This window comes from Homarus americanus, unplaced genomic scaffold, assembly GCF_018991925.1.
Source record: "Homarus americanus isolate GMGI-L3 unplaced genomic scaffold, GMGI_Hamer_2.0 scaffold40856, whole genome shotgun sequence".
Taxonomy (NCBI): Eukaryota; Metazoa; Arthropoda; class Malacostraca; order Decapoda; family Nephropidae; genus Homarus; species Homarus americanus.
Genome location: NW_024734615.1, coordinates 4,741,599 through 4,885,777, shown reverse-complemented (window position 1 = coordinate 4,885,777; position 144,179 = coordinate 4,741,599). Strand labels below are relative to the sequence as shown.

The following is a 144,179-nucleotide window of genomic DNA, read 5'->3' as shown; positions in this document are numbered from 1 at the left end:
GTTATTTATTGTCGATATTACAACCCCGTTCCAGATTATAGGTCCAAATATCCAATACTTTGAGCAATTGTGTTTAGCAGGAGCGCCCCGGCATAAAACCGTTGGCAATCCTTTACAAGGTTGTTTCGTAGTAGATGTTCTATCGCGGCATCTCTGAAAATTTTCTCAAGTACCTTACATATTATGCTTGAGATGCTTACACAGAAACAACAGGTTTTGATGTTGAAAATTTGTGTGGACATTTACTACTGGCTTGAAAGTTGACAAATCAACAAAAATGAAGCTGTCTCCAAGAATTTTGCTTGATTTGTGATACAGAATATGCAGGCATGGTCAAGCATGTCTCTACCTTCTGGTTGAGCCTGAAAAATATTATTTCCAGAATATTACAGAAGTTTGCAAGCCTCAAAAGCTATTTCCTGAGCAGTGATGACAGCCAGGCAAGATTTAAATGTCTGCAGCAACAATTTGAGGATACCATGACAGAAGTTCATCAGTCGGTACTACAACTGTTCATCCGTTGGAATAAATTCATTCAGTTGGAGACACACTCATCTCAGTTTTGCATGATTTCCTTAAAAAACTTGACTGATGATTTCTAGATGCCAAGATGGTGAAAGACGTTGGAGCAGAGGTGATAAACCTTGATGATGGCATGGCCATGAAGACTGATGAGCAGCTGGACATTGGAATCTCAACAAAAAGTACACCCCAGAAAATGTTCAGTGATAAATATGATACAAACAAGATCAAAAGGTTCTACCATGGCATCAGATGTCTTTATGCACAAGCATTTAACTGAGCTAAAAGCCATTTGCTTCTAGATGACCCTTTGCTCAATATCCCAGGTTTATCAACTTTACATAGAGATTCAGCAGAATTGTCTCAGCTTGAATAATTTATTGACCGGTATTCATCTCTCCTTCCATTTAACAGTGATGCGGAAAAAAAACGAATTATTAAAGGATGAGTTCATTTCCTATCAGTGCTAGAAGAAAGGGATGTGCCAGCAGAAGTGTGGGATACTGTTAAATCGGGTAAACCCAGTCTACATTCCATGGATGTTATTTGGGGACACGTGTCCACCAGGAGCAATACGGATGACAGCGCCCAATTCTCGCTTCTCATTCAGGTGGTGCAGCTGATTCTTACAATACCACACTCGAATGCAGCTTAAGAAAGCGGTTTTTTATGTTAAAAAAAAACAAAACACCCTTCCACTGCAATCAGGGCCCAGAAGAAATCCTTGGGAGCGTAGTTACTACTATCCTATCAAAGGATACTCCAGCTTACAAAATCGAACATCCAAAGGAGCTTCTCATGGCAGCTAAGAAGGCAACCAGGGAGTACAACCAAACTCACAGCAACAAACGCCAAAAGACTCTCCCTAAAGCAGATAATAACTGTCTACTTGTATAAAAAAATCTAATAAACAGGAAAAATGTATTTGTATCATGTTTCTATAACATTGAAAATCGTACTTTACATTGGCAAAAAAATAAATAAATAGCAAGGAGCGAGTCATTTCGGAAAGTATTCACTCATTTTGACAGGTAGTACGAAGTAAGCAGCTACCAAACAGGGAGGTACTACCGCCTGGGAAGATATTGGAAGCATAATGTGTTGTCTAATGGTAGACCCTGCTGCCATATGGCATCACGAAAATTGTGACCAAGTCCCAGGTGGCTGATCTGACTTCTGCCTCATTTACAGTGCACACAATTGCAGGGTCTCAATTGTTTCTCTTACTATTGACAACACAAGATACATGTATTGTTTTTCACTTTTGATTTTTTTTCATTTTTGTATTTCTTTATTATTATTATTATTATTATTATTACATTTTCGCCTCCCCAGGCCCCGACGTGGGTCAGTGACCTGTGCCCGGGTAGGCTAATCCCCAAAAAAAAAAAAACAGATCGCACGGTAATGCAGAGAAAACAGCACAAGAAGCTACTGCAGGGCTTGAAGCAGAGGAGGGAGGAGTCGAGGAGGAGCGGGAACGGGTGTACATGGGTTATATCCAGGGGAAGGGTAGTGGAAGCAAGAGCACCAGCACAGAGCCAGGGGACAGCGGTACACCCTCGACCAGCTCTACCTCCCACCCAGGAGGAGGCACCAGCTCCACCTCCCACCCAAGACGAAGCGAGCGCCGTGTAAACAATGACATATCTAATCACACCCTGCAAAATATAGTATATTTAACAAATGCTGCAGCTGTTGAGAATGGAGGGGGGCCGGAGTTACTACCAAGAGCAGAGACGTTACCGAGTACTGTCACCCCGAGATATGCAAGGGACTGTCACTTGGTTGAAAATATTCAAAGGAGGGCCACCAGACTGGTGCCTGCACTTCGGCACCTCAGCTACCCTGAGAGATTGGAGCGCCTGAACTTGCCTAGCTTATACTACAGACGGGCAAGGGGTGACCTAATTGAGGTGTATAAGCATCTCAAGGGGCACTACTCAGTCGAGTGTCCTTACTTGGAGCTGGCGGACGCTCGCCCCACAAGGGGTCACAGCTCAAGATTGAACAAGCCGCAAGTCCAGAAAACTGTGAGGGCAAACTTTTTTTCGGATTGAGGGTTGTAAACTCTTGGAACAATCTACCAGAGAGTGTTGTGACAGCACCGAGTGTAAGCTCTTTCAAGACAAGACTTAACGAACACTGGAGCGGGTTCAGGTACATTCAGGAGCCGGTGCATGCCCAGTACTTGCCAACAGCGCGTAACAGAGACGTGACCGATCGCCCAAGCGGCTAACGAGCCGATCAGTGGTGAAGAGGATAAAAGAAAAAGAACAAATTCCAGCTTGAATGTTATGTACACTAATACTGACACGTTCCTTGATAAGAGAGAGAAGTTTGAAACACTACTGAAGGTACACCAACCCGATATAGTGGGAGTTGTAGAACTGTTGTACAAGAGCAGGGGAATCGAACCAGAGGAATATGAGTTCAATATTGACGGATATGACTTATTTACGAACCTTTCTCAAGAAACTTGCAGGAGGGGTGTAGTTATCTATGTTAGGCAACACCACAGAGCCAGCCAGGCGAGGGTACAGGGAGAGGACGTTTTTGAAGAGTCCAAGTGGTGAAAATTAAATTAAAGGGAGGAGACTTACTTATTGTTGAATGTATCTACAGATCCCCAAACCGTAGCTTACCAAACCAAAGAAATTTAAGAGCCTTAATAGACAACGCAGCAAAGTTCAACCCTAGCCACCTCCTTATCATGGGGGACTTTAACTATGGCGACATCGACCGGAGAAATGAGTTCACGCCAAATGAATTAAATATCCACGCTACTTTTGTGCAAACTCTGAGATATAATTTTTGATCCAACATGTTAAAAACCCGACGCATTACAGAGGGGAGCAAACACCGAAGCCACTGGACCTCATCATAACAAACGAGGAGGGTACGGTGGCCAAACTGGAACACCTAGCCCCAGTTGGCACCAGCCACCATGTAATGTTGTCAATCAGATTTAACTGTTATTTAGTTCCCGACAAAACCAGGAGAAGATGCAAATATTATAAGGGAAATTACGACGGGATGAGGTGAGTGGTATCCACTGACCTGACTCACTAAGGCATAAGAACGCAAACACTATGCTGAATATCATGGCTAGTAAGTGAACCATTTGATCGATAAATATATACCCAAAACCAAACCCTGTGCTTCTTGGAATACAAGGAGACCCCTACACATGAACCATGCGGCGGTCGACAAAGTTAAGAAGAAAACGCAGAAATTCAAGGCGTGGGTTGGGTCAAACGATGAGTAGGACAGGAGGATGTATACAAGAGCAAAGAACCAAGCAAAGTCAGAGTGTAGAAGGGCTGAAAAGGAGTTCCAGAGGCTGGTTGCAAGCGAGGCCAAGTCAAACCCAAAGGCGTTTTACCGCTACGCAAAGTCGAAATTAAAAACGCGAGTCGGAGTAACGGACCTGAGGCTTGAAGTTCGTAGTTACGTAGAGTCTGACCAGGGCAAAGCTGAGGCATTAAATAGTTTCTTTTCTTCACTGTTCACAAAAGCGGATGCGAACAATCTTCCTGCGTTTGAGGACAGACGGTTCGATACAACGATGACCCACATTGTGTTCTCAGAAGAGGTTATAAGAAATAAACTGTCAACACCCTGACATGATGCATCCCAGAGTGCTAAGAGAGTTGTGCAACGAGCTTGCTGAGCCCCTGAAGATCCTGTTCTGCAAATGCCGCGATGAGCAAAAGCTCCCCAGTGATTGGAAAATGACTTTGATGAGTCTTATCTTGAAGAAGGGCGATCGTCACTCCACGAATAACTGTAGACCGGTGAGCCTGACCAGCATAGCATGTAAAGTATTTGAGAGCATTATAAGAGATGCCATGATGGAACATCTACTACGAAACAACCCTGTAAAGGATTGCTAACACGGTTTTATGCCGGGGCGCTCCTGTTTAACACAATTGCTCAAGGTATTGGATATTTGGACCCATATTCTGGAACGGGGTGGTAATATTGACAATATATACCTAGATTTTGCCAAGGCTTTCGACAGTGTACCCTATAAAAGGCTGAAAATCAAATTGGAAGGGTACGGAATTTGGGGAAATGTCCTAGTGTGGATAGAAGACTTTCTACATGGCCGAAGGCAGTGTGTGGTGGTTAATGTCACGAAATCATCATCTGTACCTGTTACAAGCGGGGTACCACAGGGCAGTGTATTGGGCCTGCTGTTGTTTGTTTGTTTCATAAATGACATGCCTGACGCGGTACACTCCTCTATACAAATGTTTGCCGACGACGCCAAGTTTCTCCTGGAAATCAAGAACCAAGTGGGCTGTGAAGAGCTGCAGAAGGATCTCTGTGCGCTCCAAGAATGGTCGAAGAAATGGCTGCTGAGATTCAATGTCTTATAAAAAGGTAGTTCAGATATCTAGACGGTCCGTCCCTCGTAACGATCTTCAAGAGTGAAGTGCTTCCCCATCTGGAGTACTGTCACCCCGTCTGGTCCCCGAGATATACTAGGGACTGTCAGTTGGTTGAAAATGTTCAAAGGAGGGCCCCCAGACTGGTGCCTGCACTTCGGCACCTCAGCTACCCTGAGAGATTAGAGCGCCTGAACTTGCCTAGTTATACTACAGACGGGCAAGGGGCGACCTAATTGAGGTGTGTAAGCATCTCAAGGAGCACTACTTAGCCGAGTGTCCTTTCCTGGAGCTGGCGGACGCTCGCCTCACAAGGGGTCGCAGCTCAAGGTTGAAGAAGCCGCAAGTCCAGAAAACTGCGAGGGCAAACTTTTTCAGAGTGAGAGTTGTGAACTCTTGGAACAATCTGCCAGAAAGTGTTGTGACGGCACCGAGTGTGAGCTCTTTCAGGACCAGACTTGACCAACACTGGGGCAGGTTCAGGTACGTTCAGGAGACGGTGCATGCCCAGTACTTGCCAACAGTGCGTGACAGAGACGTGAGCGATCGCCCAAGCGGCTAACGAGCCAATCAGTGGTGAAGAGAATAAAAGAAAAAGAAAACACAGGATTCCCAGCTTTCGGGAGGCAGCTTTAGCATTGTTGTGGATGTGTGGCTTCCATGGCATATTAGAGGAAATGGTGAGGCCTAGCATATCTATTTTGGAATTTGGCAGAATGATTGCGTCCTGAAATATGATTGGTGGGAGATCTTCTATTTTGGAAAGTGTAATTAGTAAATACTGCGTTTTATTACTATTGAATTTAACCAAATTTCTACCTCACCTTTCGGAGATGCTCTCACAGATCAGCATTGATAGATGAAATGATATCAGATCTAGTTTGAGAATTAGGGGGATGGGAAAATGGAGAATCATCAGAGTAAGAATGGATAGAACTAGTCGTAGTGCGAAGTAATTTATATATACTGTATATATATATATATATATATATATATATATATATATATATATATATATATATATATATATATATATATATATATATATATATATATATATATATATATATATATATTTCATGTAGATCCACAATGAAAACGTGGATAAGATAAATCTTGATAAAATCACACGGGAAAAGGGAAACAACGGAGCACCTTAGCTTTCGTCTTTATTCAAGACATCTTCAGAGGCAACTGGATTAGGTTGGTTGGTTGTACGGAGAGAAGAGAGCAGTAGCTCTAGGAGTGGGAGAAGGGTAAAAGAACAAGGTAAAGTTCAGAAGTGGGAAGTAAAGGAGAAGGTTAACAGCAGGTGGGCTATCCACCTTGCGGAGACGGGTTTTTTGTCTTCCGTAACTGTGCTGCATTAGAGGTTCATGGGAAGGTTAGGGAAGGCCGGTCTCAGCCAAGCTAAGCTAAGTTATTCAGAGTTGTCCTTGGGGCATATTATCTTAGGGTGGGGGGGGGGGGTCCCTCCAGGTCCTTGTGGCACTGTAGGGATGATCCCCATGGACAGAGAGAGGCTTAAATATACAGGGTGACCTTAAAAACATGAGGTTAGGTCATAATGATGTCATCCACTAATCCCCACACCAACACACACACGTAGAGGAGCTTAAGAGAAGGGGGGTGACGTGACTAGTCAGGTCAGGTCAAAAATAAGGGACCCACTAAATAACTATCATACATCTAGATCAAAGGTTTTCAAAGCATTTTTAACCTTGGGCCACTGACAAATAAATTTATGTAACATATCATCAGTTTTGAACTGACCATCACTAAGGTTTATTGATTTTAATTCCTTAATCAAACTAGCTTCAACCAGAAGTCTTTCTGTGACACAAGATGATTTAAATACTTCTAAGCTTTTTTCCCAAGCAATGGGATGATTATTATTCCTAACATGAACGAACAGGGCACTGCTTTCAGATGCTGTTCTGATATTGTACTTATGTTGTTTGATTCTGAGCTGCAGTGTTTTTCCTGTCTGTCCTACATAATTAATATTACATTTGCTACATGGAATACAATAAACACTTCCATTTACATTCAAACTTGGGCTATTTCTTATTAACATATTGGTAATGGTTGAGTCATACTTGAAAACAACATTAATATTTAGAAGCTTGAGGGACCGAACTAACGGGACAAATTCATTACGATAGGGCAGAGTCAAAATATTCTTAAGTGTAGGAATTTGCCTGGTTTGAGAGGAATGAAAGGATTTTTTAGCCCTTTTGAAACAACGATCAACACAGAAGGGTTTCAATTCATCGTCAATAAATTCAGAGTCACAAATACGCAGACATCTTAAGAACATAGCAGAAAAAACTGACATTTTGGTAGACTCCAGGTGATTCGATAAAAAGTGAATGAAACTGTCTACCTGTGTGGGCTTTCTGTATACCTTAAATTTGTAGTTTTGGCCATTTCTCATGATAAGCATATCAAGGAATGGAAGGGATCCATTTATTTCTCTTTCAATTTTGAATGTGATACTAGGGACAATATCATTAAGCTTGTCTAAAAATTCCAATGGGTCACTGTTTCTAGGCCAAAGACAAAGAAAATCATCTACATATCTATACCATGGAGGAATAAAGTCCACTATATTGGGTAGTAATCTAGACTCAAAAAACTCCATATAAATACAGGATAGAGGAGCAGAAAGACAATTACCCATGCTCATGCCAAATATTTGCTTGTAAAACTTCCCATTTGCTCTAAACACATTGTCAGTTACGCATAACTCTATCAATTTGAGGAAAGTATCATGTTCAATAGTTAAATCTAACAGTTGTAATTTATCTTTAAGAAATGAAAGTAGGTCTTTCACAGTACTCTAGTGAACAGTGAATTTACATCAAAACTTATTAATTCGCAAGGTTCATTATGTTTCTTGAGTTTATCAATTAACTCACTGCTATTGTGTAATTGTGAATTAGATATTTGGCCTGTAAGAGGGGATAGCATCTTTACCAGCCACTTGGATAATTTGTAAGTAACAGAACTCACAGAACTCACGATAGGACGTAATGGATTGTTAAGCTTGTGTGTTTTGATCAATCCATACATATAAGGTAAAGTGGGATTGATTTGAGAGAGCTGTTTGATGAGATCGGGGTTCTTTTTCAATAACATCTTCATTTTGGAATTAGATAACATATTAATATTTTCCAGGGGATCTTTCGTAAGCTCACAATACGTGCTTTCATCACTAAGTAATGAATTCATCTTATCATTGTAGTCACTTTTATCCAAAATTACAATAGCATTAGACTTATCAGCCTTGGTAATATGCATATTCTTATTTCTTTTCAAGTTTATCAAGGCTGTTTCAAATCTTTTTGGAATGTTTGAAACAAATTTCTTATGTAAAACATTATGTATACAACCTAAATATATATATATATATATATATATATATATATATATATATATATATATATATATATATATATATATATATATATATATATATATATTCTAGACTCTAGAGCTTTGATACTCAGCCAAGGAAACTTACTTGAATATCTGAGGTCCAGCTCGATCGTGCTTCACGGCAATTTCCCAAACCTTCCCGAGGCCGCCAATCTCTATCATGCCCTTGATGATGACGGCAACTATGCCACCAAGTAGCACCATGAACTGCAAGGCGTCAGTCCACACCACCGCCTTCAACCCTCCCTGGAGTATCACACATCTTTACAATCACTACCTTATTTTAAGATCACATAATATCGCACTGTATTGCACATTTGTTTTTCATGTTATCATAGTGTTATTTATACCAAACGAATAGAAATCTGCATTTTCAATTATCTTTAAGCACGTACAAGTGTTAGTAATTACAGCACACTAGTTCATCAACAATCATCAGTTACACGAGATATAACTGTATTAATGGATTTCAGTGAAACCAAACTAAATTCCCAATTTTCAAATGATATAACTCCGAGAAAGATGATGTTTGGAAATGAACGGTTAAGACGTGTTAAGTTTGAGTGATGTTTTTTTTTCTATAAAATTGTGAATTATTTACACACACATGTAGATGACCAACAGGCTGTTGTTAGAAATTAAATGTATTGTTCTGTGTTTGATGGATTGGCATGAGATCCAAATTCTCTGAGTGGTTGTTCACTGACTTAATAGAGTTCCCACAGGGACGTAAGCAACTGTAAATATGAAGATAGTAACGTGAATTAACTGTTCCATTCCACCCACCTATAACAGCTGTAGTGGTGAGGACAGCAGTTTAAAGGTGGAAATGAATTAAAGTAATGTTTCTAGATACAGTACTCGGTTTTCACAAGTGTTATGTAAGGGAAGTTTATAGAAAATGAGATAAAAGTACATTACGTATCTGTTGTTTACTTACGATGGCGGTGTAGAAGGATGCGATGGTGCCTACTGTGACGATAGAGACCCAGAGAGGGAAGTCGGTAACGGCGTTGAGGGCAAGAGCAGGGGCGTAGATGACCACCGCTTGGTTCAGCAGGATCTGGATAATGAAAAGCGCACTGGCCACCCGACGCGCTGCCAGCGAGTGATACCGCATCTCCAAGTACTGCAGAGCAACGCAGTTAACACAGCAGAGACAGTTGGTCCGGTTACTTTGATAAAAAGAGTTTTACTTCTTCTGTGATTAAGGAGATAATTTTATAACTAGCGGATACCACTAACTGTACTAACATTCATAAAACGCCAATACTCAGGCATCACTTGGGTCAACCGTTTTTCTTGTGGTATGTGTGTTGATAAAGGGGTGGGGATATGGTGGATGGCCTCACCTGGTTGACGGAGACCAGTTGTAGCTCGTAGTAGAAGGGGACGAAGACGAGGGCAGCAATGGGCACCGCCAAGAGGCCAACGTTGCCGCACACCGTCTGTATGTTGTGGTAATAGATCTCCGCCGGTGACCCTGTCCACGAAATACGTAATAATAAACTGTTGTAGCATTAAAGGTTTGGTACATCAGACGCCCAGGATTCCTAAGAGGCTTGTATGAGGCTTTCCCTTGAGTTGCATATTTTTTATTTTTGCCAAATTAGTAACAATAATTGCAAAGCAACCTTTCCTTATAAGGAAAACTTGAAAGTCTATTACTTTATTAATAGTGTTAGCGGCCAGATTGAGTTGAGTTGCAGTGATTAATTGAAGGTAAATTTCACCCCAAGAGGTTCCTGATTTCTCCACATATAAAAAAGAAGTGTTGATAGTTTACTGACCCTGTAGAGCTATGGCGGAGATGTAAGTGACCACGAGAGACATGGACACAGGCACGCAAGTGAGGCTTCGACTGCCCAACAAGAACTCATCATTGGCCTTGTTGCGGCTCTTGTAGGCGAAATAGAACCCCACCAAGAGGGAGGCCAGAAGCATCAAGATGAATACCCCATAGTCCAACCACGTGAAGGTGCCTCCACTGACACTCGTCATCTTTCAAGTGGTGGTTGTGGTTGTCTGTGGGGAGTACTGACATAAGAACATAAGAAAATAAGGAGTCTGCAATAGGCCGGTTGGCCTGTGCATGGCAGCTCCTGTCGAGAGTTACTACCACTCTCTATCATCCATGAATCTATCTAGCCTCCTTCTGAAACTTTCCAGAGTTCCCGCACTTACTACAAAGTTGCTAAGCTTGTTCCACTCGTCTACCACCCTATTTGTGAACCAGTTTCTTCCTATCTCCCTCCTAAACCTAAGCTTATCCAACTTGAATCCGTTGCCACGAGTCCTATCCTGCTCGGATATTATAAGAACTTTATCTATATCCCCTTTATTGATTCCTTTCACCCACTTAAATACTATCATATCTCCCCGCACTCTTCGTCTTTCTAAGGAATGCAAGTTAAGTTTCTTTAACCTATCCTGATATGGAAGGTTTCTAAGTCCCGGAATCATTTTTGTCATTCTTCGCTGCACCGACTCTAGTGAATTTATATCCATTCTATAATAGGGGCACCAGAACTGAACCGCATAATCGAGGTGCGGCCTAACTAGCGCAAGATATAGTTGCAATAAGACCTCTGCACTCTTGTTACTTACACTTCTAGATATAAAACCCAATACTCTGTTTGCCTTATTTCGAACATTAACGCACTGTTTTCTAGGCCGTAGGTCCGGGCTTACAAGTACCCCTAGGTCTCTTTCACAAGTCGACTTCTCTAGGTTGATGTTGTTAAGGCTGTATACATTATAAGTATTTGTTCTTCCAATATTAAGTACGCTGCACTTGCTGGTGTTGAATTTCATTTGCCATTTTTCAGACCACCCCCAGTTTATTTAGATCCTGTAATGCATTTGCATCCTGCCCTGAATTAATCTGCCGCCCTATTTTGGTGTCATCCGCAAACTTGCTTATGTCACTGTTGATCCCAGTATCTAAATCGTTTATGTAGATTATGAACAAGAGTGGGCCTAGTACTGACCCCTGGGGAACCCCACTGGTTACACGGCCCCACTCAGATTTAACACCATCTACGCTGACCCTCTGCGTTCTATCGGTGAGCCATGATTTTATCCAATTTAAAACTTTCCCCTCGATACCATGAGCCTTAATTTTTCTCAGAAGCCTCTGATGCGGTACTCTGTCAAATGCTTTGCTAAAGTCTAAGTAAATAACATCGTAATTTTCGTCATTATCTACTACCTCGAAGACTTTCCTGCCTTAACAGAGTGGCAAGGAGGTCGTCTTTCCCCACACTTCCCTCCTCTTCCACCACGACACAACGATCCAAAGCGGCCATTTTCCTTGGTCTCTAACGGGAGCACTATCGGGTACGACCTTCTCCAAGCTGGGTGAGTTGTCAGACAGGATTGTGCGCTCTTAGCAACCACAGAAAAGACAATTACCATCTACAGTTCATCAAACAAACAACTAATATACTGTAATTTCAAACTTTATTCATTAATGATAAAAGTAATAGCTACCAAAAGTAAGAACAGCTATTTAATATACATGTTAATTGAGGACCTCCATTAAATTCAGGTTGTAGTATATTGTTTCCCATATAAATTTATACCGTATAAAATGTGTTGCACCAAAATACTTTACCTGGCTAATCTGGCTAGTTAAATACTGTTAGTGTCAATGTTATTTACCCAGCCTCTCTTGTGACGTCACGTCCAGCACTGTGCAGTTGTCAAATGGTAATTTCTTAAATTAATTTTTTCTCACACCAAACTTATACTTCGATTTTATATTTCCAAGTTTTCGCTTCCATTATATGTAAAGTAACAACAATAAAACTGAAAGAAATAGGAATTGGGATGACCTGAGTAAACTGTGAGTAGAGAGTGGGCAAGTGACCTCATTAAAATTCTGTAGGTGTACATCGATCAGCTGGGGCCATATCTACTTTCATCCACTCACATGTTCACATCTTCCTGCAACACACACACAAACACTCACCAATTCACGTAAATTTGAAAATAAATCTATTTATACAAATCTAAACACACAATCATATATCCATATCATTAATACAAACTCATTAACACATACTTTTTTTTTTACGGGGACTTGCCCACCCGAGCACAGATCACTGACCCATATCGGGGCCTGGGGGCGAAAATGTAATAATAATAATTCAGATAAGTAAAATTAAAAAAAAAAGTACGTAATCAGAGACGTGACCGATCGCCCAAGCGGCTAACGAGCCGATCAGTGGTGAGGAGGATAAAAGTAAAGTAAAAAGTAAAAGTAAAAGAGAAGGAGGGGGGGGGGGGAGGCAGACGCGTTCATTTGACACATTCGCAGCTGTTACTTGGGAAATCCCATTTGGCATTATAGCCGAGTCACAAAGGCACGATTTAACAGTCGTACTAGGTGTCACTATATAACGGTCACAAACACTAAGTCACACAGACAGTTTGTAACGGTCACACAGCCAGTTACACTTGGCACTATACCGTATAACAGTCACAAAGGCATATGTAACAATCACACTGGAACTCTACAACAGTTACACAGTCACTTTGTAAATCACACAAACGCTATGACTATGTAACAGTCACACAGGAACTATAAGTCATACATGCACTATGTAACAGTCATACAGGTACTATGAAACAGTCACACAACCACTATGTAAAACTTTGCAATATGTAGGTCATAGGGCACTATGTAATTCATATAGGCTCTTTGTAGCGGTCACATAGCAACTATGTAACACTTGGCACAATGTATTAGTCACACTGATACTATGTAACAGTCACATGGCACTGTAACAGTTACACAGGTACTACGAAAGTCTTACAGATATTACTTAATAATCACACTCAGTACTAAGGAAATCACACAGGCACTATGTGGCAGGTATGCTGGCAATATGTGAGCCATACGGGCATTATTTGACAGCCATACGTGGCACTTTGAATTATAATTGGTCACGATGTAAATTACACCTGGAACTTTTTCAATATCACACTTGGCAGTGGGCATCACCAAAGAGCCATTCTACAGTGCCAGAGATTTGTTTACCTGGTGTTCACGTCCAGTGCCAGTGACCAAGTGGAACCTCACCTGGCCTCTTACTGCTACACACCGCCAACCTTCACCTCGCTCACCTCAGTATAGCAACAAAAACAACTTTCTCTTGCTTCTCAATCAGATACAAATGTCGTAGTTGAAGCAAGTTCTTTCGTATTAAACTGGGGTTTGGATACAATAAAACTAAGCAGTGGTTTCTGTATTGTTTCCATATAATAAGGGGGTTATTTCATGTGCTTCATCTTTATTAAATATTGTGTAACTTTTACTGGATTCTAAAAGTAGCGTTAGGAAATATATTGTTATAATAACTGGTATAGTTAAACTTCCGAATATGGGATAGTTTTCTCTGCAAGACTTGCCTGTTGGTACGTCTAAATAAAGAACAAGAACGAGAACATAACAAAGCGTGTTCGGCATTCGGGCCTTCGATGTTGAGCGGCAGAAATTGGACAGTGATTACGTAAGATCATCAAGATCGTCTTAGTGATGTGAAAGTGTAAATCGATGTAGAATTTTTAATGCTAGACGCGATTGTATTTCTGAAAACTCAATTTCCACCGACTTGGAGGTACAGCCAAGCAGGTCAGGAGGCCAACAGCCTACAACCACAAACCCGCTGCCACATGACAAAGCTTTTATTTTTTTTTAGGAGTTGTGGTCACGGCTGTGATAAAGGCCAACCAGGGAGTGTAGTACTGTGATTTTAGGTAAATCTGTTCATAGTGTCATCAGTGTCCGCAGAAGAGACTATAAATAACTTAAAGTGAATACATATTGGCAATCAAGCTGGTAAGGACAACTGCCAGCCCATTCGTGTCATAGGTGCCACAGAGACTTTAAATTTTATTTTGTTTGAGTACTTTCTCAAGGACTGAAACTGTGCCTACAATACACCATTCACAGGGAGATACAGTGTACGCAGTCTCAGACGACAACTCAGCAAGCAACAGAGAGTAGCTAAGTACTGTTCTTTTGTTCTTTTTTTTTCTCTTTACTTTTTTAAATACGTGTAATCTACACTGTCTGTCCCCCCTCCCCCCCACAACAACAACAACCATGAGTATGATATGTGATTACTGCAGGGAGACGTCGGATATGGAGGATACAGGCCTGACTAATGCAACGTTTAGACGTTACTAACTGCCGTAAAGTATGATGGCTGTTGCTGGTATTGCCCTGACTGCATAGTCAAGGTGAATGAAGCGATTGCAAGCCATAAGGGAACGAGTTCTCTAGGGATAAAAATAGATGAAGCTGAAGCCCTGCTGGTTGCCAAACTGGAGCAATTTGGGAAAGAGATCCTTGCCAAGACTGAGGAAGTAGCTGATAGAATGGAGGTGGTTGCTAAGAGGAGTTATGCTGACGTATTAGGAGGGCCACGGGAGGGGGTGGAGTGTAATGCAGGATCAGTACAGGCTCTACAACAGCTTGGGACTTTGAAGAAGTGTGTCGAAGAAATGAAAATTAACGGACCTACTGTTAGGGGAGAGGAGGAACACCAGGAACGTTTCCAACTCAGGAACAATGTTATAGTTTTTGGAGTCCCAGAGAGCCAGGGGGTGGGAACTGTGAGTACGGTAACACACGATAAGATGCTGTTTCAAAATATTTTTACAGGGGTTCTGAAGATTCCATCAACCCCTCAGGATGTGAGGAGGCTGGGACAAAAGCAGGGGGATAAGCCTTGTAGTGGATTTCTCCCCTACAAACGCTGTTTGTCGCTGAGTAGCCGACCCCACCAATTCTCCAGTGTATGCCTCGTGGTCTAGGTCAACCAGCGCCGCCATACATCAAGGAGCGGGGGTCAACTACTAAGCCACGCCTACCTCCGCTATTTAAGACCTGACCTCGTGGTGACCTGTCTCTTTCTACCCACACCAACCAGCCAGTAACACCTCCTCCTCCGCCGCTGCCTGGCGGCCCTCGCTCCTCGTCCGCCTGCCTGGCGGTCCTCTCTCCCGCCGGCGAGCATGGCGACCCACAAGCTGTCCTTCTCTGAGCATCCTCACCAACCAGCTCTCTCTACATCACGCTTGTAACCATGCTGCCTTCCCAGCACCAAGCTGCATTGTACATCCAATACAACATGTATATAGAGAGCACATTGTGAGTTTCCTTTCTCCATTTCATCCTGAGTGTGAACCAAACATCATATACCCCACAAATGGTGACCCCGGAGTGACGCACTCACACAGGACGGAGGAGAAACTGATCACGCTCCCAGTCTTCAAGCAACATGGAAGACTGGCTTATCCACACAGAAGCAGCTCTCATCGGCTCTACAACTACTGTCTCTACACTGCAGGTTAGACACCCTAGAGCAGCTCTGCTACTCTAAGCAGACACCAGCTCCTCTTCCTGCCCCAAGCACCACGTCCTACCGACCCCAGCACACCCGTCCTGCCTCAGACGCCGACCCCGGCCCAGCAGTAACCCCTGCCGCCCCTGACGCGGCCTCTGTTCCTGAGTGTGGACCCACACACAGCTCTTTTCTCCCTCAGGTACTCCCTGCTAATGTCCTGCACCCTGCTGCTGTCGTGGACCCAGCTGCTGTCACGAGCCCTCATCCGCTTCTGCTGACGCAGCCCCTGCTCCTGACCCAGGCCCACACACCCCAGCAGGCGCATCTGACGACTCTGTACCTGCCGTGAGGGAAGCACAACATTCATCGCCTCCACACACCCTTTTTCTCCCTCTGTCCTCCCACAGATAGTGTGTATATAAAGAGTTGTATCCAGCGACCGGCTCATCCACGCCATCGCCGTTGTCTCACATGAGGCATGCACCGCCCGTTCTGCCTCACATGTGCTAAGCAACTCTGCAGACAACAGGTCTCCTACACCGCCTGGAGGGAAGGGGGAGTATTGTAGTGGATTTCTCCCCTACAAACGCTGTTTGTCGCTGAGTAGCCGACCCCACCAATTCCCCAGTGTATGCCTCGTGGTCTGGGTCAACCAGCGTCACCATACATCACAGAGCGGTGGTCAACTACTAAGCCACCCCTACCCCTCCCTATTTAAGACCTGACCTCGTGGTGACCTGCCTCTTTCTACCTACACCAACCAGCCAGCAACACACCTCCTCCTCCTCCGCCTGCCTGGCGGTCCTCGCTCCTCCTCCGCCTGCCTGGCGGTCCTCTCTCCCGCTGGCGAGCATGTCGACCCACAAGCTGTCCTTCTCTGAGCGTCCTCACCAACTAGCTCTCTCTACATCACGCTTGTAACCATGCTGCCTTCCCAGCACCAAGCTGCATTGTACATCCAATACAACATGTATATAGAGAGCACATTGTGAGTTTCCCTTCTCCATTCCATCCTGAGTGTGAACCAAACATCCTGAACCCCATAGCCTCGTCCCCTCAGGATCACACTAGCGAGCGGGGAAGAGAAATGGCAGGTTATTCGGCAGGCAAAAAACTTAGCAAGGAGCGAGGCATTTCGGGATGCACTCATTCACCCAGATCGCATGGTAATACAGAGGGAACAGCACAAGAAGCTCCTGCAGGACTTGAAGTAGAAGAGGGAGGAGTCGAGGAGGAACGGGGACAGGTGTACATGGGTTATACTCAGGGGGAGGGTAGTGGAAGCAAGTGTGCCGACACAGGGCCAGGGGGCAGCAGTGCACCCTCCAACCGCTCTAACCCCCACCCGGGAGGCGGCACCAGCTCCGCCTACCGGACAGAAGGAGGCGAGCGCAGTGTAAACACTGACATTTCTAACCACACCCTGCAAAATACAGTGTACGTAGCAAATGCTGCAGCTTCTGAGAATGTGGGGGGAGGGTTTATTACTAAGAGCAGAGACGTTACCGAGAACAAATTCTGGCTTGAATGTCATGTACACTAATACTGACACGTTTCTCGATAAGAGAGAGGAGTTTGAAGCACTTCTAAGAGTACACCAACCAGATATCGTAGGAGTTGTAGAACTGTTGTACAAGAACAGGAGAATCGACCCAGAGGAATGTGAGTTCAGTATTGCTGGATATGATTCATTTACGAACCTTTCTCAAGAAACTTGCTAGAGGGGTGTGGTTATCTACGCCGGGCAAGACCTTAGAGCCAGCCAGGTGAGGGTACAGGGAGAGGATGTTTTTGAAGAGTCCAAGTGGTGTAAAATTAAATCAAAGGGAGGGGACTTACTTATCGTCGGGTGTATCTACAGATCCCCAAACTGTGGCCCACTAAATCAAAGGAACTTAAGAACCTTAATGAGCAACGCGGCAATGCTCAACCCTAGCCACCTCCTTATCATGAGGGACTTTAACTATGGCGACATCGACTGGAGAAACGAGTCCACCCCAAATGAATTGAATAACCCTGCTACTCTTTTTGTAGAAACTCTGAGAGATAATTTTCTGTTCCAACATGTTAGAGACCCGACACATTACAGAGGGGAGCAAACACCCAAGCCACTTGACCTCATCATAACAAACGAGGAGGGTATGGTGGCCAAACTGGAACACCTTGCCCCAGTTGGCACCAGTCACCATATAGTGTTGTCATTCAGATTCTGTTACCTAGTTCAGGATAAGGCCAGGCCAAGGTGCAAATATTACAAGGGAAATTACAATGGGATGAGGGAAGAGATGAGGGGTATCAACTGGCCTAACTCATTAAGGTACAAGAACGCAGACACCACGACGAATATCATAACTAGTAAAGTGACCCATTTGATCGATAAATATATACCCAAGACCACACCCAGTGCTTCTAGGAATGCGAGGGGATCGCTACACATGAATTATGTGGCGATCGACAAAATTAAGAAGAAAACCCAGAAACTCAAGACTTGGGTTGGGCCAAACGATGAGCAAGACAGGAGGATGTATGCAAGAGCCAGAAACCAAGCAAAGATAGAGTGTAGAAAGGCTGAAAAGGAGTTCCAGAGGCTGGTTGCAAGCAAGGTCAAGTCAAACCCAAAGGCGTTTTACCGCTATGCAAAGTCGAAATTGAAACGCGAGTAGGAGTATCAGACCTGAGGGTTGTGGATGGTAGTTACGCACATTCTGACCAGGATAAAGCTGAGGCATTGAACAGCTTCTTTTCCTCGGTGTTCACAAGAGAGGATGCAACTAACCTTCCTACGTTTGAGGACAGACGGTTCAACACAGCACTGACCCACATTGTGTTCACAAAAGAGGGTATTAGAAATAAACTGTCCAGGCTAAAGGTCCACAAGAGTCCCGGCCCTGACATGGTGCATCCTAGAGTGCTAAGAGAGTTGTGCAACGAGCTTGCAGAGCCCCTGAAGATCCTGTTTTGTAAATGCCTGGATGAACAAATGGTCCCCAGTGATTGGAAAGTGGCTAATGTGAGTCTTATCGTCAAGAAGGGCGATCGTTATTCCACGAACAACTATAGACCGGTGAGCCTGACCAGCATAATATGTAAAGTACTTGAGAGTATTATCAGTGATGCCGCAATGGAACATCTAATACGAAACAACCTTGTAAAAGATTGCCAACGCGGTTTTATGCAGGGGCGCTCCTGCTTAACACAATTGCTAAAGGTATTGGATATTTGGACCCATATTCTAGAACGGGGTGGTAATATCGACACTATTTACCTAGATTTTGCCAAGGCTTTCGACAGTGTACCCCATGAAAGGCTGAAAATCAAACTGGAAGGGTACGGAATTAGGGGAAATGTTCTAACATGGATAGAAGACTTTCTACATGACCGCAAGCAGTGTGTGGTGATTAATGGCACGAAATCGTCATCCGTACCTGTCACAAGCGGGGTACCACAGGGCAGTGTATTGGGCCCGCTGTTGTTTGTTTGTTTCATAAATGACATGCTTGACGTTGTACACTCCTCCATACAAATGTTTGCCGATGACGCTTTGTTATTTCGGGAAATTAAGAACCAAGCGGACTGTGAAGAGCTGCAGAGGGACCTCTGTGGGCTCCAGGAATGGTCGAAGAAATGGCTGCTGAGATTCAATGTCACGAAGTGTAAAAGGATGCACCTGCGGCGTACCAACGGTAAGGAGGCGTATCATATGTCCTAACGGGATGAAGAAACTGCACTAGTTGAGACTAAATGTGAGAAGGACCTAGGTGTGTATGTTGACAATGAGCTGAAGTTCTCGGGCCATTGCGAGAAGAAGGTAAACCAGGTAAATAAATTATTGGGTCTTATAAGGTCGTTCAGATATCTAGACGGTCAGTCCCTCGTAACGATCTTCAAGAGTGAAGTGCTTCCCCATCTGGAGTACTGTCACCCGGTCTGGTCCCCGAGATATGCTAGGGACTGTCAGTTGGTTGAAAATGTTCAAAGGATGGCCACCAGACTGGTGCCTGCACTTCGGCACCTAAGCTACCCTGCGAGATTGGAGCGCCTGAACTTGCCTAGCTTATATTACAGACGGTCAAGGGGTAACCTAGTTGAGGTGTATAAGCATCTCAGGGGGCACTACTCAGTCGAGTGTCCTTACTTGGAGCTGGCGGACGCTCGCCCCACAAGGGGTCACAGCTGAAGACTGAAGAAGCCACAAGTCCAGAAAACTGTGAGGACAAACTTTTTTGGAGTGAGGGTTGTAAACTTTTGGAACAATCTACCAGAGAGTGTTGTGACAGCACCGAGTGCGAGCTCTTTCAAGAGAAGACTTGACCAACACTGGAGCGGGTTCAGGTACATTCAGGAGCCGGTGCATGCCCAGTATTTGCCAACAGTGCGTGACAGAGACGTGACCGATCGCCCGGGCGGCTAACGAGCCGATCAGTGGTGAAAAGGATAAAAGTAAACAGATTATTTTATTATTTTTTTGCAGTGCGAGCAGTATAAGCAACTGTCATTCTCCTGCTGAATGCTACCAACTATTCCATATCGTGATCGGCGGTAGTTATTTAACAATATGTCAACTTTCCAACGCTGGCTGAAATAATTCACATTCATGACTGGCGGTAATACTACACTACAATGCACTAATCCGGCTATCAAGACCTTTGATCGCCACAACAAACCTCACCAAATTCTGTTATCTGTTGACAACAACAAGGGGTGACTTCATAGAAGTCGATTAACAGTGTCCTCTGGGATGCTTATTAAACACCTTGCAGAGGACATTACTTAGTCGAGTGTCCATATCTGGAGCTGGCGGATGGCCGCCCCACTAGAGGTCACAGGCTTCTTTAACCTTAGGCTGTGACTCACAGCCTTAAGTTGAAGAAGCCACAAGGCAAACTTTTTTGTAGTGAGAGTTGTGAACTCTTGGAACAATATGCCAGGAAGTGTGGTGACGGCACCGAGTGTGAGCTCTTTCAAGACCAGACTTGACCAACACTGGAGCAGGTTCAAATACATTCAGGAGCCGGTGCATGCCCAGTACTTGCCAACAGTGCGTAACAGAGACGTAACTGATCGCCCAAGCGGCTAACGAGCCGATCAGTGGTGAAGAGGATAAAAGTAAAGTAAAGTAAAAGAAGATAAATGAAAAGGAAAAGTAATCAGAGACGTGACCGATCGCCCAAGCGGCTAACAAGCCGATCAGTGGCGAAGAGGATAAAAGTAAAGTAAAAGTAAAAGTAACTCTTGGAACTATCTGCCAGAGTGTTGTGACTTTTACTTACGGCACAGAGTGTGAGCTCTTTCAAGATCAGATTTGACCAACACTGGCCCAAGCGGCGAACAAGCCCATCAGTGGCAAAGAGGAAAGGATAACGTAAAGTAAAGGAAGGATATCGGACTTCGTGGAACCTCACACACCTGCAGTACATCAGCCATTTTTTTTTTTTTGGGAAGGTTTCAGGCACTCACTCATCTTTGATGGTGCAGTATTGTATATTGAAATTCATAAAAAAGAAAAGAAAAAAACATCTACTCCGAGCAGCGGTGTAGTAAAGTATCGTGGAACTGTTGTAATAGAACGGGAGGATTGAGCCTGAGGATTGCAAGATTTATATAGAATGTCTATAGTTCATTTACAAACCTCTCTCAAGCAATCTGTAAGATGAGTGTGATTAGTTATGCTAGACAGAACCTTAAAGCCAGCCAGGTGAGGGTGCTGAGGAAACATTTTTTACTTTTAGCCTCTTCACCACTGATTGGCCCGTTAGCCGCTTGGGCGATCGGTCACGTCTCTGTTACGCACTGTTGGCAAGGACTGGGCATGCATTGGCTGTAGCAGTCAAAGACTACGGCAAAGACTATTATTGTCTTTAATTTTTACCTAGACTTCACTTTTAACTGACAATCCCTAGCGTATCTCGGGGACCAGACGGGGGGTGACAGTACTCCAGGCAGGGAAGCACCTCACTCTTATAAGACTTAATAATTTAGTCTTTGACAAATCGAAATGGTGTAAAATTAAACTTAAGTGAAGAGATTTACTCACTATTGGATGTGTTAGGTAGTAGGTAGTAGGCAGCTATCAAACAGGGAGGTACTACCGCCTGGGAAGATATTGGAAGCATAATGTGTTGTCTAATGGTAGACCCTGCTGCCATATGGCATCACGAAAAGTGTGACCAAGTCCCAGGTTGCTGATCTGACTTTCTGCTTCATTTACACACAATTGCAGGGTATCAATTGTTTCTCTTACTTTGTTACTTTGACAACACAACATACATATATTGTTTCTCAATATTGATTTTTTTTTCATTTTGTATTTATTTACGGTCCTTTATTATTATTATTAATATAATTATTATTATTCTTATTATTATTATTAAAGTTATTATTATTATTATTATTAAAATTAATCTTATTATTATTATTATTATATTTTCGCCCCCAGGCCCTGATGTGGGCCTTTGACCTGTGCCCTGGTGGGCTAATCCCGTAAACCCCCCAAAATTTTTGAACCGCGAATTGCAGCCTTAAATGAAAACACAACGGCGGTCAACTCTAGCTCCCTTGTCATGGGGGTATTTACTATACGGATTTCAACTATGGCGACATCGACAGGAGAAATGAAATTACACCAAAATGACCTAAACAACCTACAACTCTTTTGGAAGAAACACTGAGAGACAATTCGCTATTCCAACAATGACGGTATGAATAAATAAATAAAAGAATTTCAAAATTAATTGGACTAAATGATTTAAGGTTGTTTCTAAGTTGCAAAATCGTTTCAGAATTCAAACAAAAAAGAAAAGATACTCAAGTGAAATTGTTGGTGTTGGACAATAAGTTCTGCCTAGGTTGAAGCGCAGCAATAGCATTAAAACAACAACAATTCCTTTACAGACACAACCAGGGCCGGATTCAGGAGTTGGGCAAAGTGGGCAGCTGCCCAGAGGCCTCCACAATCTGGGGGCCTCCACATATTACAATATTTTATTTATTTGTTTATTCATTTGGATTATTTTTATTTTCATTCTTTAAAATTCATGTTTATTTTTGGCATGTGCGGTAGTAGTTATATCAGGGCTGGTCGACTTGAAACCACATGAATGACTCCAGTCATGTTTCACTTTTGTGTGTGTGTGTGTGTGTGTGTTGGGAAGTTGTACACTATCAATAAATATACAGTTAATTAAAATTTTCTCAATGTTCTAATTTCCTCAATATAACTGCATATGACTTCAAAATTCTCCAAAGAAGTGTTCAAATTTCAAAATTTTCCCGGGGGCTTACAGCGCCCCCGGAACTCCCAGATGTTTAGGCTCGCTTCACTCGCCAACCCACCCTCTTGGGTAGTTATAATGAGGGGGGGCCTCCACAAAGAGGCTGCCCATGGGCCTCCACAGGTCTAAATCCGGCACTGGACACAACCAATACTTTCACCTTAACACACTGCAGCTATGAAGGTCGGTCAGGTGCCACTTGGGTCTGGGAGGTGACCAGGGTGCATGAGGCAGCAGTAGCAGCAAGCAGCAACAGTAAATACTTTCACCAGGTCACTGCCATACGTTGACTGAAAGGCACGTGTCTGTCCCGGTTTAGCATCACGTTTACTGCTAGTTTACAAATTCCTTCGTCATTCACTGCAGTTTGCTAGTGGAATGAAAACTTCTTCACTTCTACTATTTTTTTAACACGATATAATCATAGGGGTTCCGAGTTCGACATATGAAATCCAAACTTGCATAATACTGTACGTAACCAGCTTATTGCAAGAAAAATAGAACCAAGTCAACCAACATTACGCCGAGAATACTAATATATATATATATATATATATATATATATATATATATATATATATATATATATATATATATATATATATATATATATATATATATATATATATATACAGTATGTGCAAGTAAATCACTGTAGGTGCGTGTGATCCAGATATATGCTGATAACCACAAGGAAACAAGAAAACACGTAGTTCCCAAGCGCTTTCGTGTAATTCACATTTTCAGGGGTGAGAACAAACTGTACTCACCCCTGAAGATGTGAATTACAGGAAAGCGCTTGGGAACTTCGTCTTTTCTTGTTTCCTTGTGGTTATCAGCATATATATATATATATATATATATATATATATATATATATATATATATATATATATATATATATATATATATATATATATATATATATATATATATATATATATGCAAATAAATTACTGTAGGTGCACGTGATCCATGTAGGCCTATATGCTGATAACCACTTAGGAAACAAGAAAACACTTTTACTTTTATCCTCGTTAGCCGCTTAGGCGATCGGTCGTCTCTGTCACGCACCGTTGGCAAGTACTAGTCATGTACTGGCTCTCTGTTACGCACTGTTGGCAGGTACTGGGCATGCACCGGCTCCTGAATGTACCTGAACCCGCTCCAGTGCTGGTCAAGTCTTGTCTTGAAAGAGCTCACACTCGGTGCCGTCACAACACTTTCTGGTAGATTGTTCCAAGAGTTCACAACCCTCACTCCGAAAAAGTTTGTCCTCATAGTTTTCTGGACCTGTGGTTTCTTCAATCTTGAGCTGTGACCCCTTGTGGGGCGAGCGTCCGCCAGCTCCAAGTAAGGACACTCGACTGAGTAGTGCCCCTTGAGATGCTTATACACCTTAATTAGGTCGCCCCTTGCCCGTCTGTAGTATAAGCCAGGCAAGTTCAGGCGCTCCAATCTCTCAAGGTAGTTGAGGTGCCTAAGTGCAGGCACCAGTCTGGTGGTCCTCCTTTGAACATTTTCAACCAACTGACAGTCCCTAGCATATCTCGGGGGCCAGGGGGGGTGACAGTACTCCAGATGGGGAAGCACTTCACTCTTGAAGATCGTTATGGGGGACGGACTTTCTAGATATCTGAACGACCTTCTTATAAGATCCAAAAATTTATTTGCCTGATTTAACTTCTCGCAATGGCCCGAGAACTTCAGCTCATTGCCTCATTCAGAAACCACTGTTACTGACAGTCTCATCATCACTGACTCTATCCTCACTACTTGCCCTTGGTACCCTCGACTCAGGTTGTCACGATCTTGTCTCTGAAGCCAGACACAAATATGCGTGCCTTGTTGACCGGGGTGTCAAGGTCAAACTGTTGTGGATCCCCTCTCACATAGGCCTCATAAAACATGACAGAGTTGATGCCCTCGCCAAACTCGCGTCTAACAAAGACACCGTTGAATACAATTTGGGTCTGTCAAAAAGAACCCTTAAAACTGTAATTAGGAAAGAACTTATTGATGAGTTTGACGCAAGTAGACAAGTGCAAACAGGCACTAGTCGATCCATAGTTACCATGATGAGATGTATCAAGTGAAACATGTATATGGAGCAAGTAACAAGATCACTAGATTACAAGATGTTGTAACCGCTAGATTAAGGTTAGGATATAAGTACCTCTGGCAGTATGTTCCTCAAGCAGATGTAAACAAAACTAAATGTAAAGTGTGTGGCCATACATATGGCCACACACTTGAACACTACGTCCTCGACTGTGTGAAGATAGAACCTTTTAGGGACAGGTCCAAGCACACTGTGTGTGAAATGGCACAACACTTCATCTCTAATGGCAAGATAGCTGACATATTAAGATTGTATCCACTTTTTTGCACTCAGTAACTATATCAGTTCTCATGTACAGAACCAAATACGCAATGTGCTTGAATACCTCCCACGTAAATGTGAATAATAAAGTGTGAGGCCAGACATACTGCCTCACACGCCTGTTCTCACGCATTTGTGAATAAGTTACCCTCTATGTATAGAACTAAACAAATAATGTAAATGAAATACTGTGTAACTTTCGGTGCCATAATATCCTGACAACCGGGGTTAATTATTATGACCCTTTGTAAACCCTACTCTGTAATCCTTTTGCGCTACCGCTCACAGGATGAGTGTGGGGTGCACAATAAAGTAGCCGTCCTTCTCACATTCAGTCTCAAATAGTGCAGTTTCTTCATCCTGTTGATACGCCTCCTTACCGTTGGTACGCCCCAGGTGCATCCTCTTACACTTCGTGATATTGAATCTCAGCAGCCATTTCTTCAACCATTCTTGGAGCTCACAGAGATCCTTCTGCAGCTCTTCACAGTCCACGAGGTTCTTGATTTCCCGAAATAACTTGGCGTCATCGGCAAACATTTGTATGGAGGAGTGTACAACGTCAGGCATGTCATTTATGAAACTAACAAACAACAGCGGGCCCAATACACTGCCCTGTGGTACCCCGCTTGTGACAGGTACAGATGATGATTTCGTGCCATTAATCACCACACACTGCTTGCGGTCATGTAGAAAGTTTTCTATCCACGCGAGGACATTTCCCAGAATTCCGTACCCTTCCAGTTTGATTTTCAGCCTTTCGTGGGGTACTCTGTCGAAAGCCTTGGCAAAATCTAGGTATAGTATATTGTCAATTTTGCAATCTCGTTCCATAATATGGGTCCAAATATCCAATACCTTGAGCAATTGTGTTAAGCAGGAGCGCCCCGGCATAACACCGTGTTGGCAATCCTTTACAAGGTTGTTTCGTAGTAGATGTTCCATCATGGCATCTCTTATAATGCTCTCAAATACTTTACATGCTATGCTGGTCAGGCTCACCGGTCTATAGTTGTTCGTGGAGTGACGATCGCCCTTCTTGAATTTGAGTAATGGCATGTACAAACTGGACAATTTTGTGATTAAGAAGATTTGTAACCAGCTGAAAGAGTTGGGTCACCCTGCAGTGGATACTCTCCCCTACAACTGCTGGTTGATCACTTGCAGTCTGCTTACCAGCCAATCAGCAGTGAGTTCCACAGACCGGGCCTCACTCTCGGAATACGCGGTGATTGGCCCGTTACCGCCTTCACCTCAGCCAATCAGCAGCGCAGCTCACTTCACACTTCTCTACCTGATCCTGCAAGAATTGCATAAATACTCCCCAGCCTCGCCGTGAAGGTCGGTCGAGAGATTTTCGCCAGCCAGCCTTCGCAGTGATCGGACCTCTCTCCAGATCCCTCACCGCCAATGCAGCCAGAATTTTTTCCTACTGTTGACGACCGTATAAGAGCTTGGACTCTTATCATTACTTTTACTTTAAATACTGTGGTAGCGTGACTCGAGAGGTAGGCCCATGGGTACATGCAATTATAGTATCAAGCAATAGGAAAGAACAATGGTGAATACTGCAGGTGAATAATAGACCCATCATACAAATACAATGGTTATTAAAATGACGTTATTAATGCACCAATAGGAACTCTTTGTACTATGCCCCCAGGCTCAATTTACTTACACCACGACTGGGTGTACATACACAATAACACACATAAACTCTCACAGCACCTTAGTACCATTAAAACCAGTGGCAATTACGCCAGTTACAACACTCAACACCCCAGGAGTAATACTCAAGAGGCCGCCCTGGGAGTCTCATCACCACGTGGCACCTTCCGATAATTCCGGTGGAGTAACACAACCACCAAAGAGCCCTACTGAGCCATGGACTCATCCATCAATGACGGGGGCTGGTAGTTGTTTGTGGGGCCTGATGATCCGGGGTTACCACGTGGGCAGAGCGTTAGGGGAAGGCTGGCCAGCTATGGGGTCCATGGGTGATAGTGGGGGCTGGCTCGGGATTCCAGGAGATAACCGACTCTACTGGTCTTCAGACATCTCCCCAGACTAGTGGATGCGTCATCCACGCTATAGACAGCCTAGGCTCCGATAGGGACCTGTGGGGTGAGGATCGTGGGGCTTACTGACGGTTGAAAGCGAACAACAACGTTTCAAAGAGACGTTAAGGACGTAAAAATACTTCACTCAAAGCACATCAACTACGTTACTGTAACACTTGCACAATCAAACTATTAATTAGGTCAAAACTCTTAAAATGGCGAGTTAAACATGGAGAAGGTGGAATGACCTATCTGTGGGGTGAGGATCGTGGGGCTTACTGACGGTTTGAAAACGAATCCAGGGTTGCCAACTCGGATTTTCAAATGTCGCTAGGCTGGTACCTAAAAGTAGCTAAATGTCGCTAAATCTTCCATGGAAAGTCGCTAGCTATTATTCCCCCCCTTCAGTAATTTGATGCAAATAATATTTTCATAATGCCGACTATAATGGACGGAGTATAAATAAAATGCATTATGTAAAATTAAATTTTTTTTTTTTTTTAAAGTTTAATGTGCACACTTACCTATTATTCAATAGTAATTGCATCCTAGTCCTCTTCGTAGTGTGAACAACTGTAGAGCTGGAAGCATGTGAAGTGCTTGGTTCAGGTTCTCGTGCAGATGTCTTGTAACTGTATGCCTCCACAGTCCCTATCTTTCTTAAAATATCACTAAGAAGTTCATAACTTGCACAACAGGTGTTCTGTCTTTTTAACCCATACTTTATTGTAAGAATTGCCTTTATTGTCGATAGTTTCATTTTGTTGCGCAATTTTGATTTCACAAAGTTCATATTACTAAATGTGCGCTCTACATCTGCGTTTGAATGCGGAAGAGATAAGGCAGAGAGTGCAATTTCAGCCAGATCATGGTAAGGGTTTTCACCTGTCGCATCTCTGTAATTTGCCACTTCTGACCACAATTTTAGGGTGTTAGATGTTTCTGTCCAGATTGTGTGATGCAGTTTTTTCCACTGGAAATCAATCTTGGTAAGGGTGCTGGAATCTTCTGTAAATAAGTGTGCCAAACCAAGTATATCTGATTTAATAGGCTTCAAGCATTCATCGGCACTCAGAAAAGAAATAGACTGCAGCACACGAATGTTGTCAGGTAAGCGTTGACGAAGTTGTTTTATGAGTTCAACAACAAAATTAATGCATCTTTCTCGTACAATGCTTTCAACCTTTGGGTGAAGCTTGCATTCATCCATTTTTTTTGAACTGAAAGCCCAAGTATGGCCTAGGATCCAAGTGTTCTTCAATAACAGTGCAGTCTGAGAGTTTTTTCCCGGGAGTCAGTATCTTAGAGCCCAATGAATTAATAAGTAAAACCAAATCCTTCATCAGTTTTTTTGGGTCCTGCATTTCTGCTTCAAAGGCCAGGTTTACAGCTTGTACCTCTGCAAGCACTGGCCTAAGAAATAAGAGAAATGCATGATTTTCCTCATCATCTAACATTGAGTGCAAAAGTTCTGCTGTGTAACATCTTTCTTGTAGTTTTGCTACCTGGAAGTGGGTCTTCAGCTCGAGCCATTGTTGTAGAATTCTCCCCACAGCGCGCTCAATAGATAACCAGCGAGTCTGACACAGCTGTATCAATTTCAAAGGTGGTACACCATCATTGATAGTTTCATAGAGTTCTTTGTACTTAGCCTGACGGACAGAAGAATGACAAAACCAGTTATATATTTCCTTAATCATGAACTCTAAGTGCCGTGGCATTTTCTCGCACGTAGCATGTGACACAGCAAGCTGTAGGGAGTGGCATACACATTTAATTAGCTGTAGATGTGGGACTTCAGCTTTTAACCTTGCGAACACTCCACTGATAATCCCGGTCCTTACTGACTCGTTGTCTGTCCCAAGTGCAAGTCAATTCAGCAGGTCTAGTCCATTGTCTTTGATCGACTTTTTCAGTGCCTCACAAATTGCTTCTGCATTACACCCACCCAGTTCCACTAAATCTAAAAAGCTTACCACAATACGCTTCATCGAATCCGAGTAGTATCTAATCACAATTCCTAGCATCTTTGAGGCGGAAACATCGTTACTTTCATCGATGATTAAACTGAATTTTCTATCAGCAATATCATTTTTCAGATTTTCTGTGAAATGTGGCGCAAGAATATTGCATATTATCCCAGAACACTTTGATCTTTTTAACTTGAGTTCACTGCCTGCCTTGCTGTCACTAAAACATACTTTACACACTTCACTTAAGTGCTCTACCACACGAATAGAACAATGTTCAGCTACAAACATGGCCAGAGTTCCCTCCACTTTTTTTGCTTCACCAAGTTTCTTGAATGGTAAAATTGTCTGTCTTTCTGCACTAAACGGCTCTTCTGCTTTCTTGTGTTTTTTAGTGTTTTTGTGTTTTTCAATGTCGCACAACTTAGCAGACAAAGTACACTTGCAAAATTTACAAAATCCTTTTTTATTATCTCCTGGCACCTCCAGAAGCCAATTTTTGTATCTGTCATCTCTGAGCCATTCCTTCCTAAATCGCTGCGAATACTGTGGCTTACCCATTTTCTATTGGGACTATGAAGGGTTCAAATTAATAAACAGCATGTAAACAAGCGGAAACTTTCCTTGATGGTTTTTGGCAAAGCGGGTGAACAGTGTCGACTTGCGGGGCAACTGTATGGAGTCTATGGGTCACCCATGGTGGACGCGTATGAGAAGTTTGGAACCACGCAGGCTTGATAGAATTAATTCTATAAGATGTTTTGCAAATATTCTTTAAAATTTAGCGTATTAATGAAATTCATATTGCATATCTGACAAAGAGGTAAGTTACCCAGGTGCTACAAAGGCGAAGGTAATAGACAAATAAATGACGACACGGCAACATTAGCCATGGACGGGCTGACATCAAGTGATCAGGAAATAGACGTGTCCCTCCTTCTGTACCACGACCCGTTCAAATGTATTAAACTTTTCTTATTATTTATTGTCCCTGTAACCCCGTTGCTATATATTATGGCTCGAAATTAGGAAAACTGAGTTTTCATGGACAGTCCAAAAGTATCCAGAAAATCGCTAGATTTCTGTGGATATCTCTAGATTTGCGACAAGTCGCAAATCGCTCTAAAATGTCGCTAGAAAAAAACAAAAAGCTCTAGATCTAGCTACAAAGTCGCTAAGTTGGCAACTCTGAACGAATCGCCACCCTCTCCCCCACGCCAGGTCCCAGATTCCACCTACTCAACCATTTCATTGTATTACGTTACTGTATACTCTGACGTTTGAAACTGAGACTACGAACTCAATTTCATTCCATAATATTCTCTTTACAAGCAATGCTCTGACTGAGCTATCAAAGGCAAGAATTAAATTGATCACTAAAGGTTGGATGGCAATCACGGTGGGCAAGTCTCAACACGCAGCGGCTGACGACAAACACAAAGAGCAGGTCTAAATGTTCCTTTCAGGAAAATTAACTAATTCCATAGTTAACCTCCTTCCAACAATTTCACTATGATTATCAGGGTCTCTGATATTCATAGGTGAAAAAGGGTTACAAGGTCTCGGTAAAAGAAAGAGTTTACAAATTCGGTCAACAAAACCACATCTGAAGACGTCGTCAAAGAAACAGAGAAAACGGAGGACGTTTCCACAGGGAGACTCAGAAGGTTTTGTGGACGTTTTGCGTAATATGAATTTTTAGGTTTTAACAGGCTAGCCGTCATTACGATCATGACAACCGGACCACAACTCGACCTCTCTGTCTACCACTGGGCTTCCCAGGAATCCTGTTTGGGGCAACGACCCTTGTGGGCCTCCACCTTTGGAAAACGACCACGACCGTCTCCGGACTACCTCACGAGCGTTCAGTGAGTAGAGTGAGTGACCCACACTCCTGCTGGAGGGCAGCTATTGGTTGGCAGTATTGACGTGGTTTGAGGTCTTTCTCTCTTGCTGAGATCCTTCCTTACTTACCCTTGCCGAGGCACTTGCTTATATTTAAATATTCGTGCTAGAGCTCCTCCAGTGGAGCACACCTCACAGTAGGAAGGATTGTGTGTGTCCGTTGGAGGTCGGGGGAACACAGGCCAATCCAGCAGTGGAAAAACAGTGATAGTGCAGCTACACCACTGTCCGGGAGTCGCCTATAGGCACACTAAGAAGGGTCTTGTATAACCTTCTTTATCATCCACAATTAATACATGCTAGGAAGACATAAACAAATAAACCATGGCTACCAAGGTTAGACTCAAGATCATAGTTAAAAGAACAGCCCCTTCACGTTCTCAGATAACTGAAATAGCATATGGTACACTCAATATACCCTTCACAAGGATTTTCTCATCGAACGATGAATACACTGCAATATGCAGGGACTACAGGGACGCAGATACCATTCTGAGCCCCGAAGGAATGCTAGCTTTTGGAGGCATAGGATTCCAGGTCACCATGCTGCCAAAGGTTAAAACAAAAAGATTAGTATTTGTGAGTGGACTTGACTATGAATTCGGAAAGCACTCGGCACAAGAAATAAAAGAAGAACTAGAAATAAAAAAACAACTGGTTAAACGTCGAAGAAGTGGTAAAAATAAAACAATACACACATTGCTTAAAGTTGAGAATCACTGACACTTCAATGGCAGACAAGGCTCTGGAATCTGGAATCTTAGGGTTCAACATGTCAGTACTCCCTAAACAACTAGAAAGGGAGAAATACGTTAATATTATCACCTGCTTTATCTGCTATGCACATGAATCTCATGCAACAAAAGACTGTCCTCAAAAGGAACTTAAAATATGCTCTAAATGCGCAGAAGAAGGCCACACTTTCCGGGACTGCAAGAATCAAGCTAAAGCATGTATAAAAAAGGTCGTTCAGATATCTAGACGGTCCGTCCCTCGTAACGATCTTCAAGAGTGAAGTGCTTCCCCATCTGGAGTACTGTCACACCATCTGGTCCCCGAGATAGGCTAGGGAATGTCAGTTGGTTGAAAATGTTCAAAGCAGGGCCAACAGACTGGTGCCTGCCCTTCGACACCTCAGATACCCTGAGAGATTGGAGCGCCTGAACTTGCCTAGCTTATAGTACAGACGGGCAAGGGGTGACCTAATTGAGGTGTATAAGCATCTCAAGGGGCACTACTCAGTCGAGTGTCCTTACTTGGAGCTGGCGGACGCTCGCCCCACAAGGGGTCACAGCTCAAGATTGAAGAAGCCTCAAATCCAGAAAACTGTGAGGGCAAAATTTTTCGGAGTGAGGGTTGTGAACTCTTGGAACAATTTGCCAGAAAGTGTTGTGACGGCACCGAGTGTAAGCTCTTTCAAGACAAGACTTGACCAACACTGGAGCGGGTTCAGGTACATTCAGGAGCCGGTGCATGCCCAGTATTTGCCAACAGTGCGTAACAGAGACGTGACCGATCGCCCAAGCGGCTAACGAGCCGATCTTTTGGTGAAGAGGATAAAAGAAAAGGAAAAGTAATCAGAGACGTGACCGATCGCCCAGGCAGCTAACATGCCGATCAGTGGTGAAGAGGATAAAACAAAACAAATATCAGAAGAAAATGAGCAATTTGATGAGGAACTCGAGAATCATATCTGCAGAGAGATGACTAAAAAGATAAATAGGATAACCCCATACCACGTGGTGGACAAAACCAGGCTCAACACAATAGTAACCAACAAGTGATCATGGGCCCTTCGTGCCCAGTTCGCTATATAGTTCGACAAAACAGTAATGGAGGGAATATTTGGAGAAGTGCGCTCGCGCCTGTATTTAACATCGGTGCACTTGCAATGAACACTTGTTAATAAATCGGTTTTCTGCGAACAGCAGTCAAACAGTAATAAGAATACACAACAACATGTAAATATTTTATTTTTTCTGTAGCTATATCGGTCATATGCAAATAATTTCCTATAGTATATTAGAGATTAGATAATCATGGTCGTGGTTGTTATAATCATGGTCGTGGTTGTTATAATCATGGTCGTGGTTGTTATAATCATGTTCGTGGTTGTTATGATCATAGTCGTGGTTGTTATAATCATAGTCGTGGTTGTTATAATCATGGTCGTGGTTGTTATAATCATAGTCGTGGTTGTTATAAACATGGTCGTGTTTGTTATAATCATAGCCGTGGTTGTTATAATCATGGTCGTGTTTGTTATAATCATGGTCGTGGTCGTGATACTTACAGTATCTAATATACTATAGGAAGGAATAGAATAGAGGTTAGAATAATTAGTTAAAGAAATATTCGCCATAAGGAGAGAAATAAGTACACACTGTAGCCTCGTAAGGTCCGAAAATGCTCTGGTAAAGTTGAAACTGCCATCCAGAGGCATGATGAAACTCAGCTCCCCCCACCTGTTATCTCTAACTATTGTCTGTTTCCCCTTCTTTCTTCTATTTACTTATCTTCCTTCCTTTACTAATCCAAACAACATTAAAAAAAAAAGTAGGCTAAGAGAAAAAGTGGGGGGAGGAGGAGGGAGCCGTACCATAACTGCAATCGTCCGGCCGGCTGACAGCGTACAGCAACATCTGTTGCCAGCGTAAATAAAATCGTTAATTAATGAGTTCCTAAAGAAACCATCGACATGGGACCAGGTTTGTTCCACTCTACGAATTTTTTGCGATTTTTCCATGAAGTTTGATGAAAAACAATTGTGCCGTTTCGGCTGGCCAGAACAGACAGACACACGGCTAGTCCTATAGTATATTAGATTACAGAAGGAGAACTGCTACACTACATCAGACACAATAAAGAAAAAACACCAGGATTCACAAAAATCACAATAAATATGATCCTATACCTACCCAACAACTGCACACAAGGCATCCTTGAAATATTAAACTCAGCATTGGCAAGTGGATACTTTATTGATGCATTCAAAAACGCAAAACTCATATTCATACCGAAACCAGCCAAAGACCACACTCAAGTAATTAACTACAAACCGATTTCTCTACTCGAAGTTATAGAAAAACTACTTAAAGGCTGTCACGTGCCTGAGCGCTCGGGAACTCACATAGCTTGAGGCATATGTTCACGCCTACATTTCACACAAGCTATTAACTTGTTAATTGTACTTATTATATTATTATTGTTCTTGTTACTTAGGTTAATTGTATATTTATGTATGTTATTAATATGCATCATTGTCTTACTCTGTTAAGTCAACTCAAGAGTAGTATTAATTAATTATATAAAATATCCAGCAAATGTCCTGGATCACGTGATATGAGACGCGCTCCTCGGCATGCCCACGCCTCCCCAGTAGCGAAAAACCGTGGCATAGGGTAGACGTGTCCATTCGTTCTCTAGCCTTGACCCTTGTCTAGTGCCTTGTCCAGTCTTCTGCAATACCCTAGGGGTATCAGGTATTAGTGACACGTTTAGTTAGGCCTAGGAAGGGATCCTGGTGGTAAGGAATCTCCTGTTTGGTAGGAAATAATCATTTTGTAGTGATTGTTGTATATATATATATTTCGTATGTCTGTGTAATATAGTAATGTTAAGTAATATTAGTTTGGTCTAACTCCTTACGGTATATTTTCGCCCTTCCGGCATCACTCTTATTCTATTATACAATCACTTATTCCCTTAAATTCATGTTTGCTAGTCATTACTCCCTTTAGAACATAAATCGAATTAATTAATTATCTTCCCTTTTGTGATTCACTTATTTCAACTTGTTCATACTTATTCAAGTACATTTAGTTGAGTAGGTTTTTTTGTGGGGATAATTATTGCCGTGTTCTCTATTTGTTCCTTTATTTGTTAATAACTTGGGGTAGGTTTCACTCCCCAGGTATAAAGGGTAGTGGGATCGCGACAAAGGCAATAAACATGAGAATCAGAAAACACAGGAACGAAAACGGACTACTAAACCCTAGACAACACGGATTCACTGAACGAAAGGGAACACATACTGCACTAGCCATAATCACGGAAACGTTAGCTAACAAGAAAGCAGAAAGAAACCAAGTCAACATTGTATTAAGAGACGTTAAGAAAGCGTTCGATAAAGTATGGCACCTAGGATTAAAATTTAAACTGCTTCAATTAAATCTTTCAGATCCACTAGAAAAAATCGTCTTTGACTTCCTAGACGATCGCACAGCACAAATACAAATCGGCAGCTATATAGGACCATCCATAGAGCTGAAAAGTGGAGTACCCCAAGGCAGTGTCCTTTCACCCACGCTGTACAATATCTACACAGCAGACCTACCAGAACCAGCTCCCTACAGTGAATACATAAGTTTTGCAGACGATAGCACACAAATCATCACATACCCCGGCAAATCAACAGCAATAATGGCACAACATACTGCCAACGCAATAGAGAAAATAAACCAGTACGAAAAAAAGTGGAAGATACAAACGAACACCAACAAGTTCAAAATAATACCAATCGCTAAAAGAAAAAAAGACCCCATTATAGTAGACAACAAAGTGATTCCATATGCCATGGAAGGCACTGTCCTAGGGCTGAAGATAACAACAAAAGGCTACAAAACATTCATCACCGAAAAACTAGCAAAAACCAGAAACATGGTAATTAAATTAAGACGCTTCAGAAACCTGTCAGTAAAAAACAAGTTAAAGTTATATAGAGCCTATGTCCAATCCCGACTAGTGTATCCACCAATTCCCCTACATGCAATAAAACAAACCAACAAAGAAACTGCAGACAATTCAAAACTTAGCCCTAAGGGACGTATATAACATCAGATATCCTGACATAGTCACCAACCATCAACTACACCAACGAGCGCAAATAGAACCCCTAAACGACCAATCACAGAATGGATGAAAGAGATAGAAGAAGGAAGAAGAAAACACTCGTGGTTCCCTCGCAGTAAAAGAAGAGCCCTAGAACCCACACCAGATCCACTCTATTGAAAGCTGCAACGTTACCCCAGTAGGGTGTGTCATACGGAGGCGAATTTTTTTTTTTTGAGTTTGAAAAATCGGCCCATGGTATTAATGATGTAGTTCTATGTGCAGAATCATGTGATATCTTCAGATTTGAAAAGTTTTCATTTTTTGCTAGGTAAATTTTAACTTGAAATCTTATGAAAATTCAGTATTCCCACCCTTTTACCAACACCACTAAATAGCTTATTTAAAGTAAAGTAAATGTATCAGGTTAATTTATCAGAATAGTGAAACGAATGATCTTGACACATTTATTAAATTTAATATTCCTTTAGAAAACAAAATCATCAAATACAAAACCGGTTTTACTACTACGACCCGGTGTTGCTGCACACCATAGAGAACATGTCTTTCTTGCTTCTGTTTCTACTCATCACCTCCCTGCTGACCACCTGAGCTCGGATGTAGCCTTCCCTCCTCTCCTGGCTGTACACGTGACTGCTGGCATGTCGCTCACTTGCTGTACACAACGCTCTATAGTCTGGGTGTGCAGCCAGGCAGGGACATGCATGGGGTTGTCAAGAAGCTCACTGGCTTGAACATTGGTGGGCTGCAGGTAAGAGGGGCTCACTGCCAGCCTGGATGTTATCCAGATCTATGAGATCAGTGAGGGTCTTGGCACCTAGATTGACTTCAGGAGTCTTCCTGACCCTGAAGGAATCGTCACCAACTGATTCGTCATGCCCAGATCCTCTCATAAGTCTCATATCCAAGATCTTTGTGACTGCCACTCTTCTCTCCTCCTCATCCTTACTGCAGAGCATTGTCTGCAGAACTGCCTCAGGATGAGCATACCAGGAAGATCTCCTCACAGTCTGCTCCACAATCTGAACAACCTTCCTTGGCTGACTCCTCAGGAGCTCAAGCTGGAAGAGAACATGCCTCGGACCTTCGGAGAACGATGACTTGACCTTGGTGTTGAACCAATTTGGCAAGTAGACACTCACGATGAATTGGACAATAAGTCTCAGGTTGTGAAGCTGGTTCCCTTTCAGTTTATGATGAGCGACCCAAATTCTGCAGAACCTGAGAGCCGTTGTGAGCCACCTAGAATGTGAGACTGGACCTATCTGCAGGTAAGCAAGTCTATCAGGCATGACCCCAGTTTTGATGGCACTGCAAATCATGTAACCATAGTACTGGTCAGTACTCAGGTCGTCAATGACAGTATGTGCAAGCTCAACGAGTGGAGGGCCAACTGTGATTTTTTCAAAGCTCGGATTTATTTCTAACTCAGTGGCAGAGTCCAGCATCTTGCCAAGAGGACCAGACCATCTGTTGTTTGAAAGAGTCTTGCCATCCAGCTCCTGGATCAGATGTCTGAGTGGCAACTCGTTGGTGTGGAGGTCACAAACAATCCAGACCAGCTTCCTCCCAATCTTCCGCTCTATCCACTGTATGACCCCCCTTGCCACCCTGTGTTCGTGTTGATGCTGTCCCCTCCAATGGCCTGCAGGGTCTGGTCTACGTTCCTCTCTCTGACCCAGTTCACAATGTTATCTGCCACTATCTCAGCTGGTTTCCTGATGTCATCGTTCTCTGGAGTGAAATGCCACAAATACTTCCCTCCTGGTTCACTGCAGCAGGAGTAGTGTTCCTCCTTCACCATGGCAGGGAACAACTTGTCAGAATCTCCAACTTTCATGAACACTTTAGTGTCATCCCTTCTCCCATCAAAGAACAAACAATTGATTCCATTTTCTCTTATCCCCTTATCAAACTCCTCTTCTAGGTTACTGACAAGTTTCTCCTGAGCTCTCCTTACTTTGTTATGATCTATCACCAGGTGAACATCATCAGGTGTTATCAAACCACCGTCAATCCAGGCAGCTGTTGCTATCTCTGCAGTTTCTCTGAGACCAGTGTGGTGTCGCATGCTGGCCAGAGCTATGCTCAGGATATCTTTCCTATTTCGAATCTTATGCCTGGAAGGTTTGGGATCATTATTTTCTGGGTTAGGGACAAAGTCACCATTCTCCTGGTCAGCACTCGGATCAGCCATGGGGAAGTCATTAAACTCTGAATCAGCTTGACTCCAATCATCGGCCTTTTTTACCTCACCCTGGGCCTTCTCAAGTCTCTTTTCCTCGGCAACTCTTCTCCTCTCCTGTCTCTCTGTGGCAGCCTCCTGTCTCTTGGACTCCGGAATATCTTGGCTAGAAATCATGAGAGCCCCTATACTGAGTCTTCTCTCTCTGTGCTTTGACAAATGCCAGTTCGATCACAGGAATCTTCAGTTCACGCTTGCAAATACAGGAGATGTGGGCCTCGGATTTACAGTCACGATCGCATCCAAACTCAGGACAGAGAACAATTGGGCACTTGCAAGTAATTTTGTCAAATAACTGGTCCAGTTGCTTGGCAAAGCTGTCCTTAACTGCAAGTTTTCCTCTCCCAAGAGAGATATCTCTTGCCTTTTCCCAACTGGCTAGCAGTCTCTCACTAATCTTCTTCTGACTTGTTATGACTGGAGGCTTGAACTGAGCGTTAGCCAGAGTGTACTGTGCCAAGACAGCTTTGGTCATATCACTGGCAATGTCTTTGTTTGTGTAAGTTCTTTGGTTCTTTTCACTGATTTGCCTGATTAAAACACCGTATCTCAAAGCATCTCTCAATGTAGGCAACTCCGACTTCAGGAGCTCTCTCCCAGACCCAAGATAGTGACTGAGATGGCTGGATTTTTGGTTCCTCGTCCTGACACAAGCAGCCATCGCAAATATTATCAACTTATAAATGCATCAGAATCTGAAACAGAAAAAAATATTGTTAGTTGGGTTGTTAAAGAATGAAGTCAGAAAGCAATGTTCACTATTTAATTGTAATGCACTAATGCAGCTGTACGTTAGATTTTCGATAAATTTCACGCTAAAATTTACCTAGCAAAAGGTTGCAAAATATTGAAACTGAAATTATTTTCTGTTTATATACACTAAAATCTACCAAAAAAGTGATGGGCCATTAGTTTTAGCTGATCTTCCCTCCTATGACACACCCTATTACCCCAGTGACAACCTTGGCAGCCGTACTGTAACGACCACGGTCGTACACGTCAGTTAACGCCAAAATCACATGATTCATATTACGCTCAATAGCCCACAAAACATGTACCTCTGCTTTTATTTTGAGTCCTCCATCTGAGGAGTCCGTTTTCTCATCACTTCAAGACGCCTCAGTCCTCCGTTATCCCATTTTCTCTGACTTACTGAAACCAACCTCTCTATAAAATGAATTTGAATGTGAGAGAGAACACCCTGGTTTAGAGTCAGCTTAGATATGTCGGTTTACAGTTGAAACATTCAAGATCCATTGTGAGTGGTGTTGAACGCTTCAACTGTCCTTATTGTTGGTAAGACGTGTCAAGTAAGTGAGTGTTGAGTCTGCCAGGACAAACGATACCCATCGGTTTCGTTTCCTAAGAATATCCATGAGTTTCTGATCGCGCCTGAAATTAGATCATTTTGTCGCCCCGACATCAGAGAATCTGATGTTTATAGTTTGATTAGTGTCAGTTATCTATTTAAGAAAGTCATTAATTTCCTGAACTATTCTGTCAACTGGTATAATCTCCAAGATCTAACGTCTCCCTGTGAATAGTTCCTTGTTCGCTGTAGGCCTGAGCTTGCAGAAGTGTTGTTATCAACGTGTATATTCCACCTTTTCCTGGCAAGCTCAACCTCTGGTTAGATTATATGAATAGACATAGGAAAGTACCCTGATAAGGAACACCGGAGTTCATAATTAAATATACGGTGATCCAACATGGTAGAGAAGGTATGTTGTTGGTAAGATTGACCTTTCTGGCATGAATATGGAGGCCCAAGCTGCTCAGCGGGGGCACGTATATACCTCTACACGAGGGAGAATCACGCATTCGTGACTCTTCTTCCACGTCTACAGGTATGTTCACGTGTGTTCCACGCCGCCATATTAACTCAGTTTAACTTAGTCATTTTTGCGAATATCAGTGTTCATGTTACAACATAGTACCTTCAGTGCCAACTAAGTCAAGTAAAGTAGAGCTCAAGCTATCGTCTGAACCGGTGCCAGACGTATGTTTGGTATGGTGGAGTTAAATATTACGCATTCGTGACTCTTCTTCCACGTCTACAGACGCGGATGTGTTAGCCACTCTCCTGAGGGTCGATAACTACCTATGGGCATCATGGTTCTTGAAGACTGTCTCTAAGGGGGCGCATTTAGAATCCCAGGACACGATTCCCCCGGGAAGCGCCTTCACTACTCTGCCAGTGTGTAACGAGTCAACCTCCCTGAGTGCACCTAGCGAGCGAGCCTTCAGCTTGGCGGTCGCTGTAAACAACTCTGGCCCACTGACTCGGTTATATGATCATGGTCTACCTACTGTCCTTGGTTATATGTATGGAGCCGTATTAATATCCATGCTTAGGGATGACTAGCAGAAATATAGTCATCCCAGGTTAAGTATTGAACCACTGAATGAGAGTTCAAGGTACCAGGTTGTTCCTTGCAAACTAACAGGAGGTATTGTATGTTACTATAATTGTGGAATTGCCCAGTGTGTTATGTATTCATCTGTAGTACCCATGAAAGAATAACCTGAGAGTATAATGTTCTAACCACGAATTGAGAAGATAATTTGTTCCTTGTTAAAGTAAGACCTGCGGGTCCAGGGTTATTGACAGTGTGTAAGCATTTCTAAATCTTACTTGTCACAGAAATACTACAACAGTATCCAATAAAGTAATGAATATTTGGAGGTGTTTAATGAGGTAATAAGTTCTTGAAGTGTTTGATGACTTAATAAGTTAATTTCGGTTCTGTTTAGCCTGAGTGAATCTAAGATGCATCTTCTCCACTCACTGTATTAATAAATATTGAGTTAGTAATCTGAGTATCACCACTCTACTCCTTCTAAACATTGGTTCCCAGAAAATAATACTTACTCACGTGCCTATACATCTACCACACTACCCAAAACCCTTCCATGAGTTCTGTTATATAATGAAAAGTCTGGGTGGTGGCAGTTACCCCTTGTAAGTATAAAATGTGTTATACAAAGAATAACATGGTTCCCCAGACTAACCCATGTATAAGAAAGACATAAAACAAAGTATACTTCAGAAAGGTAAGAACATTGAAACTGAGAATACAATCTATATGAAAGGAAATGAAAAGAAAGAACCTTGACTTGGAAAACATAGTAGAGAAGCATAAGAGTTACTTATATAAGAATATATGAGAATATAAGGTATATAGAGGTAAAGAACATATAAGAATATAAGTAAGAACATATAAGAATAAATATATATGTACAGAATGGAAGGAGAATAAGTATATTAAACAGGGTACTCATTGGAGGAATGCTACACAGAACAAATAAGTATATGAGTAAATAGAATACTAACAGAAAACAGTAGCTGGATGGTAAATTATTGAAAAGAGAAAACTCGGCCCGTTACAGTACCACTTACAACATTAGATCATAAAAAGACGGGATGTTCTTAGCAGAAACACAAGTACTTGCCCTAGACTCCTCACCATTGGCTAGGACACAAGACCCGAAAATGTAAGGCATAAAATTGCAACACTTGCTAAACATACAAACACCTAACATAAATATAACACCTAAGACGAAAATTAGCTGAAACACAAACATGAGAAAACAGAAGCACTTGGGTTGAGCCCCAAGACCTATCACCCTACTACTACTTTCCAATTTCCTCGCCTTTCTTCTTGCACTATCCACCAACCCCAAGTCCCTCCAAATTCCACCATCATTCTTCAAGTCCAGTTCCCGCAAAACCAATCTGCTCACCAACATCAAGATCTCTTCACACTTTACTTCACCCATCGATTCGATTCGAGAAGGTAATTCTACTTAACACTCTCAAACCAACAAGACCTCTCAACAAGCTCCTCACCACACAGCAACTCCCTAGCACTGCACTGTACATACAATATATATATATATATATATATATATATATATATATATACAGAAAACGCCATTGTGAGTTTCCCTTCTTACCTCCATCCTTAGTGCGAGATCTACAAAATTGAAAATAAGATAATAAAATAATAATGATAATAATAATAATAACTCTGTAATAATAATATTAATACTAATAAAGAACCATTTAACGATTTGCTTCTTAGTAGTAACAGATGTAACAGTATGCCATAGTAATGAGGAGAACGTCTCTACCTTTACCAACTGTGTATCTGTGGAGGTGACTGTTACCGTGATAAAAGTTACTTGTGAAACTGTCATATATGTAACGACCTTCCTGGGTTGTCACCACTTGTAACAATAACTTGTGAAGCACGTTACTGTAGTGGATACTCTCCCCTACAACTGCCACTGCCATTAGTCGCTGATCAGCCAATCCCGCGTCAAGTTTCTCTGACAAGCCTAGCCGTCTAGACTCAGGGGGTCGGCCACAGGCGACGCTTACTTCCGGTCTTACTTCCGGTGGACGTGTATATAAGCTCCCAGCCTCGCCGTGAAGTCGATTCTACCAAGAGCTCTGCAACACACAACACCTCCTCTAAAGAAGCTCCTGCACAGCAACTCCTCTACCATGCAGCAACTTCCCAGCACCAGACTGTTTTGTATATAATATATTTATATAGAGAAAACGCCATAGCTGAGTTCCCTTCTCACCTCCATCCTATGTGCGATTCAACATCACGATACCCAACAATGGTGAACCCCAGAGAAATGCACTCACACAGGATGGATGAGAAACGGATCACTTTCCCAGTCTTCAATCACAAAATTGAAGACTGGCTAATCCACACTGAGGCAGCTCTCATCAGCTCAACAGCTACAGACAAACAGAAGTACGTCGCCCTGGTCTGTTCCCTGCCCACAGAAATCGCCACACAAGTTGCAGAAGTCATCACTAAGCCCCCAGATGACAACAAATTCGCAGCTCTACGAGATGCTCTCAAGAGGCGATACCAGCGGCCTCACACCAGTCTCCTGCAAGACCTATCCGGTCTCTCCCTCGGCAACTCAACGCCTGCACGTCTCTGGAACGAGATGCGGAGGCTTCCTGACACTATCCTGCGCCAGCTTCACACTCAGAAGCTCCCTGCAGAAGTTCGTCTCGTCCTCTCAGCATTGGACTACTCTACTACTTCAGTGACCTATGCAGCCATGGCAGACAGAGTATTCCACGAATACACTGCTGTGCGCCATGCTGCCACGAACAACTCAGTGGCCACACCATCACTTAGCTCTGGACTCGTCAACCAGAGAAGTAGCATTCCACCAGACAAACAAGACATGAGGGACCTGCATAAGTCTCTACACCGCAGGATGGACACCCTCGAGCAGCTCTACTCCTCCATGCCTGCTGCTGCTCCTGTTCCTGCCCCACGCACTGTGTCCTACCGACCCCAACATCCCCGTCCTGCCTCAGACCCCGCCGCCAGCCCCCAGCACAGTGTACCTACCTTCTGTTGGTACTATCAGCGTTTCGGTGCTAACGCTAGACGCTGTGAGGCTCCCTGCAACTACCCGAGGAAACAACATAGACGGGGATTGGTAGATACCATAACCTCCGACACTATCAAGCAGCACGTCACATGCCTTACTTCTGACCTTGACCACTTCACTCCTGCTGCCCGTCACGACCTACTACAAACACTACAACAGGCAGTTTCTGCATTCAAGGCTACTGCCCCACGCCAGCCTTCCCATCGCCCTGAACACATTCATCCCGCACCTCCTTCGCCTGTCTGCCCACAATTGCCACTCGCAGCACCACCTCGTCCACAACATTTCTAAGTACCCTCTTTTCATCCTCAGGTACCTACTGCTCCTGATACGGACCCTGCTCCTGACGTGGACCCTGCTCCTGATGAGGGTCCTGCATCCGGTCCTAATGACCCAGATACCCCACCCGGCACCCCTGAGGACTTTGCACCTGCCGCGAGAGAAGCACTACATTCCTCGCCTGTACAACCTTCTCTTATCCACAACCCTCCTTCTCCCTCTGTTTCTCCCAAAGATCTCGTGTCCCTAGACGGAGTCGTCACCCTTTGCGGCTGGGTGGTTCACACACCCGCACGTTATGTCTCGCATGTGGAATACAACCCTACCGACAACAGGTTTCCTGCAGTGCTCGGAGGGGAGGGGGAGTATTGTAGTGGATACTCTCCCCTACAACTGTCACTGCTGTTAGTCGCTGATCAGTCGATCCCACGTCAAGTTTCTCTGACAAGCCAAGCCATCTAGACTCGCAGGGGGTCGGCCACCAGCGACGCTTACTTCCGGTGGACGTGTATATAAACTCCCAGCCTCGCCGTGATGTCGATTCTACCAAGAGCTCTGCAACACACAACACCTCCTCTAAAGAAGCTCCTGCACAGCAACTCCTCTACCACGCAGCAACTTCCCAGCACCAGACTGTTTTGTATATAATATATTTGTATAGAGAAAACGCCATAGCTGAGTTTCCCTTCTCACCTCCATCCTATGTGTGATTCAACAACAAGATACCCAACATTACCATATATTTTAGACATACTAAAATATAGATAAAAGTTTATTGGATCTTCTGTAGTGAAATCCAATATGTTCCTTTGTTTGTATTTATTACAAAAGGTTTCTATGTACACTTTCAAAAAGGATTATCACAGTAATTTAATCCTGTAGCTATGAGTATTAAATGAGGTCGGAGGCTATCTTATATAGCTCTGCTAAGTGCTTCCTGTCGATGATGAGATAGTTGAGTGAGAATGAGTAGGAACCCGCCGAGGGAGAACGGAAATATATCCGACGTCCTCCCTTGAGGAAAGACGGTACAATCCACGATGGCTCTCAATAACGTCTTTCTCTAGTCAGGGTTATCAAACTACTGCCCGCAATAGGTGGCCAAAGAGCTGGCTACTTAATGCTTAACTCACCACTATGTGACGTGACTTCCCGTGGGCACACCTTATCACGTGCTCTGAATATGGTACCTCATAGCTAGTGGAAAGTTACAAGGGGTGATAGAGTATATAAGTCTAATGTAATTAACCCATTTATATAAATACTTCTGCCTATAAGACAGAGGCTAATACAACCATCATAAAACTCTTGTTGTGAGGGATGGGGCAAGTGGACACCCGCCCACTCACCCACCCACTGTACCAACCCCCCCAAGCCCCTTTAGAACCCCCTCCCTACCGAGGGGGAACCAGCCACCATCGCTATCACTTGCGGAGTTTCCCCCCCTGTCGGCCAACTCAAGTACTACACATCTACCCTCTGTGGTGAAAACCAGCAACCCTCAAACCCGAGTGACAGGAGCACCTCCCACTCCATCTGGGAATCACCCTCAACAGTCATCCTAATTATGTTGGTTGTTGCACTTGTGAGTATGTGGGGTAAAGGATATTTGGTTCACACTCAGGATGGGATGGAGAAGGGAAACTCACAATGTGCTCTCTATATACATGTTGTATTGGATGTACAATGCAGCTTGGTGCTGGGAAGGCAGCATGGTTACAAGCGTGATGTAGAGAGAGCTGGTTGGTGAGGACGCTCAGAGAAGGACAGCCTGTGGGTCGCCATGCTCGCCAGCGGGAGAGAGGACCGCCAGGCAGGCGGAGGAGCGAGGACCGCCAGGCAGGCGGAGGTGTTGCTGGCTGGTTGGTGTAGGTAGAAAGAGAGACAGATCACCACGAGGTCAGGTCTTAAATAGGGAGGGGTAGGGGTGGCTTAGTAGTTGACCACCGCTCTGTGATGTATGGTGACGCTGGTTGACCCAGACCACGAGGCATACACTGGGGAATTGGTGGGGTCGGCTACTCAGCGACAAACAGCGTTTGTAGGGGAGAAATCCACTACAATACTCCCCCTTCCCTCCAGGCGGTGTAGGAGACCTGTTGTCTGCAGAGTTGCTTAGCACATGTGAGGCAGAACGGGCGGTGCATGCCTCATGTGAGACAACGGCGATGGCGTGGATGAGCCGGTCGCTGGGGACAACTGTCTAGATACACAATATCTGTGGGAGTAGAGAGGGAGAATAAGGGTGTGTGGAGGCGATGAATTTTGTGCTTCCCTCACGGCAGGTACCGAGTCGTCAGATGCGCCTGCTGGGGTGTGTGGGCCTGGGTCAGGAGCAGCGGCTGCGTCAGTAGAAACGGATGAGGGCTCGTGACAGCAGCTGGGTCCACGACAGCAGCAGGATGCAGGACATTAGCAGGGAGTACCTGGGGGAGAAAAGAGGGGTGTGTGGGTCCGCACTCAGGAACAGAGGCCGCATCAAGGGCGGCAGGGGTTACTGCTGGGCCGGGGTCGGCGTCTGAGGCAGGACGGGTGTGCTGGGGTCGGTAGGACGTGGTGCTTAGGGCAGGAAGAGGAGCTGGTGTCTGCTTAGAGAAGCAGAGCTGCTCTAGGGTGTCTAACCTGCGGTGTAGAGACAGTAGCTGTAGAGCCGATGAGAGCTGCTTCTGGGTGGATAAGCCAGTCTTCCATGTTGCTTGAAGACTGGGAGCGTTATCAGTTTCTCCTCCATCCTGTGTGAGTGCGAATCTCCGGGAGTCACCATTTGTGGGGTAAAGGATATTTGGTTCACACTCAGGATGGGATGGAGAAAGGAAACTCACAATGTGCTCTCTATATACATGTTGTATTGGATGTACAATGCAGCTTGGTGCTGGGAAGGCAGCATGGTTACAAGCGTGATGTAGAGAGAGCTGGTTGGTGAGGACGCTCAGAGAAGGACAGCCTGTGGGTCGCCATGCTCGCCAGCGGGAGAGAGGACCGCCAGGCAGGCGGAGGAGCGAGGACCGCCAGGCAGGCGGAGGTGTTGCTGGCTGGTTGGTGTAGGTAGAAAGAGAGACAGATCACCACGAGGTCAGGTCTTAAATAGCGGGGGTAGGCGTGGCTTAGCAGTTGACCCCGCTCGTGTGTATGGCGGCGCTGGTTGACCTAGACCACGAGGCATACACTGGGGAATTGGTGGGGTCGGCTAGGCAGCGACAAACAGCGTTTGTAGGGGAGAATTCCACTACAAGTGTTACCCCCACTATTATAATGCTCTTAGATCTTCCTTTTTCACACCTCAGTGACCCTGAGATTTTACTGTTCCTCAATCAGTATCAATGTCCCCACAATAATGATACTAGTGTCATTCCCTTAGATGTGCTAGATCGTATGTGTTACACCCCATTTCCCCATGGTGTCGACACAATACTCCCTCATATCGATCCTGATGTCTTTCTACAAAACTCACTGGGTTACACCAACCCAAACTGTAACTATTACTTTCCTGACTCCCCCGAGTTTAGTTCTAGTCTCCTACTACCTCATTCCTTCTCCTTGATTAGCCATAACATCAGCAGTATTCCCCTTCATCTAGATACCTTTTTAGATCAGTGTTTATCTTCTATTGCCCACAAATTTGATGTTACTTGGATTCTGTGAGACCAAACTCACTAACGATATTGACCATTTGTATAACATTCCTAATTATAATAGACACTGCATCAACACGTCACGACAGTGGTGGTGTCGCCCTATATGTTGATATCAAGTGTAACACTTCTGTAAGAGATGATTTAAAGGTTCAGGAGGAGTACATGGAGAGTGTTTTCATTGAATTACGTAACGACACACGAAATATCCTAGTAGGGATAATCTACAGAAGACCCCACTCTACCGGTAATGTAAGGAATTTTCTTGATAAATTTTCGGAGCTTATCTCTATCATAAGTTCAGAGAGGAAAGACTGCTACATTACAGGAGATTTCAACCTTGATCTACTAAAATCAGAAACCGACACCTCAGTATTAGACCTTCTTGCTACCTGTCACTCTAAACTCTTCTTCAACACTATGACCAAGCCCACTAGAGTAACTGCCACCTCTGCCACTGTGATAGATCATATCTGGACTAGCAACACTCCTAACAACCTAGCAAGTGGAATTATTTATAACAATATCTCAGATCACTTCCCAGTTTTTGCCATGTATAAAACAGCCACAAGACCTGAAAGGTCTAGTAGAGTCTCAATTCAATACAGAGACTACTGCGCTGACAACATGCTCCTTTTTGAAAACAACCTAATGAATGCTAACTGGGATCTTGTCTATGCCTCCAACAACCCTAACGTGAACAGCTGTAACTTCTCTAGCATCTTCAATGTTTGCTTTGATAAATGCTTCCCGCTCAAAACTAAGTCAGTGAAAACTGTATCCATTTCCAAACCCTATATCACAAGCGAAATTAAGATAATGATAAAGGAAAAATACAAACTCCAAAGGAAATTTGCAAAAAGACCCATAACTTTCGGTGATGCTTACCGAAGTATCAGAAATAGAGTAACTCAAGCAGCTAGAAATGCCAGACGTAACTATTACACAAATAAGCTCCAGTCAGCATCAGGCGATAGTAAGAAAACCTGGAATGTCATAAATTCTATTCAGAACAGGAACACTCAGCCTTCGGCCCCCCACTCAGCTTTTATGATAAACAATTCAGTTATAACGGAAACCTCCCTCATTGCCAACCACTTCAATGAATATTTTATTAATGTTGGGAAAAATCTTGCAGAGAGCATCCCTGATCACCATGAGGAATTTAGAGCCTACCTGAAAAACAGACAGCAAAATGAACTATTCTTATCCCCTGTCACTGCAGATGAATTACTGGCCATCATAAAAATGTCCAAAGATGCAGCAGCAGGCGAAGACAATATACCAATGAGCATCATTAAAAAAGTGGCCCACTTATTACTACCTGTTCTCCTCCACATTTGTAACTCCTCCTTCACTAGTGGTGTCTTTCCTGATAAACTGAAAATTGCTAAAGTCCACCCGGCATATAAAAAATCTGGGGACAAAGGTCTCTTCAAGAACTACTGCCCCATATCAGTCCTCCCAGCCTTGAGTAAGATACTGGAAAAGCTAGCATGTAATAGACTAAATTCCTTCTGCAATGCCAATGACATCTTTACAGACTCCCAGTTTGGATTTAGAGCTAGAAGGTCAACTAAGAGTGCTCTGCTCTCCTTTACTAATGACATCTTAAATTCCTTTGATGACAGTCAGTTCACAGTCGGTATATTCTTGGACCTCTCTAAAGCCTTCGATACTGTCGACCATACCATCCTCCTTTCAAAGCTTGAACATTACGGCATTAGGGGCCTGTCCCACAATTGGTTTACCTCATATCTGTCCAACAGGATGCAGTATGTCTGTTATAATAACCACCAATCTGACTCCTCGCCTATCTTGTATGGAGTCCCCCAAGGTTCAATTCTCGGTCCAGTACTGTTTTTGTTGTACATAAACGACATAGTCCACGCCAGCCCACTCATAAAATACAACTTATTTGCAGATGATAGTAATCTCTATGACAGCAACTCAGACCTCCATTCCTTGATGAGAACTATGAACACTGAATTAACTAAAGTCGGGACCTGGGTAATACGTAATAAACTGACCCTAAATCTTGAGAAAACCCACTACACGATCTTTCACAGAAGAAAAAGCTTACCTCCAGACTTGAACCCCCTGTACCTTGGTAATATAGCCCTCAAACGCGAACAAAATACTAAATTCCTAGGAGTTATTGTTGATGAGAAACTTAACTGGAGAAACCACATACAAGCCATACACAGTAAAATCAATAAACAGTGCGGTATCATGTATCACACTCGACAGTCACTCACTCTCACAGCAATGAAAGAAATCTATCATGATCTTGTTTACCAACACCTGATACACTGTCACACACTATGGGAGGCCTCTGGCTCTTCAAAAACACAATCTCTGGTTACTGCACAAAAGAGAGTTGTACGCACAATGACCTACTTGAAAAAAACAGATCACACAAACGAAAAATTTGCTATATTGAAATTTTTAAAATTCAAAGATATTAACACTTACTGCTGTGCCCTCTTTGTTTACAAATCTATCAATCACTTGCTTGACAATAATTACTTCCAGTTCCGGAATAATCAGAGATACAACTTTAAGGCACCCAGAGCTACTAAGACCACCCCCATGCGCTCCTCTCAGTCCCAGACCTCCATAAAATATCATGGTGTGAAGGTATGGAACAACTTACCCCCACCCATCCGAGCAAAGACTACGCTCCCTTCCTTTAAATCATCTCTTAAAAAATATCTATTGTCGAAGTATTAATATTTCTTGTAACACTTACTATATTTACAGTACTCCCTCGGTTAACGAGCGCCTCGGTTAACGAGATTTCGGTTAACGATTTACCTTCCATAAGATTCTTAACTTCGGTTAACGAGCAATCCCTCGATTAACGAGTTTTTTACGAGCCAACTTCAACATGTTTTCGCTTGCATTTGGCAGTCCACCAGCTGTAGTATTAGTCCGCCAATACAGTAATCGGTTTTAGGGCTTAAATTCCTTACTATTTTAGTAAATATCAAGAAGTTTATATTATTCAATAATTTTAAAAGTTTAATATTAACTTTTTTAGTCATTTTAACAATTATTGAACATAATTGAAGGTAAAGAAACTAGTTTCTGGCGTGCGGTCCAGCCTGTTAACACACCAGACAGGCTTTAGTCTCTCCCTGTTTTCAGTGGAGGTAACATCTTGCTTGAGACTCTCTTCAACTAAATGCCTTCTCTTCTCCCTTCTCCTCCACCCCCATTCTAATTCCCATCATCATCATCATCATCCAGGAGCCTTCTACATACACACCTCAAAGTAAGTGAACTTTTCTACCATTTTTGTTGAATTTAGGCAATTTTCGGTGAGCTGGAACCAATTACCCAAAAACCCATTGAAACAATGGTTTCGGTTGACGAACTTTTCGGTTAACGAACGACCTTCTGGAACGGATTGAGTTCGTTAACCGAGGGGTCACTGCTATATATGTGTAGGTATGTGTATATATATGTATAAATAAGAAAATAAAATAAAATAAAATAAAGAAATAAATAAAAAATAAAAATGATAAATAATAAAATATATAAATATTGAAGTGATAACCGTGGTAACACTATGAGATGTACTTATTACTACCATGCTATTGTACTATTCCAGATGATACTAAATGTTACATAATACTTCCTTGAAATAAATGTATAGTATATATCAGGTGCCTCAAAGAGAGCTCAGGTTCTCAACTGGCTCAGCCATGTTAACATTGTTATTATTATCCACTCTGTATCTGTATTTTTCTGGCTAAATAAACTGTTACAATTCAATTCATAAAGAAATACAAAAATGAAAAAAAGATCAAAAGTGAGAAACAATATACAGTATTACCCCACTTTACGCGGTTTCACTTTCCGCGATTTCTCATTTACGTGGTGCCTCGCCAGAACCGAACTTTCACTTTCCGCGGTGCATCTACTCATATACGCGGGAAGCGGCGCGGGAAGCGGCGCGGGAAGCGGCGCGGGCAGGATGCGCACAAGGTCGCCCAGTCATCAAAACATTACCGAGTTCTTCACCCGCCACCCACCACAGCCGGCCTAAGTCAGTGATAGTGATAGTGAGGATATGGACTTATATGGACTTTGAGGGGTTTGACAAAGAGGCCCTGCAAGCCTATGTGATGGATAGTGATACAATTGATACAAGTGATACAGGTGAGGGCCAATAATCTGCCCTCTGCCTCGGAACCAACCCTCCATCCCTGTGTGCCCAGCCATCTTTTCTACTAATGTAAGTGTTAAAAAACTAATATTATTGATATTTCTCTTAATTATTAATTGTGTGTGCATACCATCATAAAATTAAGATGTAATTTTTACTACAACGTAGGTATTGTGTCTGAAAAAGTGGAGTTTGGGGGTCGGGCCAGTCTCTATTGGAATTAATCCCATATGTTCTGTTGTTCACTTTACGCGGTTTTCACTTTCCGCGGTACCCCATGGGTTCAATTGACTGCGTAAATCGGGGTACTACTGTATGTATGTTATGTTGTCAATAGTACAAGAAACAATTGAGACCCTGCAATTGTGTGTAAATGAGGCAGAAAGTCAGATCAGCAACTTGGGACAATTTTCGTGATGTCATATGGCAGTAGGGTCTACATTATGCTTCCAATATCTTCCCAGGCAGTAGTATCTCCCTGTTTGGTAGCTGCCTACTAACTACTACCAGCATAGTGTGCAAATTAATAGAGAGCATCGTAAGAGATGCCATGACGGAACATCTGCAACGAAACAACCTTGTAAAGGAATGCCAACACAGTTTTACGTCGGAACGATCTTGCTTAACACAATTACTCAAGGTACTGGATGTTTAGACTAATATTCTAGAACAAGGCGGATATATCTATAATATATACCTAGATTTTGCCAAGGCTTTCGACAGCTTCTTTTCCTTGGTGTTCACAAGAGAGGATGCGATTAACCTCCCTGCATTTGAAGACAGACAGTTCAACACAGCACTGACCCCCATTGTGTTCCAGAAGAGGGTATTAGAAACAAACTATCAAAGCTAAAGGTCCATAAGAGTCCCGGCCCGGACATGGTGCATCTCAGATTGCCAAATGAGTTGTGCAATGAGCTTGCCGAGCCCCTGAAGATCCTGTTTTTTAAATGCCTGGATGAACAAAAGGTCCCCAGTGAATGGAAAGTGGCTTATGTGAGTCCTATCTTCAAGAAGGGTGATAGTCATTCCACGAACAACTATAGACTGGTGAGCCTGACCAGCATAGCATGTAAAGTACTTGAGAGTATTATCAGAGATGGCGCGATGGAACATCTACTACAAAACAACCTTGTAAAGGATTGCCAACACGGTTTTATGCAGGGGCGCTCCTGCTTAACACAATTGCTCAAGGTATTGGATATTTGGACCCATATTCTGGAACGGGGTGGTCATATCGACAATATATACCTAGATTTTGCCAAGGCTTTCGACAGTGTACCCCACGAAAGGCTGAAAATCAAACTGGAAGGGTACAGAATTCGGGGAAATGTCCTAGCGTGGATAGAAGATTTTTTACATGACTGCAAGCAGTGTGTGGTGATTAATGGCACGAAATCATCGTCCTTACCTGTCACAAGCGGGGCACCACAGGGCAGTGTATTGGGCCCACTGTTGTTTGTTTGTTTCATGAATGACATGCCTGACGTTGTGCACTCCTCCATACAAATGTTTGCCGATGACACCAAGTTATTTCGGGAAATCAAGAACCATGTGGACTATGAAGAGCTGCAGGAGGACCTCTGTGAACTCCAAGAATGGTCGAAGAAATGGTTGCTGAGATTCAATGTCACAAAATGTAAGAGGATGCACCTGGGACGTACCAACGGTAAGGAGGCGTATCATGTCCCAACGGGATGAAGAAACTGCACTATTTGAGACTGAATGTGAGAAGGACCTAGGTGCGTATGTTGATAATGAGCTGAAGTTCTCGGGCCATTGCGAGAAGAAGGTAAATCAAGCAAATAATTTATTGGGTCTTATAAGAAGGTCGTTCAGATATCTAGATGGTCCGTCCCTCGTAACGATCTTCAAGAGTTAAGTGCCTCCCCACCTGGAGTACTGTCACCCCGCTTGGTCCCCGAGATATGCTAGGGACTGTCAGTTGGTTGAAAATGTTCAAAGGAGGGCCACCAGACTGGTGCCTGCACTTCGGCACCTCAACTCCCCTGAGAGATTGGAGCGCCTGAACTTGCCTAGCTTATACTACAGACGGGCAAGGGGTGACCTAATTGAGGTGTATAAGCATCTCAAGGGGCACTCCTCAGTCGAGTGTCCTTACTTGAAGCTGGCGGACGCTCGCCCCACACGGGGTCACAGCTCAAGAACGAAGAAGCTGCAGGTCCAGAAAACTGTGAGGGCAAACTTTTTCGGAGTGAGAGTTGTAAACTCTTGGAACAATCTACCAAAAAGTGTTGTGTCGGCACCGAGTGTGAGCTCTTTCAAGACCAGACTTGACCAACACTGGAGCAGGTTCAGGTACATTCAGGAGCCGGTGCATGCCCAGTACTTACCAACAGTGCGTAGCAGACGTGATCGATCGCCCAAGCGGCTAACGAGCTGATGATTTGGTGAAAAGGATAAAAAAAAGAAAAGCAACAGAGACGTGATCGATCGCCCAAGCAGCTAACGAGCCGATGTTTTGGTGAAAAGGATAAAAGAAAAAGAAAAGCAACAGAGACGTGACCGATCGCCCAAGCGGCTAACGAGCTGATCAGTGGTGAAGAGGATAAGAGAAATGAAAAAGGTGCCCCATGAAAGGCTGAGAATCAAACTGGAAGTGTACGGGATATGGGGAAGTGTCCTAGCATGGATCAGAGATTTTCTGCATGATTGCAAACAGTGTATGGTGATAACTGGTACAAAATCGTCATATGTACCTGTGACAAGCGGGGTACCACAGGGCAGTGTATTGGGCCCATTGTTGTTTGGCTGCTTCATTAATATTATGCCAGAAACTATACACTCCTCCATACAAATATTTGCAAATGATACCAAATTATTTAGGGAAATTAAGAACCAAACAGATTGTGAAGAGCTGCAGAAACATCTCTATGATCTTCAAGAATGGTCAAGGAAATAGCTACTAAGATTCATTGTCACGAAGTGTAAGAGGATGCACCAGAGTCTCACCAACAGTAAGGAGGCGTATCACATGTCCCAACAGAACGGAGAGAGTGCATTAAATGAGACCGTATGTGAAAAGGACCTGGGTGTGTATGTTGATAATGAACATAAGCTCTTGGGCCATTGTGAGAAGGTGAATCAGGCAACGAAATTAATAGGTCTTGTAAGAAGGTCGTTTACATATCTGGATGGTCTGTCGCTCGTCAAGATCTTTAAGAGTGAGGTGCCTTCCTCTTCTGGTCCCCAAGGTATGCTAGAGACTGTCATTTGATTGAAAATGTCCAAAGGAGGTCCACTAGACTGGTGCCTGCTCTACTGATCCTCAGTTACCCAGAAAGATTGAAGAGCCTGCAACTACGTAGCTTATACTACAGATGGGTGAGGGGTGACCTAATCGAAGTGTATAAACATCTCAGGGTGCACTACTCAGTTGAATGTACATACCTGGAGCTGGCGGATTTCCGCCCCACTAAGGGTCACAGCTCAAGGTTGAAGAAGCCCTAAGTCCAGAAAACTGTGAGGGCAAACTTTTTAGGAGTGAGAACCACGATTCTTGGAACAATCTGCCAGAGAGCGTTGTGACGGCACCGAGTGTGAGCTCATTCAAGACCAGGCTTGACCAACGCTGGAGGAGGTTTAGATACATTCAGGAGTCAGTACTCGCCAGCAGTGCATAGCAGAGATGTGGCTGACCACCCAAGCGGCTAACGAGCTGATCGGTGGTGAAGAGGATAAAAGAAATAAAAGAAAAAAAAATGTTTAGAGACCTCAAAGCCAAGTGGAAACAACTACCAATCACATTGTTTTTCATGAAAGAACCAGCCGCTCGCCCAGCTGATTCGTCTCTCGTAGTGTAGTGTATGTGGCGCAGTAGTCAGTTCTCTTTCTTGTGTGTCAATTTTCTCTTTCTTAGGACCACATACACATGTACAGTCTCGTTCAAGATTCTTCGAACACTGCTGGAGACAGCTGGCATCTCAAGGTCGTTTGCTTACTACGTTTTACGTAGTAAAAATAATTATGAATAAATGTAAAAGTGATCGGTGATTGGTTACTTAGTTCCCCGTTGCTTAATTAATGGTTGGGCTTTGATGTTTTGTATTATATTATACTCCGTACTATAGTAAACAAACGGCCTTGAGTTGCCAGCTGTCTCCAGGAGTGTTCGAAGAATCTTGAACGAGACTACATAAATGAGATCTCGCACTCAGGCTGGAGGAGGTCTTGTCGGTTTGAGAGCTTGGTTTAGAATGACCTTCACACTGAGGCAGGTGGGGGGGGGGGGCTATTTATACAATCCTGCCTACTCAAGATTTGAGTTATGAGATGAAAGGCGCCGCTGATTGGCTGAGGCGAGGGCGGCAGTCGGCCAATCAATGAGCGACTCAGGGCAGAAGCTGTGATCTGGAACTGGCTGCTGATTGGCTGAGGTGAGGACGGCGTAGCGCTTGTAGTTTGAGTAAGCCACTACAATACTCCCCCTCCCCTCCGGGTGCTGCAGGAAACCTGTTGTAGGCAGGATCGTATCCCACATGCGAGGCATAGCGGGCTGGGGGGTGAACTACTCGGCCGCTACAAGTGACGACTCCATTGAATGGCACATAATCTGTGGGAGAAGCAGGAGGACAAGTGTCTGGAGGAGGAGGGTTGTAGATATGAGAAGGTTGAGTAGCGGGAGGAACAGGCGAGGAATGTGGTGCTTCTCTCGCGGCAGGTGCAAAGTCCTCGGGGGTGGTGGGTGGGATGTCTGGGTCCACAGGATCGGGTGCAGGATCCTCATCAGGAGCAGGAGCAGAAGGTACCTGAGAATGAAAAGAGGGCACACAGAAATGTTGTGGATGAGGTGGTGCTGCAAGCGGTAACGGTGGGCAGACTGGTAAAGAAAGTGCAGGCGTGGTTTGCTGGGGTTAATGCTGGGCCGGGGCACCATCAGGTAAGGTGGCCGGCTTCACTCGATTGATGCTGACGGTGTCGTGTCTGCCATTGCGATTGATTGTCAGGAACTTCGCTGAACGTGCAAGTACCAGGAAGGGTCTGTCGTAGGGGCGTTGAAGTGGGTTAAAGTGTGCATCGCACCTGACAAAGACATACTCAGCATTGAGTAGTGCAGGAGGGATATGTTCAGGGTGATGGGAAGGCTGGCATGGGGCAGTAGCCTTGAATGCAGAAACTGCTTGTTGTAGTGTCTGCAGTAGGTCGTGACGGACAGCAGGAGTGAAGTAGGCAAGGTCAGGAGTAAGTGAGAAGTCCCCGGGTAGGCGAAGGGGCTCGCCTAGGGTGAGATTTGCTGGGCTACAGTCCATGTCTTCTTTGTGTGATGCACGGATGCCAAGGAGCACTAAGGGTAGAGCATCTGTCCAGCTGTCGGGGTCGTGCTGTGCCTTGATGGCGTCCTTCAGCTGACGATGAAACCGCTCTACCATGCCGTTGGACTGAGGGTGGTTAGCAGTAGTGCGGTGCTTGGTAGTGCCGAGGAACTGCAGGAGACTATGGCAGAGTTGTGACTCAAACTGGACTCCTCGGTCAGTGATGACAGTCATGGGAGGACTGAAACGGGAGACCCAACCAGACAGGAAAGTACGGACGGCTGACTCTGCTGTAGCACCAGGCAGGGGAATGGCTTCTATCCACCTGGTGAAACGGTCAATGCAGGTGAAGATGTAGGTGTTGCAGCAGGATGCTGGAAGAGGTCCCACGATGTCGAGGTGCACTACCTGGAAGCGTCCTTTGGGTACAGGAAAGGTTTCTAAGGGAGCCCGTGTGTGTCGATGTATCTTAGAGGACTGGCAGGCCAGGCACTGGGCAGCCCATTTCTGAGTGTGAGCCTTGATGCCTGGCCAGACGACATGTTGCGTGAGAAGGCGCTGGGAGGCCCGTACGCCTGGGTGGCTGAGACCATGGATGTGGTCAAAGATGGCACAGCGGTGGATGTGAGGCACAAACGGTCTAGGCTTGTTGACTTGAGAGAATGGTGTAGAATGACCTTTATGGAGAGGCAGGGGGGTATTTATACAATCCTGCCTACTCAAGATTAGAGTTGCGAGATGAAAGGTGCCACTGATTGGCTCAGGCGAGGGCGGCAGCTTGCCAATAAGAGAGCGACTCGGGGGCAGAAACTGTGGTGTGGAACTCGCTGCTGATTGGGTGAGGTGAGGATGGCGGAGTGGTTGTAGTGAGAGTAAGCCACTACAATCTCATCTACTCAGTCAGCTGCTGCCGCTGCTTCACCACTCATCTCCCCTTCCTCCCCACCACGTGCCTCTTCACCAACCATCACTGCATTACCCTCTTCAAACAGTGATCCTGATGATCTCCCTATGCTTCAGTAACCAGATTTCATCCTACAGTACAGTACACTTCATCAAGCTCCAAACTTCCACCTACAAAGGAGAGTAGTATTGGTGACTTAAGTTTCTCATACACCGTACAGTATAGGTATACTCGTACAATAGTGCTCTTAGATAGGACTATAAGTTGATATTTGTGGTTTTGCCAATTTGTGCCATTCCTTGGAACCTAATCCCTGCAAATAGCAAGGGTTTACTGTGGAAGTCTTTATTTTTCTAATAAATTTTTTACCTTATGTATTAGAGCTAGCCATGCCAAGGGAAGGAGGGAAGGTAGCCAGTGGCCTGTGTAGGATCCCTCCATTATATTTAATAATTTTATCAAGTGCTATTTTGAAACCCAGTACTACTTGTGGCTCCATAGGTCTATCATTTGCCGTGTATGTAGTTATGTCCCCTAGTGTTAGTGACCTATAAAATCACAAAGAAATTTTCCTGGTTCATGCTTTCCATCCCTTTCAGGATTTTAAATGTTTCGGTCAGATCTGCCCTGAAGGGTTATTAGTCCTAAGGCCCTCAGTCTACTTGGATAATCGAGATGACATAGCTTAGAATCATCTTAGTCGATCTGTGTTGCACCTTTTCTAGGGATGTTACGTCCCTCTGGAAGTAGGGATTCCATGCATGTATATACAGTACAATAATCCAGACTGGATGTATGTGAGTTTTGTACAGTTAAAGGAGTATTTTCCTATTTTTGTATACAAAGGCATGCTTTATAATTCTCAAATCTCAGTTTGCTTTCCTTACTGCTGCCCCCACTTGTAGCACCACCTTCAGTGAATAATCAATCACAACACCTAGATATTTCTCCTTATCAACAGTATCCAGGAGGTCAACTTCGGCTTAACTCTCAACACATCTCTGTTCATTTCGTCAGTGTCTACAGTTTGTCTCGTTATCTACTAATCTAATTTGGAGTGAGAAAGCGATAGCCACCTTATTCCTCCTGATTTTCAAATTCTCTTTGGGTCTTCAGTGCAAGCATTTACTGTGCCTGCCACCAGACACAATTTTATTCTTCATGTACTAGAACTGCAACATGATTTTCTTTCAAGTAAGGGAAACCATAGTTATTATCGTTAGCATAACAGCTGGGCCTAGGGGGGCGAAAAAATAAGAATATAAAGAAATTAAAAATAGAAAAGGAAAAGGTTATATTAATGTACACCACGAAGATGCCGGAAAACCATCTTTTTAAAGTGAGACAGATTGTATGAGTGTGGAAATACAGAAGGCAGAGCATTCCACAGTTTGGCTGTGTGAGGAAAGAAGGATGTACTATAATGGGTTATTCTAGTGTGACCAACTTCCACAGAGTAATGGTGGGCATCGCGGGCAAGACCAGTGTTACGAGCCCACGGCCTCGCTGGTGGCACACAGGATGCCAAATCCACCAAACGATGCTCGTTAAAGCACCTGTAAGATTGAGAGTGAAGCAACTTTGCGGCGAAGAGAAAGGGAAGAAAGTTGTCAACTGAAGGAGGAGAGTTAATAAGACGAAGTGCCTTTGATTCCACCTTATCTAATAGTTGGACAGAAGAAAAGCCACCCAAGATATGAGAGCAGTACTCCAAGTTAGGACGAATGAATTCCTTATATACTTAAAGCAATTGCTCAGGAGTGAAGTAGCTACGGTATCTGTACAGCATTCCCAGCTTTTGGGAGGCAGCTTTAGCAATGTTGTGGATGTGTGGCATATTCCATGATGTGCTCTGTCTGACATCAAGAAAGTCTGATGCCATAGGTTGGCAAACTGTTGTACAAGAGATGCATTTTCAGCTTTCCCAACATCACAGTCTTCTGCCATCGCCAGTAATTATTGCTCGTCTATATCCTGTGTTGTTACAGTGCCATCATCAGCCACACTCATATGGCAACCTGATTCCTTTACATGTACAGTTTATTCATCGTACTAATTTTCTTTAGAAATTGTACACTTTAAATTGCGTGATGAGAATAGATAAAACACTGGTGATTGTCACTTTTTATATGGCAAATTTTTTTTTTTCATGCATACGTATTATGAACTTTAACAGTTTTTCTTAGAATTTCCTACACTTTGCTAACAATGAAAGTTTATTTTATTTTATTAACTCAGCTATCCATTTAACTACCAGCATTCAATTCTTTAATGTTTTTATACTTTAGAGTGAAAGGACAGTAATAATTTTGGATAAAAATGTTCTATATGCAATGGACACAGTTTTAAGTTTCAAATGTAAACATAAGATTGTTCAGTTATTGCAGGTTTATTATGTATGGGAAATATATACATTGATATATATTAATTGTATTATGTAATATGTACTTATATATCTGCATTCCATGTATGTATTCCATTTATATATGTTACTTATTTAGCCTAGCCAGCAGCATGTGGCAATGCCTTTATTATGTCCCACACACTTAGATAATGTGCCTGGCGACATCTGGAAGCTGCTAATGTATCACTTGCCACATGTCGGCTGAGGGCTCAGTTGCCCCATAGCAAGAGTAGGGAAGTGCCGTATTTGCCTGTACCTCTGCACGTCCAGCAATAAGAACCTTCAAAGAACTCTAAGACAGGTGTATGTGTTCGCCCCTGTAGTTAGAACTTAGTACTTAGAACATGTACATGGCGCAGTGAGTTAATTAACTGGATCAATGCAAGTGCTTTTGTGTGTTTGGCAAGACCGGCGCATGGATTTTCCCGCTCTGCCAACCGCCAACAGTCCCCCCAAGAACTAGCTTTGAATTTACAGCAAGTTTGAGAAGTGTTGCAGTGACAGCAAGTTTCTGTGAAGTGTTATAACTGCCTTGTGTGTGCAGTGCTTTAAGTGTGTGCCTTTTTTCTAAAGGATTCCCCAAGGTGGAAGGCTTGTACATGGCATTAAGGAGCAGCGTCCAGTGCACCCTCCTCTGGCTGTGTCTAGAGGGTGACTGACTTACTCAGTGACTGTGAACTAGCTAGCCCACCCTGCCTGCCACCTCCACCTCCCCCACCAGCCACACACCACCTCATGCGTGCACACACACTTATGAACGTACAGATTGCAGTCATTTCTTTATATATATTTTATATATAATCTACTTATCTGTGTATTTATTTCTTTTTTCTCAGATCTTGTTGATACGACGGGCTGACCGGTCAACACTGATTTGAGATACAGTATACAGATTAAGTAATTATGTCTCATGCCTTACGTAGCGCTGCAGCTAAAGCCCAGATGAGTCAGAAGGATGACAGCTCTGCAGAGATGGATGACCAGGCGGAGCGAGATGCTCCAGCTCCTCCCACCACATCTCGAAGTCCTTCACCTCGATCTTCAGCCTTGTCTTCAGAGATAATTGCTTTAATGAAGTTTATGAGGGATGAAAGGCGTGAGGACGAATCTAGAAGACGTGTTGAGGACGAAGAAAGGAGACAAGTTGAGGCAGACAGAGACCACCAATGGAGATTGGAAGATAGTGCACGGTTTGAAGCTTTGATATCTCGCCTCACTGTTAACCAAGCCCCTGGCTCTTCTACTGCTTCGGTATCGACTGGTTCAGGTACCTCGTCAACACCTTCTTCACGCCCTACAGCCCCACCCAAAGCGGCTGCCCAACCCCCACCCATCTTGAAGCCTGATGTGACTTTCCAGACTTTTCGTGAATGGCGGCGACGGTGGATTGATTATGCTACAATGGTGGATCTCCAAAGCTTGTCACAGCCTAAACAACTCATTCAGCTACGTATGTGTCTGTCTTTGGAAACACAGCGTGTCTTGGAACATACGTTGCAGGTGCCACCGACTTCTTCGTCGTCTGTAGAGGAGGTACTGGATGTTCTACAACGGCACATCAAAGGTCAGCGGAACAAAGCTCTACGCAGGAGGGAATTGTTTAGTTGTAGACAGATGGAGGGCGAGACTTTTGATGCGTTTTATGTACGACTCAAGAGAGCCTCGGAAGAGATAGACATATGCCCTGATAATCACCAGCAGTGCGAGGAGACTCATATGAAGCAGGTGATCTTGATGGGTGTTAAGGACGAGGAGCTTGTCCAGCGCCTCACCTCCCTCGACTCTTCCTCTTCTCTTAAGGATGTGTTGACAAAATGTCGCTCCTATGAGGCTGCCAGGTGTGCCACCTCTGCCATCTGAGCTCCCCCTTCAGCAGTACGGGCTATGTCCCAGTACAAGAAGGACAAGAAGTCTACCCCAACGCCTTCGCCCACCACAACCACGCTCACGCCCGGCTCCTTTTGTAACAGCTGTGGTAAGCAGCACGGAACACAGGTGTGTCCAGCTGCTGAGTCTACCTGCAACAGTTGTGACCGTAAGGGCCACTGGTCACTCACAGTACGGTGCCCAGCCAAACGTGTCCATTGCAATGTGTGTGGTCGCCTGGGCCACTATGACAAGTATTGCCCTACCAACAAACCCAAGGGACAGCGTCGGCGGAAGCAGCAGCACCCTTTCACCAGTGAGGGCCGCCCACAGTCGTCCAATCAGAAGCACGACGACCCTGGACAAAACTCGAGCCATATCAGGAAGGTGTAATCCCTCTCGCGTCCCAGGACCAAAGTTCCCTTGCACATCAGCGTCATTGTGACCTACGGCAGTGTGTCATCCCTTCTCCAGATGCTGCCCGACACCGGCGCTGATGCTACAGTCATCGGTCCCCAACATTTGCAATGTTGGGGCTCTCTCCAAGGGATCTAGGACCGCCTTCCAAGGATCTCCGCTTCACGGCAGATGGTTCACAGACGGCCCCAGCCCTAGGTTCACTCCAAGCACATGTCACCTTTGGCAACAGGTCGTGTCAAGCCTGGATTGATGTGCATAATGGTGTCCCGACTCCTTTGCTGTCCTACAGAAATTGCCAAGAGTTGGCCATCATCTCCCAGGACTTCCCGAAACCTATTCTCGAGGTAAAACACGCCAACAGGGTGCACGAAGGAAGAAGCAACCACCCTGCTGTTGCCCTACCCCTACCTCTCCTTCGGATGCTCGGAAGTACTTCCTGAAGGAATTCAGCGACGTTCTGGTGACCAAGTCCGCTCTGGAATCCAAGCCTCTCAAGAAGATGGTAGGCCCCCCCCATGAGGATCCACTTGAGGGACGGTGCGAAGCCCTTTGCTATCTACACCCCTCGACTGGTCCCCCTGGCCTTTTGTGATGTGGTCAAAAACGAGCTGGACTCCATGGTCGCCCAAGAAATCATTGCACCGGCCGGTGATGACCCGTCTCCATGGTGTCACCCTATGGTAGTCGTCGCAAAACCCAAAGGTGGTGTTCGGATCACCACTGACCTCTCCAAGCTCAACAGCCAGGTGTCTCGTCCTGCGCACCCTTCTCTCACGCCCTTTGCAGCTATATGTAGTGTGAACCCAAAGGCGCGCTTCTTCACAACGATGGACGCCCTGTGTGGATACTGGCAGATAGTGCTTGCCGAAGAAGACCGACCACTTACAACTTTCATTACCCCGCATGGACGTTACAGTTATTGCCGTGGCCCCATGGGATTCGCCGCTACAGGAGATGCCTTCTGCCTTCGAGGTGATATGGCTCTACAAGGTCTGGCAAACTGTGTGAAAGTGGTCGACGACATACTCGTGTACGATGAGGACTACATGGATCACCTCTGCCGTATCTACGAGGTACTCAACAGGTGCAGGAAGCACGACATCACCCTAAAGGCCGACAAGTTTGTTCCTGCCGGCTCTTCAGTGGACTTTTGTGGGTACACCCTCTCCGGGAAAGGTATTGCAGCTGACCCGGAGAAGGTCCGCCCCATCACGGATTTTCTCACCCCTGCCAACCTCACCGACTTGAGGTCCTTCATCGGTCTTGTCAACCAGTTAGCAGAATTTTCGCCGGACATCTCTGCAGCCGCCCAACCACTTCGCCCCCTCATGAGCTCCAAGAGGACATTCCTGTGGACTCCCGACCACGACAAGGCCATCCAGCAAGTGAAACAGGCCCTGTCTAGTCCACCTGTCCTTGCCACATTTGACCCAGTCTTGTCGATGGTTCTGCAGACAGATGCCTCATGCTTGTACGGCGTGGGATATGCCCTATTGCAGGATCATGGTGGAGGGCAGCTCCGGTTCGTCCAGTGTGGCTCGCGTTTCCTTTCTGACACCGAGATGCGCTATGCCACTATTGAGATGGAGCTGTTGGCTGTGGTTTGGGCGATGTCCAAGTGCAGGTTTCATAGGCCTGCAACACTTTCACCGAGTGACCGACCATCACCCGCTTGTGCAAATCCTCAACCACTACACGCCGTTGAGAACCCTCGCCTCCAGCGTCTGAAGGAGAAGCTCTAGGCGTACATCTTCACAGCAGTGTGGCGTGAGGGTAAGGAGCTCTGCATCCCTGACGCCTTATCCCGCTCTCCTGTCAGCCGCCCTACTCCAGAAGACCATGTGCTAGATGCCGACCTCACTCTTTCCGTCAGGACTGTGGTCACCCTACACGCCATCCAATCCCTTCGTTCGGACCTGTCACCAGATGACGACAAGGCAATGGAGGACCTTCGAACAGCGGCCCGAGATGACCCTTCCTACGTCTGACGCGTCGAGTGTGTGAGGAATGGATTCCCTAGCCACCGCTACGACCTGCACAACACCCTGCTCCCGTATTGGAAACTCCGCAATGAACTCTACTGAGACGGAGACCTTGTTCTGTACGGAGCACGTGTAGTTGTCCCTGCTGCCTCACGTCCCCACGTCTTGGCTCGCCTTTCTATACAGTCACCGTGGAGCTGAGACCACCAAACGACGTGCAAGACAGGCCGTGTTCTGGCCTGGCATTGACTCCGACATCTCCAATGCTGTCCGTGCGTGTGAGCCCTGCCAAGCACTACAACCCAGCCAGCAGCAGGAACCCTTCATGAGTGACGACAACCCCACCCAGTGGGTGGCACCCGCCCCTTTGAGTCTGTGTCGGCAGACTTTTTCTGTGTGTCAGGAAAGTCCTTCTTTGTTATCATCGACCGTCTCTCTGGTTGGCCAGTTGTCATCAAGTGCGGTAATGATATGAAGTCTGCCGCCACCATCAGCAAGTTCCGCCACTACTTTCGTGATGTGGGCGTTCCTGTGCGCCTGCGAACCGACGGAGGGCCCCAGTTCACAAGCCGGGACTTTGCTGCGTTCCTTGACCGATGGGGAGTCCGGCATGTGTTGTCATCGCCCCATTACCCGCAGTCCAATGGCCACGCTGAGGCTGCTGTCAAATCCCTGAAGCACCTCATCCTCAAAGTGGCCCCTTCTGGGAATATTGACTGCGAGGCCTTCGATCGGGGTCTCCTTGAACTCCGCAACACACCCAACTACACCGGACGCTCCCCTGCCCAGGTCTTGTATGGACGCCCCCTCCATTCTTGTGTCCCTGCTCACCCTCAGTCCTTCTCCAAGGAGTGGCAGGCTAAGACAGAGGATTGTGATCGCCGAGCTGCCAAATGTGTTCACGATGTCGTCGCCCGCTACAACGACCACGCCTGTTCTCTTCCCAAGTTGAGTGTTGGCACCCAAGTCCGTGTTCAGGACCCGACCTCCCTACGTTGGGACAAAGTGGGCGTTGTCATGAGTCTCGGTAGGTCACGGGACTACCAGGTGCGGTTACCCAGTGGTCGTGTGTGGTGGAGGAACCGCCATTTTCTCCGCCCCGTAACAATGCCTTCTGCTGACCCCGTCACCAGTGTTGAGTCCTATATCCTCCCCAGTGATCAAGTCCCTCGACGCTCAGAACGGATTCAAAAGAAAAGGTCCGCTCAAGACTTTGCTATTAGCGTATAGGGGGGAAAGGTGTATGTATATTATGTATGGGAAATATATACATTGATATATATTAATTGTATTATGTAATATGTACTTATATATCTGCATTCCATGTATGTATTCCATTTATATATATATATTACTTATTTAGCCTAGCCAGCAGCGTGTGGCAATGCCTTTATTATGTCCCACACGCTTAGATAATGTGCCTGGCGACATCTGGAAGCTGCTAATGTATCACTTGCCACATGTTGCCTGAGGGCTCAGTTGCCCCATAGCAAGAGTAGGGAAGTATTTGCCTGTACCTCTGCACGTCCAGCAATAAGAACCTACAAAGAACTCTACAGGTGTTTGTGTTCGCCCCTGTAGTTAGAACTTAGTATACTTAGAACATGTACAGTTATCACCAGTAACCTCCAAATCATTAGAACAAGTCAGATTTATTCTTAAGGCTGTTTGAAACTTTGCCAAGTCTCATATTTGTTCAGCTGATCTATAATTGAATTTGGTAATAGCTACTAGAGAAATTGGAAATACTGTAAATAAAAAACTGGTAATGGTGTTTTCCACTTAAAATCCCTCTTATAATCAGATTTAGATACTGTATTGAATATTATGCAGTACATCAGTATTTATTATACAATTAGATACTGTACTTCTGCAGAGCATATTATTGAGTTGAGAAGCACAGGTTATTACACCCTGTAAGTCTTTCCCACCACCTTCCATTCTTGGTCCTTTGGGTCACGTTGAGTCAACAATGAGGAGGTTTGTGATACAGTACTGGGGAAATGGTGTAGGTTCTAAACTCTATGCGGGTGATCCAAAAATTAATGGAAGAACAAAGACAGTCTTATTAAAACAAAATAAAAAACACAAGCATTCGAATAATATACTGTTTATTTATATACATATTGGGTATACTGTACACAATACAGTAATGCTAAGCAAATAAACATTCACCATTAATTTATGGAGATCCTTTTTTTTTCCTAGTAACAGAATAGCATCAAATATGATGACATATTGTATGAGAAAACTATTCAATATATATCTGGATGCTGTGCAGTAATTGTTTTTATATCAGTACTGTAATAACAAGTGAAAACTATGGGTCTACCATGAACACATTCTCCCACACACACACACACACAAAACCTTTATCTAATACACCACCTAGCAAATCATCAGTGTATCCTTGAGCCAGGGCATTCACCATTCTAGCCACTCCTTCATGTACCTACACTTGACAGGCGTCACGTTACCCACATCATCACATTCTTTGATGAGCTGTAATGAAGAGATTACAATCAATATCAACAATTATCTTAAATCAGTTCTATCATAATTAAAACTGAAGAAGGGCCAGTGACATCTTTTCTTGGTGTCCAAGATTTCATGTTTCAGATAAAAGAATGTGAAAATGCACATGTTCTCCAGCTATGAAAACATAGAGGTACGTCAGGTTGGCTTTACTTGTCAAGTTTAATTACTGTATCTTCAGAAAATTTTGATCCTGTACCATGTGATTAACAAGCTGAGCTCTATCTTCTTACAGAATCAGCCACACAGATGCTAAATTTTTACTCTTTACATCACTATGGGATCATCTACAGTCTCTCAGTTTTTTCAAATACCTGTACAGTATAGTCTCGATTTACACGGATTTCCTTTACGCGGCACCTGGCCAGACCGGCAATTATTAGTTACGCGGTACATTCCATCATTTACGCGGGAAGTGGCGCGAGCAGGGTGCGTGCAAGGTCGCCCAGTCAACAAAACATTACCGAGTTCTTCATCCGCCACCCACCACAGCCAGCCCAAGTCAGTGATAGTGAGGATATGGACTTTGCGGGGTTTGACAAGAGGCCCTGCTAGCCTCTGTGGTGGATAGTGATACAAGTGATACAGGTGAGGGCCAATAATCTGCCCTCTGCCTCGGAACCAAACCCCCATCCCCGTGTGCCCAGCCATCTCTTCTACTAACATAAGTGTTAAAAAACCTCATAATATTGATATTTCTCTTAAATATTAATTGTGTGCATACCATCATAAAATTAAGGTGTTATTTTTACTACAACGTACGCATTGTGTCGGAAAAAGGGTAGTCTGGGGGTCGGCCCAGTCTCTATTTCAATTAATCCCATATGTTCTGTTATTTCGTTAACGGGTTTCTCGTTTTACGCGGACCTCCACGGGTTTAATTGACCGCATAAACTGAGACTATACAGTACATCAAAAATTTTCTCTCTTAAGCATTACCTGAATTTTAATGGCAATTAATATGTAATTTATATTCTTGGATACTCTTCTGAATGATTCTTGTCCTAGTGATACTGTATTATGCCTTTACTCATATTTACAATCTTCCCTACCTTCTACTCCCTTCCACCCTTTTCTCAGTTTATTTCTCTAATTAAATTACCGGCTAAGACTTCCCATACAATGCCTTCAGTAATGACCATGGGAAATTTAAGGATCCTGATGTCCTTGCAATGTCAACTTCAAGTATGCAATCAATCCTATTTTCCTATTGCATGTCCTACTCAATCTGTAGAAACACTTCACTGCTTCCAAGTTTCTCTTCTCTTTATATAACCTCATTTCAATATTTGGCTAATCACATTTGCTCATTAAATTATGTCAGTCCTACACAGTCTCTTCTTTCTTAGCAGTAAATTTCTCTTCCTCAATGCACTTATCTTGCTTCTGCCACACTAAAGATGCTGCACTATAAATTTCCTGACACCTCAATCAGTATATTCAGTTAGAAAATTTACCAATTAATTAATCATTATAATGCCTCAACTTATAGCAGGTTTCTGGGTTATTTCTGGTCACCTCCCTCACATTACTTCTGCTTTCGTTCTTGGCTTTTAAAACATTATTTCAAGCACACACAATATAAATAAACACAGTACAGTCGGCCCTTAACATACGCGGGGGTTACGTAACAGAGATACCCGTGGATGTTAAAAATCCGTGTATATGTGCTGCCCCCCCCCAAAAAAAACGGTCCCCCCATGTCCTTATTTACCGTATATACCTGTGTGTAGTTCAAGTTTTTAAGACCAAATTATTTGGCAAAAAGTTGGGGGTCGACCTCTAAACGAGTAATAGTTTCGTTAGGTTGAAAAATATTTGCCAGTAACTACCAGTAAACAATGGGAACGACGCACCAACGCACCACCAGCTGTGAGTGTCGGTACAGTTGCCAGGGCAGATCTCTTGCATCATCACAGCAAGCCCAAAGTAGCTAAATCCATGGTATGGTATGCACAGGACGATGTAAAACATAAAGTATTCATTTTTTAAAGTTTATTTATAGATACTGTACGTAAATTTTTGTTCATTACATTTGAAACAAAAGAGAACTACGATACCGTATTTCTAAATACCAGGTATTTTCATTAAAATATTACATCACAAGTATATTGTACCTTAACTGTGACTGAATGAATATATTCTCAGAAATAAATATGGAAATGTAATATTTTTGCTGAAATGACGTACATATTACAGTGGAAAGACGAAAACAATGACTTTCGCTTTCTTTCGTTATTCAAAAGATTTTACCGTAATCGCTTTTCGAATGGTTTTCAGTTAAAAAACTGTTGTACTCGTACTGTATTGCAATAATATTCTATCCTATCATTAGCCTTATAATCCCACAACTGAAAACCATTCGAAAAGAGATTACGGTAACATCTTTTGAACGAAAGAAAGAGAAAGTCATTGCTTTCGTCACAATTTTATCCCACTTTCCACTGTAATACGTACATCATTTCAGCAAAAATATTACATTTCAATGTTCTCAGAAATAAAAGGTAGTTTTGTTGAAACGTAATGTACAATATTTAATATTAAAATGCAAAAATAGCTATAAAAACAATTAATACACCCGTAATGTACTGGCTGGCATCTCCACTCGTCCCTGCTCCCGCGTCCAAGGTCACCACTCCTCCCAACTCGCTCCTTCCGCTCCCTCCTCTACCTCCTCCCCGTCACTACTGCTGACAACGAACACAAATGTTTTGTGAATAACTGCACCTCCACTTCCTATGTACAGTACTGAACTGTACTGTGCTGTGCATTTTTACAAACAATAAACATGGCAAGAAAAGCTATTAAAAAAAAGAGATAAAAATTTCGCTTTACTATACAGTACCTATCCTCGGCGACAGGACGGGGGTCATCGGGCTCATCGTCACTCAATTCCATAACGGGTGGTGAAGTAGGGGCGATGGTGGATTCAGCCGCTTCCTCACTGTCGCCAGTGATTGATGGTGTTAAATCTCTCCTTCGGTGATCAAAGAACATGGTGATGGGGAGTTGTCGTCTCTTTCTTTCATTTCTTCAATGATGTTTTTGTATGGAGCGAAAACATCATCCATCCCTCGCATGAATTTCAGGGCAAGCACCATGGAGGGGTCCATACTATAGGCCAGGTTTTTCAGTGCCTCAATATTCCTGGTCATCTCCCCAAACTTCTCCAACGTTATTTCTTGGAGCTCTTCCTCATGCTCTTTCCCTTTCGCTTCCTCTTCCTTGCCTGAGTCTACTAACTCCTGTAGCTCCTCCACGGTCAGCTCAGTGTCGTGCTCTTCAATTAGCTCCCTAATCTCATCCTCTGCCATGTCCCGGAAGCCTTCAGCAGCCACTTTCCTTGACAGTGCCAGGGTCTTTCTGAATATTTTCATTAAAATCCATCAAAATCATTTTCCTTGTCATCGTCTTAAGCACCAAACAGCTCCTCCCAGTCTTCTCCTTGAACAGGGCTAGAGGGTACGTGTTTTTCGAATCGTTTTCAATTAAAAAAATGTTACAGCACATGTATATTTTACCTAAACTGTGCCTAAATGAATATATTCTCAGAAATAAATAGTAGTTTTGCTGAAACGTAATGCATTTCAATGTAAATTAGGATAAACTACATGAAAACAAAAGACTTTACCTAGCCTTTCGATGTTCAAGATATGTTACTCGTTTTTTTAGTAGTTTTCGGTTAAAATACTCTTATATTAGTGATATTCTATTCATACTGTGCTTGATATAATACAGTACATTCACGGAAATGTAATATTTTGGCAACTACAGTGCTGATGTCAACACAAGTGTGGTTACAGCGAGACTGACTGAGTGAGGGAGAGCTATGCGCGTGTGTGTGAGGTTGCGGGAGCGGGCGGTGTCCCGTGTTCGGTGCCGCGTGTGAGTTGAATGGCGCGCGATTTGAATGTACAGTAATACCCCGCTTAACGCGGTTTCGCTTAGTGCGATTTCACGCATACGCGGTGCCTCGCCAGAGCCGAACTTTCACTTAACACAGGTTTTTTCCACGTATACGCGCAGTGTCCGGCTCGAGACACTATTTTTAGATTCGCCCCACCCGCCACCTGCCTGCCTGCCTGTTTTAGCTCATAAAATTCATACAAATTACCAGGCCAGAATATAATTTACATTGCTGGAATTCTTACAATATGATGATCATTTTGAATATAAACATCATAGATTTTCCATTAGACATACAAATTTTAGATATAATGTTTACTCTGAGTAAATATGTTATCTTTTGTGCAAAATATATGACATTTATATTGAAAATATTCCTGGTCTTACAGGGAATCCAGCAATGTCAATTATATTATCCTAACTTTAGTTTGAGGTTTTATTTATTACTAAAAAGGTAAATATTCTGGTTTTCTCACACATCTGGTAGGGAGGGTTGGTGGGAGGTGGGGGGAGGGAGGGACCGACCGACCATTTGTTACGGTGTGAAGAATATTTTTTTTTTTATTAACTGAAGATATTTGTTTTAGCTCATAAAATTCATACAAATTACCCGGCCAGAATATAATTTACATTGCTGGAATTCTTACAATTTGATGATCATTTTGAATATAAACATCATAGATTTTGCATTAGACATACAAATTTTAGATATAATGTTTACTCTGAGTAAATATGTTATCTTTTGTGCAAAATATATGACATTTATATTGAAAATATTCCTGGTCTTACAGGGAATCCAGTAATGTCAATTATATTATCCTAACTTTAATCTGAGGTATTATTTAATGCTAAATGTTAAAATTTAGTTTTTTCACCCAACATCTCTTGAAGGGAGGGTTGGTGGGGGGTGGGGGGGGAGGGTTGGGACGGACCGACCATCTGGCGCGGTTAGAAGAGGGGGGGAGGCAAGGTGGGGTACTTTGATTGACAGATAGTGTCGTGAAGAATATATTTTTTTTATTAACTGAAGATATTTTTTTTAGCTCATAAAATTCATACAAATTATCCGGCCAGAATATAATTTACATTGCTGGAATTCTTACAATTTGATGATCATTTTGAATATAAACATCATAGATTTTGTATTAGACATACAAATTTTAGATATAATGTTTACTCTGAGTAAATATGTTATCTTTTGTGCAAAATATACGACATTTATATTCAAAATATTCCTGGTCTTACAAGGAATCCAGCAATGTCAATTATATTATCCTAACTTTAGTTTGAGGTAATATTTATTAAAATTTAGTGGTTTTCCCCCCAAAATTTCTCAGAGAGGGAAGAGCCAGCGAGTGTAGTGTGAGAAGAGGGGGAGGGAGTTGAGTCCATTATTTGAATGGACATTAACTTGGCGACTATATTTCTCTTAAGTATTAATTGTGTGCATGTACCATCATAAAATTAAGATGTTATTTTTACTACAACATAGGTATTGTGTCGGAAAAAGTAGAGTTTGGGGGTCCGGCCAGTCTCTATTGGAATTAATCCCATATGTTCTGTTGTTCACTTAACGCGGTTTTCACTTAACACGGTACCCTGTGGGTTCAATTGACCGCGTTAAGCGGGGTACTACTGTACTTCAATTACTTCAATGTACAGAATATTCCTCCGGCGGGGCAATCCGCGTACAGTCGACCCTCGTTAATTCGGACCCCTTTAATCCGGATTTCGGATAATTCGAACCAAATCTGAACGAACTTTTTTTTTAAGATTTGTAGGAATATTACCTACGCGGACCTTAAGCTAAAATGCTGGTCTACCCACTACTGGGATAAAACACCAGCGTCTTTTTGGTCAAATGTAACATCACCACTAGTGTGGGGGGGGGATGCAACTTTTAGCTTCAGACATGAAAAATATTTACCATTTACTGCCAGTAAACAATGGAAACGTAAAATATGTACCAATTAGTAATGACAAGTTGTGCAGTTCCTTCAGCAAATGAAGCTCACCAACTTACAATAGGCTAAATTACCTTACAACGTTTTCAGTAGTATATGTTGAAGTTCTTAGCACAGGCTAACTTATCATATCATATTCGGTATCACAGTTCTCATTGATCTACAAAAAATACCGGTAATAAAAACCTTTTTGATATTTCACACTTAATATAATACCCGGTAATCTACTTCAACCTCCTATTGTTTACAACGACACATGACGCACCACCAGCTGTTGAGTATTAGCTATACGGTACACGTGTTTTTCGAATCGTTTTCAGTTAAAAAACTGTTACATCACATGTATATTTTATCTTAACTGCGCCTGAATGAATATATTCTCGGAAATAAATAGTAGTTTTGCTGAAACTTCATGTATTTTAATGTAAAATAGGATAAAATACATGATGAAAACAAAAGATTTTACCTAACCTTCCGATGTTCTGGAGAAGTTACTCGTTTTTTTAATAGTTTTTGGTTAAAATACTGTTATATTACAATGGTATTCTATTCATACTGTGCTTGATATAATGCATTCACGGAAATGTAATATTTTTGCTGAAATGACTTAGGTATTAGTGGAAAGTGGGATAAAATCGTGACGAAAACAATGACTTTTGCTTTCTTTCATTCAAAAGATGTTACCGTAATCGCTTTTCGATTGGTTTTCAGTTATAAAACTGTTGTATTACATTAATATCCTATCCTAATTGACTTGAATAAATACTACGATACCATATTTCTGAATATTTTCATTAAAATTCATCGTCTGCAGCACCAAACAGCTTCTCCCAGTCCTCTCCTTGAACAGGGCTAGAAGGTACGTGTTTTTCGAATAGTTTTCAGTTAAAAAACTGTTACATCACATGTATATTTTACCTAAACTGCGCCTGAATGAATATATTCTCGGAAATAAATAGTAGTTTTGCTGAAACGTGAAGTATTTTAATGTAAAATAGGATAAAATACATGACGAAAACAAAAGATTTTACCTAACCTTCCGATGTTCAAGAGAAGTTACTCGTTTTTTTAATAGTTTTTGGTTAAAATACTGTCATATTACAATGGTATTCTATTCATACTGTGCTTGATATAATGCATTCACGGAAATGTAATATTTTTGCTGAAATGACGTATGTTTTACAGTGGAAAGTGGGATAAAATCGTGACGAAAACAATGACTTTCGCTTTCTTTCATTCAAAAGATGTTACCGTAATCGCTTTTCGAATGGTTTTCAGTTAAAAATCTGTTGTATTACAATAATATTCTATCCTAATTGACTTGAATAAATACTACGATACCATATTTCTGAATATTTTCATTAAAATTTATCGAAATCATTTTCCTTGTCATCGTCTGCAGCACCAAACAGCTTCTCCCAGTCCTCTCCTTGAACAGGGCTAGAGGGTACGTGTTTTTCGAATCGTTTTCAGTTAAAAAACTGTTACATCACACGTATATTTTACCTAAACTGCGCCTGAATGAATATATTCTTGGAAATAAATAGTAGTTTTGCTGAAACGTGATGTATTTCAATGTAAAATAGGATAAAATACATGACGAAAACAAAAGACTTTACCTCCGATGTTCTTGAGATGTTATTCGTGTTTTTAGTAGTTTTCGGTTAAAATACTGTTATATTACAATGGTATTCTATTCATACTGTGCTTGATATAATACATTCACGGAAATGTAATATTTTTGCTGAAACTACGTACGTATTACAGTGGAAAGTGGGATAAAATCGTGACGAAAACAATGACTTTGAAATATAATGCAATATTAACCCCTAAATCGGTTAATTCGGACAATCGGCTAAAACGGACACCCTTCCCCCCTATTAGTCCGAATTAACGAGGGTTGACTGTATTTGCAAATCCGTGTATTATAAACCCGCGTATGTTAAGGGCCGACTGTACTGCATAAACAATAAGCCCTATTTAGAAATCTGGTATACTGTACAATCAATGTTAATCTTACCAAGTTCATAATACAGTACTGTGCCTTGTTTTACGACTTTAGATTTATCCAATCATCCTATTAGTTAAATTGTTACCTTTGATTGTCTGTTTACCATACCTTTCTTTCTACAGTTGTTATTATTATTTAAGGTAGGAAGTATGGAATTAGTTTCCAGAGATCAGATATACAGTACAGTAGGGTTGGGATATATCGCGACTTTATATACAGTGGGGTATGCTATAACGAATCTAATTGGTTCTAGAACCTCGTTCGTTATAGCATTTGTTCGTTATAGGATTAATCCGTTCCAGGCCCCCAAATACAACCAGTTAACAATGAAAAATATAATATAAAATTGTAAATATTGTAAAAAGTGCATAAATGTGCATTTAAACTCCTGAAATAAAGAATATCATTAATACTTGTAATAAAAAATAATAAATTAGTACAAAAAATAATAAAAAATACTGTTCGTTGTAGGAGTTTCGTTCGTTATAGCATTCTCAATTTTATAAGTAAAACCGTTCGTTATAGGGGTATTCGTAGTAGAATCCGTTCGTTATAGCATACCCCACTGTACAGCTGTATATAAAAAAAAAAAAAAAAATCATATCGCGCTTACCAAAATTATCAAAATTTCCCTTTATATAGAGATAATTTTTTTTATTTTGCGAGGGAAATCAGGCAGGAAAAATTTCATATGTACCACCATGGCAAACAAATGCGTTATTTTCTCACTTTAGGCGCCACCATCGCTGCTCACTCACTCATTCACGTTCGCCCGCTCAGTCTTTCTGAGCGAGTGATTAGAAAGCAGCTGACTCTGCTACAGATTAAGACTTCTAAGGTGAGTGTAAATGGGTTGGTAGTGGCGTGAAAAGTGAAGTGAAGATAATGGAAGGCTTAATGGAAAAGATTTAATACTGTAACTAATATTTTTGGTTTGTTCGTGTTTGATTGTTAAGTGAGGGTGGCAGTGAGTGGTCTGTTGTTCTCGGGATGGCGTGTCAGCTGCCGAGTCTGGTGCAGATTCCAGCTTCTAAAGTGAGTGTAAATGGGTTGCTAGTGACGTGAAAAGTGAAGTGAAGATAATGGAAGGCTTAATGGAAAAGATTTAATACTGTAACTAATATTTTTGGTGTTCGTTTATGTAGGTGTGGATTGTCAAGTGAGGGTGGCAGTGTGGCGTCTACTGCCGAGTCTGGTATTCCCAGGATGGTGTGTCAGCTACCGAGTCAAGTGTTCCTGAGTCTGGTGTTCCTTGATATTGATATTGAAATAGCCTGTTGTTCCCGAGTCTAGTGTTCATTGGTGCTTTAGTTAGTAAGAAAATGAACTTGTTAAGTCAAGTTTAGTCACTTTTTTTGGCCTCCAGAACCTAACCCTATTTACCCCATTGATTACGTGTAATTATATATCGCGATTTAGCATATAGCGAACATCGTTGGACCCTATCCCGCGATATATCCCGACCCTACTGTACACCCCCCTGTATATCATCATTGTTTTATGACCATTTTCCACCCTTGTGTTGATTATCTGTGATTACCTGATGAGCACAGTGAATAAACTGGTGAGAAAATTCATTGCATTATCTTCCTTTCAGCATAAAGATTGAAATTAGAATATAAACATACAGTATCTTTTTATCATTCATCTTACAAGTTGGACACTACTAATCCGGAACCCGATAGCCCGGCAGTTTCGATGGTTCGGGACGGAATCAGTAGGCCTATAATATACAATTTTCTCTGTTTTTTTCCTGGTAATCTACTGACCCTTGTTTTATGCGATGGTTGCATTCTGCGACAACACAGCATAATGGGAATCTGAATATGCACTTTCCTATAATCTCCACTTGCAGGGTTGCTGGTGTGTTATCCAGGTTGGATGTGAGTAAGGCGCATGGACTGGATGGAATACCCTCTCGTGTTCTGAGGGAGTGTACTCAAAATTCTAGCCCCTGTGCTTGCTCGCCTCTTTCGCCTGTACCTAAAAGCTCAAACATTTTCTTCTTCTTGGAAGCATGCCTCGGTTCAGCCCATCCCGAAGAAGGGTGACCATTCCAATCCCTTTAACTAACGCCCCATTGCCCTAACTTCATCCCTCTCTAAGATTTTCGAAAATATCTTAAACTCTCATTTTCTCCGTCATCTTGAACGCCATTCTCTTTTGTCTGATCACCAGTATGGCTTTTGTCAGGCAAGATCTACTAGCGATCTGGTCTCTTACTGCACCCATCTTTGGTCATCCTCTCTTATGGATTATAGGAAAACTTTCGTTGTGGCCCTCGACATCTCCAAAGCATTTGACAGGGTATGGCAGAAGTCTTTGCTTTCTAAACTTCCCTCTTATGGTTTCTCTCCCCCACTTTGTTCTCAATTTATAGCTTCCTTGAGAACTGATCTATGGCAGTTGTTGTGGAGGGATCGATCTCTTGCTCTTTCTCTACCAGTAGTGGTGTCCCACAGGGTTCTGTTCTTTCACCAACTCTCTTCTTTCTTTTTATCAATGATTTACTTCACACTACGACAAATTCTATCCATTCTTACACTAATGATCCTACTCTTCACTCTTCTTCACATTTTTCCCTTCCCCCTAATTCTCAAACTAGATCTGTTTCTTGAACTGATATCATTTCATCTATCAATGCAGATCTGTGCAGCATCTCAAAATAGGGAGGTAGAAACTTGGTTAAATTCATTAGTAATAAAACTCATTATTCACCAATTACACTTTCCAAATTAGATGATCTCCCACCAATTACATTCCAGGATGCAATCATTCTGCCAAATTCTAAAATAGACATGCTAGGTCTCACCATTTCCTCTAATATGTCATGGAAGCCACACACCCACAACACTGCTAAAGCTGCCTCCTGAAAACTGGGAATACTGTACAGATGACATAGCTACTTCACTCCTGAGTAGTTGCTTCAAGTACTGCTCTCATTTCTGGGGTGGCTCTTTTCCTGTCCAAATGCTAGAGAGGGTGGAATCAAATGCATTTCATCTTATTGACTCTCCTCCTTTAATAGTTGGTAATCTTTCTTCCCATTCTCTTCGCTGCAATGTTGCTTCTCTTTCTCTCTCTCTCTCTTTTACAGGTACTTTAATGGGCAATGTTCGTCTTGCCCGCGGTGCCCACAGTTTCTCTGTGGATGTCGGTCAAACTAGATTAACCCTTTATAGTACATCCTTCTTTCCTCACACAGACAAACTGTGGAATGCTCTGCTTTCTGTTTTTCCACACTCTTACAATCTGTCTCACTTCAAAAAGCAGGTTTTCCTGCATCTTCCTGGTGTAGATTAATATAATCTTTTTCTTTTCTATTTTTAATTTCTTTTTACTCTTATTTTTTGCCCCCCTAGGCCCCGTTGTGGGTCGATGACCTGTGGTCAGGTGAGTTATTCCCTGGAAGAAAAAAAAAAAAAAAAAAGGGGGAGGGGGGATCTACAGTAATGTTATAAAAGTTGTGGAAAAATTATTACAATATAGTAGGATCTCAAGTTTATTGAGTTTTAGATTCGTGATTCATATGTTTTACGTCACTTTTAAAATTTCCAGCTTGTCAAGGATAATGATTTTCATTACCGGTTTTGCGACATTCTTGTGTAACTATTAACCATTCTTGTAAAATTAAGGATTCTTGTGTATTAACGATTATTGTGTATTAACAATTCTTGTGTATTAAGAATGAGTGAGGTGTGTAATGTAAATGTCGGGAGCGGTTCTGGTGGTAATGATGGCCGTAGAGAAGGTCACCAAGGAAATCCCCAAGCCAAACATGACTACTGTAAGGGGGGTCAAAGAAGAGGAAAACTCCCTTGAAATGAAATGAGAGATGACCAAAAGTGGTGCTCGTACCTGTGAAATTACGCTTAGGTTCCGGCATCTTCGTGGTGTAGATTAACACAGTATAACCCTTTTCTTCTCTAATTTTAATTTCTATCTGTTCTTATTTTTTCGCCCCCAGGCCCCATTGTGGGTCGTTTGACCTGTGCCCGGGTGGGCTAATTCCCGTAAAAAAAATAAAAAAAAAGCCCAGAATCAACCATACGTTCTCTTAATAAGAACAAGAAAGCTTTAACTGTTTCTGTGAACATATTCTCAAGATTTTCTAGTAACAGGACATTCTCCGATACTTCACAACAAAACCTACTGCTTGTTATCACAGAACCTTACCTTCACAAGTGGGTGGAAAGAAGAAACCGTGAGCAGGGTGACCTGATGATGATATTGAAATATTGGGTGACTTACTGGTGGAAGAGCTGCCTCAAGGCTTTGAGGGATTTGATGCTGAGGTTAGAGGTGGTGTAGATGAAGGAGCATGGAGAAAGCAGTAACTAGCCCTCCCTGCCTCGGAACCCATCAACTAGCCCCGTCAAGCATTTCACTGACTCCATCAAGGTAAGTTATTCTACAGTATGAGTGTATATAAATACTGTTATCAACAATATGTACAATATAAATATGTTAGAATACATTATAGTAATGTCATTCTCTGGGTGGGTTGTAGGTCATTATAGGGGGGGTTCGGGTGACACCGTGGAACCGATTAGGCTTATTTACGTCACTTGTATGGCGATTTTAAATTTCGCGATGCTAAAACTGATATCAATTAGTGATGAAACTTGAAATCCCACTGTACTCTAATGTGGGTAAGAAGTAAAGATAATATAATATAAAACTATAAAATATAATATACAACAGTAAACTAAGACATATGAAGAGCATGGGTGTTTGTGTGGAAAGTGAAAGTGTGTGGAGTTACTGACTCGCCACTCCAGCTGCATCCCATGACGGCACATACAGTGCAGTAGGCGCGCGCGCACACACACACACACACACACACACACACACACACACACACACACACACACTACATCCTTGACCACCGGAGGGTCAAGACCTATCAGGCGCTGCTGCGCAGCTGCCTCCCTTGGCCAATGTTCGGCCCATTCCCCAAGTCCCTCTCCCCGACCCATCCTCACCACAGGGTTATCAACATAATCAAAAGTGACAATTTCGTTTTGGAAAGAAGTGGGATCAGTGTTGAATAGTGATGAACAGTGTTTAAGCCAGTGAATTCAGCGCTAGACGATACCAGCGAGAGCCGCGATCCACCAGCGAGATAAGCACCCCTGGGAACCATCCTCTGACCAGAAGGTGTTAATCCGTCCACCCAGGGAACAACAGTGGGTCGACTTTACACCCGACTACGAGATAACACAACACCACCGAGCAGAGAGAGTGAGGTACTGTGACACCACCCCACACCACCCAGTGTCCCCATGACCACGTGAGGTCCTTCATATCAACACCCGAGGACGAGTCACTATACCACGTGAACACCACACCACCAAGTGTCCCCATGACCACGTGAGGTCCTTCATATCAACACCCGAGGACGAATCACTATACCACGTGAACACCACACCACCCAGTGTCTTCATGACCACTTGAGGTCCTTCATATCACCACCTACGGACGAGTTACTGCACCACGTGAATACCACACCACCCGGTGTCTCCATGACCCCGTGAGGTCCTTCATATCAACACCCGAGGATGAGTTACTGAACCACGAGGCCTACGTGACCTCACACAGTATGGCAAGAGACCAGCCCGGTCCATCAGCTATAAGCTATAATAATTTGTATGTTCAATTCATGTTCCTTCTCCTTTCATTTATGAATGCTTTTGTTAAACGACCCACCCACCCACCCATGTCATTTTAAGAAATAAGTCATTATTGTCTAATGTATATTTTCAGCCTTCAGGCTGCAGAACTTTTTCAATAAACCATTAATTATTATTTATTGTTATTACACACACACATGCAGTGCCATGTTTCACAACCACATCTAGAGCATTAATGCTATAAAAGTTGTATAAAAATTATTAAAATAATGTGGCTTAGAAATAAAGATAATATAATATAAAACAATAAAATAAGAAAAAAGAAAGAACATGGGTGTGTGTGTGTGGGTCAGTGGCAAGTGAGCCACCTGATAACTGAGGAGCCCTCCCACCCTCAATATGACGTCACACACACATCATTTATATAGAAATTTGATGTTAATACAGTACCATATTTTACGGCAGGCACTATTTAGGAAAAACTTTTGTGTGCATTTTCCTCCTGTAGCTGTAGGTTTCTTAAAACAACATATACAGTACAGGTTGGGCATCCTTTTCCGAAATGCTTGGGGCCTTAAGGGTCTTGGATTTGGGATATTTTCGGATTTTGGAATACCTATATCCTGTATAATGCAGTAACTCACCAGCAGGGATGGGGCCCCAAGTCTATGCACAAAATTCATTTAGATTTCATTTGCAGCATATGGATACATATATTCTGCAGGTAGTTTTATAAAATATAATTTAATCATTTTGGGTATAAAATGTATGATAAGATGTACACTAAAGACTCAGAATGGTAAGCAATCACTACCATCTGTTTGGCATTGCCATGTCGCCTGACTCGGAGGCACTAAGCAGCCTGCGTCTTACCTTTATTCATTACACATACTGTACAGACTTACCCTGGTAAAAATTATGAAATATGCCATATTCAGTGTATTATCTACCATTAATATAATGAAATAGACTTTCGGATTTCAGAGCATTTTGGACTTGGGAATTTCGGACAAGGGATACCCAACCTGTACAATGAAATGTGGTGTGAAAAATAAATAAAAATAATACAGTTCCAATAAAAAGTGATGGACTGCCAAATCAGTAAATAAAAGCCAAAGGAAAGTTTAACACAGTCGCCATTTGCATACACTCCCTGTTTCACCATAGTAATGAAGATCAGCCAGGATGCTGATTCTTGAGTTCTCCCAACCCTAAGGACAATTATTCATTTCACCTTTTTCACAATATGTATGTAGGATGGTGTGTGCATGTAACCGAGTAAAAATAAATGAAGAAAGTTACGTGATATGGGAAATATAAAATCCCACAGAAGTATTACCTCTCGCCACTTAAAGAGAACGGATCCTTAAGGTTTGATCATAGTGAAACAAACTGAATCCATCAAACCAATTATGACACAGGTGGTGATGCTTAAGTACAGTATATATGTAAATAATTGAGGATACAGTATTTGGGTTTGGTATTGTAACTAACTAAAAATTACTTAGTTTAGTATTAGTTTTCATAAGTAAAGTACTAATCATAGCAATATGTAAAAACGTGACGTGTTGTGTATTCCTCCGCATACTTCACACACACACACATCGAGGCGATGAGCCGAGGTGCTGAAACTGAAAATTAGGAGTGTGAATCCAGAAGCCGAGGAGTGTGGTGCACAACGCTGAGAGTAGGCACAAACCGCTGTGAGACATAGACCCTTGAGTGTGTCTAATTACTGTACAAGACCAGCCCAGAGTGATTATCAAGAAGCTTCAACATTACAAAATATTTACGACGTACATAGAGACCTGGATCCACCATATGGACGTTAATCCAGGCCCTCTAAACATGAAAAGAGTCTCGCTATCCACCAAGGCTAAGTACCCTATATTATAACTTCTGGCCAGTGGTATATATCATATGGGGAAATTATAGGATAGTGTTACGACATATGAGAATCACAAAACATCCAGTAAGTTCTGATTTTAATTCACTTATTATGCCATAAAAGGATACGGGGAAAAATTATCAGTATATTGGTAAACAGACAAGCCATAAATATATAAAGTCCAGTATTTACCTTCTTTCAGTGGATGATAAATGCCATCACTGGAGGTAATACTACAATTACAGTGAGTAATTGTAATTCATTTTTGATGAGTTAAGTTATTGTGAATTATAGTTGGTACTCTAGCCCTTCTCATTTTACTTAGGTGTGTTAATTTTTTGGCATACGAAGGGCGATTAGGGCAGTCATGTCGGAAAAATAACATGTATATCAACACGAAAATACGAGTTGAAAAACAGTCACAACACCACAGCTTGGCCCAGTAACCTGGTGGTTACATTAACTTGTTTAAATTTTTTATTATTATTTTTTTTAAGGGGATTAGCCCACCCAGGCACAGGCAGAACGACCCACAACAGGGCCTAGGGGGTGATGATTAATCACTATTATATCAGTAAACAATAATAATAACAGTAAATCCAGTGAAATATGGCAGAGGGAGGAGAGTAACAACTGCAGATGACACGATAACCAGCAGTCACTCACTCGCTCCCAGGCTCCCGTTGCCAGGTGTACGATCAAAATAAAATACGTATAGGAGAAACACATATCTTGTAGTCTAATTTGAAAATGGTGACGGGCACAATCATAAACAAATTATACGTATAAGCCATGCATTTACCTACAATAACATAAAATGAAACATTGTACCATTACTAGGGTGAATGAAATAATATTCACACAAACAACAATTGATAACTCTTAAATATCTGTGTCCTGCAAGCTGACGCCTTGGTTCCTTGAAATTTTGGCTCAAGACGGACATATCTAAGGAAAAAAATTTTCCTACTTTTTTTTTAATCTTTGAATCATTTTAATTTTTTAATTGTACTTATTTCAGTGTTACAGTACAGTTAACTTGTGCCATAGCACTAACACTTTGTCATAAAGAGGTCCAGTAAGCCTGGGCTAGATTTATGCTGATGTAAGCTGTAATGTATTGGTACCAGCAATAGTACATTTTATGCATTATAGGTACAGCAGGCTCTCATATTTGGACACCTATTTAAACTGTAAAAACCTCGCGAAATTCAAATCGTCTAAATTTAAATACAACTTCCTATGGAGAAAATTAATTTGAGTCTGGTACTTTCGATGTTTGGCTAAGTTTTGCCTTATTTACCCTACTTTTTGGGAGAATTACTACCTGTAATAAAGCAACATCCTAATAAAACAACGAAAATAACACAGATAAAGTTAAATAAAATCTAAAAACAACACAGAAAAAGTTTTATGTTCTACAGCTCAGCTCGAGTTGAACCTGATGACTTGGCAACTTCGTCATCTGAGTAAAAACACACACAACAACATTGACTGTCCTAATGTTTTCAACTTTACCACCATTGGAGGGTAGAATTTTTGTTTTAAATTCAGAAACATTAATTAAAATACATAAGAACAGTAAATAAATGTTGCTTTCATATTCTTATGTAGAGTAATGATGAAATGTTTTCACATGTGTGCACTTACATATGCAATCTCACATTTTTTCTTTACCATTAATGGTTAGCTACTTTTATTGTCCCATTTATTAACATTAAATAATGTTACTTAAAACAACCATATTAATGTTTTTACATTAATTTTACTACAGCTACAATCAGGGTATTATTTTCTTCAGTTTTATATGTAGAACCAATCAGTCACTGGTTTTGTAAACATTAACGAAAACAATGCCGTCTCGTCTCCTAGTGTGTTTTAATATTCTACGTATTATTAATGAATTGCATTGTTCAATTTGCACACAAAACATTAATTCAATCAAAAAGACATTTAGTAATAAACAATAATGAATCTTTTGTTCATAAGAAAATGATGCTGTTTACACGATTGTGCATGTCTGAACGTTGGCGGGCTACTCAAATCCACTCAAATCCGTCGAAATTCGAATTTCCGCCATCGAAATTTGAAATCGTGTAGTGTTTTTTTGTGTTTGTCCAAATAAAGAACGTTGAATTAAAAACTAACGAAATTTGAGAACCAACTGTATTTTACCTTTTTTTAACGTAGGCTTCAATGGTTCGGAATTTCCGCTAATCCGGAACCGGTCTGACCCCAAGCTTCTCAGTTTAGTGAGGTCCAACCTGTATATCAAACACATGAAATCTTATGTGACAAAAACTTACTGGACAGACCCCACACGGAATCATCATGAGGGCAGGTGTGGGTAAGAAAGATGTGACAGCACGGTACAGCTTGACTCCCTGGGTTCCCTCGGCTGCTATGGACTGCTCTGCTTTCCCATCAAACACTAATGTTTCTAGAATGGTTTCAATATCATCTATGCTTAGCTGTACCTGAAAGATATAAAAACACTGAAGATAAATTTCGGAGACTGGGTAACTTAATACCATACTGTACAGATCTAATGCCTATAAGACAGAGAAATGGAACAAAAATAATTCCATGGAGATTTCAAGAGAAATTTAGACAGTTCATAACAACTGCAATATCATGTATTTTAGTTCATTATACATATACAGGGGATCACTGGGTTATGAATGGTTCCATTCCTGAGTACGTTCTTAAGTTGGATTTGAACATAAGTTGGAACACATGCTATGTTTCTTTTCTTTTTTTTACGGGGATTAGCTCAACAGGGCACAGGTCACTGACCCACATCGGGGCCTGGGAGGTGAAACTGTAATAATAATAATAATAATAATAATAATAATAATAATAATAATAATAATAATAATAATAATAATAATAATAATAATTCATAGTAAATAAAAAAAAAAAAAAAAAAAAAAATAATACTGTAATGATAATAATAATAACAACACTGTAATAATAATACAGTCGGCCCTTAACATATGGGGGGGTTACGTAACACAGATACCCGTGGATGTTAAAAATCCGTGTATATGTGCTGCCACCCCCCAAAAAAAAACCCTGGTCCCCCCATGTCCTTATTTACCGTATATACCTGTGTGTAGTTCAAGTTTTAAAGACCAAATTATTTGGCAAAAAATTGGGGGGCGACCTCTAAACGGGTAATAGTTTCGTTAGGTTGAAAAATATTTACCAGTAACTACCAATAAACAATGGAAACGATGCACCAACGCACCACCAGCTGTGAGTGTCGGTACAGTTGCCAGGGCAGATATCTTGTGTCATCATAGCAAGCCCAAATTAGCCAAATCCATGGTATGGTAGCACAGGACGATGTAAAACAAAGTATTCATTTATTAAAGTTTATTTATAGATACTGTACATAAATTTTTGTTCATTACATTTGAAACATCAATCTTTGTTAATTAAATTCGAAACAAAAGAAAACTACGATACCGTATTTTCATTAAAATAATACATCACAAGTATATTTTACCTTAACTGTGACTGAATGAATATAGGTATTCTCAGAAATAAATATGGAAATATAATATTTTTGCTGGAATGACGTACATATTACAGTGGAAAGTGGGATAAAATCATGAAAACAATGACTCGCTTTCTTTCGTTATTCAAAAGATTTTACCGTAATCGCTTTTCGAATGGTTTTCAGTTAAAAAACTGTTGTACTCGTACTGTATTACAATAATATTCTATCCTATCATTAGCCTTATAATCCCACAACTGAAAAACATTCGAAAAGCGATTAAGGTAACATATTTTGAACGAAAGAAAGCGAGTCATTGCTTTCGTCACTTTCCACTGTAATACGTACATCATTTCAGCAAAAATATTACATTTCCATGTTCTCAGAAATAAATGGTAGTTTTGTTGAAACGTTAATGTACAATATTTAATATTAAAATGCAAAAATAGCTATAAAAACAATTAATACACCCGTAATGTACTGGCTGGCATCTCCACTCGTCCCTGCTCCCGCGTCCAAGGTCACCACTCCTCCCAACTCGCTCCCTCCTCTACCTCCTCCACCTCCTCTGCCTCCTCCACCCCTTCTGCCTCCTCCACCTCCTCACCGTCACTACTGCCGACAAAGAACACAAATGTTTTGTGAATAACTGCACCTCCATTTCCTATGTACAGTACTGAACTGTACTGTGCTGTGCATTTTTACAAACAATAAACATGGCAAGAAAAGCTATTAAAAAAAAAGAGATAAAAATTTCACTTTACTGTACAGTACCTATCCTCGGCGACAGGACGGGGGTCATCGGGCTCATCGTCACTCAATTCCATAACGGGTGGTGAAGTGGGGGCGACGGTGGATTCAGCTGCTTCCTCACTGCCGCCAGTGATTGATGGTGTTAAATCTCTCCTTCGGTGATCAAAGAACATGGTGATGGGGAGTTGTCGTCTCTTTCTTTCATTTCTTCCATGATGTTTTTGTATGGAGCGAAAACGACATCCATCCCTCGCATGAATTTCAGGGCACGCACCATGGAGGGGTCCATACTATAGGCCAGGTTTTTCAGTGCCTCAATATTCCTGGTCATCTCCCCCAACTTCTCCAACGTTATTTCTTGGTGCTCTTCCTCATCCTCTTTCCCTTTCACTTCCTCTTCCTTGCCCGAGTCTACTAACTCCTGTAGATCCTCCTCAGTCAGCTCAGTGTCGTGCTCTACAATTAGCTCCCTAATCTTGTCCTCTGCCATGTCCTGGAAGCCTACAGCAGCCACTTTCCTTGACAGTGCCAGGGTCTTTCTGAATATTTTCATTAAAATCCATCAAAATCTTTTCCTTGTCATCGTCTTAAGCACCAAACAGCTCCTCCCAGTCTTCTCCTTGAACAGGGCTAGAGGGTACGTGTTTTCGAATCGTTTTCAATGAAAAAAATGTTACAGCACATGTATATTTTACCTAAACTGTGCCTGAATGAATATATTCTCAGAAATAAATAGTAGTTTTGCTGAAACGTGATGTATTTCAATGTAAAATAGGATAAAATACCGTATATTGCGGCCTATAAGGCGTCGGGGTGCATAAGACGGCCCCCCCAAATTTCCATTTAAAAAGTAGCTTTTGAGCTCTATTTGCTGTATAAGACCAGTACCCCAAATGTGACACTTACCCACTGACTCAGTAGTCCTTTACCAACCATCCTTGGTTTTTTAAAATAAGGCCAATTCACTTCAAGTAATGTCATCAAATGTTACCCGCTGGTGTAGTGTAAACACTAGTGATGTCACTGAAGCGTCTGCTATTTACCGGTAACTGGAACTAATGTCTGTGTCGAGTAAAATTTTTCCATTTACTTGAAATGGATTTACTGATTTATTTGTTTATTTATTTATTTATAATATACTGTAACATATTAAACACACTGCAAGTATTTTCTTTAATTTATAGCTTGCTTATATATATATATATATATATATATATATATATATATATATATATATATATATATATATATATATATATATATATATATATATATATATATATATATATATATATATATATATATATACACTGAATATACTATGTACAAAAAATGAATGTTCAATGAATTATTTATGGTGCATTAGGGTACTGGTCACTTCTGATGGGCTATAAATAGCCTTCTTTATCTCCCCTACATCTCACCCTGAGCCAGACGGAAGGGTCTTGGTAAATAACATGTTTGCTTATTTTCCATTTACTTTAAATAGATTTACCGAATTATTTGTTTTATTTATTTATTTATAATATACTGTAATATATTAAACACACTGTAATTATTTTCTTTAATTTATAAACTGTTTTGCGACAAAGGAATGTTCTCCAGTAGTGTTTCATTAGGATTTGAGTGAAAAAATATTACGTACTTACACAATTGTTCCTCTTACTTTGACAACACAACATACATACAGTATATTATTTCTCAGTTTTGATCTTTTTTTTTAATTTTTGTATTTATTTATAGTTAGTTACTTAAAATAAGGCCAATTCACTTCAAGTAATGGCATCAAATATTACCAGCTGGTGTAGTGTAAACACTAGTGGCGTCACTTGAGCGTCTGTAATTAACCGTCGATAGTTTCAAGAATTAATGCACTCATTTACTGAATATTCTTTGGAAAAAAATAAAATTTAAATCAATTATTTATAGGAGATAAATATTATTATGAGTAAATATACCGATACCGGTATGCATTACTGACCACCTCCACGGCTCCTCACTGGCAAATGGGGAGGGGTGTGTGATGATAGCTGTGTTTATTATAGGGGTATAAATCTCTTTTACGGTATGTTAGACAGGTTTATAATACATTTTTATTATTTTAATATACCGGTAATCTTAATTTGAATCCAGCTTGCCAAACGTAAGTTTCAGTATAAAATAATTAGTGGTAAGACCTTGTGAGTGGCTTACGATGTTTTCATCACCACTCTTGACACACTAAACCACAATATTTAAGAGGTAAGAATTTTAAACTTGGTGGTTTAGACGACCCCCTAACTTTGGGCAGATTTTTTTAATGTTCAAATTTCGTCTTATAGGCCGTGATATACGGTATATTTTTAATAGTTTTCGGTTAAAATACTGTTATATTACAATGATATTATATTCATACTGTGCTTGATATACTACATTCACGGAAATGTAATATTTTTGCTGAAATAACGTACGTATTAGTGGAAAGTGGGATAAAATCGTGACGAAAACAATGACTTTTGTTTTCTTTCGTTCAAAAGATCTTACCGTAATCGCTTTTCGAATGGTTTTCAGTCAAAAAAAATGTTGCATCACAAGTGAATTAGGATAGAATATTATTGTAATACAGTACAACAGTTTATTAACTGAAAACCATTCGAAAAGCGATTACGGTAACATCTTTTGAACGAAAGAAAGCGAGTCATTGCTTTCGTCACTTTCCACTGTAATACGTACGTCATTTCAGCAAAATATTACATTTCCATATTCTCAGAAATAAATAGTAGTCTTGCTGAAACGTAATGCATTTCAATGTAAATTAGGATAAACTACATAAAAACAAAAGACTTTACCTAACCTTCCGATGTTCAAGATATGTTACTGGTTTTTTTAGTAGTTTTCGGTTAAAATACTCTTATATTAGTGATATTCTATTCATGCTGTGCTTGATATAATACATTCACGGAAATGTAATATTTTTGCAACTTCAATGCTGATGTCAACACAAGCGTGGTTACAGCGAGACTGACTGAGTGAGGGAGAGCTATGTGTGTGTGTGTGTGAGGTTGAGGGAGCGGGCGGTGTCGCGTGTTCGGTGCCGCGCGCGAGTTGAATGGCGCGCGATTTGAATGTACTTCAATTACTTCAATGTACAGAATATTCCTCCGGCGGGGCAATCCGCGTATTTGCAAATCCGTGTATTATAAACCCGCGTAAAGAAATACAAAAATGAAAAAAGATCAAAAGTGAGAAACAATATATGTGTGTTGTGTTGTCAATAGTACAAGAAACAATTAAGACCCTGCAATTGTGTGTAAATGAGGCAGAAAGTCAGATGAGCAACCTGGGATTTGGTCAAAATTTTTGTGATGCCATATGGCAGCAGGGTCTACCATTAAACAACACATTATGCTTCAAATATCTTCCCAAGCGGTAGTACCTCCCTGTTTGGTAGCTGCCTACTACCGAACTTACAGAACAATGTTTAAAATCTCATTAAATCATAGCCTAAGTCCTTATATACCTTTAAAATACATTAAATGAAGGTAAAAAATAAGTCATCCGGTAAATAAAATACTATAAATTACAAGTTTAACCCCGTTCATATCGGTGGGCGTTAGTAAGTCTGACGTTTGTAAGTTGGGGGATCCCAATGTACAGTACTGTACAGTTTTTAAGTGCAATAAAAAATAATTTAAATAAATTAAAATAAAATCCTAATCCTTTCACTGCATACAGAACAAACATGTGCTATATGCTTCACCTATCCCTACTACTGTACTGCACAGGTATCAACTTTGTAACATTTACTTCACATATCACACTACCAACCATGTGGTATTTGTTTCATCCATTATTAGTACAGTACAGTACAGTACAGTACATTACATTAAGAAAATATAAATTTGAGAGAGAGAGAGAGAGACCGACTTTAATCAGTTCCTGCCCTTTGTTGTATACAATTTGAGGCACTACAGTATTTCACAGACATGAGAAATGTAATTGTCATTTATTCTATTTCACAGATGTTACAAAAATGACCCTATTCTTGATTTTCACACCAAATTTATTATTATTATTATTTTATTTATTTATTTTTTAAATTCTTATAACACTGGTGGAATATATTACCCACTGGATATGAAAGTGCTACGGCCAGGATGTCAGCTATAAGAACATTTTCTCAAGAGGTAAGTGTTTAGTGATGGGAAAAATTGGCTTAAGTCTAAAGTTTAGATTTACAATGGTTACAATACCTTTGTAATGCCCAGTTCTGTGATGTGTCTGAGGACCTCCTTGGAAGCAACATATGATGCATTACGAACAGCAATTGGACCACCAGCTACCTGTCTTGCTCTCACTGTTCTTTGTTCAAGAAATCTGGCAAGGAAAACATTGATGCACACCAAAGACAGGTATTTCTTCTTCTTTTTTCTTTTTTTTTACGGGGATTAGCCCACCCGGGCACAGGTCACTGACACACGGGCGGGGGTGGGGGGTGGGGGAGGGAAATATAATACAATAATAATAATAATAATAATAATACAGTAGTACCCCGATTTATGCGTCAATTGAACCCAAGAAAGTGAAAACCGCGTAAAGTGAACAACAGAACATATGGGATTAATTCCAATAGAGACTGGCCCGACCCCCAAACTCCACTTTTTCCGACACAATACCTATGTTGTAGTAAAAATAACATCTAAATTTTATGATGGTATGCTCACACAATTAATATTTAAGAGAAATACAGTCGCCAGGTTAATGTCCATTCAAATAATGGACTCAAATCCCCCCCCCCCTCTTCCCAGCTCACTAGCTCCTACCTCTCTGAGAAATGTTTGGGTGAAACCACTAGATTTTAACGTTTAGTAATAAATAATACCTCAGACTAAAGTTAGGACAATATAATTGACATTTCTGGATTCCTTGCAGGTCAGGGAATATTTTGAATGTAAACTTCATATATTTTGCAAACGATAAAATATTTGCTTTGTGTAAACCAAATTATTACATTAGATCTAAAATTTGTATGTCTAATGCAAAATCTATGATGTTTATATTCAAAATGATCATCAAATTGTAAGAATTCCAGCAATGTAAATTATATTCTGGCCGGGTAATTTGTATGAATTTTATGAGCTAAAACAAATATCTTCAGTTAATAAAAAAAAAAAATATTCTTCACGACACTATCTGTCAATCAAAGTACCCCAACTTGCCTCCCCCCCTCTTCCAACCGCGCCAGATGGTCGGTCGGTCCCAACCCTCCCCCCACCTTCCCTCCCTACCAGAGAAATGTTGGGTGAAAAAACTAATTTTAACTTTTAGTAATAAATAATACCTCAGACTAAAGTTAGGATAATATAATTGACATTGCTGGATTCCTTGTAAGACCAGGAATATTTTGAATATAAATGTCATATATTTTGCACAAAAGATAACATATTTACTCAGAGTAAACATTATATCTAAAATTTGTATGTCTAATGCAAAATCTATGATGTTTATATTCAAAATGATCATCAAATTGTAAGAATTCCAGCAATGTAAATTATATTCTGGCCGGGTAATTTGTATGAATTTTATGAGCTAAAACATATATCTTCATTAAATAAACAAAGAAATATTTGAAAATGCGCTCCGAAATCCATGCCGGAAAACTGAAGGTTCCGGTTTATCGATTGCCGGATTTTTGATGGTCAACCTGTACTGTATGTATGTTGTGTTGTCAATAGTAAGAGAAACAATTGAGACCCTGCAATTGTGTGTAAATGAGGCAGAAAGTCAGATGAGCAACCTGGGACTTGGTCGCAATTTTTGTGATGCCATATGGCAGCAGGGTCTACCATTAGACAACATATCATGCTTCCAATATCTTCCCAGGTGGTAGTACCTCCCTGTTTGGTAGCTGCCTACTACCTACTATCATCAAAGTATTTTTATGTACCGTATTGTTAAAGTGTTGATACTCTTTAATCCAAGTAGCAGTGTAATGATTTGAGTTAAAAATTAATTGACAATATAGGCTCATTACAGAACTACACCTTTAGTCTTACTGAAAAAATCTATTATTGTAGTACAGTATTTATAAACAAGAGGTTATTTCTACACATGAAGCAGGAGAGGCCACAATAAACAATGTATAATATAAATGTGATTAATAAAAATAAAAAGCAAGTGTGATAAGTTAAATGCCTATAATCCTTTACATAGTACTTGCTCTTAATCTGTGGGACAGTGACTCAAAAGTATCTTAACTAAGAAAATATATGAATACGGTAATAAATTTTTTATTTGAACTAACAAACAAATATGAATTACTGAGTGGAATACTCACCTCCAGCACTGTTGGTTTAATATATCAACAAACTCAGAATCAAAGTGCTGGTCAGAGTACCAAGCCCCACCAGTCAGTGAGCGGTCAGGTTCAAGGTTGTAGAGAAGGTAAGTCTTTTTCTTGGGTGCCTAACATGAGAAAAACTAAACATCACTCATTTTGTAATTGTTATGTCTCCAATACTGAGACATCTACAGTATAGTGCCAGAAAATATTTAAAAAATAATAAAATAAAATAATTTAAGCTATGTCCTCATATTTCAAACAATGTGTGTTCACCACATGTAACTAAAAAATGCATTTAAAAAGAATGAAATGACTAAATTCTATATACTATTCCTTGGTATCAATAATTATACAATATGACTATCAATAAATATGAGATAAATGATATTGCTGTAATTCATCAACCAAGTGAAATAACTTTTGTTAAATGGATGTTACTTCTTTCTTAACAATGTTTGCATCATTTGGGATTATTTTCTCTCATAAAACAGTACTGAATATAGGTTACTCTTGGCTGAAGCCAAACATGAATGAGACTGCCGACAGGAGGCTCAAGTGAATAGCAATTTATGAATTGTACAAATGAATATTAACTACCTTAACTGTTTTCTGGATGAACAGTATGTTAGAGCTACTATAAAGATATAACATCATCATAATTTGTAAATTATTAATGATGCAGTTAACAACATTTTCCTCGAACTTACCGCAACTGAATTAAAACTTTTGATCAATTTCTTGCTTTCGAGTTTTCGTAGAACCTTCTCAACAGTGTTGAGGTGGAGGTTACTTTTGGCACGTATTTCCCTTGCCCAGATACCTTGTGTTCCACACTCTTCTATTATCTTGTACACAACCTGGCCAAGAAGAAAACAGAATTAGGAGCCTAAAATACTTTTCCTACTTGCATAAATCATCACTGATGATGACTAAGTTTTACTATTCCTTTACAGCACAAGTTTAGCTCTGAATCACAATATAAACAAGAATAACTGTCTTTAACAAACCCAGGGAAAGAGAAAGTGTAACATTTAATTTCGATCAACAGGTGCATGTTCACTGTAATACACCTTTTCACACATCTGTTGAGACATTGTTACATAACTATTTGACAAATTTCATAACCGAATGACAGAACACATATCGAATGACAATCTAAAATAACTGTTGGTGGTATGTCATTCTCCAATTGTTACATTCTCAAACTATATGTAGACTGTTGGTTTATTGTTCATGTCTGTCAACTTCATAACTTATGTCAATTATTTCTGTTAGCATGAACGAACAGTTATTTTAGATTGTCATTCGATATGTGTTCTGTCATTCGCTTATGAAATTTGTCAAATAGTTATGTAACAATGTTTCAACGGATATGTGAAAAAGTGTACTGTAGTCAGTGTATATGTTCTGGGTACCAAGTTCTATCTACAGGAGCGAACACAAACACCTGTAGAGTTTTCGTAGGTTCTATTTACTGGACAAACAGAGATACACAAGCGAGGTGGCTCTCCTTACTCTGTCTGGGGGGTCAACTAGCCTTTCAGGCGACATGTGGCAAGTGATACATTAGCAGCTTCCATATGTCGCCAGGCACATTAATTAAGCGTGTGGGACATGGTAAATACATTGCCACACGCTGCTAGCTAGGCTGAATAAATAATGTATATAAATGGAGCACATACATAATATACATACAGTCAGTATTTTCATCACATTTAATTTACCCAAAGTGCATTGGTATCAGACAAGCCCTGTACTCTAAGACCTATGACAGGGTATCATCCAAAAGATTTATACAGCATGCCCTTCAAATTTGTGGAGTTTAGGTTCTCAAAATGGTTGAGACTCGCCAAATCCGCAAATAACATGTGCTGACCTGGGGAGGGGGGCATGAAGTGGACTTGAGAGTAGACTCAACATTTTTAATACAGCTGCTCCTCGACTTACGACGGGGTTAGGGACCGAAATCCAGGTTGTAAGTCGAAAATGCTTAAATAATACATAGAAAAAAATCTAAAATGGGTGTCTCTTTTTCTTCTCAGCACCAGAAAACTCTCACTTTTAAGCTTGCCAGCCATTTTAAAGTGAATTACAAACGAAAATTTTGTCAGTACACAGCGCAATCACTGACGCTGGGACTTGAAAATAAGTAATTTGACAATTTTGGTACGATTGAGGCGGTCGTATGTCCGGATGGTAGTAGGTCGAGTATGTCGTAAGTCGAGGAGTAGCTGCATATTTGTTTCTGATTATTTGTGAGAGGATTTTCCCATTATTATTAATTTGTATGTGTTTTGTGTGTGTGTGTCTACACACAAACATATATATACAATACAGATAAAGGAAATTACTGTCTCTAGAACGAATGGCTCCCCGTCCCGGCCGCAAAAATGCCAGCAACTTTAAAACTATCCTTAAACACTCTTGGGTACATTCAGGGTGTCATCCATGATAATCAAGATCCGCAAATTAAAAATCAGCAAATTTGAAGGGTGTGCTGTATTGTAATAACACCTGTGTTGGTGATCCTTCTAGAGGATGAGGAAAAATTTAATTGTGGTTCAAGGTTTAATAAGGAGATGTTGGCAGATCCATAGACTGCTTTTAAGTTATCATTTAAAACTTCAAGAATAGGTAAAAGAAGTGGAGGACTGACGGAAACATAACAAATCAAGTCTCTAAGAAAAACAAATTTAGTGAAGGTTTGATGCAAGAGAATTTTAGAATATGAAAAACAATTACAGTGAAACTTGTTAATCTGGATGCAGATGATCCAGAAGTTACTTAATCTGGATAGCATTTTGGGCAATGTGTCGATTCCTGGCCCTTCCACTTCTTTCTGTTCTGGTTCAAGTCTCAGTGGTGTGTCAGATCTCAGTAATATTATTACACCTTCTACTGAACCTCCTAAACAGAATTTACAATCTGGTTAGTCAGATATTTGTGATAGTGACTCAAAATTATGTACATGGAGTATAAGTGATTTAGTAGTACTGTACAGTACTATATTGTACTGTAGAAAGTACAGTACAGTATATGATAGTGCTAAAACAACTGCCCCACACTGCCTCAACACTATCTACCATCACTGCCTATATACTCCCTTTAGGAGCCAGGAGCTCTTTGGAATTAAAGATAAGCACTTATTTAAATAAATAATCACTTTATTTGTGTTTTACAGGCTAGTGTTGGGTTTTTTGTTTTGTTTTTCATTACATCTGTTAATTTGCCATTTATTTTTTATGATGTAGGCCATTGTGCTTTGAAATTTGCATCAAGATATTTTGCTAATCTGGATCACCTTTCCACTAATTAATCCAAATTAACAAGGTTTCACTGTATAAAAAATTATGTGGGGTAAAGATTTAAGATTTATCTATTATATTCACAGAAGAGCTTACCAGGGTTTGATAAACTGCTATAGACACTTGATAGGAGAAAGGCATCAGTGATTAGGAATGAATGAATAAAGGTGAGAGAAAGGCTTCCTTCACAAATAGTATGCCTTAACCCCTACGCCCTGGTTGACGTTACGGACGTTACGGAACGTGCGCCTTTTTGCGGCATTGTTTAAATGCCCAGCGCGGGTTATCAGGTTCCAGTGTGACTATTTGCCTGTCACGCCACCTGCTTGGCCACAGGGAAGCTTCCTGAATGTAATTACCTACTTTTGTTTTCATTTTCATTGTTTGTCCATTTTATCATGTTGTATCAAAGTAATATTGCTAAAAGTAGTGTAGTTGTATTGTAGTGTAGTATTACAGGAAAATAATGCTATGATTGTGTTATGAATGTATTTATTTGTGGAATTATTATTCCGATAATTATTTACATGCATTACTTGCTCTATCAAACACAAAGACAGCCAGACAGCCTGGCGACAAACTGCGTGTGTGTTGCCGAGCACTTTTTATGAAAAATAATGCAAATAAAATATTCTAAATTAATTATTTATAGAAAATAAGTACCATGATCAGTAAATATATGCATTACTGGCCATCCCAGATACAAAGGCAAGCTAAAAATGGCTGCTAAGTGCGTAGTGACCACGAGTGCTAGCCGTCAAAACAACACTGTCCCCTTATCCCCCTCGCCACTGCGGCCCCAGGGAAGTTTCTAGAGGGTCAATATATAGTTTTTCTTACTTCTTTTTTATTGTTTTATCGTTTAAAAAGGTTAAAAATTATTTTTGGAAAAATGTATTTTTTTCGATTTACCCCACGTGGGGGATACGGCCAGCAGCACCCTAGCCCGGGGCGTAGGGGTTCAACATTCTGCTAACTAAAAAATTTGAAAATTAATCTATTGAATGTACAGTTACCTCTATTGCTATGGTTAGAACATAAAATATTCAGTAAAGTTTGATTCAAAACCACCTTACCTGTTCTTCTGGTTCAGCTCCTTTGATCCGATGTAGACTACCTGGATCACGTAACTTGAACACTAACACATCGTCATCTTTCTTCAGCATGTCAACACGACTCTGATAAAAAAATGAAGGAATGATATTGAAATCCTGTTTTATACTGATTCTTGTAACCAAGTGTCCCTCATATCAAGCTAATGACTGAGGAACTAGAAAATGCTTTCTGTTCATCATTTAGGCAAGCCAGGTTTATTTAATAACCCATTTAGGCACACCTGTCACCCCTCTCTCCCGATCACACTATTCCTACTTACTTTGGGTGACAGTGTAACAGATACCCTCTGGGGGTTGCAATGTCTTAAGTGAACCAAGTGTGCCCATTCAGTATGTTCCATACTGAGGTTCACCTCCATCAGTTCAAAACAAGGATCAATTCACCATTTGTATTTCAGTTCCAGCCAACTAATCCACCAATTAGAGGGAAGGCGTCTGAGTTATATGGCTATGAACTCTACTAGAAATCAATATGTCAGGATAAATCCTCCATTTCCAGCTAAGCCCTATAGCCAGGCAGCTCTCATAATAGAAAAGCAAGCAAGGCAACTTGGAGGTGGTGATACAAAAGCTCCAAGTGGAACTTTCTTAACAATACTGTAATGAAGTAGAACTGTTGTTTCAAGTCTCCCAAAGTATGATATATTATTTGAAAAATCTTTTATTAATAAAAACCCTAGTAAAACCATTTTTATCAGGAAAAGAAGTATATATACTGTAGAGTATTACCAAAACACAATTCTGAAAAAGTAATTAAGAATTTTCCCCTTTTTATCTTTATATACACTCACTCTGCTAAACTAATTACACCAGTAACCTGTGAAAGTGGGTCCCATAGGTATGACTGCCCATTAGGGACAGTGTGGATACAGCACACTGTATACTAAGCCTCTGGTACACAAGGAGGTAGCATGGCTGGTACTGCACTCGACCGCTTTCACTACCCAAAGTTGTAAAATTAGATACCCACGTACAGCTGGGTGAACTGACAGTGCCCGGGGATCAAACTGCTGACTCAAGGAACAAGAGGCGAGCACTGTATCTGCTTGACCGTTGCACTCTAGTAACCTGTTGAGATGCTTTATATATCTCCACAGTAATAGATAAGGAATTCAATCTGAGTCAACTTCCAACAACTGGCCTCAAAAGTTTGTAATGTGAAATTTCTACCTAGTTAGTGTAAAGACAAGGTATTTTAGCTTCATTATATCATGAGCAGCATCTGTATTGTCTTTTAAATTGTCATTTCTATCTGGCCAAACACATACAAATGATACCAGTACTTTAAAAAGCTCAAGTGAGAAGCATCAGACAGGAATCCCTACCTTAGCATCCCTAAAAAGGAAGAAATATAGGAACTTCTGTCCAAGGCTGGTGATAATAATGTTTTTAATTCGTTCATCAAGATTAATGTAAATCTAATATTCATGGGTATAAATAAATGTATATACTACAAGGGTTTCCTTGAAATGTAAAAATTATAAAAGTGGATCAGAATGTTATTTTGGGGGAATGACAAAAATTTATGAGCTCACCCCCAATACCAAAAAGAAACTGAATATTATGTACTCTACTTCAAATCAAAATACAGTATTGTATACTGACTTTTTTTTGGTACTTAATCCAAAGACTAAATGGGGGACCACTGTACATTTTGCCTAATGTAAACTGATTAACAAGATTTAGGAGGTTAAATTTTTTCTTTCATAAATTAATGTTTATTCAGTAATACGAAACTTATAACTACTGTACTGTATTGTATTCTTATAACAACACGCTTCATTAAAAAAAATTGGTAGTCATTCCTGGCTAGTGAGAGTAAGACTATGTCTCGTCCAAAGAATGTTTTAGATGAGATCCTGCATTTAATGTACTGTACCGTGTTCTCATATTACAATACTGTACAAAAGTACCCCCAAAAAGAAGAGCTACCATGCCACAAATAAAGATGTTATCAAAAAGCATAATATGAAATTGAATAGCAGTGTACAGTATTAGAATGTCAACTTACATTTGCCAAGAGTTTGTTGATGACATCCACAATCTGTGCAAGTTTCAGCTCAGGCATGTCATTCTGGATTATCTGATATGTAATGCCTTGTTTGAATTCTCCACATAACTGAATTACTCTGCAAAGAAATTTAATTTATTAGATGTAATTCCAGGGATTTCCAGGATTAAAAAAAACAATGTATATTCTAAAAGTGACTTCATAATGCAATTCAAGGCATAAAAATTACTTGAAGCATAACTGTCCATAGGTGACAGCTAGTCAAATAATATAAGGATGAGATATAGACATAAAACATTAATGATGGAGCTTAATTAAAAACAATTGTAGATGCTATACTGTAATTAACATAAAGGCTGTAAGAAATTACCTAAATTAACCCTCTCAATTCTGTACCTGTATCATCAATGTGCCAAAATGTGTAGGAAATAGATTAGATAGTACAGTACTGACTTACAGCCTATGGTTATAAAAACTGTTCAGTACAGTATGCTGTATGTACAGTATTGTCACTAAAAGAATAACTGAAGATCTCATTAACATTACTGTTTCAATTGTCCAAGTAGAGGAGTGCCTGGAGACAAATCAAGTGTGCTAAGTGAGTGGGTAAGAATAATTCTGGTTCACGTAAGAGTTCTAATTACAGTAGTCACCCTGATATTCTTTACCTGAATTGTGGTTAAGTATGGATGTTTGGTTGGGGTATCTGCGTTTAAACACCATGTTTTGTGAGTACAGTAATACCCCGCTTTAAGCGGTTCTCGTTTACGTGTTTCTACATTTACGAGGTACCCTGCCAGAACCTGAATTCCCACTTTACACGGTGCATCTACTCATATACGTGGGTGAAGTATAATTTTTTTTATTTAGCTCAGAATATAATTTACATTGCTGGAATTCTTACAATATGATGATCATTTTGAATATAAACATCATGGAATTGGCATTAGACATACAAATTTTAGATCTAATGTAATAATTTTGTTTACACAGAGCAAATATGCTATCTTTTGTGCAAAATATATGACGTGTATATTCAAAATATTCCTGGTCTTGCAAGAAATCCAGCAATGTCAATTATATTATCCTAACTTTAGTCTGAGGTATTATTTATTACTAAAAATGTAAATACTGTATACTGTTTTAACCCAAACATTTCTCTGGTAGGGAGGGAAGGTGGGGGGTGGGGGGTAGGTAGGGAGGGAGGGAGGGAGGGACCCAGTGAGTGTGGGAAGAGGGGGGGAGCCGGAGGTGGGTTATTTTGAATGACAAATAATGTCTGGGTGAAGTATACTTTTTTATTAACTGAAGATATGTGTTTTAGCTCATAAAATTTATACAAATTACCCGGCCAGAATATAATTTACATTGCTGGAATTCTTATAATATGATGATCATTTTGAATATAAACATCATGGATTTTGCATTAGACATACAAATTTTAGATCCCTAATGTAAGAATTTGTTTACACAGAGCAAATATGTTATCTTTTGTGCAAAATATATGACGTGTATATTCAAAATATTCCTGGTCTTGCAAGGAATCCAGCAATGTCAATTATATTATCCTAACTTTAGTTTGAGGTATTATTTATTACTATACCTTAAAATCTAGTGTTTTCACCCAAACATTTCTCAGAGAGGGAGGAGCCAGCAAACGTGGGAAGAGAGGGGGGGGGGGAGTTGAGTCCATTATTTGAATGGACATTAACCTGGCGACTGTATTTCTCTTAAATTGTGTGTGCATACCATCATAAAATTAAGATGTTATTTTTTTCTACAACATAGGTACTGTGTCGGTATTGTGTGGGAAAAAGTGGAGTTTGGGAGTCGGCCCAGTCTCTATTTCAATTAATCCCATATGTTCTGTTATTCCATTTACGTGTTTCTCGTCTTAAGCGGAGCTCCGCGGGTTCAATTGACAGCATAAATCGGGGTATTACTGTATACAGTATGTGAAGATTTAGAATGAAAAAAGAAAGGGATACAGTTCATACAGTATAGCATACAGGGGATTATTACAGTACCTTTGTTCAATTTCAGATGCTAGGTCTGGTGCTGCCATTTTGATAATCTGAAAGTGAAAAACAGATAATACATGCTGTGATGGATAGTACATCACCCCTTTGGGATTTGTGGGGGTTGAGGTCCTGGTAAATGTTACAAATAGCAAAACCACACACTCATGTGTAGCCGGCCTTACAGCGGAATATGAGCATTTTTCTTCTATACTGTATTAAAATTTTCTTAAGTTACTGGATAATGTGTGATACTGTTCCAGTATATTACCAAGAGTGGAATAATATATCTAGCCATATTAATTTTAGTACAGTGACCCCTCGTTTAACGAACGCCTCGGTTAACGAAATTTCGGTTAACGAACTGCCTTCCATAAGGATCTTCAATTCAGTTAACGAACAAAAATTCGGTTAACGAATTTCTTACGAACCGAGCTCAACATGTTTTCGCTTGCACTCACCGGGCAACCAGCTTTAGTATCAGTCCGCCAATACATTAATCGGTTCTAGGGCTTAAATTCCTTACTATTTTAGTAAATATCAAGAAGTTTATACTATTCAATAATTTTAAAAGTTTAAAATTAACTTTTTTAGGCATTTTAACAATTATTGAACATAATTGAAGGTAAAGAAACTAGTTTCTAGCGTGCCATCCAGCCTGTTAACACACCAGACAGGCGTTAGTCTCTCTCTGTTTTCAGTGGAGGTAACATCTTGCTTGAGGCTCTCTTCAACTGAACGCTTTTTTTCTGTGTTTCCAAGCAAATTATTGGTCATTTTGAAATATATTTTACATATTGACAATATATAATGCAGTGCAGTGTTGATTTAAAGAAAATAATCTTGAAATACACCAAGAGAACTAAAATTTTATGGATGAAATGGTGCCATGGGGTGACTTCTCTTCCACCCCAATGCGTTTTCTTCTTCCTTCTCCTCCACCCCCATTCTAATTCCCATCATCATCATCATCATCCAGGAGCCTTCTACATACACACCTCAAAATAAGTGAACTTTTCTACCATTTTTGTTGAATTTAGGAAATTATCGGTGAGCTGGAACCAATTACCCAAAAACCCATTGAAACAATGGTTTCGGTTAACGAACGACCTTCTGGAACGGATTGAGTTCGTTAACCGAGGGGTCACTGTAATAGTCAAATAACTAAAATTTAAATCAAAGAACATATACCTGATGAAGTTTCAGTAGCTAGTAAGTGAAGATGGTGACTTTCTGTGTTATTGACCTATGAATGTTGTACAGCTACTGTAATGTAGAAATGATTCACCATTAGTCTAAGTACAATGTAGTACTTGTCGCATGCAGTCATTAATTTACATTTCTACTTTTGGAGATTAGCTTTATTGATAAGTCCCTCCATCCCCACAAATTATTTAAAAATAAATACTGTACAATATATTTCGGGTAATCCTACAAGATTTCGAGTAATTTCTGAACTAATCTTTTGGCAATTTCTGAGAATAGCAATACCACCAGAAGGAGTTGTTAGATTTCGTTCATTTTCTCCACAGATGTTCTTCTTAATATAGTAAGTACATGTACTGTATTTTAACCCCTGGGCATTGGGCTATGATTGTCATATCTCCCTCCCCTCCCATGCTGATAGTCTCTCCTCGACTTACGACAACCCGGACATACGACGGCCATGGTCGTATAAAATATTTTTCACATCACGTTTTTTCGAGTCCCGGCGTTTGGTCGTAATGTGATGCCATACGATAGCTTGGGCAGGGCCGCCTCGTGGTGTACAGCATCCACGTTGTAGTCCGCTCAGTTGTTGTTTGGCCATCGTTGTTGTTGTTAGTGATCGCGCTGTGTACTGACAAAATTTTTGTTTGTAATTCCCTTTAAAATGGCTAGCAAGCAGAGAAGTGAGAGTTCTTGTGGAGCTGAGAAGAAAAAGAGACAGTCAATTACTTTAGAGATGAAAATGAAAATAATAATGCATTATGAAAATGGAAAATCTGGCAACCCGATCTTATCCTGACGTGACATATGAAGGTACAGGTTGTACCTCTCTAGTCCGGCAACCTCGGGACCTGACCGGCGCCGGACCATGAAAATTCACCCTTTTCCTGGATAGATAGTGACTTGTGCTTATGCTTGGAAGCACTAGCACCACTTTCTCTGCATCATGGTCTCTTTGAAGACATATTGAAGGGTTAAATGTCGTATAGTAGCTTCTCAAATTTCGCGAGTTTTTAATTCTTAACGTATTTTATTGGAACACACAAAAAAATAAATAAATAAAAATTTTGACGGCGGAAACTTGAATTTCGACGGGTTTGAACGGCCCGCCAACGTGCAGACGACGTGCATAATCGTGTAAACAGCGTCATTTCTCTTATGTACAAAAGATTCATTATTGTTTATTACTGAATGTCTTTTTTATTGAATTAATGTTTATGTGTGCAAAATGAGCAATACAATTCATTAATAATACGTAGAATATTAAAACACACGAGGAAATGACACAGCATTGTTTTCGTTGATTACAAAACCAGTGACTGACTGGTTCTACATATAAAACTGAAGAAAATAAGACCTTGGCTGTAGCTGTAGTAAAATTAATATGGTTGTTTTAAGTAATGTTATTTAATGTTAATAAATGGAACAATAGAAGTAGCTAACGATAATGGTAAAGAAAAAAGAGAGATCGCGTATGTAAGTGCGCATGCGCACACGTGAAAACATATCGTCATTACTTTACATAAGAATATAAAAGCAACACTTATTTACTGTTCATATATATTTTAATTAATGTTTCTGAATTTGTTTTTATTGAATTAATGTTTGTGCGTGCAAAATTAACAATACAGTATTACCCCGTGTATCACTTTCCTATTTCTCATTTACGCGGTACCTTGCCAGAACCAGACTTTCACTTTCCGCGGTGCATCTACTCATATACGCGGTGAAGTATAATTTTTTTTTTATTTAGCTCATAAAATTCCTACAAATTACCCGGCCAGAATATAATTTACATTGCTGGAATTCTTACAATATGATGATCATTTTGAATATAAACATCATGGATTTTGCATTAGACATACAAATTTTAGATCTAAAGTAATAATTTGGTTTACACAAAGCAAATATTTTATCTTTTGTGCAAAATATATGAAGTTTACATTCAAAATATTCCCTGACTTGCAAGGAATCCAGAAATGTCAATTATATTATCCTAACTTTAGTCTGAGGTATTATTTATTACTAAACGTTAAAATCTAGAGTTTTCACCCACGCATTTATCTGGTAGGGAGGGAAGGTGGGGGGAGGAGGGTTGGGACGACCGACCCAGCTGGCGTGAGTGTGAGGAGGCAAGGTGGGGTACTTTGATTGACAGATAGTGTCGTGAAGAATATTTTTTTTTTTATTAACTGAAGATATTTGTTTTAGCTCATAAAATTCATACAAATTACTCGACCAGAATATAATTTACATTGCTGGAATTCTTACAATATGATGATCATTTTGAATACAAACATCATGGATTTTGCATTAGACATACAAATTTTAGATCTAATGTAATAATTTGGTTTACACAAAGCAAGTATTTTATCTTTTGTGCAAAATATATGAAGTTTACATTCAAAATATTCCCTGGCCTGCAAGGAATCCAGAAATGTCAATTATATTATCCTAACTTTAGTCTGAGGTATTATTTATTACTAAACGTTAAAATCTAGAGTTTTCACCCAAACATTAATCAGAGAGGTAGGAGCTAGTGAGCTGGGAAGAGGGGGGGGGGGGATTTGAGTCCATTATTTGAATGGACATTAACCTGGCGACTGTATTTCTCTTAAATATTAATTGTGTGAGCATACCATCATAAAATTTAGATGTTATTTTTACTACAACATAGGTATTGTGTCGGAAAAAGTGGAATTTGGGGGTCGGGCCAGTCTCTATTGGAATTAATCCCATATGTTCTGTTGTTCACTTTACGCGGTTTTCACTTTCCGCGGTACCCTGTGGGTTCAATTGACCGCGTAAATCGGGGTACTACTGTACAATTTATTAATAATACGTGGAATATTAGAGACGAGACGGCTGCCGGCATTGTTTATGTTAAAGCTTACAAAACAGTGACTGATTGGTTCTACATATAAAACTGAAGAAAATAAGACCCTGATTTTAGCTGTAGTAAAATTAATGTAAAAAAATTAATATGGTTGTTTGAAGTACCTGTAATGTTATTTAATGTTAATAAATGGAACAATATAAGTAGCTAACCATTAATGGTAAAAAAAAAGTGAGACTGCACGTATGTAAGTGCGCACAGGTGAAAACATATCATTACTCTACATAAGAATATGAAAGCAACACTTATTTACTGCTCATATATATTGAAGGGTTAAATGTTGTACTCTGTACAGACAAGCAGAGAGAGAGAGCAGCCGAACTGCCGGATGTAAACAAGCCTTAATTTCCTGTTTTTTTTTTTTTCTTTTAAGGGGATTAGCCCACCCGGGCATAGGTCACTGACCCACATTGGGGCCTGAGGGGCAAAAATTTAATACTCTGTAATAATAATTCACTTCAGTTATATATATATATATATAAAAAAAAAAAAAAAAAAAAAAAAAAAAAAAAAAAAAAAAAAAAAAAAAAAAAAAAAAAAAAAAAAAAAAAAAAAAAAAAAAAAAAAAAAAAAAAAAAAAAAAAAAAGCTGCCTATCTACCTATTGCACAAACTAAAATGGTTCCGGACCCCGGGAGTTTCCGGACCACAGAATGCCGTACTAGAGAGGTACAACCTGTATAACTGCAGTTTCAGACAATATGGAACTGGGGCGCTTGTGGTAGAAGTGGTACCGCTCTTGCCTCGCAAGCAAGATGCCACGGGTTCGATTCCCGGGCAAGCGGAAGTTGTTTGGACACTCTTCCTAGCCCCCTTGGTCCCTGTTCACCTAGCAGTAAAGTAGGTACCTGTTGTAAATCGAAAAGTTTGCGAATTCGTATTCAGGGAAAGTTGTTGGAGCTTCTAAACTTGGAACTAACACAATCCGGAGGAGTGGTGACCCGAGGATCACACACCCAACACAGACAAAACCAAATACGTGCGCTATGCGCTAACCAAATAAACGCAGTCGTGTAAAGCCACGGCACTATCTCTCCCACTACAATTCCCTTCCTAACCTCCTGCTCCTTCCTCTGTCATCTTCCCCGCTCTGACTTTCGCTACCAACAACTTTTTGGAGCTTCTAAATTTGAACTTGAACTATGGAACTCGAGTTGAGCAATGTGTTTTTCCAATGGTTTAGACAATTTGACGACACTTTTCTTCTATAACATTTCCTTCGCAAATTACTTAAATATACAGGGGGATCCAGGGGGGCAAAGGACCCCTGGTTAGGAGGTTAGGTTAGGTAATTTTAGGTCATATGTGAAGGAAACATCATAGAAGAAAAGTGTCTTCAAATTGTCTAAACCATCGGAAAAACACATTGCTCAAATACTAGGGCACATTGTCCAAAACTGCAGTTTTACCCATATGAGTATGTTTCAAAGACTAGTTCCATAATTACGCAAAATCTCGCGAGATTCCCTGAAATAAAAAATGGTCCTGAATATAGCCTTTTAGAATTAACTTCAGGACGGTCTTATACTGTATATAGCCACTTCCCACGTTACTGCTGTACTACCAATACCCATCATGTTTGTTTATGTGTTCCAGAAGTCAGCTGACTGACTATTCAATACACCCTCTAGCCAACCTCGTGCTACGTACCTCACAATATTGCTCAAGTGAATGCCTTTTGCCCCCATCCCAGAGCATTAGTATAGTCAGGGGTAGAAATTCGCCCTTTTTTTTAGATAGCCAGCCAGGCTAATAGAACCAAATAGTTGCTAGCCCTTCTCAAAGTTTATTAGCCCTTCCAAAATTTTACGAGACATGAAAAAAAAAATCAAATTTCAATATTGATTTTGATTTTGCCGCTTCCAGAGGCTACTTTATTGTGCACCCCGCACTCATCCTGTGAGCGGTAGCGCAACAGGATTACAGAGTAGAGTTTACAATGGGTCATAATAATTAACCCCCGTTGTCAGGATATTATGGCACTGAATGTTACACAGTATTTCAATTACATTATTTGTTTAGTTCTATACATAAAGGGTAACTTGTTCACAAATGCGTGAGTACAGGCGTGTGAGGCAGTATGTCTGGCCGCACACTTTGTTATTCACATTTACGTGAGAAGTATTCAAGCACATTGTGGATACAATCTTAATATGTCGGCTATCTTGCCATTAGAGATGAGGTGTTGTGCCATTTCACACACAGTGTGCTTGGACCTGTCCCTAAAAGGTTCTATCTTCACACAGTCGAGGACGTAGTGCTCAAGTGTGTGGCCAGACATATGGCCACACACTTTACATTTAGTCTTGTTTACATCTGCTTTCAATAGTTGACATATACTGGGTAGGCCTACATAGAATATTGTTTACTTAGACAATATTTAACTTTATAGCAAAAGGTAAATTAGATTCAAATTCCAAACACTGGCATGTACAACACATTATTATAATATGGAAAGTCTGTTTCTTTGTTTAAATTATATCAACTGAAATTTATATACATTTTTTTTACATCCTCTTAAAAAACTCCTGAACTGAATGTATATGTAACTGCAAGTAACTGAGGACTTTCTTCTTCACTGGATTTGGTAAGTAAGTTTCTGTATATGCTCCACGTCCAATTCTTCGATATCGTCCAGCACTTCCTCTGTGCTGCAGCCATCTGTGTGGTTATACCCATCAACACGGTGGATTGAAGTTACTAACACATTCTGACTGCAACTGGACCACTAGGAGATCTGTCAAGTGGTCATCGGTGAGACGAATGCACCAGTCTGTCTTGATGAGCTTGACCTGGCAGAAGCCACGTTGAGCATCAATAGAACTAGTTGGAATGGACAGCAGAAGGTCAACTAAATGGAGAAAGGAGCCACACTTTTCTCTGTAAGATTTATATATTTGCTGCCAGGACAGTTTTGAAACAGGTGATATCTTACTCATTTTGTAGAAATAGCACTACATACCATTATGAACAAAAGCTTTGGCCTCACATCAATACTGTACAGAAGTATTAGTTGCACTGAGATCACTGGCTCCCTGGGAGCAGCAGGGTGCAACGACCAAGTACGTGGGTTTATACGTACAACACACGTTTGCTCTTGCAATGCTTTTTATAAACTGGGCACTAAAAGCACTTTTTGTCAAAACAACTGGATAGCTACAAGACACGATGAGTCTAACATACTAGTTGCCTGACAGGCGATTAAAATCCAGTCAATTTCTAAGATCTACTCGCCCTTCTGATATTTTGGTCGCCTCTGGCGGCCGGGAGTATGTGACTTTCTACCCCCGATAGTTACTATACTTTCTATTACCATTTAAGTTCCTTAAGTTCATAAAATTAATTATGTGTACTACTTCCAATGTCTGTGAGTCGTTGTTAGGCTGCATACATGTTGAACCCGTGCCAGGGATCATCAGTGTCCTGTCCCCCTTCCTCCCAAATCTGGGTCTCCCATTGCCTAGTCGCCTAAACTAATTACTAAATGCCTACTCTTATATTTTAGGTTTATTTTACTTACAGATGTCTCTCGTGTCCTGATAACAACCTTCTAAGTGTCCCCCTATAGCTCGGGCCTCTGGTGGACGGCCACTGTTTGTTGACATCTGTTCACTAACTCTCGACCACAACAACATCTTCTCACCTGATCTTCCTTTACAACGTTATCTTACCTTTAAAATAAAAATAGTATACAAATAATTATTTAAAAATTAATTCTCATTATAATATAAATTATATAACAATAATATATAAATAAATAGTTTATTTAACTGTTTCACTTATAAAAAGAGAGTTTAGCTCTGTCACCTCTATTGCCTCCCCTCATAAGGTACATTACACACTGACAGCGAGCGGTGTACCTTGCGGGGCGAGGAGCAGTACACACACCCCGCCGCCTGCCACGGAGTCTACTGGAGGTCCTCTAATATGGCAAACGTGTTTATCCTTGACAATGGGGCTTATACTATAAAAGGAGGCTTCTCAAACCAAAATGAACCAAGGTAAAGTTCAAATAGTAAAAATTAACAAATTATGGTAATATTCCATTTGTTGCCACTAAACCAATCTTGTGAACTGTGTAGTTGTAATCAGTAGTTTGAAAAATTCTTAGAAACTTTTCAGTGAATTTATGATAGCAGCCTGATTACGATTTTTGGTCAATTTATAGTCCTTATTTTTATATTAAAAATAGGTTTTTCCTATGGTTTTGATGAGTTTTGAACGAATTTGATATCCATTTCCTCCGGAAATCACCTTTTTTTAAATACCCTCCTCCCCCACCACCACCCAACAATCATAACGGGAACAGTTGGATTTTCTTTTTCGAATAAATCAAATATGTAAATAAAATACTAACCAACCAACAAAACCTGACCGAACCCCGCATGCTTCATGCCCCCATGTCTTACCTTAATCTTTAAAACTATTGTGACAGCCAAATATGCTGTTCTTCACGCAGTGTACACTGGTTATTACACTTTGGACAAAGAACTATATTCGGTAATACACCGCGTTTTCTAAAAAAAAGAAAAGAAATTCCCTTACTATTTTTCTGGTGTAACTCTGCAATTGGCGCAAAATAATCATTCTCACAATGTCGGCACAGCTCTTCCAACTCAAATCTCCGCTCTCGACCCGCCCACTCATTGTTCATTGGCTAAAACAAAAAAATCTTGCCCAATAAAAATGCTCCTATTGCTTTAGCCACATGCACTGTAAATGCTTAATTAGCAAACACGGAGGTCTGGAGCGATGCATGAGCGGGTGTCACACCTTCGCCGCCAGACGTAAACAAGACATGGAGACACGTCAATGAGCGATTGTAATAATCTTGAAAAATTAATATCTCGGTTATCCTTAATTTCCGGTGGAAATATCATAGAAGAAAAATGTCTCAGAAGTGTCTAAACATTACAAAATACATATTAATAACAGCGAAAGAAAGACCGGTGTAAAATTATAAATTCACCCGATTTTTCAATACATTATGCGTTTTTCACATAGTTTAAACGATTCTAAGGTAAATATTTAGTAGCTGCGACCACCTAATTGACTTTTGAAAATGTGTTTTGCAGTGTAAATCATCATGTTAATACAAATACGACCTTCATTGCCATCAGAAATAAGCATTTGCTGAGATTTTGAAAAAACAAATGGGTCTATCATTGAAAAACCTAACCTAACCTAACCAGAAAATTACGAGAAAATTTTCCCGATACCCAGAAAATTCCGGGTATGAGAAATGAAAATCTGGCGCATTTTCCGGAAATTCCGAGAAAAATATTCCCGTATCCAGAAAGTTCTGGGGATGGGGGATATTTTTCCGGGTTCGAGAGATGATGTATGGGCAATTTCTGGAACTTCTGAGAAAATTTTTCCGTTACCCAGAAAATTCCGGGGATGAGGGATATTTTTCCGGCTTTGAGAGAGTCGTCTTGTTACCAGGAAATCTCTCATTCCCATAAGTGCTGTGCACCAATTGAATATAAAGTACTGTACTATACTGGACTTATTTTGATAACTGGTACCAATGAAAGCAACTTTGTTGAAGCGTCATGGTGTAATTTGACATTTTATGTTTAAATAAACAAACAGGATGCAGTGACTCGGCATATAAAGACATAATTTTTGTGTCCTATGATTAGATTTTGACCATGTTTTACCCAGCAATTTCCATCATCCTTCATGCCCTGCCCACTACAGGTAATTTATGTCGTAGATAGAGAAAAAAAATACTAATATTTAAAATAAAAAGTTGTTGGCTCTTTTAAAATATTTAATATGATAATGAGAACATCTATACAGTACAGTACAGTCAGCCCTTAACACACGCGGGTTTAGCTTACACGGATTTGCAAATACGCGGATTGCCCAGCCGGAGGAATATTCTGTACATTGAAGTAATTGAAGTACATTCAAATCGCGCGCCATTCAACTCGCGAACGGCACCGAACACGGGACACCGCCCGCTCCTGCAACCTCGCACACACACACACACACACACGCATAGCTCTCCCTCACTCAGTCAGTCTCGCTGTAACCACGCTTGTGTTGACATCAGCATTGTAGTTGCAAAAATATTACATTGCCGTGAATGTATTATATCAAGCGTAGTATGAATAGAATATCACTAATACCACAGTATTTTAACCGAAAACTATTAAAAAAAGAGTAACATATCTTGAACATCAGAAGGTTAGGTAAAGTCTTTTGTTTTCATGTAGTTTATCGTAATTTACATTGAAATACATTACGTTTCAGCAAAACTACTATTTATTTCTGAGAATATGGAAATGTAATATTTTTGCTGAAATGTCGTACGTATTACAGTGGAAAGTGACGAAAGCAATGACTTTCGCGTTCTTTCGTTCAAAAGATGTTACCGTAATCGCTTTTCGAATGGTTTTCAGTTAAAAACTGTTGTATTACAATAATATTCTATCCTAATTCACTTGTGATGCAACAGTTTTTTTAACTGAAAACCATTCAAAAAGCTATTACGGTAACATCTTTTGAACGAAAGAACGCGAAAGTCATTGCTTTCCTCACGATTTTATCCCACTTTCCACTGTAATACGTACGTCATTTCAGCAAAAACATTACATTTCCGTGAATGTAGTATATCAAGCACAGTATGAATAGACTATCCTTGTAATATAACAGTATTTTAACCGAAAACTATTAAAAAAACGAGTAACATCTCTTGAACATCGGAAGGTTAGGTAAAGTCTTTTTTTTGCGTCATGTATTTTATCCTATTTTACATTGAAATACATCACGTTTCAGCAAAACTACTATTTATTTCTGTGAATATATTCATTCAGGCGCAGTTTAGTTAAAATATACATGTGATGTAATTTTTTAACTGAAAACGATTCGAAAAACACGTACCCTCTAGCCCTGTTCAAGGAGAAGACTGGGAGGAGCTGTTTGGTGCTGAAAACGATGACAAGGAAAATGATTTTGATGGATTTTAATGAAAATATTCAGAAACATGGTATCATAGTATTTATTCAAGTGAATTAGGATAGAATATTATTGTAATACAACGGTAGTGACATGGAGGAGGCGTAGGGATAGAGCGGGGAGGAGTGGTGACGAGTGGAGATGCCAGCCAGTACATTACGGGTGTACAGTATTAATTGTTTTTTAGCTCTTTTTGCATTTTTATATTAAATACTGTACATTACGTTTCAACAAAACTAATATTTATTTCTGAGAATATGGACATGTAATATTTTTGCTGAAATGACGTACGTATTACAGTGGAAAGTGGGATAAAATTGTGACGAAAGCAATGACTTTCGCTTTCTTTCGTTCAAAAGATGTTACCGTAATCGCTTCTCAAATGGTTTTCAGTTGTGGGATTATGAGGCTAATGATAGGATAGAATATTATTGTAATACAGTACAACAGTTTTTTAACTGAAAACCATTCGAAAAGCGATTACGGTAAAATCTTTTGAACAACGAAAGAAAGTGAAAGTCATTGTTTTCATCATGATTTTATCCCACTTTCCACTGTAATACGTACGTCATTTCAGCCAAAATATTACATTTCCATATTTATTTCTGAGAATATATTCATTCAGTCACAGTTAAGGTAAAATATACTTGTGATATAATATTTTAATGAAAATACGGCATCGTAGTTTTCTTTTGTTTCAAATTTAATTAACAAAGATTGATGTTTCAAATGTAATGAACAAAAATTTATGTACAGTATCTATAAATAAACTTTAAAAAATGAATACTTTATGTTTTACATCGTCCTGTGCTACCATATCATGCATTTGGCTACTTTGGGCTTGCTATGATGATGCAAGAGATCTGCCCTGGCAACTGTACCGACACTCACAGCTGGTGGTGCGTTGGTGCATCGTTTCCATTGTTTACTGGTAGTTACTGGTAAATATTTTTCAACCTAACAAAACTATTACCCGTTTAGAGGTCGACCCCCAACTTTTTGCCAAATAATCTGGTCTTAAAAACTCGAACTACACACAGGTATATATGGTAAATAAGGACATGGGGGGCCAGGGTTTTTTTAGGGGGGAGCAGCAATAGTACACAGATTTTTAACATTCATGGGTATCTCTGTTACCTAACCCACGCGTATGTTAAAGGCTGACTGTATATGGAAAATGAATGAAATCGAACAACTCCTTCTGGTGGTAGCGGTGTTCTCATAAATTACTGTACCATCAATAATGCTAAATCTGGAAAAATAAATATGTAAATTATTTACTACATGTGGAAAGTGTTATATTGTGCTCAGACTAACGGTGAATCATTTCTACAATAATGTACAATGTTTATAGGTCAATACCGCACAGGGTAATATGGAAAATCACCATCTTTACTTACTGTAGCTTCATTAGCTATTTATTGTTTTATTTTAATTTTAGAGTTATTGTATTTGACTGTTACAAAAATTACTATGGCTAGATATATTATTCCACTCTTGGTAATATGCTGGAACAGTATCACACATTATCCAGTAACTTAAGAAAATTTAATACAGTATACAGTACTGTACGTATACAGTGGTCCCTCGGTTAACGAACACAATTCGTTCCAGAAGGTTGTTCGTTAACCGATAATTTCGTTAACCGAAACCATTGTTTCAATGGGTTTTTGGTTAATTGGTTCCAGCTCACCGAAAATTACCTAAAGTAAAAAAAAATGCAGTAAAGTACACTTACTTTGAGGTGTGTATGTAGAAGGCTCCTGGATGATGATGATGTGAATTTGAAGTGGAAGGTGGAGGAGGAGAAGGAAGTGGGGGTGGAGGAGAAGCATTTTACCACTTCTTGGAAGGTGAGTCACCTTCCATGAAAATGTCAGGAACCTCTGGACTGACAGATTCTCCAGCAAGAACATTCTCTCTCATTCTTGAAGTGGAAGGCTGAGGGGTAGCATCTGTTTCCCGATGCCTTTTAGTAAAGAAACTGTCAATTTTTGGTTGTGGGGCATTTCTCCTCCTCATCATTAACTGATGTTTGAAGAAGGGGACCACTCTGTCCTCAACATTACACAAAATAGGTTCTGTTGTTTCCACATCTGGGTGCCTTGAAGCCAGTTTCCTGAACTTATCCCAGTAATGAGCAACATCTTACAATTCTGAAGTAGACATATGGTCATCACTTTCCCTTTCCTCCTCACCACTGTCAGCCTCTAACATCTCATCCAGTTGCTGCAAGTCATCAGGAGTAAGTTCCTGCTCATGAGACATCACAAGCTCTTCCACATCAACCTCCTCCACTTCGAGGCCCAATGACTGACCAATGGACACAATCTCCTTGTCCAACTCTGCTTCTTCTTCAAATCCCTCAAAATCATGAACTGCTGATGGCCACAGTGTTTTCCATGCAGAATTGAGGGATCTAATGGAGACTTCTCGCCATGATGACACAATCAATATTACAGCCTCCAGGATGTTAAATTGTGTCTTCCAGAACTGTGCCAGTGTTAGTTCAGGATCAGTGGAAGTTGCCTGATGACACCTCCTAAACATTTTCTTCATGTACAACTTCTTGAAGTTGCTGATCACATTCTGGTCCAATGGCTGTATGATTGATGTAGTGTTGGGAGGCAAAAACAACATTTTCACAAAGTCAAATTGATACTCCAAAGTTCTGGCAAGTTTAGGGTCATGACCAGGAGCATTATCCATGAGGAGAAGAGCCTTTAAAGGGAGTTTATTGGTGGTTAGGTAGCTCTTGTCAGAAGGGCAAAACACCTCAACAGCCCATTCATTAAAGAGGAGCTGTCTTGTCACCCATGCCTTACGGTTGGACTTCCAATAAACTCCAAGCTTTCCTCTTACCACTTTTTGTTGTTTGAACACCCTGGGGTTCTCAGAGTGGTAGACAAGCATAGGCTTCAGTCGGAAATCCCCTGAAGCATTGGCACCAAGCAAAAGAGTGAGTCGGTCCTTCATGGGTTTATGCCCAGGTAAAGAGGCTTCATCTCTGGTGATGAATGTCCTTTTGGGCATTTTCTTCCAGAACAGCCCAGTTTCGTCCACATTGAACACTTGCTGTGGAAGATAATTTTCTTCATCCACCAGTTTCTTAAAGGCCACTACAAACTTTGCTGCTCCTTCTTTATCTGTACTTGCAGCCTCACCATGCCTAACAACACTGAAAATGTCACTTCTTTTCTTAAATTTTTCAAACCAGCCCTTGCTTGCCCGAAAATGTTCAAACTCTGCCAGAAGAACCAGGTTGATCTTCCTTTAAATGTTCGTAAATCTCCCTGGCTCTTTCACAAATAAATTCTTTAGAAACTGAATCACCTTTCATTTGCTTTTCCCTGATCCAAATGAGAGGTAACCTCTCTGTTTCTGATATCAATGATCTACCTTTAAACAGTCTGGTAGATTTGTCTCTCACTTTCACTTCTTTGAACTTGTCTTTCTGTGCAAGAATTGTCGACACAGTTGATGCCGACATGCCATAGTCTTTACTAAGCACATTTGTTATAATGCCCTGTTCATGTTTCTTCTTTATTTCCTGTTTTACCTGGATTGAAATAACTTTTCTCGATTTCTTTGGAGCCATGCTGGATTCGATTTCAACACTGAAATTTTAAGTTTTATTGCTGTAAATAAAGAATATTTTCTTGAAATAAACACTGCACTGCGCTATATATTATCAATATGTAAAATATATTTCAAAATGACCAATAATTTGACTGTAAAAACAGAAAAAAGAGTATGTTGAAGAGATTCTCAAACAAGATGTCCTTCCACTGAACCGATACACAAACTGACGCCAAGCTTGGTGTGTTGAGTGGCTGTTTGGCACGCGAAAAACTAGTTTCCTGTACTTCAATTATGTTCAATAATTGTTAAAATGACTAAAAGATTTAATATAAAACTTTTAAAATTATTGAATAGTACAACCTTCTTGATATTTACTAAAATGGTAACGAGTTTAAGCCCTAGAACCGATTACTGTATTGGCTGACTAATACTACAGCTGGTGAGCAGCCGAAAGCAGGCGAAAACATGTTGGGGAAAATTCGTAAGGAATTCGTTAACCGGAGTGAAGAATCTTATGGAAGGTAATTCGTTAATCGAAATTTTGTTAACCGAGGCGTTCGTTAACCGAGGGATCACTGTATAGAAGAAAAATACTTTCTGACCTCAAGAAAATTCCATAAATTGATAAGGATTTGCAATTTGCCTAATATTATTTTGTCAAATTTTAATTATTTTTCACTCGGAACACTAATCAGTAATTGTGTTAGAGGCTACAAATGATTTCACCAATTGTGTAGTTAGTAACCTAAAGGGTGGTCATAAACAATGTGTGCAAGCTTTACATGGTTATTTAAGAATTAACTTTATTTTATTTATTTATTTATTTTTTTATCATATTCGCCACTTATCAGCTTATTGACCATTTGGGTGCTCTATCTAGTGTTAGTACAGGAGGAAACCGGGGACCGGAAAACCTGTGGTGTTTGGTAGTGAGGGTCACACTGGATAACACCCTTCTCACGCTGTACCACCATGTTCCTTTATTTCCTTGCGTCTCCCATATCTGTGTTGTATTCATTAGATTAAATGTAGGTAGACTGATAAATGGATATTTATTCAGAATTTTTTTCCTACAAGTTCAATTTGGTTCAGCATGTATGGTATACTGTACTGTACTGTATGTGCAGGGATACAAACACTGGTAAACATAAGCCGATTCAAGAAAAGAGTGCCCCCAAAAAGCCTTTAAAAGTTAATTTCCATTAGGATCCTCACTGTACATTATGTTGAGGTGACTAATCAAATACATTACAGTAAACATAAATTTATAAAATAGATGAATAAATATTACCAATAAATGTGACAAGTAGCTACAGTAATACTGTAGAACAACAATACATATTAATATATTTTGGACTGGTATATTTTCACCTACAGTAGCTACAGTATGGATGATGATGGGAGTATACTGTATGTATAAGTACAGTACAGTACAGTACTTTACTGTAATTGCTTATGATTCTAGCTACCCTGCATGAAGTGGGAAAAGGCTAAGAAAAAGCCATTTTTTTTCTAAAAACCAGTTTTTGTGATATGACCCAGAATGCGACGCTTAGCTTTAACCTAGGTATGTTAATGCCTAAGGGCGGGGGTGTCGACAATTGCAATTAAATGCCAGGTAGCTACTTGTCCTCCTAATATTACTTATTAAGTAATTATTAGATGTTTTAATTGCCTGTTTGTTGGCCTGGCGAGTAAAATATAGTAATACATGTATTGAGAATGATGAATTGAAGAATTTTAAGTGTTCTATTTCTTCTTCCTTCATTAGAATAATGCCCAATGCCATAATGAAGGCTAAGAGTGAGCGGCGACGTCCCTTTGTTGGTGATCAAGTAGAGGATTGTCGAGATGCTTCAGGACTCTTTTATATTCTTCCTTTTCAGAAGGTAAGCTCTGTATGGTAAATGATTAATTTGACACCCAAGAATATGAAGCAGTGTGTTCAGAAATATAGTTTGTAAAGTTTTAAAATGTATCAAATTTTGAGAATAAAAGTTAAAAGATCTAATTTATTTTGAAATATAAACTGTACAGGTACCTGTACACTGCTCCACCCCCAAGTTCAGTCGCGGACTCTTCCATGTTGAACACCCAGCCAGACAACCAAAGAGGTAGAATCAGCTGACGATCTGGCAACAGAGTGTGTGTGTGTGCGGGGGGGGGGGTCCTTGTGTTGCGTGTTGCATAGTATAATCATATTTTATTTTAGACATTACAAAGTAATGGACGTAGAAGGGATTATCAAATTTAGGAATATGTTTTTTCCAGTAGTATTACAATGTTTGATTTCTTGCACTGTAAATGGTCATTTTTAATCTAAAGTTGGAGGCCAGAGAAACACTCGATCTTAACCTTCCCGCAACAATTCTTAGTAAGAATAGCATGGGAGAACAGGTGCCAGTCAATGGTTGATGTTGACCAAATATTTAGTTATAATACCCATTCTTATAATAAACTTATTTTTAGAGGATAGGAATACTGTACAAGTATTGCAATAAAAAAGTATGGAAAGTTGTACAGTTGGGTATGCTATAACGAATCTAATTGGTTCTAGAACCTTGTTCGTTATAGCATTCGTTCGTTATAGGATTAATCCGTTCCAGGCCCCCAAATACAACCACTTAACACTGAAAAATATAATATAAAATTGTACAAATTGTAAAAAAGTGCATAAATATGCATCTAAACCCCTGAAATAAAGAGTATCATTAATACTTGTAATAAAAAAACAATAAATTAGTAAAAAAAAAAAAAAAAAAATTTTTTTTTAAATGTTCGTTGTAGGAGTTTCTTTCGTTATAGCATTCTCAATTTTATAGGTAAAACCGTTCGTTATAGGAATATTCGTAGTAGGATCCGTTTGTTATAGCATACCCCACTGTATTATTACGTGAAATGAAACAAGTAGTGATTGCTATCGTAACGGAAAATAAAATAGTCACTTATTATTAATGAGAAAATAAAGTACTGTATGCAAAATGTTATTTAATTTTTTCACTCAAAGGTATGAGAGATGACATAGTGAAAGCGAAGCTCAGGAGAGGTGGCTAGATTTTTGTTTCCACAAAGGCTGTCCTAATAAGTGACGATATGAGGATGGACTTGGGCATCAAAAATCATTGACAGAGGAACACCATGCCAGCAGACTTGTCTTGGTTTGTCGGCATTAGGCACTGGACTTCTGGAAAATCCTCGTTTTCACTGACGTAAATTCTTCACTTTAGTATCCTGTCCACCCACCTTCATTGTTGATAATGGCATTAAGTCTTTCGGGCATTGACCTAACAAGGTTGCGGAGGATATCATGTTTGGCCCTAAATACCTCCCATTCTGCCTTGGTGTGGGCAAACAGCTTTGCAGAACTTTCTTTCCCTCACAGGCTTCCAAGTGTTCACAATATTCGCCCATATATTTTCGAAAGGGTTCATGTCAGCCCACCGACTAGGCCATTCCAGCAGCTGCAAATTCTCAAGGTCAGCAGACCACTGCTGGACAACTCTAGCCGTGTGTATGGGGCACCGGTCATGAACGAAAACAATAGGTCCTGGAGGGAAGGGAAATTAATTTCCAACCGAGAGGGCAAGAAAAAATTCTCCAAGATGTCCACATACTTCTGCGCTGTAAATCTCCCGTCGATTTGGACCAAGCTCCCCACACCATGGACAGACATATAGCCCCACACATTACAGGTGCTGCATCTGCCACGAACGTCCTCGTAAATATGCTCACGGTCATACCTGTTGTTAGAAAATTTCAGCTGTTAATGTCATGATGCATTATAATTTGTGTAATTATCAATATTGCTGGAAACCTTTACTTTCTTTATCTTCAAATTTCTTTGGCTTAATATATAACTAGCAACTTAATGGTTCCAATCTGGTATTTCATTTAGAATACAGCTGGACAAATAAATACGCATACCTGTATTCATTATCGACGTGTGCCTTGCTGAGAGAGTAAAAGTAGCACTGTAACATTTATTTATATCATAGGATTGGATTAGTAGTTTTAGCAGGTCTAAAAAGCAGGATTACTTGATTTATAATCTTTGCATATAATTTACATACAGCAGTTCCTGAAATGTTACCATAAGTGAAAGAATTCATAAAAGGTCTAACCTTTGTATTAGTGTGTTTTATTGCATTTGTTAATTGGTGTTCTGGACAAACTGATGTACAGTTAACCCTCACTTTACGCGGTCCCGCATTCCGCGTTTCCACGTTAACGCGGTGCCTTGTCAGAACCTCACGTGCTCACATTACGCGGTACGTGAACCCCATTACGCGGAGAGTGTCCGGCGCGACGCTATTTTTAGATTCGCGCCACCCGCCCGCCTGCCTGCCTGCCTGCCTGCCTGCCTGCCTGCCTCTCCCTCCTCCTCCCTCCGCTTGGGCAAGCGGCGCGGTAAGATTGCGCAGTGTGTGTCTTTGTTGCGTTATCACTGACGTCATATGACGTATCAGTCCTGTGATTGGCCATGCATCCCTACCCCCCTCTGCTGCTAGCTGTAATTGGCTTAAAGTATTATGACGTGTCCACCCGGGGGAGGGAGGGAGGGAGGAAAGACGACGCTTGACCTAGCCGCGGCAGTTTCATCCCTCAAGGCCACTCCGTGTAAACGCGCATCCATTGTTCCGTAAAATGGCTTCCGCCGGACCACCACCCCCAGAGAGAAACCTTTCCTTACCTGGACCCAGCGGCACTAAACCAAAGAAGACACGACGTTCCTTAAGCTACGAGGTGAAGTATAGCATCATCCAAGAGTTGGAGAAAGGAACAAGGCAGGTTGATTTGGCGCGCCAGCATGGCGTGAACGAATCTACGATCCGGACTATAAAGAAGGATTCAGCCAAGATAAAGGAGCACATGAAGATCACAAAGTCTACAGGTGCTTCTATGATCAAGTATTTTCACAACCAGGTGCTTCTCAAGACAGAAAAATTACTTGTGAGGTACTTGGTGCGTCAGGCGCGACGGAACATGGCGGTCGACACGCGCTCTGTTAAGGACTACGCACGTGAACTGTACATGGCAGTGGCACGAAAGATGGGAACTTCAGAGCCCAAACCCTTTAATGCTTCCTCTGGGTGGTTACAGAGGTTTAAGATCCGGAACAAGATCACCAATATAAACATTGGTGGTGAAGAAGCGAGTGCTGATCGTGCTGCGGCTCGGGAATTTCCTCCGTTTTTACGTGAGATTATGGAGGAAGGACAGTACAGTGACGACCAGGTGTTTAACATGGACGAATCTGGTCTTTTCTGGAAAAAACTACCTTCCAAGTCCTTCGTTGTGAAGAATGCCAGCAGGATTCGGGGCCGGAAAATGCAGAAGGAACGCATCACCGTCCTGTTTACCACCAATGCCTCCGGTACCTGTAAGCTCAAGTTATCGGTGATCCACACAGCCCGCAAGCCGCACGCCTACAAGAGCATGGACATGACCAAGCTAAATGTCCACTGGCTGACCGCACGTAAGGCATGGATGTTCTCTACACTGTCCCTCTCCTGGTTTGATGACTGTTTTGTTCCCGATGTAAAGAAATTCTGTGAGCGACAGAATGTCCCATTTAATATTTTGTTGCTGCTGGACAACGCACCAGGACACTCGCCCCTACTGTTAGATCGTCACCCCAACGTAAAAGTGGTCTTCCTTCCTCCCAACACTACGTCTTTAATCCAGCCCATGGACCAGGAGTTGATTTGCAATGTGAAAGCTGCATTCTCAACAAAAAAATTCCAGCTCCTGAACGACTACACCAACACCAGGGAAGAGTTGCGTAACCTGAGTGACACCACCACCGATAGCAAGAGCGAAGAAGATGAGGATCAACAGTTAGAACAGCAAAAAATACTCTTCAAACAATTCTGGAGAGTATTTAACATCAAGAAAGCTGTGGACTTCTTGGTGGAGTCATGGGATCAGCTGTCTATTGCTACAATTCGTCACGCATGGAGACATGTGTTGCATGGAATACCAGGTGAGAGGAGGAGTCAATCTGTGACTGGTGAGGTTCAGAATGTTGCAGTAGCAGTGGACCTTGCCAGAGAAGCTGCGCAGACTGTTACAGTTCCAGGCTTCTCCGAGACCACCAACGACGACATCCTGGAGGTGATCAGAGATCCTGAAGTGACTGCCGACGAGATGTTGGAAGAAGAACACGTCAGTGAAGAGGAGGAAGAAGGTGCGTCAGTCTCCGAAGAACACAATTTAAGTCATAGTGATATTAAGGGTGCCATGGAGTGTGCAGAGAAGATGAAGTCCTTCCTTTCCCGCGACAATGACGATGACCGCTATGAAGTCTTCCATACCCGGCTGGTGCAGGCTATGGAGCCGTACATCAAGGTGTATCACGACAACATCAACGCCAGCCGTCAGCAAAGCATAACAGATTTCTTCGCCCGCAACCCACCACAGCCAGCCCAAGCCAGTGATAGTGACAGTGAAGGTGACTTTGAGGGATTTGTCAGGGAAGCCCTGACAACTGTAAGTGACAGTGATGGTGATTCACCTAGTAATGGTGATTCACCTGAGGGCCAGTAATCTGCCCTCTGCCTCGGAACCAGCCTCCATCCCCATATGCCGACCCATCTCTTCTACTACCGTAAGTGTTACACCTAATTTTTAGTTTTCTAACCTTACCTTTATTTTTCCTATGTTAACCTTTATCTTTCCTAACCTAACCTCTTCTATATTACTTGTTTTTTCATACCATCATAAAGTTAAGATAAAATTTTTACTACAACATAGTTGTGTGTCGTCAAAAAGTGGAGTTTGGGGATCGGCCCGGACTCCATTTCAATTAATCCCATATGTTATGTTATTCACTTTACGTGTTCCTCACTTTCCGCGGTACCCTCCGGGTTACATTAACCGCGTAAAGTGAGGGTTGACTGTATTATTGTTACCTAGTGTTGTTGCGTCTCCACATGTGTATTCCGCCGTGATTGGTTGATGCAAAGGTTTTTTGGTCTGTGAAGACAACTCTGTCCCAGAATTCCAGCGACTGGTCAGCATGTCGACGAGCGAAGGCTAGTCTGGCAGCACGGTGTTCCTCTGTCAGTCGTTCTTTCTTGGCGGGAATCCTGTGGTGGATACCCGCCTCATGAAGCTGCCTCCGACAGTTCTAGCGCTCACGCCCAGCCGCAGAGCTTAGCGAATGGCAACAGCATTAGTGAAACGGTTGTCCTCGGCTGCTCTCACGATCCTTGCATCGTCTTCAGGAGTAGTCACTCGTGGCCGGTGATGTCTCTCTTAATCAAAAAGAAAATGCTGATAAAAAGCCACTAATTTTTTATATTAAGTAAATATATTTGATTGCCTGTGTAATCACCAATAAAATTTCAGTCTGATCATTACTTACCAAGGTCATTCAGATTGCCACTCACCTCCCATCTTCTAATCCACTTGATTACAGTAGCGTCTGATATTCCAAACTCACGGGATATGGCTCAGATAGAGAGTCCAGCTTCTCATAGGCCCACAATGCAACTTCTCAAAGCTAACTGGGTGTCACGATGGTTCATCTTGAAGTCTAAGAGCTTTCAGTTGAATTCTATTACTTCTAGGGTCGCGACAATACCTCGGATGAGTTTTGATTGGCTGTCGACACTTGTTACTTGATCAACAAGCAAATTATCATTGTTTTTACTTTTTTATATTGTACAGTATTCCATTCAGGAGTGGATGAATTTATATCTTTAAACCCCTGTTTTTTTATGTCATATGTCATTACTAATTTCATTACTTGTGAAAATAAATGATAAGGTGTGTAATAATAATAAAAATAATAATAATAATATTAAAAATAATAATAATAATAATAAAAATAATAATAATAATAATTATAATTAACGATTTATTAAGCTAACATGGCTGCTCGAAGGCTGAAAATATACAATGAACAGAGGTGATAGGTTACTTATGGTGGAAGCGGGGAGTGGGTCACTTGATTGACAAAAGCTTTCGAAACGAAAATATAATAAACAAAGAGTCAACATATAGATTGACTATAGATCTGGTAATATTTGAGCTGGACTTGTAAACATTCTTGTGACCTGATGTTGGCGCCCACTGTCTGGATGGCCGTTCCGTCATACCTAGCTGCTAATCCGCTACCTCACTATAGCTGCAGATCCACCACGTGGTCCGGGTAGTCCTTCAGCTCACACAGGGTGTTGGAGATGGTTCTTGTTCCTCATGTGATGTAGTTAGGAATTCATAATTCCTCACTTGGGTGGAGTAGGGAGTCCTCATTTCTCTCCTGACGTAGTTTGGAGTCTTTCTTGGCTTTTCATCCAGTGTTGGTGGTTGTGAGTGTATCGCGGACTGGGTGTGTCTGGTCCGGTCAGGTCAACATTGACCACTAATCACGATTGTTGCTGTAACAGTTGTTTCTTTGTTTCAAATTGAAATTGTCACTTTTGTATGTCAGTTGTGGGTTGATCGTCAATCTTTGCACTGTACTGCTTGTTGGTGGGAGAATGTTGATAAATCCAGATGGGGAAAGGGATAACCCGACAAACCAGGCTGGCAGCTGTCTCCATGGTCAAGAGACCACGGCTGCATCAGCGGGCAGCGCCGACATCCTCACCATATGAAGGCTGCGTGTGTGTGTGTGCTACAGATGGCCCAGTTTCACATGGTAACTTCCTAACATTATAAAGAATAGCATTACACACCTACACGTCATTGGCAAATACTTGTCAGCATCTCGTAGCACCATACCACTAGAATCACCATATTAAAACGATAAAGTGTTGTATGTTGACACCATTAAATTAACGCCGTCAATGGACGGCGGCAACTTTTTGTTAATGCCGACGCCATAAATTTTTTGGGCAGGTGACGCAGTCAACTTTTCACCCGAGCGGAGCGTCAAGCGTCAGTTTGTTCTTTAACTTCTAAAATTTTCAATTTTTCCAAGTTCGATTTTCAATTATCTTGTTATAAAGACGACCGGGAAACATTTTGCCGTGCCTGCCGCCCGCGCACTTGCGCAGCTTTCTGCACGAATGAAAAAGACAGTGACCTTTCAAGCATTTCCTGGGGGAGAAACCTTCGAAAAAAACTGTTGACAAGGGCACCTTCCCCAACAAGGCCATGAGGGAGTTGTTCATCAAATACAACACCCCCATCCCCTCTCGTGCTGCCGTGGAGCACATGTTCTCCTTGGGCAAGGACGTCTTGAGGCCCAAGCGCAGCAGAATGAGCGACAAGCATTTTGAGATGCTAGTATTCTTGAGGGGGAACAAATGAATAATTAAAATTATATTATATAAATCATAATAAATGATTAAGAATGAATGAATATTTTTTGATTTTGCATGTTACTCCCATACACAGGAGAATACGCATTTCGGGGCTGCATTTGTACGTCACTGAAAACTCGTTGACGCTAACGGCGTCAATTTATGAAATAGTATACTCCGACGCTGACAGCATCAAATTTCTAGGTTGTTTATGCTGGCGGCGCCACTTTTTTTCGTTGATGCATACAACACTGGGTTTCATTATATGCAATTAATGCCTTCATGAAATGTAATGTGCATATAAGAGCAGTTGAATCACCTAGAAATGTGTATCAGCTTAAATTTATATGCCGGATTTGGAAAATAATTATACCCCCCGTATAAGAAATTGGTCGACATCAATCATTGACTGGCACCTCTCTGGTCGTCTGGCTAGGTGTTCAACGTGGAAGAGTCTGCGACTGTATGTAGGTAATTGGTGCCAATGGAGTGGCATGTACTTGGGAACTGTGTACGTGGGTACAGTATTATACACTAATGGAAAAAAACAATTGGTTCCGGGACCCCTCCAGGTAAAGACCATGAACCCAAAACTGGTTTTCACAGCACTTTCTCTGCACATAACCTCTATGAAAGTTACCCTCAGTTAAATATGTGTACCTTCAGTTGTATAAGGTGATTAATAAAACTGAAATAAGCCCTTAAATAAAAATAATACACTTACCCGGTGGTCATGGAAAGGCCAACTTGAGTGACGGTTTCCAAGGCTTGGAGTTGTGCTCATCAGATGCAGAGGGGCCAGGCTGAGCTGTAGAGGGACTTGCCAGAGCTGCAGGGGGGCTAGGCTGAATTGCAGAGGTGACTGGCTGACGTGCAGAGGGGCTAGGTGCAGTTGTAGACTGGCCAAAAGACCGTGTGTTGGTAGACTGGCATAGCTGATTGATATAGCTTGTGTAGAGGTCTTTGTAAGGCTGGAGGATGCGGTCAATCTCCAGCGGCTGTGACTCCCTCTCTGCCAGGTGTGGGTTGGCCTCCTTTAACTTTGCCTTGAGGGTCTTGGCTACTTCCAGGATCTTTGCTGCATCCTTGGGCATTAACACTCTTGGTGCCTTCACTTCTTCATCCTTGATGTCCTCCACTCTCTCTAATTCTTCCACATTCTCCTCAGCCATTGGCTAAGCTTCTCCAGCATCCAGCATCTCATTCACCTCGCAGCTCATCCAGCACATCTTCACCAGGGGGCACCTCATTGAGATCACTTTCACTTTGGTCACTTTGGCTGTGGTAAGCTCTTAGGAGTGGCTTCCACGCCCGAACAACTTGTGCCTTGGTAATGTTCTCCCATGCAACCACTGGATTGTCCACCACATTTCTGATAGTGTAACACTTCTACCAGTCTTGTATCTTCTGCCTGTGTTTTTCTTCACCTCTGCTGCTCTGCTGTTCCCCGTCTGTCTCCATTGCCTCCTCGAATGTCACATTTGTTGCCTCTCGCAACTGACGGTAGGTCAAAGAGAAGTACTTTTTCTTGAAGGAGACAATTATCTAATGATCTAGGGGCTGCAGGAGTGACATTGTGTTCTTGGGCAAAAAAAAAAAACAACCTTCACATTGGGGCGACATTCACTTAGAATTGCTGGATGACCAGGTGCATTGTCCAAACACAGGAGAACGCGATGTGCCAAATTTTTTTCTCACACAGTATGCATTCGTCCCGGGCACAAAGTCCTGGTCAAACCAGTTAAGAGAGATCTTGCCGTTGACCCAAGCTTTTTTGTTGTACATCCACGTGACCTTCAGTGACTTCATGTTGACATTGTTATAGCCCCTCGGCCTTGCACAGTGGTACACTGCAAGCATAGGAAGCTTGTGATCCCCTGTAGCATTGCAGGTCATCATGAGGGTGATCCTGTCTTTAGCAGGCTTGAATCTCAGCACAGCTCTCTCCTCCTGTGAGATAAAGGTGCTGGTGGGCATACGCTTCCACAGCAGCCCAGTTTAAATCACAAGTGTAGATTTGGTCGAGTGTGTAGCCTTCTTCCACAATAAGCTTCAGAAATTCCTCATGGTAGGCGTCTGCTGCTCCGATGACGGCACTTGCTCTCTCTCCAATAATCTTGAGATGGTGCAGCTTCTCCCTCTGCTTGAATCGGCTAAACCACCCCTTTGTAGCTCCGAAAGGTTTGGCATCTTCACTGTCAGCATTCAGTTTTTCGTAGTAGACTTTTGCTGTCTGAAAAAGCATTGCCGAGTTTTTTCGTAGTAGACCTTTGTTGTCTCACAGAGCATTGCTGAGCTGACTGGCATCTTCTTCTTGGTCTGTTGGTCAAGGTACTGAGACAGCAGCTTCTCCATTTTGCCATGGTCGACTGTAGCCTTCCTTCTATGACGAATGTAGTCATGAGCAGAATCTTTAAAGACCTGAAGTATTTTCTCCTGGTTTTTCCTGGCTGTCTTGAGGGTCGATTCATTGACTCTAAATGCACAGGTCACTGCCACCACTCTCTCGCCATTGTCCAGCCATTCTGTTATCTCCTCCTTGTGTGCCAGGGTCATCGACTTCACTCTTCTGCCTGGCTGGGCAGGTGCTGGAGTCCCAACAGCAGTAAGTGGGGTAGCCATGGTAACTGTCACAGCCAAAAACACCTAAAAAATACAGGAAAAAGCAAACCGCTGTAGTGCCTTGAGGAGAGGAGGACTGGGACCGGCGTCCACGTCAATGGTGATGTCACGGAAATTTACGCCCACATACTTGGGACCCCCGCGTACTTTGGAATTTGGGTTGCATGGCACTGATGCACGTAGTTGGGTTCCGTGCGGTTAAAATCCGCATACTTGGGGGGTACACTGTACAGTACAGTACTGCATTGTAATATGTGGAATCCTTGGAGACTACAGCTTTGCTATATTCTCAAAAAGGACTGTGTATTGAGAGAGTTGTTTATGTATTGCTTGATACTTGCTTATCAATTTTTTTTAACATTAATATTAATTAAGTATAATATGTCTGTTGATATAGAAATGTAGATTACAGGTACTGTACTGTACTATACTTATATAAAATTGTGAATAAAATAAAATTAGATTATACAAATGCCAGGAAAAAGTGGTACTGTCAACATCAGAACTGTACTGTGTTGATATAAGCTATCTTTTAATGTGGATTTGATATCAAAGTTATCATTTACATTATTGTCTATCTTTTATACATCCAGAGGTTTCCTCTCTCTCTTGTATTCCTTCAGTAGGAGCCTGAGGGTATGTGCTGTATGATAATACAGGTAGTAGGCTACCAAACAGGGAGGTACTACCGCCTGGGAAGATATTGGAAGCATAATGTATTGTCTAATGGTAGACCCTGCTGCCATATGGCATCACTAAAGTTGTGACCAAGTCCCAGGTTGCTGATCTGACTTTCTGCCTCATTTACAAACAGTTGCAGGGTCTCAATTGTTGCTCTTAACATTGACAACAACAAACATACAGTATTTTGTTTCTCACTCTTGATTTTTTTTTAATTTTTGTATTTCTTTATGGTTCTTTATTATTATTATTATTATTATTATTATTATCATTGTTATTTTATTATTTTTATTTTTGTATTGTTTATTAAAATTTTTACTTACCTATCTGAATTATTATTATTATTGTTATTATTAATAATATTATTGCATTCCCCCAGGTCCTAATGTGAGTAAGTGACCTGTGCCCGGGTGTGGGCTAATCCCCGTAAAAAAAAAGGGTACTGAAATTAATTCTTACACTGTAGCCTGTCTTTCTCCTTTCAGGGATATTTGGTCAACTGGGATGTACAAAAAACAATATGGGACTACATGTTTGGAAAAGATGTATTCAATGTGAATCACTCCAACACCACGATGATCATCACTGAGCCATATTTCAACTTCACCAGCACTCAGGAAGCGTTGAGCGAGATATTTTTTGAGGAGTATGATGTAGATGCCTTACTTAGAATTAACGGTATGTATCTTTTTATTGCCGTAGTATATCAGTTAATTTTAAATCATTTCAGGTTATAGTGTGGTGAAGGATTTGATATCATGTTAGAAAATTATGATTTGAAGACTAAAGCATTTCATTTGTTACGACACAATTGTACTATCTTTGTAATTAAGAAGATGGAGTAGGTTAAACAAATATTATGTTGTTTCATATATGTAAAACAGAAATTACCTTCTTCCCTCTCTCTGGATGGCATTTCTGCAATTGGTGTATATATATTTATGATGAAGTCAGCCCTCCTTTGATTGGGATAAAAGTATTGTACAGTATATAAATGAATGGAAGGGGAAAAGGGGGTGTATGTGACCTGCTCACATTGCTGATGAGTGAAATATCCAGATTATTTGGTCAGTGTTAGGAAATGTAGTAAAATATGAGATGGGGAGAGCTTGTAAGAAATAACATTAGAGTTAAGAACCTGACAAGAAAGACGAAAGGAAACTATGCTGCATGGAGAGCTGCCTTCAGGTAACAGCGACTGACCCATGCATGGAAAATGACTGTAAAACGTTGATGATTATGATACATAAAATTTCCTGATAATTAAGTGTCTATATACCGTATATATACAGTATATATAATATATAGGCCTATATACTACATAAGAATATTATACAGTATGTACATTGAAAAATAGTTTTGAGTTCCTTATTACATAATTACATGGGGCAAAGATAAGAGTCTGAAGAGAAGAAAGAGTACTGTATGAGAGAGAAATAAATGAGATACCTTAAGAGAAAGTTGTAGAAAATAAAAATTTAGAAAGTTTCCAAAATTATAAGATGAAAATATAATGAATTAGATTCACCATACTAATTTTGAATATAAAACTGTTACCATGTTTTACATTATTACTGTATTTCCTTGGTTTCTCATAATCCTCCATGAAGTTTTTCTGATTTGCAGCTGGTGACCTTTCTGTACACAAGTATCATCGTGACCGACCACGGGAGCTCTGCTGTTTATTAGTGGAGTGTGGCTTTAGTTACACACACATTGTACCTTACATTCAGGGCAAGAAACAGAAGGATGCCATCTTGAGGGTAGATGTTGGTGGGAAAGTGCTCACGAATCACCTTAAGGAACTTATATCTTACAGGTACAAAGGTGAAGCTTAATTCAGCAGTCCTTAGTAGTTCTGTTAAATTTTTCTTATCTTCTTTTGTTTTAGATTGTTGTTTTATGACCTTGTAACTGTCTTCGGTGATTTCTGTATTATTCCTCAAAGTCTAAGAGGTAAAAACCACAGTAAATCTTGAATGGGATTTGGGTGTTGGTTGATTCTGCACTACTGACTTCAGCCACTTAGGCTTTGATTGGCTGAGGTCTACATGACTTCAACAATTTAATTGCATTTTCTTCACTCTCACCATTATAGGTTCCAAGGAGTAGGAGATCATATTATGATCTACAGAGGCACTACTGGATCCCAAAGGCCTTTTCTAAGATATTTTTACATTTACAGTACAATACTGCATTAGGGAAGCATTGTTTACGAGTACAGATGTGTTTCTAGCTTTCTTGGCTGAATAATATCCCTTTTTAATATCAGGCAACTCAATGTTATGGACGAGACCTACGTGATCAACCAGGTGAAGGAGGATGCGTGTTTTGTGTCTCTTGAATTTAATGCTCACATGAATATAGCCAGAGGTGGTAAGAAGGAAAACACAATTGCAAGAGACTATGTCTTACCAGATTTCACTACAATCAAGCGTGGTTATGTTAGATCACTTGAAGAAACTACAGGAAAGTCTGCTGGTGGTGAGCAGGTAGGATTCTTGATGCTTTTCGTTATGGGTACAGAACTAATTTTGTTGTCTTAGCATGCTTTTGACAACAAGAATATGTTAATGAGAGTACAGTACAGTATTTAAATTCTTCTTTGCTTACTGAAAATAAATTGAAATTGGTTGGATACTACAGTAATATATATTTTTTCTTTTATATTAAGTTACAAATGTTTCCAACACATGATGTAGATGATGACTGTGATAATCTTATTGTAGAAATACAGATGATGATGCAACCCTTGTCATAGAATGCATTCTTTACTGATTGAGCATTCACCTAACACATTAAAAATATCCAAAAAATAGTAGTGCTAATGGCATAAACAACATAAGTGATTTATAATTTAGTTTGATGCAATATTGAAGTTGCAAAGAAAATACCAGTTTCTTATACAGTCAGTCCCCAACTTACGACGGGATTAGAAACCGACGACCAGGCCGTAAGTCGAAAATGCGAAAATAATACATAGAAAATCTAAAATGGGTGTCTGTTTTTCTTCTCAGCACCACGAGAACTCTCACTTTTACGCTTGCCAGCCATTTTAAATGGAATTACGAACAATTTTTTGTCAGTATACAGCGCGATCACTAACGTCGGGACTCGAAAATACTTAATTTGAAATTTTTTTGTACGACTGCGGCGGTCATATGTCCGGGTGGTCGTAAATCGAGTAGGTCGTAAGTCGAGGAGTACCTGTAATTCAATATTACTTCTGAAAATGCAGTTTGGTAAGAGTTGGATTTGGAGAATACGATTGCTTGGTTAACTGGAAATAAGATTTCCTAGTAGGCCATGTGACTTTGGCTCTATAGTTGTCTTACTGTTCATTAGATCTTGCAGTCAGATCATAAAAGGTGAACAAAGGTACTGCACCGGCATCCATTTTACTTTTAAGGAATACAATAATATCTCCGTCAGCCGGAATTCCTCAAACCCGGAAATCTCCGATAGCCGGAATTGAAATTTGCTCGGAAAATCATTCCCCTAGGTTGAAAATAGAGAGAATTTTCTGAAAATGTCTTGAATAAAGATGAAAGTTAAGTATTGGGGGGGGGAGGGGGGCATAATGTGACTCAATGTCAGGTGGAGGTAGGGTGAGGGATTAATGGTCTATTACTGACCTTCTGATGGAATGTCTGGTCACCCTTTCTTGGGTGGGGGATTAGTGGGTCTCATGACCTGAAGACCTGAAAATGTCTTGAATAAACACGAAACCTAAGTATTTTTAGTGAGATTGTGATAAGTATAAGTATAAATGAGCAAAGTTGTATCCCTTCAATAGTGGCATCCCACAGGGTTCTCTTCTTTCACCAACTCTCTTTCTTCTTTTTATCAATGATTTACTTCACTCTACAACTAATTCTATCCATTCTTACGCTGATGATTCTACTCTTCACTTTTCCTCACATTTTCCCCTTCCTCCTAACTCTCAAACTAGATCTGTTTCTAGAACTGATATCATTACTTCTATCAACGTGGATCTGTGCAGCATCTCTGAATGGGGAGATACAAACTTGGTTAAGTTCAATAGTAACAAAACTCAATATTTACCAATTACACTTTGTAAAGTAGACGATCTCCCACCAATTACATTTCAGGACGCTATCATCCCCCAAATTCTGAAATAAATATGTTAGGCCTCACCATTTCCTCCAATATGTCCTGGAAATCACACATCCTTAGTATAACTAAAGCTGCCTCCCGAAAGTTGGGAAAGCTGTACAGATGCCGCAGCTACTTCACTCCTGAGCAGTTGCTCCAAGTATATAAGGGATTCATTCGTCCTAACTTGGAGTACTGCTCTCATATCTGGGGTGGCTCTTCTTCTGTCCAACTATTAGATAGGGTGGAATCAAAGGCATTTCGTCTTATTAACTCTCCTCCTTTAGTCGACAATCTCTCTCCCCTTTCTCTTCGCCGCAATGTTGCTTCACTCTCTCTCTTTTACAGGTACTTTAACGGGCAATGTTCAGGGGATTTGGCATCCTGTGTACCGCCGGTAAGGCCGTGGGCTCGTAACACACGTCTTGCCCACGGTGCCCACCATTTCTCTGTGGATATCGGTCACACGAGAATAACCCGTTATAGTACCTCCTCCTTTCCTCACACAGCCAAACTGTGGAATGCTCTGCCTTCTTCTGTGTTTCCATGCTCTTACAATCTGTCTCACTTTTAAAAGCTGGTTTTCCGGCATCTTCGTGGTGTAGATTAATACAGTATAACCTTTTTTTCTATATTTTCAATTTCTTTCCGTTCTTTTTTTCGCCCCCCAGGCTCCGTTGTGGGTCGTTTGACCTGTGCCCGGGTTGGCTAATTTCCGTAAAAAAAAAAAAATAAATAAATAACATTTTAAAATATGGGGTGAGAAAGGTTTGGTAATTAGAGAGATGGAGTGGAAAGGAGTGGTAACATGCACCAGTGTTGCCAAGTGATAAGCTCCTCGACAGCTGATCTTTTAATTCGCCTCCATGCAGTCACACAACAAGACCTTCACTTGATGCTTGTTGTCTTAATTCCTCTGTGTGTGTGTGTGTGTTGCAAAATAAGTGATGTTTAAACTCAAATTAATCGCTCTCTTACAAGAACTCTAGCAATACAAGTTATATTCTCATAAGTCAAGTCAATGACATTTTATAAGTGTTAATCTATCCTCCATGGTGGGGTAAAGTGGCCACCCCACGGGTCTTCTCACTGTTTGTCTACTCTTCATGATACAATAATGTTTATTTGTTTTTCATTAATTAGTACAGGTACATTACTGTAATAATCTGTGCTTATTAATACTTGTATCCTTCATATACAACACAGTACAGTATAGTACTATGTATATACCTCATAGGTAAAAAATAATGTCATTCAAGACATATTCAGGTCATAAGACCCACTTATCCCCCACCCAACACTGGGTGACCTGATGTTAGTAACGTGACCCAATAATCTCCCACCCAACCTTCATCGCAAGTGTTAAAATGTGATTAGTTATGTATTACAGTCAATTGAGGAAAGTGTGTATCAGAGCCATGACCGATTGCCCGAGCTACTAACGAGCTGATCAGTGGTGAAGAGGATAAAAGTAACACAGGTCTATTCACGCTCATATCATATAGAGCTTTTGTTTTTTTAAATATATTTGTTTATCCAAACTTTTAGATAAAGTATTCAGGATTATTTTGATAGAAAAATGGTGTCTAACGAAATTAGAATTGATTTTACTGACTCCGGTATCAACATTTACGTTTTTTTTTTATAAAAGAATGGAATTCCCATCACTATATCACATAGAAATATTTTGTTTAAGGATATCCTATTGTAAATATTTCATAGATAATTTATTAAGGATCATTATGTTATCAAATTCATCTACCTATTACAATTTGCCATGCTTGAGTGAGGAGGGGGGAGAAGTGACCATGCAACCCATCCCCCCTTCACCCTCCAAAAAAGTTCATCTACCACACTCTTCAGCCACACCTCACCATCACAGCCTCCAACACCACTCACATATCCCTAACAAGGGAATTAAGACAACAGACATAAGGAGTGAAGGTCTTATTGTGTGACAAATTTGCGTGTGTGACTGCGAGTTAAATATCAGCTGTTGAGGAGTGCTTGCCAGCACTTATTTCCACTCCATCTCTCTAATTACTTCACCTTTCTGCTTTCTCACTCCATATTTTAAAATGTTATGTAATGTAATGTTGAAGCGATACAACTTTGCTTGTTTATACTTATACTTTTCACAATCTCTCTAAAGATTCTTTAGGTTTCGTGTTTATTCAAGACATCTTCAGGTCATGAGACCCACTAATCCCCTGGCCAAGAAAGGGTGACCTGACATTACATCAGTAGGTCAGTCATATGAGACCACTAATCCCATACCCTACCTCAACCTGATATTGCATCAGGTCAGATACACAAGACCCACTAATCCCCCACAGCTCCAAGGGAGTGGAAAATACCAGTCTTTGTTGTAACACACAGCTTCATTTACGCCTATATATAGATTTTTAATTTTTAAATACAGTTCCTCCTCGACTTACGACCACCCGCACTTACGACCTGCCTCAATCGTACCAAAATTTTGTCAAATTACGTATTTTCGAGTCCCAACTTCAGTACACAGACAAAATTTTCGTTTGTAATTCACTTTAAAAGGGCTGGCTAGCTTAAAAGTGAGAGTTTTGTGGAGCTGATAAGAAAAAGAGACAGCCATTTTAGAGTTTCTATGTATTATTTAAGCATTTTCGACTTACGACCATTTCGACTTATGACCTGGATTTGGGTCCCTAACCCCGTCGTAAGTCGGGGAGGAGTTGTATATTTATTTTACCAAACTTTTAAATAAACTTTTATGGATTATTATAGTAAAGAAATGGAGTTTCTAATTTAATTAGAACTGCATATACGGAACTCCGGTAGTTTAGACTCAAGGAAAACCTCCCCAGCACCCAGAAACATTCTGGGGAAGTGGGCTAGTGTCTGTGTGTGCAAGAGGTCTAGTTTAGACACTTGGAATTTTTCCCAGTAACCGGAAAATATTCCGGGGATAAGGAATTTTCTGGGTTTGATAAAGTCGTCTGGTTAGCTGGAAATCTCTCATCCCCGGAAGTGCTCTACACCAATTGTTCCGGCTAACGGGGATATCACTGTAGTAATTGAATTTCATGTTGAAAATTGGCTGTCTCAGTCATGGTAATACAGTTTGCTTTCTGAATATGATAGACAAATGTAAAAACAAACAAAAAATATTGTATATTTTCAGTTGGTCCGTCTCAACAATGAACGCTTTAGTATTCCTGAGCTTCTCTTTTATCCAAGTGATGTTGGAATTCAGGAGATGGGTATTACAGAATCAATTGTTCATTCTATAAACAAATGTCCTGAGGAAACAAGGCCTCATCTCTACAGGTAAGTTAACTCTGTGTATCATATAATTTTTTTGTGAATCCTTGTCAAATGTAATATAAAAGTCTGTGTAGACAATATTGCCCAACCAGAAAAAAGACCTAACCATGAGGTATACCAATTAAATTATCTCTTTTGATTATCTGTAATTGTTTAAGATAATCTTATAAGTACCAGGCATCCCCTAGGTTATGGAAGGGTTCTGTTCCTGAAAATCTTTCCATGACGTGAAATTCCTAAGGAAATTTTTTGAGGCCCAATAATGTGAGACAGCACATATATGTAATATATGTATGAAATTAGATGGTTTTAACCACATACAATGAGTCATTACAGGTTGACAATCCTTTATCCGAAATTCCGAAAACCGAAAGTTTTTTTGTGGGGCAATTTTTTTTTTTTTTTTTTTTTTTTTTTTCCTAAAAGGATTAGCCCACCCGGGCATAGATCACTGACCCACATCAGTGCCTGGGGGGCGAAAATGTAATAGCAATAATAATTATACAGTAATAATAATAATTATTCATAGTAAATAAAAATTTTAATAAAAATACGCCAAAATAAAATAATATGATAACATTAATAATAATAATAATCATAATAATAATAATAATAATAATAATAATAATAATAATAATAATAATAATAATACAGGAGTACTGTAATAATAAAATAATAATAATGATAATAAAGAAATACAGTGAACCCTCACTTTACGCGGTTAATTCAACCCCGGCAGCCCGCGTAAAGTGAAAGCAAGTGAACAACATAACATATGGGTTTTATTGAAATAGAGACCGGCCGACCCCCAAACTCCACTTTTTCAGACACATACCTATGTTGTAGTAAAATAACTTTAATTTTATGATGGTATGCACACACAATTAATTAAGAGAAATATCAATAATATTATTGGGTTTTTACTTACATTAGTAGAAAAGATGGCTGAGCACGGGGATGGGGGGTTGGTTCGAGGCAGAGGGCAGATTATTGGCCTCACCTGTACTCACTTGTATCAATTGTATCACTATCCACCACAGAGGCTTGCAGGGCCTCTTTGTCAAACCCTCAAAGTCCATATAAGTCCATATCCTCACTATCATTATCACTATCACTGACTTGGGCGGCTGTGGTGGGTGGCGGTGAAGAACTCGTTAATGTTTTGATGACTGGGCGACCTTGTGGCACCTGCTGCTCACGCTTCTCCGCGTCAAGGATACACATATACATGGAAAGTGAGCATTCCGGTTTTGCAGGTGCAGCGTGGCGATGGGAAAGCGCGTAAAGTGGGACCAGCGTAAGCGAGGGTTGACTGTACAAGAATGAAAAAAGATCAAAGTGAGAAACACGACTACAGACTAACAGATTATTATTATTATTATTATATTTTTATTATATTCTCCAGGCCCCAATGTGGGTTGGGGTGATCTATGCCTGCGGGCTAATACAACAAAAAAAAAAAAAAAAATCTAAAAAAAACGAAAAATTCCGAAATCCGAAATTCCTCTGGCCCCAAGGATTTCGGATAAGGGATTGTCAACCTGTAATGATGTACTGTAACATGATAATAAATGAACATAACACTGGAATGCCAGAAACAATGTTGACTGCTGCAGGAGGGGATGAGGTGAGGTTGTGGGATCAGTGTTACTGGGAGTTACCTCCTTAAAACATCAAGTTTATTGTTCAATGCAATTCCTTTATGGGATCTTTAATCACCACTGCTTTCACTTGAACTTGATTGTCTTTTTCCACTCATCTTGAATCAGGGTACACAGTAACACAATTGCATAACTGAACACAAATTGGGGAAAGAATTCAAACTGAGCAGTGCCATTGTTGTGGTTGCTATCAGCTGTTGAGGTGAGTTTCAGAATCCACTTAAAATAGATTTTATAATTTCGTTGAAGTTTTTTATTTTATTTTTTTTTCTATATCACGATTTTTTCTTTTGAAAATCTTAGTAATTAACCAGAATTCCATAAGGGCAAATACAATCCTGAACACAAGCTGGGGAAAGAATTCTAACTGAGCAGTGCCATTGTTGTAGTGGTTGCTGGCAACTGGGGAGGTGAGTGGCCTTCCAACCACCTTGTGGCCACCATAGAGAATCCACAGGAAATAACTTTACAATTTGGGTTAAAAATTGCAATTTTTTTCTTATGCATTTAAAAAAGTTACTTAAAATCCGTAAGGGCGGGTTTTTCTGTAACCCGAAATCATGGTTATAAATTCAAAATTCAGTAGGGGCAAAATTCTGTCGCCAGAAATTTCCTAACACGGGGGATGCCTGTATGCTAATGCATGGTCTAGCCACTGCATTACAGGATGAAAAGATTTAAAATGGAGAGCAAAAAATGTCAATGTGAATACCAAAGGCAAGTCAGTTTGGAATAATGAAAAAGTGAAGAATATTTTTCACAAATGGAATGAAAGCCCAAATTAAATTTGAGACAGTATCTATGATTGAGGATATTAGAAGCACGTAAGGTATTCTTGCATTGACTCTCAGGTGTTAGCTTAGAGTGTGACTTACCTGTGTTGCTGTGGTTGATACACAATTTCAACACAAGTATTACTTCATAGGGATGATGCCTTTACAGGAGCCATTTGTCACAATCTTTAATGAGTTATATCATCATTCTTCCCAAGCATGGAATGAACCTGTCAAGTCTCATTCTATGGGTTATATCATCATTCTTGCTCAGTCATAGAATAAAACATGACAGGCACTGTATTGAATACTTACATAAGCTGTATATCTTTATTTGTAAACATAATACAATATTTTGTCATTTACCTGTATGTATATTCAGATATGTTTTGCCATCACTTACAGAAACATACTTTTAACTGGTGGCAATTGCAACTTCCCTGGGTTTAAGGACCGAGTTTATAAGGATGTTCGGTCCATGTCACCTGATGAATATGATGTTAATGTCACTCTTGCAAAAAAGTAAGTTCAATTATGAGTGCTTTTCCAGTTATTGTATGTTTGATGGTTTAAGTAACTGCCTTTGGAAGAACCTTGGTACATCTTCCAAGATGTCCTCCATCTCTTTCTTCTTTAACTATATCCTCATTCTATCTCCTTGAAGTAATATACAAGGTTTGATTCTTGTTCTGGTTCCATCTAGCCTCTCAGCTTTGATGTGATTTTTTCTTGTCACAAGGTTCTGTTGTGTGAGTAATTGTTTGCTTTTGATTATCTTGCCAGAGCCTACCACTATGTAAAACCATATCACATCACTGAGATCCATTTCTAGTCTTTTACAAAATGTATTGCGGTAAATATTTTTTCTTGAATGACTTTCATATGCAGTGTTGTGTTTTGGTGTTATATTGGGTGGTTATTGGTGCTGTATTTTATTATCCCTTTTTGTATTTTTTCTATGATTAAAGGATTCTCTTTTGCGAATTTTGTTTTTCATTGGCTAACTTCATTTAACATGGATTTCACCATCATATAGTATTTCCATTCATGATAAATGTTATTCAGTTTTAAATATGGCAAAACATTTGTTAAACCTAAAGAGGGATTAGAGATTTGAATTCACCCTTTACCAGCCTATGATGATGCCTGGCATTTAATTTATTAAACATCAGGGCACCTTTAAATATACACTTTGTTTTTATAAAAGAACGAGAATTTCACCTTCACATTAGTACCCCCATGAGCCCTGTACCTTATTACCCAAAGCTTAAGCATTTTCATATCCTTTTCACATTAATTTCCATTGAAATAAAATTAACTTAATTTTTATATGAACGAGACAGACCCTTTTGATACGTAGTGTAATTCATGTAAAAGAAGAAACTTACAATGTTGTTCTTTACAGCCCATCCACCTATGCATGGAGAGGAGGTGCTGCCATGAGTAGGTCTGCACATTTTCCTGAGATGCTCGTGACAAAGAGAGAATGGGAGGAAGATGGCTTCACTGTATGTCAAGAGAGATTTAGTGTTTAAAGCGGTCTTGAAATTTTTACTTGAATTTTGTTTCATAATCTCATGATAATACCAGAGTTGCCAACATGGATAATCTGTACTGTATGTGAACAGTATATGGACAACTAGGAAATCAAGGAAAAAAGATCAATATTTTGGACAAAGAAACAGAATGATTCAAGATTCAATATTTTATTCAAAATCATCAACATATTACAGTATATCTATGATGTATGTTCGTTTATGTTTTAGGTGACTGCTAAGATTATATTGAAAATTTAAAATAATTTTTGAAAAAACATTACATAATTACTGTATACTGTACACATACTGTATACTGTACTGTACGTATTGCTCTACAAGCAGTGAAGACAATGTACTGTAAATAAATGTTTTTATTAAAGGTTTGAGTGAAATATATATTTTTTTAAGATACTGCATCAGAATTTATTTTGAAAAAAAAATTTAATTTGTTGGTACAAATTGAGAAAATGGATTACAGTAGGTGGCATGTACTGGTGTGTATGTGACCCTTTCTTGAACCTGATAACTGCAGCAGAGTGATTCAAAGATCGACCCCAGTGCGCAAAAAATATGTACAGTACAGTACTGTATACCGATAATAGAATTAACAAAACATTAAATATAAACTAAATACAGTACTGTGCTGTACAGTATCCTGTATAATAAGAAATAAAAAACAGTACAATACTATATTTTAACTTAAATATCAAACAGTTGATTGTAGAGGCAGTCGATGATGACATGCCATATTTTTTACAGAGTGCATTGGTTCTAATGCTTTCTTCGTGATTCATAATAATTTATGCACCGTATATTATCAATATGTGAACAAAATTTCAGAATGACCAATAATTTTAATGTAAAAATGCAAAAATATTCAAGAGACCAACTAACTGGTTGTTCAATCCACTGTAAACAAAGTTAAACTGAGAAGCGTTGGTGGGTGATTTGATCAGCTGATTGACACAAAAACTGTTCCCTGTACTGTAATATATTATCAATATGTTAATTAAAAACTAGATTGCCCAATAATTTTAATATAAAAAAATGCAAAAAATATTCAAGAGCACATCGGGGCCTAGGGGGGCGAAAATGTAATAATAATAATAATAATAATAATAGTAATAATAATAATAATAATAATAGTAATAATAATAATAATAAAAATAATACCTGTAATAATAATAATAATAAAGAACTGCCTCATTTACACACAATTGCAGGGTCTCAATTGAGTCGCCTAGTGTACGAATGATGAACTCGCCAAATAATAGTTTGAGGAAACGCACGTCAAAGTTTTAGAACTGTAAAATCACACAGCGCCATGGAATATTGATAGAATTGCCTCAGTTATGTTCTATATTGATAATTTTTGTGCGTAGAAGATGTGCATAATACAATGACAAGCCTGTTGTACCAAAAAATATTATAAATAGCGAGTAAAATAAATATTATTCTTCCCAAGCATTTCGAAACACACTGTAGTCTTTGTTTTCGTACATAACTTTGTACGTAATACGGCGCAAGGTCCTAGGTGGCCTCTCTTTAGCACGACACTCCTTCACATCTACAGAATTTACCAACTTGCTAATGTATTCATTTTGCTTGTTGTAAACCCCAAGCTTCCAAAATTCACTAAAAATTACATTGATTTTCTTCATTCCAACCTTATCAAAGCACAAACACTTGCATGGGACACCTATGGTACAATCGGGAACATCTTTCTTGGTATGCCTAGAAATGTAAGGTTTGCCGTGGTCTCACTTCCTTTTACAAACAACTTTTTTCCACTTATCTTCATGCTTTAAACACTTGTGTGATAGCCCAGAGGGGCCAGGCACATTATCACTTTCTGAAGAACTCATTATTAATCCACCAAAATGTCTATTTAATCAAAAAAACAGAGTTAAATGGAGCACTATCGATGAGAAACACATGCACGACACCGTATGTACAAACACTGGATTGGGTAATCGACGCTCATTGGCTGAGCAGGTGGGTGTAGCTGCCTCCCTGTGTTCCCATTGGTTGTGCGGCCCCAGCCGGGCTGTTGAGTTCGTCACTCCTACACTCACGCTTGGCGCGTTTTCGGACCTGACCGCGTGGTTCATTTCACCCCTAAATCCATACGAAAACAACGGGGAGTAGAGACAATCTCGCCACTTCCTGACTTCACAGTTGGAAAGATAAACCCTGGAAAATTCCGAAACCATAGAAAACGGATTTTTGGGGCACTGACGAGTTTGTCATTCGTACGCTAGACGCCTCAATTGTTTGTCTTACTATTGACAACACAACGTACATACTGTCGTTTCTCACTATTGATTGATTTTTTTAATTTTTTTATTTATTATTATTATTATTACAATATTATACTTTTTATTTATTTTATTAATTATTATTATTATTATTATTATTGTATTTCGCCCTATAGGCCCTGATGTGGGTCAGTGACCTGTGCCCGGGTGGGCTAATCCCCGTAAAAAAAAAAAAGTAAAGTTGTTTTACTGGTTTACAATTGGATAAGCATCTTTATAAACTAAGCAGTAATACACTTCAGCATAAATATAGACAATGTAGGTACAGTATATGGTGCACATAAGCCGTGGGAGTACTGTACAGACAGTCCCCAGGTTACGAACATCCGCCAATACGAACACGGTTAAACTAATTTACAGTTTTTTATTTACCTGATACTTTCATTTACTCTATTTTGTTATTCTAGTGCTTCTTTTCTCTTAAATTTAGTGATTTTAGAAATATATAAAGACTTAGGCTATGATATAGTGGGATTTTAAACATTGTTCTGTATGTACAGTACGAATACAGCATGTGTTATAACTTACGTACATTTCTTACCTAAGAACATCCCCAGGAATGGAACTCGTTCACAACCCCGGGACTGCCTATACTTTATACAGTTTCCTGTGTGCCGAGACAGTGCAGGTAAATGGAAATGGTAAACAGTAAGGTAACTTGATCAAGGATAGATAACAAAGCTGTTAGGTGTTTATTTCCAGGAGGGTCCTTTGCTCAAGCTTATACTTGGTCTCTAATCAGTAATAGTAAGTCTACAGGATTACTCTATTATTGAAAGTTTATTTGATAGAATTCAGCAAGCATTACATTGCTCTTGGACTATCCGAGGCTGGTAGATCTCTACTACAGTACCCTGTACTACATTCTGTGACTTAATATAAAAACTCTCTTCTCCTGCTGTAGCTTCATCTTTTATGCATTTCTTTGTTTTAACTTTGAATTGCTTAATACCGTAACTGTTTTTGCTGTGGTTTGGTAATGTGTTACAGTTTGTTATAGCAGTAAAGAAGAGTTTTTTGCTTAACCACAATCAGGTACATAAAATTATGTGATTCAGCCTCAGTTGCTTCACTCTATCCATTACACCTAACATGTTCAGTGTTTGAAGTACATGTACTTTGTGACCAATGCGATCACTTGCGTTCATGTCAAGAAGGAACCTCACTGCCTTGTTTTGAATAATTTGAAGCTTGGATTTTAGCTTCTGTTTTTGGGCAGAGTACCATGTCAAGCAGGAATAGTCCAAGTACCGTAGGTAGTAAGCAGCTATCAAACTGGGAGGTACTACCATCTGGGAAGATATTAGAAGCATAATGTGTTGTCCAATGGTAGACCCTGCTGCCATATGGCATCACAAAAATTGTGACCAAGTCCCAGGTTGCTGATCTGACTTTCTGCCTCATTTACACACAATTGCAGATTCTCAATTGTTACTCTTACTACAGGTTGACAATCCCTTATCCGAAATCCTTGGGGCCAGGGGCATTTCGGTTTTCGGAATGTTTCGGTTTTCAGAATGGTTATTTATTT

At 40.7% G+C, this 144,179-nt stretch overlaps 3 protein-coding genes across 7 annotated transcripts in view; 1 reads left to right on the top strand and 2 right to left on the bottom strand.

Annotated features, from left to right (window-relative positions):
- LOC121870388 (sodium-dependent multivitamin transporter-like) overlaps positions 1-13,468 on the bottom strand; it is a 60,828-nt gene extending 47,360 nt beyond the window's left edge. The window contains exons 1-5 of one of the 4 annotated variants that reach the window (XM_042372207.1): positions 13,402-13,468; positions 10,148-10,382; positions 9,710-9,840; positions 9,298-9,486; positions 8,443-8,603 (exon numbers count right to left, since the gene is read on the bottom strand). In XM_042372207.1, the coding sequence (XP_042228141.1) occupies positions 8,443-8,603; positions 9,298-9,486; positions 9,710-9,840; positions 10,148-10,358 (692 nt within the window). In that variant the 5' untranslated portion in view covers positions 10,359-10,382; positions 13,402-13,468. Of the gene's footprint in view, positions 1-8,442; positions 8,604-9,297; positions 9,487-9,709; positions 9,841-10,147; positions 10,383-12,020; positions 12,259-13,401 lie in introns of those variants that run through there. The other 3 variants (XM_042372206.1, XM_042372209.1, XM_042372210.1) reach the window with 3 other exon arrangements.
- Positions 13,469-66,859: 53,391 nt separating this feature from the next.
- Positions 66,860-109,476, bottom strand: LOC121870387 (DNA-directed RNA polymerase III subunit RPC6-like). Of its 2 annotated transcripts, XM_042372204.1 has the most exons (10): positions 109,355-109,460; positions 102,922-102,996; positions 101,740-101,786; positions 99,713-99,830; positions 97,663-97,764; positions 93,989-94,138; positions 93,276-93,403; positions 91,192-91,315; positions 85,011-85,181; positions 66,860-67,269 (listed from the first exon to the last, which is right to left on the bottom strand). In XM_042372204.1, the coding sequence occupies exons 3-10, from the start codon at positions 101,775-101,777 to the stop codon at positions 67,192-67,194; spliced, it is 909 nt and encodes a 302-aa protein (XP_042228138.1). In that variant the 5' UTR covers positions 101,778-101,786; positions 102,922-102,996; positions 109,355-109,460; the 3' UTR covers positions 66,860-67,191. The 2 variants fall into 2 exon arrangements, with proteins under 2 accessions (XP_042228138.1, XP_042228139.1); XM_042372205.1 differs by lacking the exon at positions 102,922-102,996 and having other exon boundaries at positions 109,355-109,476.
- Positions 109,477-109,679: 203 nt separating this feature from the next.
- On the top strand, positions 109,680-140,722 carry LOC121870385 (actin-related protein 6-like). The gene is made up of 8 exons (XM_042372203.1): positions 109,680-109,835; positions 118,154-118,271; positions 129,425-129,617; positions 130,566-130,758; positions 131,212-131,431; positions 136,216-136,361; positions 139,198-139,314; positions 140,198-140,722. The coding sequence occupies exons 1-8, from the start codon at positions 109,762-109,764 to the stop codon at positions 140,325-140,327; spliced, it is 1,191 nt and encodes a 396-aa protein (XP_042228137.1). The 5' UTR covers positions 109,680-109,761; the 3' UTR covers positions 140,328-140,722.
- The last annotated feature ends 3,457 nt before the right edge of the window (positions 140,723-144,179 follow it).

What these genes read in the sequence shown, in the direction of transcription:
- LOC121870385 (XM_042372203.1), top strand. Translation starts at nt 109,762, where the DNA reads ATGGCAAACGTGTTTATCCTTGACAATGGGGCTTATACTATAAAAGGA. An exon ending in TCAAACCAAAATGAACCAAG is followed by an intron (nt 109,836 to 118,153) that starts GTAAAGTTCAAA and finishes TTCCTTCATTAG; the next exon opens with AATAATGCCCAATGCCATAA. An exon ending in AATGTCACTCTTGCAAAAAA is followed by an intron (nt 139,315 to 140,197) that starts GTAAGTTCAATT and finishes TGTTCTTTACAG; the next exon opens with CCCATCCACCTATGCATGGA.
- LOC121870387 (XM_042372205.1), bottom strand. Translation starts at nt 101,777, where the DNA reads ATGGCAGCACCAGACCTAGCATCTGAAATTGAACAAAG. An exon ending in GCATCTGAAATTGAACAAAG is followed by an intron (nt 99,831 to 101,739) that starts GTACTGTAATAA and finishes ATTTCTTTGCAG; the next exon opens with AGTAATTCAGTTATGTGGAG. An exon ending in TCAACAAACTCTTGGCAAAT is followed by an intron (nt 97,765 to 99,712) that starts GTAAGTTGACAT and finishes TTTTTTTATCAG; the next exon opens with AGTCGTGTTGACATGCTGAA.